This window comes from Podarcis vaucheri, assembly GCF_965113315.1.
Source record: "Podarcis vaucheri genome assembly, chromosome: 10".
In the NCBI taxonomy this organism is placed as follows: domain Eukaryota; kingdom Metazoa; phylum Chordata; class Lepidosauria; order Squamata; family Lacertidae; genus Podarcis; species Podarcis vaucheri.
The window spans coordinates 46525778-46669956 of record NC_138748.1 but is presented as its reverse complement, the minus strand read 5'-3'; the positions used below and the strand labels follow the sequence as shown (position 1 = coordinate 46669956).

At 45.5% G+C, this 144179-nt stretch overlaps 4 protein-coding genes across 5 annotated transcripts; 1 reads left to right on the top strand and 3 right to left on the bottom strand.

The window, feature by feature from the left end:
• Nucleotides 1-1606: 1606 nt before the first annotated feature.
• On the bottom strand, nt 1607-10475 carry C1QTNF6 (C1q and TNF related 6). Of its 2 annotated transcripts, none has more exons than XM_082241161.1 (3): nt 10076-10475; nt 6742-6991; nt 1607-5373 (listed from the first exon to the last, which is right to left on the bottom strand). In XM_082241161.1, exons 2-3 carry the CDS (start codon nt 6983-6985, stop codon nt 4826-4828), a joined length of 792 nt encoding a protein of 263 aa, XP_082097287.1. In that variant the 5' UTR covers nt 6986-6991; nt 10076-10475; the 3' UTR covers nt 1607-4825. The 2 variants fall into 2 exon arrangements, with proteins under 2 accessions (XP_082097287.1, XP_082097288.1); XM_082241162.1 differs by lacking the exon at nt 10076-10475 and adding an exon at nt 9622-9759.
• A 23203-nt stretch (nt 10476-33678) lies between these two features.
• On the bottom strand, nt 33679-37348 carry SSTR3 (somatostatin receptor 3; the record flags this gene model as incomplete). The annotated part of the gene is made up of 1 exon (XM_082241423.1): nt 33679-37348. One exon carries the CDS (start codon nt 37346-37348, stop codon nt 36119-36121), a length of 1230 nt encoding a protein of 409 aa, XP_082097549.1. The 3' UTR covers nt 33679-36118.
• Nucleotides 37349-54879: 17531 nt separating this feature from the next.
• On the bottom strand, nt 54880-75925 carry RAC2 (Rac family small GTPase 2). The gene is made up of 7 exons (XM_082241434.1): nt 75759-75925; nt 72154-72225; nt 67852-67969; nt 65244-65306; nt 62362-62521; nt 58711-58843; nt 54880-55965 (listed from the first exon to the last, which is right to left on the bottom strand). Exons 1-6 carry the CDS (start codon nt 75791-75793, stop codon nt 58713-58715), a joined length of 579 nt encoding a protein of 192 aa, XP_082097560.1. The 5' UTR covers nt 75794-75925; the 3' UTR covers nt 54880-55965; nt 58711-58712.
• A 4986-nt stretch (nt 75926-80911) lies between these two features.
• On the top strand, nt 80912-120947 carry CYTH4 (cytohesin 4). The gene is made up of 13 exons (XM_082241424.1): nt 80912-81056; nt 94711-94793; nt 96595-96659; nt 98957-99023; nt 102299-102417; nt 103448-103528; nt 105151-105263; nt 106530-106678; nt 112734-112845; nt 113824-113900; nt 114489-114560; nt 119051-119205; nt 120589-120947. The coding sequence occupies exons 1-13, from the start codon at nt 81038-81040 to the stop codon at nt 120659-120661; spliced, it is 1185 nt and encodes a 394-aa protein (XP_082097550.1). The 5' UTR covers nt 80912-81037; the 3' UTR covers nt 120662-120947.
• Nucleotides 120948-144179: the final 23232 nt, after the last annotated feature.

Genomic DNA, 144179 nt, shown 5'->3' with positions numbered 1-144179 from the left:
TCTAAAGTGAGTTTGCTTTCCCTCTTTCCGCAAGGAAGAACATTCTGGTCCAACAGCCAGTTGCCCCAGGGCTGTAGAACCAAAGGGAGGCATCCTCTCCCCTCCCCAGGCAGGGCAGCAAGGGCCACTGGGAAGCTGCACCCTCTGCCTCTGAGGCACAACGTCCGGGCAAGGGGAAAACCAGCCTGGCCTCACCTATCAGCCAGTTGTTGTTATTGTTGCTGTTGTGATGTGATTGTTAGGTGTGCTCTGGATCCTGGAAGGATGCAGTTAACCACTAAAACCAGATCTTTATCAGGTGACTAGCACCAGAGATACTGAAGTCTAGAAGCTAAATGTTTTGCCTTCTGCCTTATTACTGATAAGAATCAAAATGTGCTGTGGTGAAGGTGGCAGTTATAGCGTATTTGGCAGTGTGGCATTTGTTGTGGCTGTGTGACGTGAGATGTTATCCTTTCTAAGCTGAGACCGTGTGGAGTTGGAAGCTATGCCAAACATCTGATTAGTTTCTGGGATTCAAGAAGAGCCCTGCTGGATCAGGCCCATGGTCCATCGAGTCCAGCATCCTGTTCTCAAAATGGCCAACCAGATGTCTGTGGGAAACCCGCAAGCAGGATTCGAACACAAGACCACTCTCTCCTCCTGCAGTTCACAGCGAGTGGCATTCAGAAGCATTGCTGCTTTCAAGTATGCAGGCAAAGCATAGCCATCATGGATTTGTCTTTGAAAGCCACTTTGGTTGGTGGTCCATCACGTCTCCTGCAGGAGCAAGTTCCATAATTTAAGATTGTGCTGCATTAAGAAGTACTGTCTGAATCTTCAAACCTTCCATTTCATTGGTTGTTCAAGAGTTCTAGGGCTAGGAGGGAGAAAAACTTGTCTTGTTCCACATTCTCCATGCCATAAATAATTTGATAAAACTTCTATCATGTCATCTCTTATCTGTCCTTTCTCCAAAGTAAACAGTCCCAGACATTCTGAAACATACAGCTGCCGATGCATGGTTACCCAGAAGATAATTCCAGTGAGCTCAATGGGGCTACTCCTAAGTTAGCTTTCATGTTATGTACTGTTATCCTGCACTTCCTCCAAGGAGCAGCTTTCTAGCCACACAACATCTGTAAGGCAAGTAAGACTGAAAGGCAGTTTCTTGCCCAAAGTCAACTGTTGAGCTCATGTTCCTGTTGAGCAACAGAGCCTGAGGTTTCCCATGTTCATAAGAACACAGGAAGCAGAGTCAGAGCATTGCTCCATGTACTCAGGGCTGTCAGCTCACAAGGGTTTCAGGTAAGGGCCATTCCATGCCCCACCTGGAGATGTTGAGGCTTGAACCCGGGACATCCTGTGTAGGAAGCAGATATGCTACTTCTGAGCTACAGCTTCCCCCCAGTTCCAGTCCTCCAGCCATACCTCTATACCGGGTCTCCCCTCTTTTTAGAAATGCCTCTCTTTTGCAAAGAAACAAAACGTTCAATTCTTAAGTAGCTAAAATCTTGACAGATCCTGCAGAGCAGAAGTAGAAAGGATGGAACATGGCTCTTGCACAACACAGTGTCCTAGCTGCTTCACAGAGAAACAGGGTGGGAACGAAATGAGAAAAACCATCTCAAAGTGCAATAAAGAAGTTTTAATATTTAGGAAAATATATACACACACAAGAAATCTGGTTGGGTGATTTGGGTTCTCTATAAAGCACCATAAATTCCACAGTCCACTATGTCTGCAATATATCTCTCATTAAGCACCAATTATTCTCCAGGATCCTGGTTTAGCACCAAAGGAGCTTCTTTAAAAGTCAGAAGCCTTTTTTTTTGCACCAAAAAGCAAGCAGGAAACACCGACACACCACACACTTTGCCTTATTGACTTTAAATGCAGAACTTCTCATTAGGAACATTTGAGAGCTCTGCTGACATTGGAATGGAGGCAGAGGCTCGAGGAATTCAGAGCTCAGGTCTGGAAGCGATTCAGTGCTAGAAATTCCTGCTGTTCCCTAGAGAGACACAGGGACGCCACGCGTTGCAAATATACAACAGCTGGTTTCTCCGTTTATGCCTTGCAGAGAGGAGGAATTTGGTTCCTTGTCCAATCAGCCCCGGACTTCCCCATCTGAAGAAAGCCCCCTTTCCCGACTCTTTCTCATAACCTTGCTCTGCAGGGCTCTCCATGGGGGTCAAAGCAAAAATGTCTGCCCCCACATAGCCCTTTGCCCCCTGAGAGACCCGTCAACTTGGAAGGAGAGCTCTGCTTTCCTATGTGCTGTCTCTGCACACTTGACCACATGGCAGTGGGAGCAGCAGCGAGTACGCTTGGTGGGGCATGTGCAGATTCACAGCTTGTGCATAAAAAGTCGCAGCTAAACATTGTGCACAGCCATATGCAACTACATAGCCCTCTAGAAACTTCAGAGTGCTTTACTCAAAGTACCTCTGCAATTAGGGCTGGGCAATATATCAATATATTGTCCAAAACTGGATTGAAACCGATATTTTGATATCGGTTTCATAATTTTTGACCTGGCTGTGAATCATGATGTATCACGAATCATGATGTGTTTGTGTGTGCTATGTGAAATTTACAATGTAGGAAAAACTGTGAAGCCAGCCAATGCCTCTACATAGCTCCAACTTTATTTCAGGCATCATGTTAACTGGTGATATATCATGATGCTGAAAACCAGATATTGCCCAGCCCTATCTGCAATCCTGGCAAAATCCCTGTAAGGCTGATCAGCAACATCATCCCTATATAACAGAAGGAGCAGGGTTCTGGATGAGTGAAAATAGCTTGCCAGCGGGTGGAAAAGGGTTGTTGCTTTTGCTACCTTCTAAACTGGCTGCAGCTTGCTGGATATGCATAAGACAAGGAACCGTTGGGGGGGGGGGGGCTAACCACCTACCGTGCCCACATGGTAGTACAAGGTGAATAGAGAAATCATCTGCTATTCCTTCTGATGAAGAACATTAAAGCTGCCTTCTCTCGAGTCAGACTGTTAGTCCATCTAGTCCAAGACTGGCTAGTCCAGGACAGCAGCTTCCCAAGTATTCAGACAAGGTGTCTCCAGCTCTGCTACTTAAGATACTTTTAGGTAGACATGGGGAACTGAATCTGGGGCTTTCTACTACTGAGCTATGATCTCTTTCCTATGATGGACAGCTACTCATTCTCTGCTCTATCCCGGACTGCTTCCTGATGAATTGCCTGCAGGAATAGGAGCTAGTCAGTGCTGTGCCACTGCCTGCCATATGACTTTCATTTTTTTAAAAGCAACGCAGGATTAATGTGCTATATATTATTAATAGTGAATTCATTATCTTTGTTTGGATCATGGTGTATAGCAAAGAGCAGCCTCAATACTCAAAAAAGTGATAGCTACAGAGAGCCGGGGGGTGGGACCCAAGGTTTGCACAGGTACGCATTTTTTAAAGCAAAAAATCCTAAGGACTGGGCATGCTCAGTGGGCACAGAATACTGACTAACTGATGGAAGGGGGTGGGGAATGGAAAAGCAGGAAATAAGGGCATGGAATGGAGTATCTTCAAAGTGGGTATGGCTGACTAGTTGGAATCTTGAACAAAAGCACTCTACGGTGTAGTAAAGGCAATGGCGCTTTAAAGCACACATGACTGTGCACATGAGCATCACTGCAACCTGGAAATGGCTGGAAAAGGGGGTGGGGATATAATGGGGTGGAGTAGGCTCTGTCAATGTGGGGGGGTCATGAAAACAACCCCCATGCAAAATGATCATTGCCTGTACATAGGTGCAGGTCTCACTTATGAGAACCAGAAAAAATGTTCCCTCTAGAAGCCTTCTTCCTTTGATGTTTGCCCCAGCCTGAGCTGACCTATTACTTCAACACTTAAGGCATCATCAAAGTTAAACCAGTCTAGACCCATGTTCCCCATGTGTGCAAATGTCCCTGCATGGCAATGGCAAACAGAAGTTTACACAAAGGTAGTTGCACTATTCCTTTCTTTACACTTCCCTGTATCTTTTGCACACCTATTTTAAACCATGACTGTTCAGCTGACAAGCTCTAAAATCACAGGCTACGATCCAGTTCACAGTCATGTAAGCCCCATTGATCTCATGCACAATTTGTGGGCTGGATTCTGACCTTTGTGTGCGCAGCCTACTGAAGAGATCTAAATTTCAGCCTACAGGGCTACAAAACCTGTTCAGAGACGAGCATAGCATGCACACAATGGGGGGGGGGGATTCAGAGTCAAGCTATGGCAATTGCTCCATCGGAGAAAACATTTCTGCTTGCCAGGCAGAATTGCCTCCCCTCTCTGCATGAGCTACATTGGGGGTTCTCCTGACCCTCCCAACCAGATTTTGGAGAAGAGGGAGGAAGGTCCCATTGCACCAGGGGAACTCATTGTGCAAAAATAGTGGCTGCCGGGGTGTGTTTAGCTTGGAATTTATATGAAGATGTCACTCACTTGAGACTGCTCAATTCAGCTGTGTCCTTCATGTACAACAAGAGCACTTAGGCCATCCCAGTAAGGAAGCACCACTTTCCAAGTCCATGCACCAATATTCCCATGAGGGAAATGTCTGGGGTAGCAGGTTTGAAGATTTCAGATAACCTAGAAAGCCCAGCTCTAACCTCACAATCTTGACTGAAAACAAGCAGGCTAATGAACTGGTCAGCAAAACATTCACCTTCTTCCATCTTAATTCTCTAGTGAAATGGTCTTCTTGAATGGCCCCCATTCTTCGGATGCTTCCAGTCCTTCTGTGTATGATTTGCAGCAGCTTACAGGCAGTGTTACAGTAATGCTTAGGAGGGCAGCGGAGGTGCTTGAGAGGCAAGCAGCTACTCAAGGCTGGGCTTGATCAGGTAGCCGCTGAAGGTGATGTAGATGTCCACGTTGTCACTGTAGATGGCATTGTCACGCTCTCGCTTGTAGAGGCGCACCCAGACCTCATCGTTCTCCCGCAGCTCCAGCATCAGGCTTTGGCTCTGCATGATGCTGCGGTCACTGGGCTGGGCGTAGAGGATGACCTCCTCCTGGTCGTTCCGCATGACGTGCATGTAGGTCTCCTTGAAGTTCCAGGTGTGGACGTTCAGGCTGAAGAAGTACAGGCCAGCCACGTAGCAGTAGAACTTGCCCTTGAACATGTCAAAGTGGCTGTAGAGGTTCACGAAGACCGTGTCGAAGATCAAGGCCTGGTAGCCTTCACTGCTGTGGAGCGCCTTCTTGCGGCCGACCGAGAAGGCTGCGTACTGGTGCTTGCAAGGATCTCCGGGGGCACCCATCTGCCCCTTGCTGCCCTTTGGGCCCGGGGCTCCCCGTTCACCCGGCGGCCCCTCTTTGCCCCATTTCCCAGGAATTCCAGGTTCTCCTTGATCTCCTTTATCTCCTGTGGGAGTGGGGGGAGAGAGAGAAAGAGAAAGCAAAGGCTTAGGGCACCCATGGTTTGGTGGGTGGGCTTGGAACCATCCCTTACAATGTGTTTCCATGCATTTTGCAGCATCCTTGGCAGTCGTCGTGATAAAAGGACGACACAGCTGCCAGCGAAGGAGGTGGGCTGTGGGGAAAGATCTGTGACGGAAGGCGGGGCAAAAGCAGCAGCTATGTCCCACATGCAAGGACAGCTGGAGAAGGAGAGTCTATGGAAGCCCTCAGAGATAGGAGGCTGCAGCCAAGTAAAACATATGCTACCACTAGGCAGACTTTCCTCAGTTAGTTGCAGGCTGGCAACCTCTGTCTGCTTTGCATTTGGCCTGAAGAGGATAACTTTTGGTCTTGGGCCTGAACTGATTTCTAACCAAATGGAGCCATTCTAACCAAATGGAGCCATTCCTTGGACTTTTATGGTTCCGCTACAGACAGATGAACAACTTACCCAGGATTGAGAAATGTTACTTATGGGCAACTTTAGTTACAAACAAGCTTGTACTGGGGTTAGACACACACACACACACACACACACACACACACACACACTCTTATACACAATCACATTGTACATATTCAGGGGAATGTGAATTGAGTGGTTAATATGTGTAATGACTGACCATTGTGCACATTCATCGGCTCTCATGGAGAATGTTCACATAGGGTCAGATTCATTTGAGTTGCTGCACTTAGGAAAGCCAGGGCAGTGAATCCCACTAGCTCCCCCCACCAACATTTCCTCCCTCCATACTCTCCCCAGTTCTGCTTTGGATGGTCAGGAGATGCACACCCTGAACACTGTGGAGGTGATTGTTTTATCTGGCAATCTGAAAAGCTTGGGCTGATGGAACATGGCCTTAGTGTGACATTGAATTCTACCCATAATCCTTTCATAAAGAGGAAATTGCGCACTTTTCATGGTCAATATGCCTAATTGCCAATAGACGTTGGGAAATGTGCATATCTTGATTGGATTTTGTACATTCTCTGGCCAGCATGCATAATCCCCAACAAGCCTCATTGATTGACCGGGAAATGTGCACATTTTCCTCTTCATGGAAGGATTATGTGCTCTCCATGAGGCCTGGTAAATGTGCACAATGGCCAGTTGCTTTGCACATTAAACACTCAAATTACATTTCTATATATGTTATATACACACAAGCTTATATATAGTAACAACACTTCACATGGAAGTTTACAAAGTAACAAGCAAAATTCAAGTACATCCCCTGGCCCATTGGGAAGCTTAAAATATGATTTTAGGCACTGAGGTGAAGCTGGGAGGAAAGAATGAAGGGAGAGGAGGAGTAGCTGAATATGCACTTACCCTTCAGAATGGTAATGTTGATATATGGACGCAGCTCTGGAATAATATAAGGCAAGGAGTGGGGACTGTTTCTGCCAGGACTGGCCTCAGAGGAGCCAGGTGCATCCTGGGAATCACAGCATCGTTTGCAACTGCTCGAGGTGATGGTGACTTCTTGGGGGCCAGACGCATCAGCGGGAGCCCCAAATACAAATAGTGGGAGTACAAGGAAGACCAAAGGTACTTGCATTTGGATGGTTTCCATAGTGACCTGGCAGAGAAGAGAAGGAAACACAAAGGCAACTGAAATCGAGAGGATGTGAAAGGGCAGGGTGTTTCTGGGCCTCGATTCTCTGTGACTAAAAACACCTCAGAAGCAAGGAGAAGGTAGGGCAAGCAGAAAGAAAGCAAGAAAGAAAGAAGAGAGATAGAATCCTCTTCAGAGAGGTGCTATATCAGTCCTTTCAGGTCTCAAAAACATGGCTGACTGCCTCTAGTCATGAGGGAAAATTCTTGATATTTTGGGAGGTTTGAGGAGATGGTTTGGATAAACTCTTACAGCAGTGGGCTGGTCCACTGTCCCTCAGACCTTGTGGGAGGCTGGACTATATTTTGAAAAAAGAAATGATGCAAGAGCACCATGAGCCCCCGTGGCTGCTTACCTGTGTCTTGTGAGTGGCAGGGGCTGGCAGCGGTGGTGGGACAATGAGCGGCGCAAGAAAGGGCTCCGGAGAGGGCCTGCTTAAAATGGCGGCTGTTCAAGTGCTGCTGCTGCTGGCACCAACAAAGCCCAGCTCCCTTCCTTCTCTAGGCAGGGCAGGGAGAAGCTAGGAGGAGGGAGGGAGGAGGTGCTGGTGCCACCGCTGCCGCCGCCGCCACCGCTGCCCTGTGAGGGAGAGGGAGGGAGAGGGAGAGAACGTGCATGCTGGTGATCCACGCAGCGGTTCCTAGACTGTCCGCAGGCCAGATCCAGAAGGCAATTGGGCCTGATCTGGCCCACGGGCCTTAGTTTGCCTACCCATGTCTTACAGTGTAAGGATGGTATTCAACTAAGTTTTTACTCAGAGTAGACTAATTTAAAAGTCTGTTAATTTCAGTCTACTCTAAGTAAAGACTTAGTTGAGTACCACCCCATCACTGTAAGAGTTTATACAACCCAACCTCTCAACCCCTCTTAAAATACCAAATATGTTATTCTCTTATGATTAGAGGCTGTCAGTCATGTTTTTGAAACCTGAAAGCACTGATATAGCACCTCTGTGAAGACGATTCTCTCTCTCTTCTTTCTAGGTATTTCCTGTTTCCACAGATGGTAAATTACTTTACAGCAAGTGACATGGTTGTTCCTTCTGCACTCAGACATGATGAATAGCTCCTGTGGGCCATAATCTTCTGCCTACTTCCTCAATGGACCTTTCTTTTGAGTAGACCTGCACAGGATTGCTCCATTGGTTGTACAAAACATGTGGCAGAGGTGATACATCTCCAGGAGTTTCAAAGAAGCAACTTGAAAACCAGTAATTCCTTCACTGGCCAACGGAAACCTTGATAAGGGCAAGAGGCTACGTATGGGCCAAACAGGATGTGATGTGGAAGATCTGTGATTGGATTTCGCAGAGTCCTTTATCTTCAGTTAAAAGCACCCATGGGAGTGGGATTTGGATCGGGGTTGCAGCAATGGAGGAGGAGGAGATTAACTTTCCCTCCTGTGAAGTCTCTCTGATTTACAGCTGCCATCAGGCATTGTTATTAACCACAGGGACCTGTGTTGTTCCTGTATCTCCCTTTCGCTTTTTTGTTTGTTTGCATCTTTATTTAAGATGGGGAAATGGTGTGGATTGTGGGTGTGAAGGGTAATCCCTCTTCGCCACCCTGAAATCCAGATTCCCCCTCCTCCAGCAGTTGCTTTTAACTAAACAAGAAGACATAAAGAGATCTTTTCAACAGATCTTCCACATTATATTTAGTCTTGTTCCTATAATTTATCATGTTACCTTTAGAAAGGTACCATAAGCGGGAAAACAGTAATACGTGCTAATGCACACCTTCCTTATTTAATAACTTCCTTAAGTTACCCCTTTTCACCACCATTCTTAAGCCCCCTGCCATGATTACAGACATCACAGTAATTACAAGGGGATATTTCCCTCCAGGATGACTTAACTGAGATAAGTGTTATTTATAGTGATCTTGAAAGATCCACCCCATTCAGGGAGCATTTTGGATGAACACAGCTCATCCGGTCGGGAAGGCAGAGTTTATATTGTTAACTGATCTTTCTTCCTTGCCAGAAAGTTTCCTGTTCTAAAAATGAACTCTCAGTAGTATTAGAAATACTAAAAGTCTGGTGTGTATGTGTGTGTTTAAATCCTATGAACATAGTAGCATAGGAAGCTGACTTATACCAAGTCAGTTCCATCTGTCAATCTAGCTCAGTTCTGTCTACACGGACTGGCAGCAGCTCTCCAGGGTTTCAGGCAGGGGACATTCCCAGGTCTAAAGGTGCTCTCTCCCTGAGATGCTGTACCAATGAACCCTTCCCCCTATCAGTTTTTAGGTGGGACAGTTTAACTGCAGTGCCCACCCTAACCAAACATCTGAAAGGATGCTTTAATTTCAGCCTGCACATGTGTGCAATTGAGAACTCCAGATAATAGCCTGCCTCAGTTTTGTGATCTGCAAAATGGGAAGGAAAGCTGGAGCAAAACAAACAAACAAACAAACAAACAAACAAACAAACAAACACAAACCCAGAACAAAAACCAAACACTCTCATTCAAAGGGAAGTTTTGTTGCTTGACAGGGCATTTGCACTTCTTTTTTTAAATACTATTTCTGCTAGGGATGGGGAAGGAGAGAGCTCCGTTTCCGCTCTAGCAAACCGTGCCTGTGAAGCCCTACCTCGCGTGCGTTTCGGAAAGCTGTCTAAAAGGCAGCTGACTTCTGCCCTCTGGTGAAGCAGCGCCCCTTGCATTTGAAAGAAGAAGAAGAAGAAGAAGAAGAAGAAGAAGAAGAAGAAGAAGAAGAAGAAGAAGAAGACGACCCTCCACCCCTTTGGAAGTTTGCAGAGCGGCTGTGGAAGCAGGAATATGCAAGCCTTGCAGAAGAGGCGGAGGGGCTGGCACGGCTGGAGCGCGAGGGGAAGGCAAAAGCTCCTGCTGCCGAGGCATGTGCGTTTGATTAGGGGCGTCCGGGCTGGAGTTTTGCAAACTAAGCAGATAAACACGCGCGCGCGCGCGCAAAGGTGACACGGAGGAGGGAACGGGGGGCTGCAAAGGGGCGGAAGGCCAAGGAGTTCTTCTCTGCCTGGATCCATCCCCCGGGACACCTAGCCCGTGACCACCAGCAGGCTCACCCTGGAAGAGTGGCGCGTCGCCGCCGCCTTCTTTCAAAATCCCTGAAAGTTTCCGCTCCTCTGCCTTGCCGGTCAGTCCCCTCTGCACACTGGATCCCCTCTGCTAGCCAAGCCAGCCCGGAGTCCCATGTCTTTAATAGCTTGTTGTTGGCAGAGGAAACTCGAACCGCCGCCACAGCCCGCCTGCGAGGCTCCCGTCCCGTCCCCTTTCTCCCCTCCGCGTTTGGGCTCTACGGCTCCAGCGGGTGTTAGGTTTCTGCCGCGTTAACTCTTTCCTCTGCAAAAAAAGAGCAGTTCCTGCCTCCTTCCTGGCTCTGTGCCTGCTCATCCCGGCCCCTTTGCTGGGCCCGGTGAGAGCCAGAGAAAGGGTGGAGGGAGCCATGTCTACTTGGGAGTAAGCGCAGGCGGACTGGGGCCCCTGCCCAGGGAAGGGAGTGAAGGGGTTGCAGCCTGTCCTCTGTTGAACAACAGAAATGGATGGTGACCTTCGTGCCAGAACCGAGGTGAATTCAGTCGCTGTGAAATCTTAGCATCACCGGCCCAAAAGGAGATGCCTCACTCCAAAAGATTTGCACAACACTTTCTGCTGCTAATTGTGAGATATAGATGTGGCTTTAGAAACAGCTCATCACAGTGGGGAAGGTGAACTAGGTGGCCAGTGTGGCAGCTCATATTCCTGTCCAGATTCCACAATAGTGTTGTGGGTTTGGCAGTTAGCTTAGCTGGTGTGTTGTTGATAATACCAGGGTCACGGGTTCAATCCTCATATGGGCATTGCAGGGGGTTGGACTAAATGGCCCTTTGGGTCCCTTCTAATACTACAATATTATGGTTCTAGGGTTTGGTCTGGATGATATCTGTGGGTACCATCTAGGCCTATGATCCAATGTATGTAAGGTTAGGATCCATAAGAGGAAGCCTGCTGAACCAGACAAACCAGCCACTCAGCTAAGTACCCATCAGCATCTTCTGGATTAAGCTCTGTTACCATAGTAACAAATGAGTGGGCCTTTCCCCACCTCACTTGGCTAGATGCCTCTTCATCCTGAGCAAAGTGGACCAGTGGTCTGACTCAATAAAAGACAGCTTCTAACCTGTGCAGAGGAGGGTGACCAAGATTATCAAGGGGTCTGGAAACCAAGCCTTATGAGGAACCGTTGAAGGAGCTGGGTATGTTTAGCCTGGGAAAGAGGAGACTGAGAGGAGATATGATAGTCATCTTCAAATATCTCAAGGGCTGTCATGTGGAGGATGGGGCAAGTTTGTTTTCTTCTGCTTCAGAAGATAGGACCCAAACCAATGGATTCAAGTTACCAGAAAGAAGATTCCAACTAAACCTCAGGAAGAACTTTCTGACAATACAAGCTGTTTAGCAATGGAATGGTCTCCTTTTGGGAGTTGCTGGACTCTCCTTCCTTTGTGGTTTTAAAGCAGAGGTTGGGTGGCCATCTGTCAGGGATGCTTCAGTAGAGATTCCTGCATTGCAGGGCATTGGACTAGATGGCCCTTGGAGGACCTTCCGACTCTATAATTTTATGATTCCTCCAGGAATTTCCCTCATGTCTTTTAAAAGCCATCTAGATTTGTGGCCAACGCCACATCTTGTAGCAGTGAATTCCATAGTTCAACTACACACTATGTTTTGACTGCTCTTATCTTCTACCTTCAGGTAGGTAGCCGTGTTGGTCTGATGCAGTAGAAATATATATATGCGTGCTCTGGTCCATGGGGTCACGAAGAGTCGGACACGACTAAACGACTAAACAACAACAACATATATATATATATCCAGTAGCACCTTAGAGACCAACTAAGTTTGTTCTTGGTATGAACTTTCATGTGCATACTACTAAGGTCTACTGGACCATTATCTTCTACCATTCAGCTTCATTGTATTAACCCAGGTCCTGGTGTTGTGAGGGAGGAAACAAAGGTTGTGTGACTTGTTTCTTTCATAACATATCCTGTTGGAGATCAAGATTGGGCACCTTTTAATGTTGGATGTGTACAGTTAAAGTAATCTGGGGTGCAAGCTGGTAATAGTTCTCACAGTTTTGCTATCATATTTGGTAGACTGGCTGGGCTAATTCAAAATAAGCATCGGGAAAGGCTAGGCAATATGTTTGTCATTGCTCAAGTATTAATGGCTCAAAATGGAAGGAAACAAGAATTTCCACCAGTAGAGGACTGAAAATAAAATATATGGCATAGGCTAGAGTGATGTTGTATAAGATAATGTATTATATTAAAAAATGTGGGAAGCATGTGTGACAATAAAAGACTCTCTGGATTGTTGGCAGAAATTTATTCAGTGCTGAAATCAAACAACAAATTACAACAATGTTGGGAAAGAAGTCTTGGAAATGATTTAAGTTACTATGACAATAAGCCAATCTATTAGTAACAGCAGTAGTATTGAAATAGCCAACAGATAATGAACTTAAATAAAAATGTGTGTATGTGTATGCATACATTCAGCTGATATTTTCAAAAAGATAATACTCTCTTTTTAAAGAAAAAATGAAAATAATTTCTATCAACACTGCAGTCCCACTGAAAACTGCACAAACGGCAGAAGCAGAAGGCATTCATTGGGGGAGGTCTGTAGCTCAGTGGTGCAGCATCTATGTATAGAGAAGGTCTCATGTTCAATCCCTGGTACCTCCAGGTAAGGCTGGGAAGAAATTCTGGGGAGCCACTGCCAGTCCATATTGAGCTAGAGGGACCAATGGTCTGATTCAATATAAGGCAGCTTCTGATCTCTTTTCCTGTGTTGTTCATGGCACAGGCTCTGCTTTTGGCTGACACCAACTTGTCTTCTTTGATAACAGAGAGACCAACACCTACGGATGCAAGTCTCCCTGGATGCTCCCTACAATATGGTGCCAGTCATCTTCTTTGCACAACCTATTTAAGAGCTGCAGAGCATTCCCACTGACAGCCTTCCGGGTAGAGGCAGCCGCTGCTGCTGTGCAATACTTTAAAGGGCCCAAGTGCATGGTAACATTTAATGTATGCTCTCTTAAGTGCTAAATTGGACTTGATTTTCCTGGCTTTGCACCCTCCCGTTCTGGCAACAAGCAAAGAGAATCACATTCTGGCCAGTTGGAAATCCCAACCGGAGGCTTTCCTGGCTTCTCCTCCCAAAAACTGAGTGAGAGGGTTTGGTGGGTCCGTTCCTGGCTGAGGCATATAAGGGAATCAATTCTTGCTTGCTTCCCACTGAAGGCAGAACAGCAGCATCAGCAGGTTTACTGTATCTCTCGAGTTATTTGAGGAAAAGCTGGAGGATGCCTAACATGAGGCTCTGGAGCGGACAAATTGTTTCCATTTGTTTAGATTAGGGAGTTGGAGATGGCTGTAGCCAAATCTGGGTTGCTTCTCACAGCTTGGCAGGAAAGCAAAGAGCACAGAGGAGCAAACGGAAAGTCTGGAGAAGGAAATGTGGAGGGGAGGGGAGAACGGAAGGTACTGGGATGTTGTTGCCTTTGAATTTCATCATAAAAAGCCATTTCTGAAAATGGAGTGGGTTTTATTTGCATCCCTGGAGCAAGTGTGGTCCTCCCCAGCCAATGGTGGCTGAAATGTGAAGCTGTGAACAAACCATGATGTCCCAAGTAGTCATCCCAGCTCTGCTTCTGGTCTTCCTGTGTCCTTCGCTGGGTCATTCCATCTCTTGTGATGCTTTGATTGCTCCTTAAGGAATTCTTCAATGTGTCTGGAGGAGGAGGAGGGCTGGCGGTATCATTCCTCTTATTGTGTTCCCCATTTCCTCTGCTTGTCCCTGGCTTTCTCTCTCTGTCTCTGCACCTCCCTCCCTCTCTCACACATTATGCCATTTCCAAGAAAATTCCTGCTAAATGCATACAGCCATATTCCGCCTTCTGCAATTAGGCTTTCAAGGTTAGGGTAAAACTGACCCTTGAATCATATTCTTGTCTAGCAGAGCTGCACCTCTTGGCAGTGCTGTTAAAACAATGTCTCCTGCATCCCCTCCCCAAACCATTCTCCGTCAATTGATGAGGGAGAAATTGCATTCAGAAATAACCCCATGGGTGGTATGGGGTTTGTTGTTGCTGTTGCTGCCCTTTCCTTACTTTCAAAGTGACCCAGGGGTGTTTGTGAGTGTCCTTCCTTTCACCCTACAAAGCATTTCCCCAGCGGTCTGTACTCTGCAGCCTCCCAAGGTGCCCATGTTTCAACCAAAGCCCAGGGGAAGACATTGTTAGGTAACTCCTACCATAGGGCTTTTTCAGATCAGGAAGCACAGGTAGCTGGGGAGCCTGCAGAGAGGCTTGAGAAATGTTTACTGGGAAAGTGAAATACACACAGAACCCTGTGCTGAAGTTCTAAAGAAATTATTTAGTGCCCTGAGAGGGATGCAGAAAAAATGGAAGCTTCTTTCACACAGGGAAGAAAACCGATGAGAAACTGGAGGATAGATTTTGGCAGAGCACTAGCTTTGGGTTTCAGAAGTGGGCACCCAGTTTGCTTATGACATTACTCATATGTGCTGAGCCTCTAAATGTGGGTGGGTGGGTGAAAAATCAATGGAATCTTGCTATATACATAAAAAGGGAATGCTGTTGTCACGCAGTTCCCATTGGAGGATCAGAATCCTGAATTTGCAGGGGAGGGGAGCCAGATTGCACAAGAAGGCAGATTGCACAAGAGCAGAGGCTAGGGTATGGGAGTGAGAAGGGAGGCACACAGAGTAAGGAGGAGGCATGGATATGCGGGTGAAAATGGGTGCAAAGTGGGACTGCAGAAGAGAGAGCGGCTTCAGAAATGAGGTTGGGAAGGTGAAAATTGAGCGTAGGAAGTGGAAGCTCTAGGGGTTTAATGTGGGGGGGACGGCAGGGGGTTGGCAAGCAGGGCTGCAGGCTTTAGTAGCCACATAAAGGTATAAGCAAGCAGAATGATAAGATTACATTTCAAGAATCTAGTGCTTGCACCCGGGGAGGGGGTGTCACTTTGGTGCGCAAATGCAGCGGTTTGACTTCACCCCTTGAGGTGCACTCTATTGTCTCTGGAGACAGATGGATGCAAACAACAACCTGTGGCATTGAATGCATATTTACATTGAATGTGCATGGTTGTTGTTGTTTAATTGTACAAAAAACAGCTGCTATGGGTGATGACAACAATTACTGAGACCAAAAGCAGGTTTGGTGAGGAGGAATTTAACTTTTCTGCTGCTGCACTTCTGAAGGAAATCCTTCCTCTGAAAGTGCTCTTTTCATTTGGAGGAAATTTCCCACTTAGATCCCCTCAGCGGATGCTGTTTGTATCCTCAAAGGCTTTTGTGATAATTGTAAAGACGTGTCTCAGATCATGTCTAGATCTTAAATGGGAGCACCATATCTTAACAGGGTGTTATCACCACCGAGTTGAATGGCAGATCGCTAATCAAATTTTCCAACTCGTTTCTGAAAGCACAAAAATAAATGAAATGCAACAGGCTAAACAAAGAAAATAGTAAATTCCCCTGACATAGTCTAACACTCGTGCATGGTTCTTGCAGGGACATAGTTGATTGCTCTGAAGGTAGGGAAAATGTGGTAAGCTAGCCATGAAACTACCATATGTATGGGCTATGCATTAAATCCAGAGAACCAGAGGCCAGTTCTGATTCACAGTAATAAAAAAGGGGGGGCAGGAAGCTCAATGTATCCCTTTCCCCAGCATCTGGATGTACTCTAAATTAAAGAAGGAAAATACAATACGAGGGAGGATTCTTCCTCTCAGAATAGACAAAAATCCCAGGGAACTTTATGCATAATGAGAAAGGCATTGCAGAACATTTCATAATGGATGGAACAGTCATCCGCCGATAATCTGTGGAGGCCTGTTCAATCCATTATGAGGTTTTTGATAATTCAGTATTAGGCATGTCAAACAGTAATCAAAGAAAGCAAAGCAGAGAAAGGAAGATAAAAGTAAGCACAGAAAGATGCTTTTAAAAAAGAAGTTGGATAACACTCCGCTAAAACAAAACATAGATGGAGAGAAAACTTACCCCTGGCTAAGAGACCAATCTCAGAAACCACTGTCCAGTTCCTAGATATCTTCTTCTTCTTCTTCTTCTTCTTCTTCTTCTTCTTCTTCTTCTTGTTGATGTTCTATTTATTAAATTTCTATACTGCCCTTCATCCAAGGATTACCGGTTGGTTTACAATATAAAAACACAAAAATACAAAGCATAGTAAAAAAAAAAAAGCAACAACACAGTATTATTATTATTTATTAATTTCTGACAGCATGTCTTTACCACAAAAAGCTCGACCATGGGCAGGGATGTTGAAGAATTCTGATGAAAACTGCCATGGGAACAGAAAATGCTAAAGTTTTTTTTATTTGTTCCATGAAATACGATTTGAATACGATTGGTATTTGCTGCTGCTGTTTATTTCAGTCTGCAAACAATATTTAATTGATTGTTTTCCCCTTCCACATTTACATTATGTTTCCTTTGCATTGAAATGAATAGGGGTAGAAAAAGACATATACATAATTTTATTTGTATGCCGCCTTTCCACAGTTCAAACCATGCTCAAGGCAGCTTACAAACACGAAAAAATGCATAACTACAACATAACAAAAGTAGTCATTAACAAGAAATAAAACACTAAAAAAATACACAACCAACTGGACAATTTCTGCATAAATCACAATCAGATCTAAAATAAAGATTCAAAAAACAACTGCAACAAATCTCCCCAAACAACACCAAAGTGCAAGTGTCTGTTCAGCAGCCTTAGCTTTTGTAGCTGGAGTCAGTCAAGGCTGTGTCCCTACACCTGCCACCCAATCAGGTGGGAAAAAGACTTGCAGGGCACGGAGCAGGTCTTCCAGAACTCACAGATAAGATACATAATTAAGTAGGTCAGTTGTGTAATTCTACTTCATTGGACAGCGAGATGAATAACATTTTTGGTGGAAGAGGAACTGCAACAGAACAGAAGTAGTGCTGCATGCAACAAAGCTATGGGCAAGAATTCCTTTTTTGAAAAAAACAAGTGTGTGTGTGGGAGATATATAAAAACCCTGTGACCACTTTCTAAGTTTAAGTAAGGTAAGCAGCAATCTTTTGAAAATTTCAGGAAATTTTCTCCCTGCCCACCATTTTTCAGAACGGCTTAATTTCATCCCCACCCAACCAGCAAGTGGTTGGAAAATATGTTTTTTCTAGAATTCACTAGTAGCAGAGAGAAAGTATGTAAAACCTGTTATGATAATCCAAAATAATTACTTTGCTGGCTTTAGAGTTGGTTAAACATGCCCAAGATTTCACTCTGTAGCTTAAGATAAGCTTTACAAGGGGTTGGTTTCCAGAGTAAAAGGTTTACAATTTATAACCACAGTAAATTTTTGTTAAACAGGCAAAATATTATTCGTTACAAGATAAGCTTGAGAGGTTGGATGCCAGAATTCCGATTTAAAGCATGCATATCTTCTCAAAGTTTGAGATGTCACTGACCCCGGCTTCAGTGCTGGCCCCTTGTTTGCAGAGCAAGAAGACTGGGGCAGAGAGATCAAGGGGGGAAGCGGGGCGGGTGGAGTTGTAAGTGAGGCATCTAATCATAGCCTGCATTTTAATCAAGGCTTATAGTTTGATTAGGGTCTGTATTTTAAAATGAGCTTAAAGATTTTCAAATGTTTTATGCCAGGCAGAAGACCAGCTGCCTAAGTACTTTGGCAAGATGTTTATCCTCCTGGACAAGGGGGCCCCTTGATTTATAGCAGAAAACAATTCTCAAAGTCAAAGGGAATTATAGGCTGAGAGTAAGGTTACACTGACCCTACATAATTAAGAGTTGGTAAACAGTAAAATAAAACCATGTGCCTCCCATTAAACTTGAGCCATATTTTCCTAAGGTTAAAGGCCAAGAGCAAATGGAAAAGAAAGCAACTGGCTGGAGAAGGGGAGTGTAAATTTTATTTTGAGGCTGTAAACTGGTCCTTCCTTTTACTTTGAGAAGGTTTATTCTTCTAAAAAGCTATCTATGATAATGTATGAAATATACTGGCTTAAATGTAATTATGCAAAGGATCTAGAAAGAAAGAAATGTTAAATTCTTATTTCATAGAGTCATATTGCTGTAGGAGACCAGGGGGGCAGATGAGCCTAGCCCCCTGCCAGACAGGAGACGCCATCGAGCACTCCTGACATATGGTTGTCAGGCCTTTGTTTAAAGACCTCCAAAAAAGAGATCTTTCATTGATGATGCATGAGAATGTGAACCCAAGATCTCTGACATCTGTTTAAGATAAAAATTTAAAAACTATTAACCATCTGTTTTGGAGGGCAATAGGGCAAGGAGGGCAAGAGGTGAGCTGGTAATTAAGGTTCCTTGTTGAGACAAATGTAAGATATATGACTACTTATTTGTCATTTATAGATAGAAGAATATATAGCTTTTTGTATCCCATAAAAGGCAATAGGAAATGGGTGTATCTTTTAGGATTGGTTATAGCAATCAGCCAATAGGAAATTCAACCAGGCTGATTGGACAGAGGCAGCCAAAGGAGGAGCAAGGGGCCTGGGCTGAGGGAATATAAGTGCTGGCCATAATGGCAGGAGACCAGGCCAGAGCTTGGTAACCATATACCACTGTGCCTCTCATTTATTTGTCTGACAAATAAATTATTATTTTAATTTCTCTATTGCTGCGTTGAATATTTCATTCCAGCTAAGCGTTAACCACAAGCAGGGTGCTACATAAGTAAATGCCCTTTGTGAGACTAGAATGTGTTTACTTCTTGTGGGGCATGAACACAAAAAAGGCAACTTAACAATTGCAGATTTCATGCTTTTTGTTGAATGGGTGCATTTTTAAACACTTTAAATCTTTTCTTAAACCAAACAGGGTTCTTAAAATTGAAGATAAGTGTATGCTGTGCTTTTCTCAGCCTGAGAACAGTTCTAGCACCTCTCAGGTGAGCGCCATTGTGGGCCACTGCTCCTCTTGGCCGCTTCTTGCCTTTTAGTACTTCTGAGAAGCCCCAAATGAGCATTTCAAGTCAAAATGGAAGCTGGTCAGCGTGTGCAAATGTACCCTTTTTTTTAGATCTATGACTCCACCTAGCTGCTCCTAGGACGTCAGGGTTACTGTGAAATGTCCTATACAGGTTTATCAAGACAACAGGCCCTATTTGGCTTTGCTAGCTTCAGAGTTGCAAGCAAAGAACCAAGTACTTGCAGATAAAGTTACATAGTGCAAGGGAGTGTATCCAGAAAGGACTCATTCAGGTGTCCTATATGCCAGGAAACGAGATTCCTGCAGATCTGTTGTCTAAAGTTTTTAACAGGGAACGTCAACGCTAGCTGCTTCTATGACTCCACCTAGCTCCTAGCTGCTTCTAGCCACCACTGGTAAAGCTATGGAGTGGGGTGCTGGATGGATGTTTTGAGGTAGTGATGGTTGGATAAATTGAAACTGAATCCTGAAAATACACAGGTGTTCAGGGCCGTCTTTACCCGGGGGTGCAAGGGGTGCGGGGCACCCGGGTGCCAAATTCTGGGGGGAACCAAGCGCCCGCCGCTGAAGCCACCTAAGCTCTTATCTGATATGACATATTAAATAATTTTGATCAAGCTAGAAAAACAAAATACATCTATACCTAGGTATTACTGAATGTATTCCTACTGTTTCACTAAAGGACTTTGACTTTGTGCGCTCATTTACCAAAGACGCACCGCTCCAGCGGTGGCACTTGTCATTCACAATGGCGGCATTTGTCAGACTCAACAACAGCGCTTGTCATTCTCAATGGCACCGTGCACGCGAAAATAACTCTTACATCAAAACATTCAGTTATGAACTGTATTGAGCTGCTATGCGGCAGCGGGGTCAGCGGCACCTTTGACACAACTGATGTTTCTCCTAAGTAGGTGCCTAAACAATACTTATAAGTTTAAGTGTGGTGGTGTTGTATACTTATATAAGTGTATTTTAAATAAATGAACAAATAAAAAGTTTGTTTCTCTCCCCACCTTCTTGCGTAAACAAGAGATAAGGTGTAAGCATGGTGTGTGACATGAGCATAAAAAAAGTTAATTTGGGGGCTAAACTAAATTTGGGGGTGTTGGGTGGATCTTTGCACTCCAGTGGCACATATGCTAAAGACGGCCCTGCAGGTGTTATATGTTCTAAGGTATTGAGTCCAGGAGGTGGTGTTGCAGCGCTGTCAGGCACGGAATGCCCAGAGTGAGGATTTAACTCTTTATTTTCAAAACTACACATACAAGTTAGGAAAAGGCTGGTCTATCAGTTCTACATCACTCAGCTACTCCTAGGTGTGCACCTGATGAGGCAGTTGCAGCAACAGAGAGGCCCCACTCCAACCTCAGCTCATGTATCTGCCCTATCCAAGCTGGGTGCAAGCAGGCAAAGATTCTACCTCCCGCTTCAATCCTCTCCTGTTCCTGGGAGACAGTGGAGCAGGAAAGATGGAGACAGGAACAGGAAGTGTGGAAGCCCTTGACTCTCCACCAACCTGACCTATCTCCCCCCATCTCCTGCAACTGTTCCTCTCTTTCCAATCCTGCAGTCAGTCTCCAACCCCTCTTCTCCCAGTGCCCACTCATCAGAATCCAGCCACACTCCTCAGTATCCAGCCAGTCCCTGACAGGTGGGAAGACAGCTTGTTCTGGGTAGAATTACACTCCACTGGAATAATAATAATAATAATAATAATAATAATAATAATAATAACAACAACAACAATAATTTTGCTCAGTTTGTGTGAGCTTGTCTGCTCCATAGTTATGGACAACATCTCGGATGGCTTTATCAATAATAATAATAATAATAATAATAATAAAAATTTATTTATACCCTGCCCATCTGGCTGGGTTTCACCAGCCACTCTGGGCGGCTTCCAACAAAATATTAAAATACAGTGGTCTGTTAAACATTAGAAGCTTCCCTAAACATGGCTGCCTTCAGATGTCTTCTAAAAGTCTGGTAGTTGTTGTTCTCTTTGACATCTGGTGGGAGGGCGTTCCACAGGGAGGGTGCCATTACCGAGAAGGCCCTCTGCCTGGTTCCCTGTAACTTGGCTTCTTGCAGTGAGGGAACTGCCAGAAGGCCCTCGGTGCTGGACCTCAGTGTCCGGGTAGAACGATGGGGGTGGAGACGCTCCTTCAGATATACTGGACCAAGGAAGGAGTAGGTTCATAGCTTGGAGGTATTCCTGGAACCAAAATTGTCACTTGAGGCCCAGGTGGTGTTGGTGGTTTCAGTGCCTATTCCCAGCCCTAGCTAGTTTACCAGCTATGAACCCTTTGGGACAGAGATGACTCGGGCACAATGCTCCATGCTCTGCTAGCTTCCAGATTGGATTATTGCAATGCGCTGTATGTGGGGTTGCCCTGGAAGACACGCCAGAAACAACTGGTTCAAAATGCAGCAGTCAGATTACTGGCTGGGCTTGCCTTTATCATTTCCTGAGTGGTTTAACAGTCAATCCCCTTTCCCAATGAACTCTGGGAATTGTTGTTCTGTGAGGGGAATAGGGGCCTCTTAACGACTCTCAGCACACTTAACAAACGATAAGTCCCAGGATTCTTTGGGAGAGGTTGTGACCTTATAAAGTGGTATAATAGTGCTTTAAATCTATAGTGCGGATGTGGCCCTTGACTGGCGTTGTTCTGAAGTGTATGTTTGGGGCACAGTATGGAAGTCCTCCCCCCCCCAACAAGCTTTGCCTATGAAGCCAAGTTGTTTATTTCTCAAAGTGACTGAGGTGGAAATAATTCTTCCTGATGGCAGGCACCTCCCACCCCAGTCAGGAAACATTATTTTAACCATTTTATACGACAGGCTGACTTAATTTTCGTCTCCGAGATGAAGCGTTTCTTCTGTGGAGCAGCTCCTTAAATGGGTGACCCTGACACGGTGCCATTGTGAATCTGCCTTAAAGGCTTTCACTGTGATGACTTGCTCACTTGCCAGACTGGAGCCTGGCTACTTTCCTCCACTCTGCTGCTCAGCTGTTTGGAAGTCTCAAGATGGATTGTCTGATGCAAAGTACAATTATTCCCAGGTTGTACACCAGGTTTTAAATTTCGGATTCACATATTTTGACCCTGGGACAATGCACCTTTCTGGGTTGGGCGTCTGAGGTATTCCACTAGCGAAACCTAAGAGTAAGAGTTGTTGGACAGTGGAACAGAAGAGAGGTGGAGGACTCTTCTTTCTCACCTTATTCTTTATGGCTTCCTGTCTGGTGGAATGGGGCACATCCCGTATATTAGATGTGCATCTCCATTTGAAAAATTATATCAGCGCCACTATCCTGACTTTCCCCAAAGGATTGTGGGAATTGTAGTTTGGTGAGGTCACTGAGAATTCTCAGCTAATAATCTGTAGCTCCTCACAGAACTACAGTTCCCTGAAGAGAGGGGATGACTGTTAAACCGGTTTTAAGTCTGTAAGCGTAGAAATACCAAATGAACCAGGAGCTCTTTACTATCTAAAAACTTAATTATCTTTGCTGATAATTAAGCCTCCCCCCTCAAATATTATTTGATATGGGTTCTGGGCTTGGAAGGGAGGGCTTTAGTCTGAATTGCATAAATGCTGAAGGGGAATGTTTGTTGTTGTTTGGATTATGGACCTCTGTGAGTGAATGGCTCCTCCTACAGGAGAACTGGGGAATTGCACACACACACACACAGAGAGAGAGAGAGAGAGAGAGAGAGAGAGAGAGAGAGTTGTGCAGGGGACGGATTGACTATCAATTTCCTCATTCTGTAGCCTTACACTGTTAGCTCAGGACATGGACTCCATAGCAGTTCACCAACGCAATCCCCACACTTGGTCCCAGCTTTTGTCCTGGAAGGGGAACCCTCTTGACTTCTACTTCTGCATTGTTGGCTTGAACATGCACACAGCCCAGTAATCAAGATCTGTGGCATGCTGGGATCCACTGGCAGGATGCAGGTGTGATCTACTACAGCAGCCACATTGAAGTGGGGAATTCACCCATGTTGGGGGACTTCATTGGGACGTCCAGAGAAGCTGAATGTCGGAAGGGTCAGGACAGGCACTTCTTCACACAGTGCATTGGCAAACTATGAAATCTGCCCCCACAAGTGGCGTACCCTCCAACATTCCTCAGACGGAAATAGGGACATTTCTTGTCCCACCATTGAGCATTTCCTACCAAAAGGAGGGACACAGTACGCACACCCTCCACCGTCCTGAGAAAACCCCTTAATCCTGATTTTATTCTATTTTATTCTTTGGTAGATTTACAAAAAAGAACTCTCCAGAAAAGAAAAGCACACTCCAATAAATAAATTTTAGAAAGGGGCAAGATTAGACATGAACACACAAAGCATAAAAAAGAATTATTGAGCTCTGCTCCACTCTCCCTTTCATCCTGTCCAGGGTGGCCCTGCCTTCTGCCTGCCCCTTAGATCCAGTGAATCATGTAGGGCTGGGCCTCAGTGGCGGCAGCCTCTCCCCCACCTCTCCCCCTCTGCAGCAGCTGCTCTGAGCTGCCCAAGGGAGGAGGCTGGCCATGGCATCCATGGATAGAAAATGGAGTGCTCCCGCACAGCCACTACTACCATTGCCACTACTCGGGACAAGTGACGGCTCATCCACCTCTCCACTCAGGTCCTGCTTCCCACAGGGATCAGGTTGGTCATGAGTCTGATCCAGCGGGGCTCTTCCATTTTGGCTTCTGTAAATTGGGGTATGCCCTCCTTTTATTCTGTAGTATTATTATTGATTGACAAACCTAGACAGCATCTTAAAAAGCAAAGAAGAAGAAGAAGAAGAAGAAGAAGAAGAAGAAGAAGAAGAAGCAGCAGCAGCAGCAGCAGCAGCAGCAGCAGCAGCAAAGACATCACCTTGCCAACAAAGGTCCGTATAGTTAAAGCTATGGTTTTCCCAGTAGTGATGTATGGAAGTGAGAGCTGGACCATAAAGAAGGCTGATCACCGAAGAATTGATGCTTTTGAATTATGGTGCTGGAGGAGACTCTTGAGAGTCCCATGGACTGCAAGAAGATCAACCCTATCCATTCTTAAGGAAATCAGCCCTGAGTGCTCATTGGAAGGACAGATCGTGAAGCTGAGGCTCCAATACTTTGGCCACCTCATGAGAAGAGAAGACTCCCTGGAAAAGACCCTGATGTTGGGAAAGATGGAGGGCACAAGAAGAAGGGGACAACAGAGGACGAGATGGTTGGACAGTGTTCTCGAAGCTACCAGCATAAGTTTGGCCAAACTGTGGGAGGCAGTGGAAGACAGGAGTGCCTGGCGTGCTCTGGTCCATGGGGTCACGAAGAGTCGGACACGACTAAACGACAACAACTATTATTGATTAAATTTGTTATATATCACCCTTCCTCTGTAGAGCTCAGGTCGGTTCACAACATAAAAATGCAAGATGAAAACACAGAATACATAATGAGAACAAAACAAAACAAAACAATAAGCCCACCTCATTGGTGGTGTAGATTAGAAATGGAAATGAACTGATGGCAAGTCAACAAGATTTGAGTACATCAAGGACCTCCCTTTCTCCTTTACTAAGTGTTCACACAATAATATGCACACCCACATATGGAGGATTGCAATTGCAATTGACTGAGCCAAGATTATTTTTACTTACTTATTTATTTCCCACCCTTCGCCCTTACATCCAAGGGCAGGTTACAGCATTAATACACAACATTAAAAACAATAAAAACAACTTACAATCATAAAAATAACGTGGGTCTTCAAAATATACACCTCAAGTGTCAAAAGCCCGGGTAAAGTGGTGTGTGTATTCAGCATCCTCTGGAAGCTGTATAATGAAGGCGCCTGACACACCTCTGTGGTGAGGGGGTTGCACAGCTAAGGGCTCGCCACAGAGAAGGCCCTCTCCAGGACACCCCTAGCCTCTGAGGGTGGGGGAACTACTAGGAGGGCCCTTCTGTTGACCTCAGCCCCTGAGAGGGTCTGCAGGGAAGGAGATGGTGTTTCAGATATTTGGGGCCTGAGTCATTCAGGATTTTAAACTCCAACGTGAGCACCTTGAATTGGCTCTGGAAACGAACTGGCAACCAGTAACCTGGCTGCTGCATTTTAGACAGATAGTTGAAGACTATGAGTTGTCTTCAAGGGCAGGCCCACACAGTGTTGCAACAATCCCATCTGGAAGTTAAGCAAAGCATGGACTACAGCGGCCAAGCCTATGACAAGTAGACAAACATGTGGAAATGAAACACGATCCAAGCTGGCTGATATGTGCACCTAAAACCATGTTGCAACCCTGTTACCTGTGTAGGCGAGATCTGTTGCTGGGATATGGACCCCGAGATAAGAATCTTTGAAATAACACCTGAATCTCCGATGGTGCAAACAATCTCGATATCTAGATAAGAGGCCCAATGCAAACTCCCTGAGGTTAATGGGGAGATGGAGAGCGATAACCCAAGTTATTTGATTTGGTTTGGCTTCGGGATCATGGATATAATGGTGTGGAAAACTATGTTCGCACTCCGTGAGCAAATGAATTGTTATCCCCGGGAACAGCTGCATCTGTGGTTGAGAACAGCAGTCACAGGACGTGCTGTGCAGGAGGACCTCAGTCTGCAAACACCTGTTCTTGGCTAAGCAGGGCACCTGGACAAACAATTATCCCCCACACAAGGCATGCACTGCAGGCATACAGTTGCTGGCCTGTGCATGCCATGGTAAGACACAGAACCTATTATTTTTCCAAGCTGATCCACTTGCATTCCATCCCATAGGTATTTTCTGAAGGAGTTTGATAGTAGCGGCAGGTGGGGTGGTGTTGCTTAAGTGGCTTCCCAACGTGGAGGTTGCTGCCAGTTATGGAGACGGAGAGGAATGAGCTGGGGTTGGCTCTGCTGCTGTGCTTGCACCATGCTGGCCTCCTCACCCCTCTCAGTTACTGACAGCAGCCTCTGTGTTGGGAAACCAGGTAAGCAACACCACCCCAACCTGCTCCACCAGCTGCTACTGGCAGATGCCAATGAAAACCCAACTCAATCAGAGTTTAATAATAATAATAATAATAATAATAATAATAATAATAATAATAATAATAATGGTCCATGGTCCATTTTGTGGTAGGCTGAGAGTGGTCATGTGCAGGGCTGGCCCTATCATGAGATAGAGTGGGGCAGCTGTTTCAGGTGGAAGATGCTGAGAGGAAGGGAGGAGACACGGTTGTAGTGAATTTCCAGGTATTTAAGGCACAGGAAATGTTGGCAATTCTAGTAGATGTACCAAGTCAACATTATCACAGAAAAGAGACTGGTAGGCAACTGCGGCAAGAGGAACTTCCAGTGCCAATGATTCAGTGGGAAGAGATAGGACTACAATGCCCAATGTGCCACACCAACTACCCTGGTTCTGGGTAATGTGCCTCTGTGCTGTATGAGGGCAGGCAAGCTGTGTGGCACTAGCATAGCCTATGCTTGAGAAAGTACAGAGCAGTATGCTTTCATGGGCAAATATTTGCGTATTATCCACTCGTCCGAGCAGATGAACTGCTCCATGCCCGCTCTGGCTCTGTGGAGCCCCTTGCTCATTTCAGAGGTGTGCAGCTGGTTTTTCACCACATCGGAGCTGCAGCGAGAGTGCTGGCAGCCCAGGCCTCCCCCCTCCTCCTCCTGACGATAGCTCACAGTGATGGCGAGTGTGCAAGCAGCCTGCGCAAGTGATTAAGATGCATCGCCTTGTAATAGGCCCCGCGTTATGCCAAGTCAACCCCCTCCTCCGCTCCCTCCTCCTTCTCTCTCCAAATCTCTTTAAAGCCCAGCAAAGGTCTCTTTTCTTTCCCCCTTTCTCTCTCTCCCTCCGCCTCTCTCCAGGCACCACAGCCGTGGCTTGAGGGGCTATAGAGGCAGTTGTGAAGGGAAGGAGACGTGACTGATTAGTGCAGTGGGTACATTCAGCCGAGGGGGTGTGTGCTGGTGGTACGTGGCATTTGTGCTGCGTGGGTGAACCTTGTTTGCATGGGAGGGCTGTGTGTCATTGTCATTTGCGTGGGTGGCTGTGCTGTGGTGGGCCAGCTGAAACTCGAGGTGTGTGGAGTCGCAAAGGAAAGGCCTCTCTTCCTCTACAGCAGGCACACAGGCAGAGGCTGCTTTTGCCTTTAGAATTTGTGTCTCGCTCTGTGTGTCTGTACTTCTTCCTATGCAACCTGACTGTGATCAAACAGGAGCTGGGAAGAGGCACTGCATGGGCTGGTGTGTCCGCCGCAAGCCTTACAGCTCTGGCCACCGTGTGACAGCAATGAAAAACACTTTGCCCCCTGCGGAGTCTGAAGAAACCTCTCGTCTCTCTGACTCTGCACCTGGAATTGGGGGAGAGAAATCCATTTCCACAGCGGATGAAACAGATGCACTAAGACATGCCCAGAATGCAACTCCAACACTGCTCTGTGTGTGAGGCTCCTCTGCCGTCATCCCCATCGCAGCTCTCTCTTGCGCAGTGCGCAAGCCAGACACAACTCTCAAGGCTGTTCAAGCTGCAGGAGCAAAAGGCAGCTGGGCTTTGCTCCCTCCCAGGATCACAAAGAGCCTGAGTTCAGATTCCCACCCCAACCCTCATGCTTCCTCACCTCTTCCCAAACAGAACAGCCAGTGGGGTTTCATGCAATGGCTTTTTCCTACCCAGTGTCAGTCTCCTGTTACAATGTGGGATCCACTTGTCCAGCCCGATCTGGGGCTTTCTTTTTACTGCTGAGTTCATAGGGGTTTATTGCCTGGTGAACATGCAAAGACATTGCAGCCTTAACTTTCTAAGATCCATGTCAGGAGTGGGAAACTTTGCTCCTCCAGATGTTGCTGAACTACAAGTCCCATGTGCAGAATAAGTGAACATCGGCAATTTCCACTCCCTTTCTTATCAGAATTTGACAACCTGGGTCTTGTAGACCCTTAAAGCCTAATAAATAGATCGTGGCACAAACTCTTGTAGGTCAGAGTCCACAACTCACTTCTGACCAGTGGCCAAGCATGATGAATAAATGTAGTGGCAAGATGAACCATGTAACAGATGAGCAATTGAAGAAAGACAATTCCACTCTCTAGTGGGCTGGGCATTCCCCGTGTCTATTGAGACCAATATCCACTATGTCAGGGTTGCTGAAATTGATTACAATTCAGTAGTTTCCATGCTGGAGTCTTCCTTTGAAATTATTATTTTGATAGAGTATGCTATCTATGATTATTTATTTATTGCATTTATATCTCACAGTTTACTCCAAATAGCTCAAAAATGACATACGTGGTTCTCTTCCTCCTCCTCATTTAATCCCCACAACAATCCTGTGAGGTAGCTTTGGCTGAGAGAAGACAGTGATTGACCCAAGGTGACCTAATGAGCTTCAAGGCTGAGTGGGGATTTGAACCCTGATCTCCCAGGTGCTAGTCTGACAATCTAGCCAATACACTAAACGTATTCATTGCCTGTGAATGTCATGAGTTACACCCACATTGTATGTTTCTATTCAGAAGGTTTATGTGTTTGACTAATGCCCTGTTCAGACATTTGCCTCCATTCATACTCCTGATGTGTGCAGGAGGGAGTTTGGACCACAGCCTCTTGCCTTGCCTCTGATATCATTCACCCTGTTCCCCAATGTTCATGCATTTGTCATGATGTCTGAAAAACAGGGATACTACATCAACAGCACATCATGAATTCAGAAAACCCCCCTGTACCCACTTTTGATGTGCAATGGTGTGGGTGTCGGAGAACAACCAAATATAGACTCATATTCCGAAATCAACAAAGAATGGAAATTCAAGATAGTTTATGGGCTTGGCAAGCAATACAGGTTTTGCCAATGAACACTTGAAAGGCAGATCTCTAAAGAAACAGCTAGTGAGTGGGGAATGAGGAGAAATGATCTCTCCGTTTAGGAAGTGTCAAGTTTTGATGGTTTGGTTTCCTCAATCCTTCATGTTCATGTTGGCACTGATAGCTGTTGTTTTAATAGCACATATGTCAATTACAGCCATCTGGACTCAATTTGGAGTATAAATTGTGCAGGTACAGCAAAACAGGAAGAGATAACTTATTCTTGCCTAAACTGGGGAGAAGGTCCATAATTCTGTGTCTTACCAGACTGCTCCTGAGAGCCTGATGTCTTGCCCACCATTGGGCTAGTGCTGAAGATGGCGCTTTGCATCTTTACCATTCTAAACAAAGTAACTGTGCATGAAAGGACCTGTTCTTGCATGTTTCCTGCTCCTCAGCAAATAAGGCAAATGTGTGACGGTCTAAAGTAAGTGCCTTTCTGTTCAAATTGTTCTGGTTTTGTACAGTCATACCTCGTGTTGCGCTAGGTTCATGTTGTGAACGCGGCAAACCTGGAAGTGTACACTTCCAGGTTTTGCTGTGCGCACGCGCAGAAGCACTCTGTGTGCTTTGTGCATGTGCAGAAGTGCTTTATTGTGCTCTGTGCTTGGGCAGAAGCACTGCTCTAGTTGCAGACTTTTTGGGGTGCGAATGGCAACCCAGAACGGATCGTATCCGCAACTAGAGGTACCACTATACTATGAAGTCCTTCCTTTCTCTCTCTGTTACCTCCCTTGAAGTTATTTTGCACTAGTCTTCAAGGACAAGATCCTCATTCATACATTCTGCAGAGTCTTAACCCTGTACAGTGGTAACTCAGGTTACAGATGTTTCAGGTTACAGACGCTTCAGGTTACAAACTCCACTAACCCAGAAATAGCACCTCAGGTTAAGAACTTGGCTTCAGGATGAACAGAAATCGTACAGCAGCGGCGCGACGGCAGCGGGAAGCCCCATTAGCTAAAGTGGTGCTTCAGGTTAAGAACAGTTTCAGGTTAAGAATGGACCTCCGGAACAAATTAAGTTCTTAACCAGAGGTACCACTGTACAGCAAATATTTATTTATTTGTATAATTTAACAAAATTTGTGTACCTTGATTGTAATAAAACCTCGCAGTGGTTTACAAATAAAATAAAATAAAATAAAATAAAATTATGTTTTCTCTTAAAAGGATGTTAAAGCAACAAAGGGGAACCTGTGACACACACACACCAACATTGTTGGACTACATCTCCCATAATCTATCCATGTTGGTTGCAGCTGATGGGAATTGGAGTCCATTACAAGGCTCCAGAACCACACAAAAAGATTTGTGCCAACAAGATGGCATTTTAAAGCCCACAGTAATACTGTAGGCAATACTTGGATAGTATACTGACTGAATGTATGTATATACACTCAGAAGTAAATCTCACTGAGTTCAGTGGAACGTATTGCAATATAAATGAGCAAAAGCTCATTTTCTCAAACTCTCTCTATCAGCTGCCTGGTACTAGGCTGTCCGATGCCTCAATGACATCACAGCAGCAAAGCCAATTGTAGCTTTGAGGGTCAGTAACACCGACACTGACTTCATTCATAGGTACATGCTAAAATCTATCCCTTTTATAGCTCTCTATAGACTTTGCTACAGGTTGTTAAGGAGTAATACCTCAGCTTTAAGTCATTTAAGGTGTTGATAGCTTGAAATGTGCTCACTCACCTCCTTTTAACACATCAGCCCTGACTCAAATATAAGAAAAACTACACAAACGCTAACATAGTTTCTCACAGTTTCACCCGGGCTGTTCCCAAATGGGGCATTTTGGGAAAAAAGAAAACCCAATGATTGATGTAGTATTGAAGAGCAGGGTTTCTCTGTCCACCCTTGTCCACCCATCCATTTCCCCCTCAGCATATCAAAACCCTTTCCCACCTGTTCTTTCCTTCTCTTTTGTCCCCCCTCCCTACCCGCCTCTTTCTGTTTCGGAAAGCTCCCTCTGGAGGAGAGTGCCCAAGATCACACACAGGACTCCAGATTGAAGTTGGTCTGTGTATCTTAGCAACGGCCGTGTATCGGAAAGTTCAAGGCGTGGGGGTGAGGGAAAGTAATATACCAGCACTTGTGGAAGCAGAATAAACCTGAAGGAAACATACTTGGGCCCACTTGTTCTCCCATCCACCCACCCGCTCTCATTCCTCATTGAACACGCTCCCAAACATGGCTGTTTTCAAATAAATGCACTTGTTGAAGCCGCTCGGCAAAGAGGAGAAGGGTTGACACCAGATATTGCCTAGCACCAACACGGAAACTAATTTCAAGGATTCCTACTCAAGCAAAGAAGAAGAAGAAGAAAGCCCGGCTGCAAGAAATTTAAAGAGGCTGAAAGGAATGTTGATGACAAATGGTGAGGTCTTGGAAGCATTGAAGTGTGCCTGTCTTCACAAAGCTCTCTTAATCTGTTCGGGGGTTTTTTTTTTTTTAACTGCCATTTAGCTTTCAAAGGCCGCTACTTGGGGAGGGAGAAGATGGCAATGTGAGCATCAGAACACCAGGAGAGCTCTGCTGGATCAGGTCAAAGCCCCATCTAGCCCCTTCTTCACAATGGTCACCCAGATGCCTCAGGGGGAAGCCAGCGAGAAGGACCCGGGTGTAAGAAGGTGTAAGAAGGACCCAGGTGTCTGAAGGAGCATCTCCACCCCCATCATTCTACCCGGACACAGAGGTCCAGCACTGAGGGCCTTCTGGCGGTTCCCTCACTGCGAGAAGCCAAGTTACAGGGAACCAGGCAGAGGGCCTTCTTGGTAGTGGCACCCACCCTGTGGAACGCCCTCCCACCAGATATCAAAGAGAACAACAACTAGCAGACGTTTAGAAGACATCTGAAGACATGTTTAGGGAAGCTTTTAATGTTTGATGTATTACAGTATTTTAATATTTTGTTGGAAGCCGCCCAGAGTGGCTGGGGAAACCCAGCCAGATGGGCGGGGTATAAATAATTAATAATAATAATAATTTATTTATACCCCGCCCATCTGGCTGGGCCTCCCCAGCCACTTCCATAGAAACCAAAAATACACTAAAATATCACACATTAAAAACTTCCCTTAAGATGTCTTCTGAATGTCAGGTAGTTGTTTATCACCTTGACATCTGCTGGAAGGGCATTCCACAGGACGGGGGCCACTACCGAGAAGGCCCTCCGCCTGGTTCCCTGTAGCTTTGCTTCTTGCAATGAGGGAACCGCCAGAAGGCCCTCGGTGCTGGACCTCAGCGTCCGGGCAGAACGATGGGGGTGGAGACGCTCCTTCAGGTATACTGGACCGAGGCCATTTAGGGCTTTAAAGGTCAGCACCAACACTTTGAATTGTGCTCGGAAACGTACTGGGAGCCAATGTAGGTCTTTCAAGACCAGTGTTATATGGTCTTGGCGGCTGCCCCCAGTCACCTTTCTAGCTGCAGCTTCTGGATTAGTTGTAGTTTCCAAGTCACCTTCAAAGGTAGCCCCACGTAGAGCGCATTGCAGTAGTCCAAGCGGGAGATAACCAGAGCATGCACCACTCTGGTGAGACACTCCGCAGGCAGATAGGGTCTCAGCCTATGTACCAGATGGAGCTGGTAAACAGCTGTCCTGGACACAGATTTGACCTGTGCCTCCATGGACAGCTGGGAGTCCAAAATGACTCCCAGGCTGCGCACCTGGTCCTTCAGGGGCACAGTTACCCCATTCAGGTCCAGGGAATCCTCCACACCTGCCCGCCTCCTGTCCCCGCCTTCTGTCTTGTCAGGATTCAACCTCAATCTGTTAGCCACCATCTATCCTCCAACCGCCTCCAGACACTCACACAGGACCTTCACCGCTTTCACTGGTTCTGATTTAAAAGAGAGGTAGAGCTGGGTATCATCCGCATACTGATGAACACCCAGCCCAAACCTCCTGATGATCTCTCCCAGCGGCTGCATGTAAATGTTGAAAAGCATGGGGGAGAGGACAGAACCCTGAGGCACCCCACAAGTGAGAGCCCAGGGGTCTGAACACTCATCCCCCCCACCACTTTCTGAACACGGCCCAGGAGGAAGGAGCAGAACCACTGTATGACAGTGCCCCCAGCTCCCAGCCCCTCAAGACAGTCCAGAAGGATGTTATGGTCGATGCTATCAAACGCCGCTGAGAGATCCAGCAGAACTAGGAAACAGCTCTCACCTTTGTCCCTAGCCCGCCAGAGATCATCAACCAGTGCGACAAAGGCAGTTTCAGTCCCATGATGAGGCCTGAATCCCGACTGGAAGGGATCCAAATGGTCCGCTTCTTCCAGGCGTGCCTGGAGTTGTTCAGCAACCACTCGCTCAATCACCTTGCCCAAGAATGGAAGATTTGAGACTGGGCGATAGTTGGCCATTGTGGCCACATCTAAAGATGGCTTTTTAAGAAGCGGTTTAATAACCGCCTCTTTCAGCAGGTCTGGGAAGGCTCCCTCACGGAGGGAAGCATTCACCACCCCTCGAAGCCCATCGCCCAGTCCTTCCCGGCTAGCTTTTATAAGCCAGGATGGACAAGGATCCAGGAGACAGGTGGTTGGTTTCACTCGTCCAAGCAGCATGTCCACATCCTCAGAGGTAACAGATTGGAATTTATTATTATTATCATCATTATTATTATTTCCCTGCTTGTGATTCCCAGGAACTGGTATACAGAAGCAATGGAGAGATCCTCTGGCAATGGAGCATTATGCAGCGATCATGGCTATGTTGTGAATATTCCCCAAACATTTCTCCTCTGCGCCCTTTCCCACCAAGAAACCACCACAGATCCTAAAGTTAGGGACACCACATTTAGGATAATTCCAACAGTTTTGTAAACGTAAAAGGCAGTAATGAGAAATGGAGGCCAATACCTCTGGAGGGAAAAAAGTTTATTGTATTTGCTTCCTGAGGAAGTGGTTACTTGTCGGAAAGGGTGGGTATAAGTGGCAGCGTTTCATAAAAACAAACTCTTTTTTTCCTGCCACCTTCCCTGCTCACCCACAAGGGCACATCACAAACAAGACCCCTTCCACTGAATGGAAGGCTGTGCTTAATAACCTCTCCATATGATACAGAGCAAAGCTGCAGTGAGAATAATCACAATTATAGTCTTTTTTTTAAAAAAGAGAGCATTTCAGAGCATTCATTGAACTTCACATACATTCCTTATAGGGGCGCCATCCCACAGGGACTGAGCCCTCCCCCCCAATATTTTTGGGAGGGGGTCAGGGCTTCCCCCCATGTTCAAAAGCAGTGGAGGAGGTGAAGCGCGGAGCCAAGCAGGGCACAGCTTTAGAGGCTGGCTCCTTCTCCTCCTCCTCTGGTAGATGGGAAGGAGGGTTGAGGAGGAGGAGCCATTGAAGCTGTGCTGCCACCACATTCAACATCAGCCCTGCCATTCTCCTTCAGAAGCCGGCACCTCTGGTTCCTTCAGTCAGTAATCCTTACAGCAACCTTGGAAGGTAGGTTAGGATACCCGTGTGGCAGAATGGGGTGCCGAGACTGTTCTCAGTGTTCCAGTCGGTGGTATGGGGACAATACTAGCAGAGAGGAAATGAGATTTAAATCAGGGACTTCCTGGTCCATAACTCAGGCTGTAATCCTATGAATACTCCCTTGGGAAAAAGCTCCATTGAATATAGTGGGGTGTACTTCTCAGTAAATACGCATACAAGCACACTGCACTTCTTGGCCACTATATTGCACTGACTCTCCAAAGACTTAAATCTTGCCCTACATTTTTGTCCAACAGACCTTGTTTTTCAGGTATACTGCCTATGTTCTGGGATGTTTCCTTAGTAATAACAGATCCTTTTTAAAAAAAGAGATTTTGAAATGGCTTTTAAAGCATTTTGTTAGTAAAATTCCCCTGTTAGTAAAGGACCCCTGGATGGTTAAGTCCAGTCAAAGGCAATTATGGGGTTGCAGCACTCATCTCGCTTTCAGGCAGAGGGACCCAGCGTTTGTCCACAGACAGCTTCCCGGGTCATGTGGCCAGCATGACTAAACCACTTCTGGCACAATGGAACACTGTGATGGAAACCAGAGCACACAGAAATGCCATTTACCTTCCTGCCGCACCGGTACCTATTTATCTACTTGCACTGGTGTGCTTTTGAACTGCTAGGTCGGCAGGAGCTGGGACAGAGCAATGGGAGCTCACCCCGTTGTGCGGATTCAAACTGCCAACCTTTCAATCAGCAGGCCCAAGAGGCTCAGTGGTTTAGACCACAGTGCCACCCGCTCCCATCATTTTGTCAGTGGGAGCACATGGGAAGGTGCCTTATACTGAGTCAGACCATGAGGTCCATCTCGATCAGTACCTGCCCTGATTGCCAGCAGCTCCCTAGGGTTCCAGGCATGGGCCATTCCCAGCCCTGCCTGGAAGATGCTGCAAACTGAACCCGGGACCTTCTGTATGAAAATCAAATGCTAAGGCCCTTCCCCAGATCTTCCTTTTTCTCCCATTTCCCATGTGCATAAGTTTCTTTCCTTTCCACTTTCCCATGTCCATTGAATCAGAACAGTAATAAACATTACCAAATGGGGTTGAGTCATAGCTATTCTCTAAGCCAGGATAGCCAATGTGGTGTCCTCCAGATGTCACTGGACTACAATTCCCATGATTCCTGATCATTGTCCATGCTGGCTGGAGCTGATGGGAGTTGGGATCCAGCCACATCTGTAGGGCAGCAGATTGGCTGCTCCTGCTCCAAGAAGTCCAATCAGAGTTGGGGTGAGATTAAAGTCCTATTTTAAGTAAACTGTTATGGTGGGCCGAGTTGTTAATGCAGGGTATATTAGCACAGAACATCTTCAGCGATGTGCAATAATGCATGGATGAAGGTGGGATTGCTTCTTAGCAGAAATCCTTGGTCTGAGAATCATAAACATGAGAATCCCTGTTTTCAGCTGTAAGATGTTGGAGAGGACACAGACATTCTTGACCTTACTCAGCTGACCAATCATGTCAGCCGAGGAAATACATTACTTCCAACCCAAATCCCAGAAGCCTTTGCTCTACCTGCCACTCTGGTTGTTAGGCCTTGCTTTACTGTTTGAAAGCGGATATTTATCTGCCCACATCCCTCTCAGGCTTTCTGTTTTTTAGGAATCCCTTGTATTATGAATGATCCTTCCGTTTGTTATTCCAAATGAGTCACTGCCAGGGTGTTTCAGAGAGAAAAAGAGTCACTATAAGTAGCTAATGTTCATAACACTAGGCTTCTCAGAGATCCCAGGCTCCTCTGGCAGTGGCTTCTGTTCACTGCTCCCCCCTGCCCCACTGATGGGGGCGCACTCTTGCATGCCATTGCCGTTTTGGGCAATCTTGCTGACCTCACTTGCTTCTGCCTCCATTTCATCGTCTTCCTCTTCCTCTTCCTCCATCTTACCACCCGTGGTTGCTGCTGCTGCGATTTCTTGGTTCTGCACTCGGCGGGAGGGTCTGAGGAGAGCCCTGCGGAAACCCTGCTTGAAGCGGTACGAGAGGAAGCCATAGATTATGGGGTTGGCACAGCTGTTAGCATAGGGCAAGACCACGACAAGGAAGTAGATGCCAAAGAGAGATGGCTCCTCAGGCAAGGTCCAGATGACGTTGATGATGTTGAGCACATAGAAAGGTAGCCAGCAGAGGACAAAGACCGCAACAACGGCAACCACCATGCGCGTGACTCTCCGCTCGGAGCGCTTGCGCTTGGCTGTCAGCGCTCTCACCTTTCTGCCCGACGACCGAACCTTGACAACAATAAGCAGGTAACATAGGCAGATGACCAGCAGAGGCCCAAAGAAGCCAAGAGTGGCTGTGTAGACAATGAAACCTGCTTTCCAGACTGAAGCTGGCTCAGGCCACTGGATGTGGCATGTGCTCATGCCCGGGGGGACATCTGAGAACACGACCACAGGCAGCACCACCACAGAAGACAGCACCCAAACAGTGGCACTGACCGCCTTGGCCACACGTGCCGTCCGCCATTTTGACGATTTCACCGGGTGCACTACCGCCAGGTAGCGGTCCACACTCATCACAGTCAGGCAGAAAATACTAGTGAACTGGTTTATAGCATCCACGGCCATCACTAGCCGGCACATGAAGGAACCGAAAGGCCAATAGGATAAGGCGTTTTGTGCAGCCAAGAAGGGCAGGCCGAACATGAAGAGCTCATCGGCCAGCGCCAAGTTGAAGATGTAGACGTTGGTCACCGATTCGCTCACAGAATGGCACAAAACCACATAGATGACCAGGGAGTTTCCGGCTAGTCCCACCACGCAGACAATGAGGTAAACCAGAGGGATGAGGACACCGCTGACATCCAGGCCAAGCCTGGAAGCTTGGGATAGGTTCCCAGAAACAGGGGCTGCCCAGCTGGCTGTTGAATTCTCTTCCCAGGAAGCCAGTGTGGTGGTGAAGTTGAAATTGTCCATGGCAGAAGAGTGAGGTGATTATCCCACTGGATCAGTCGGAAGGGGTCTGCATTTGGGAAGAACAGGGAGGGGGGAGAGAGAGCTTGTAATGCATCTTATAGCAAACTAAAGGTAGCACCAGAGAGAGGAATGGGGGGAAAGTCCACTTTACAAGCTCCATTCATTTTGCCGGGGCATGAAGAGGAGCACAGAAGTTAATGGAGATTCCAGATTTTACAGCTGAGTGGCTCGTGCTCCTCTTGTACAGAAAGGTGCACTAAGAAGTCCCCATTGATTTTGATGGTCAGCAGACTGTAAACTTCCACCTTTCAGTTTTCCGCTTCTTACATAGACTTAACTTTGGCTGGATCATGCCTAAAGGGTCTTACGAGGGACTCAAATGCCTCCTATCTGAGTGCATGCCAAAGCTTTGTCTTTCAGTGTTTAGATCTATATCGCCTAAACCAATAAAAATAAAATTTTAAAGAAAATTCTGCCTTCAAACATAAACCCATTTAAAAAGATTTGTGCAAACAAACCAAAGCTATCACCCAAGGGGGGGGGAGCATTGAGGGTTTGTTTTCTGTTGTGTGTTTTTTCAATCTAGCAGCATATAAATTTTATGAAATAAATGAATAAAACAAATAGTTTTGCTGGAGACTAGTGTTAAGCAGTTGCACTGTGGTCTCAAGTGGCCTGCTGCCAAATATCAGTGCCCCAGTTCTTGTTGCCATTTCTGTATTTCCTCAAAGGTTGACAATGGCAGGAGGGAAGAGATTTGGCCCAGGGGCTGCTAGCTTGTGCCCCCAGTTCTCCAGTCATGGCAAGGCCGAGAACTAAAACTAGCAGGGAAATTTCCAAGGATGGGAAAGGAAATGGAAGCATGCAGTGACCGTAAGGCTGCTCAGAAAAGTGAGACCATCTCCATCCTCACTGTGTAGTTGGTTCTTAGGAATGATTGGGCCATTGGAACGTTATAGAAAATGGGAGAGATCTAAAAACTGATGAATTGGTCAGATTAAGTTACTGACACCCATATTGTATATATAATGGTGCATTCTACATATGGCTCAGACTGAAATGCATATTTAGTTTCAGTTCATTTTAAAAATACTTATTATTATTATTATTCAATTAAATTTATACACCGCCCTTCACTCGAAGATCTCAGGGTAGACCACAAGAAACAAATACAGGATAAAAGCACAAATAAATAGAACAAAAACATAATGAAAAAAATAACCCCCCTGTCCCAAAACACATTTAAAAGGCTGTAGAATATTAATCAGCCCAAGGTCTGGGTGAAGAGGAACATTTTCACCTGGCGACTAAAGACGTCTAATGAAGGAGTGATATGAACCTCCCTGGGCAGAGAACTCCATACTTGACTTGTCAAAGATCCTTACTGAAAATGTGAACCCAAATCCAAAGCTGCAAATACCTTAAGGAGGAGATCTTGAAGAACTGGTCTCTGAATGGAGGAAGCCCTTTCAGCTGGACATGCATTTGCTGCTACTGTATTCTCACTGAACAATCTATTGCTAGGTCATTTAACCTGCACCTTTTAGCCTGTTACTATGACACCCTGGCACATGGCTGGATTAATCATTATGCTCACTATATCATATAATAAAGGCCCCTGTTAAGCTAAGTTCTCTGTTGAACTGTAATCATCCAATGAACATCTATAGGTAGACTATAGTTGTCCACTATGCAGTTGTCCACAGGCCTCATTTAAAACTTTTGTCAACTTTAGAAAGCGGCGGTTGTTCCTATGTAGAGGAGCATCAACCATGTTTCTTGCTGAACCCTTGGAAAATCTTTGTCTCTGTGACAGAAAAAGGGGAAGGACAGCAGCTGATTGACCTATCAGGCTTTTGCATGAAAAATGACACTCAAATGCTTACAGAAAATCCTGAAGCTGCTTGTATTGCAATGTTAAATTTCTGCTGGGGTTTTCTCCCCAATGAGTACTTGCTCCAAACTTGCTTGGCTTCTGGGATTCAAGAATGGGTAGAAGCAACCCAATACATTTTGCTGCCTCCAAAGTCAAGGTGTATATTACCCAAAGCTGGTCAAGATATTTGGGTACCTAAGACAGAAAATTCCACAAGCGCCTCTACCATCCCTTTGCTGCAAAAGTCCTACAATAATAAATCAACTAACCATTTGCTATGCTTTCATGTCACTCAAAACCAGCTGCTTTCCCACTCTGCCTAATGGTAGGGCCAGTCCTGGAAACAGGGAACCTTCCTCAAACATCCTGTTAATAAGCGCCAATCCCTCCTCTAAATGTGTCGACATATCATCCTTATGTTCTTGGTGACATTTCTGCATCCAGTGCTCCATTGAAACAAACCATCAGGCCTTCTGCCTGAATTTCTACAATTATATTACTTGGATGGAAGTGCTGCAGATCCAGGAGATGAATTGTTTTGAGAGAATAAATTGAATCAAGTAAAGCCGAGATTCCAGAAATATAATACTTCCCTGTACCAGAGACCTTTTATGAGACCCTTCATTATTCAAACTTTGGGCATTCAAAACCCCTTATTATTATCATCTGGATTTGCCACAGGGCTCTCAAGTACTCCTGTGTCAGTTTCACCCTCCATTATGAGCTCTGCCACCTTCCCCAGACGCCTGATTACACCTCCCAGGTCATTTGAATAAATGATTGTAATACACAGTGAAATCACTAATTTTCCAATGAAGTCCCGTCGTCAGTCTCTTGATACTATGTTAGACAAAGCCCAGAACTCATTGTTTAATGAGAGGGAGGACTAATGAGCTCTTTTCTGCTTCTAATTCCCCTTGTTATCCTTATGATCATTTTCTTTCTGCTGTTTTCACCCAACCAAATACGTATTATTCTTGCAGGCATGGGTAGTGCCAGAGGATGGGAAGCCAAAGCTGTTGCCATGAGACGGCCTGGGGTGGGCAGAGAGCTTCACTGCAGAGGTGAGAATTAGCTTGGGCAAAACAAGATGCCTTGTGGTCCTGGTTACCCCTTTACATCTTCACTAGATTTCCTTTTGACTTCATTTGATGCCAGATCTGCATATAAAGCTCCAGAATGGCATTCTGTCGTAAGTTATAATGGGAATGAAAATTGGGCAAATTTGGAATGTAAAGTGAGGGAGCTGCTTTAACATAGACCAGGAATGGGAGAAAATTTTTTTTCCAAGCCAAGAGCCACATTCCCTTGGGGGTGGGTGGGCTACAATTCAGTGGTGGGCAGGGCCAGGGGCAAAGTGGCCTGCACAAGGGTGCCAACTTGAATAAAATATTGTGGGTGGAAAGATGAGGACCTTCAGTTCCTACAACTGCGGCAAGCCCTACTGGGAACAGTGGCCACTGAGACCATATAACACAAATCCTGAAAGACCTACATTGGCTCTCAGTACGTTTCTGAGCACAATTCAAAGTGTTGGTGCTGACCTTTAAAGCCCTAAACGGCCTCGGCCCAGTATACCTGAAGGAGCATCTCCACCCCCATCGTTCTGCCTGGACACTGAGGTCCAGTGCTGAGGGCCTTCTGGCAGTTCCCTCACTGAGAGAAGTGCGGTTACAGGGAACCAGGCAGGGGGGCCTTCTTGATAGTGGCACCCGCCCTGTGGAACTCCATCTGATCAGATGTCAAGGAAATAAACAACTATCCGACTTTTAGAAGACATCTGAAGGAAGCCCTGTTTAGGGAAGTTTTTAATGTTTGATGTTTTATTGTGTTTTTAATATTCTGTTGGGATCCGCCCAGAGTGGCTGGGGAAACCCAACCAGATGGGCGGGGTATAAATATTATTATTATTATTATTATTATTATTATTATTATTATTCATTGGAATCACTAGGTTTGAGCTCTTTGGGTTTCTCAGAATAAAGAGTTAACTGTACTGACACTGTGTTTTTTATTGCTGACTTCTAGGCATGTCTCACATGTCTCTGGCTCCTGACATCCACTATAGTACTTGCTACTTTAAGATGTAGTGTTAGCTGCCGACATGGGCAGTTTTAAAAATTGAAAACTCAAATTAGTGGGCAATAATCAGTGCTTTGTTGAGGGGGTGCTAAAAGGGTACACGGTACCGGCACCTCTCTTTTTTGTTGTTAAAAAGTGTGGCACTTACTGCAACAACTTCATGGTGATGAGTACCGGCACCTATTTTTCTAGGGAGGGGGAGCACTGGTGATAATGCTATCAATTGCTACTAGCCAGGATGAATATACAGTGTTGCCCCGCAAGACGAATGCCTCGCAAGACGAAAAACTCGCTAGATGAAAGGGTTTTGCGGTTTTTGAGCTGCTTCGCAAGACGAATTTCCCTATGGGCTTGCTTCGCAAGACGAAAACGTCTTGCGTTTTTTGCAAGTTTCCTTTTTCTTAACACCGTTAATACAGTTGCCACTTGACTTCGAGGAGCAACTCATAGAACGCGGTGTGGTAGCCTTTTTTGAGGTTTTTGGTGATTTTTTAAGCTTTACCAAAACTTTTCCAACACCGTGCTTCGCAAGACGAAAAATTCGCTAGACGAAAAAACTCGCGGAACGAATTAATTTCGTCTTGCGAGGCACCACTGTATACCACCGCCAGTATTAGAGAGAGTCTGCATTTGAATTTCACTTGCTGGGGACCACGAGCAGGAAAATGCTACTGAGCTCAGGTCTGCTTGTGGGTTTCCCAGGAAGTACCGCATTTTTCGCTCTATAGGATGCACCCTTTCCCCTCCAAAAATTAAGGGGAAATGTGTGTGCGTCCTATGGAGTGAATGCAGGCTCCTTGGCTTCAGCGATAGCAACGTGAAGCCTCTGAAGCGCAGAAGGAGTGCTCCCTCCGTACTCTGGAGGCTTCGCGTTGCTTTCACTGAAGCCTGGAGAGCGAGAGGGGTCGGTGCGCACTGACCCCTCTCGCTCTCCAGGCTTTAGGGATAGCCGCCTGAAGCCTTTGGAGCACAGCGCGAGTTCCCGCTGCGCTCTGCAGGCTTCAGGCTCCTTTTGCTGAAGCCAGGAGAGCAAGACTCCCCTGGCTTCAGCAGAGAGGGAGAGCTGCGCAGCGCCCCTTCAGCCAAGCGGGAGGAGAAATGGAAGGGGCTCTGTTTCTCCTGCCGCTTCGCTGACGGGGTGCTGAGCAGAGAGGGGGATATTTTTTTTCTTGTTCTCCCCCTCTAAAACAAGGTGCATCCTATGGTCCGGTGCATCCTATAGAACGAAAAATATGTATGTGGCTGGCCACTGTGAGAACGGTGATTGGACGGGAGATTGTTCTGATCTAGCAGGGCTCTTCATACACTGAACTGAAGGAGGAAAATTCCTTGTCCTTCTCTATACCAGCAGAACTGGATGTAGCTACTGGTGAAACATGAGAAAGGAGACCTTTCTAGCTATGAGAGCAGTTCCACAGTCGCAGAAGTGGGAATGACCCTGAAATGCAGATAATGAAACCAGATTTCGAGGAGTGGATCTTGGGCTGGATCATGCAGATCCAGGAGCACATACCTAAAGAGAATTTCAGGAGTTCCAGGAACAGCCCTGGAAGTCCAACTGGGAATGGGGGTGCTGTGGGGAAAGCTAAGGCAAGGAAGTAGGTGAAGAATAATGTGGACGGAAAGCTCACCCTGATATTTCATGGTCTTCTAACCATTTTTTTTTAAAAAAGTAATAAGTAATACAAAAACAAAGAAACAAGGCTAAACGAATTCTCCAGCTAGAGGTGAATGAAAGGTTCGCCAAATACATTTCTTTCGATAAATTTCTGATATTTCCTCCCACTTAACCCCAAAGGGCCACTTTGCAGAATTTTTCTGGAATATTTGCCACCATTCAGAAATTTTAGTTTTAGTTTAGCTTTTTTGTGGTAGCTGCCATCCCCGCAATCTGGCACAGCACCCTGGAATGATGCTAGGTCTGGGGCACTGAGGAAGATGCAAAATGGTGGCCAGGTGGGGAGGGAAACCAAGCGGGGGGCAGGGGAGAACAAAACTGTTCTACTGCCCCATCCCTGGGGAACTGTTGGATAATTTATCTTCCCCATCCTCCCATATGGAGAAATTTTGTGAAATGGTCTGTCTTTCCCAGTTTCTCTTACCACAAATTTGGTGCAGAATTTCCAGAGGCTATTTGCTCAAAGCTTGAGTACCAACTTTGGTTCAACACAGTGTGAATAACTTGTTTTAAGTGTTTCAGGTAAGTGTCCCTGACATGATGTGGAAGTGTGAAGCCAACCTTGGACGAGTGGTCCAGCAATATGGCACTTAAATAAACAAATAAACCCCCAAATGCATCTGTGTTTAGGAATTGCAAGCTAACAACATGGTGAGAAGATGAGGAAGATGAGGGCTGGGTCTCTCCACTCCTGGTGGCATGGCAATGCTCCATCACTGGTGGGTGATCCTCAGACAGCCATTACTCTAGACAGCCCCCCCTAACTGGAATAGGTTGGACGAAACTGGGGGAGGGAGTTGAAGTTACCCCCTCAGAAAAAATACTATTGCTTGGGTGCTAGGAAAAGGCAAGATCCTACAAACAGAAGCACCGCCTCAAGGAAAGACATTTGGATCCCAATTCAGGATCTAGAAATGACTGTGCATTTTATTGTGCAAAAAAAGTCAGCCGATGAAAATTCCAATATGATGCCGACAAGATGTGTGTGTTAACTCACTAGTCCAGACTCACCTTTATTCTGTAAGGTCTTCGGGACAGTAAAATTACATATGTGCAGTGTCTAATCCAAAAGAACCTCAGTCTTGTTTTGGCAATAGTTGCTTCAGATATGCACATTCATACATTCCCTACATGTCCAGTTATTGGGCTCCATTTTGTGCATCGGTTCAACATGTCAATCAGTCTTTCAGAAATGAAAGCTCTCTTTATCATTTTGTCAATCTAGCAACAAAGAGGATAGGAGAACAGGACAGGATCTTGCAAGTACGAATGCCATCTCTCCTGAAAGGAGACCATGTTGCCTTTTACTTATATGGAGAAATAGGTTTGTTCAAAATTGTCTTGCACTGAGGATGGGAGAGGGGATCACAAAGACTTCTACCTGCCTAGTAATCAGTTTGAGTTATTTTTAAAAACCAACATGGCAAAAACAACCTCCAAACAGAACCAAAGATTTCATAAAGAGTCTCGTGTGCCTGCAGATGTAGAAACTTTCCTTATGAGGACCTCATCTAAAATGACCCATATTTCAAATCTGCATGCTATCATTACCACATCCAGAATTCTATGCGTGTGTGTGTACTACTTGTTGCACATTTCCCTCTTAATGTTTACAGGAGTGTCAAGGAGCCCCAGTCCCAAGCAAACCCAAGTCATGCCACTGAGTACAGCTTGTCTCTTTCTGCTCCAAAAGATTTACAACCCAAGACTGCAATCTTCATCCCAATTACTCTGCAACAACTCCACAAAAGTTTGTTCTGGAACAAACAGTTGCAAATTGCAAACGGCAACCAAAGTGTGAAATGGAAGACAACAGGTGGGTGCCCTGGACAGACCCAGCAGGAGAACACAAGCCAGTGAATCTGAAGATAAGCAGCTCTGCCGTCCAGCCTGTTAGATCCTGTCGCTTGTCTTCCCTTCCTACTTGGACTCAATAGACAAATATTTTTTAAAAACCTGCATATCCCCTGGAGATCTGGGGGAGGGGTGCAACACAGCAGGGAGCTTCAATGATACAGGTATCAAAAGAAAACTTTTGCATGCAACAGAATTTGCGGGAATATAAGCAGAAGCAGGAGGCAAGTTTGCCCAATACTCACGTATCAAAAGAATGGATATCTGCCTTCACTCTCCAGGACGATGCTTAGTATTCTTGTTAATTCCTCTTGGGGAGGGGGAAAGACAAAAAATATTTCAATTCCCGAGTTGGTATAAATCCAGAATCCGTAATGCTTTTTAACATCTCTCCCCCCCCTTCCTTTGAGATACCTGATTATCTCCCCTTCCTTCTGCTTCTGCTGGAGAGGTGGCATCCCTGCTCAGGCCCCTGCGCTCCTACATCTGCTTCCCTGCCGTTGCTGCTGATACTTTTGCACCTGGTCTCTCCAGGGCTGCTGCAGGTAAGAAGGCAGTCAGTCTTGCAGCGTTTGCTGAGGGGAGCCCAGCCGGACGGTCCCCCCGCCCCTCTAGCTCTCCTTCTGCTGAAGTGGGGGGGGGGCGCTTGTTGTCTCTCGCAGGGTTAGGTAGATCAAGCGGTGTGTCAATTACTCCCGGGAACGGTGCCACCAGCCAATCGGAAGAGGTTCCGAGGGGAGCGACAGGGGAGGAGGTGTGGGGCGAGGATGAGGGAGGAAGAGAGAGAATGAATGGTTGAGAGAGAGAGATTGAGAGAGAGAGAGAATGAGGAAGGAATGAGGGGGAGTGACATAGTGATTATGATGGAGAGAAAGAGCATAAGGGGAGAGAGAGGGGGGGGGAAGGATGGAGGGAGGGAGGGAGAAAATGAGACGGGAGAAAAAAGGGGGAAATGAGGGGGTGTGAGAACGCAGTTGTGACAGATGGTGACAGAGGAGAGTAAGCGCAGGAATGAGAGAGGGGAAAGAGAGAGAGAGATGTGGGAAGAAAAGATCTCGCAGGCTCCTGGAGTGTAGTCGAACGGGAGGCAGAGCGGAACATTCATGGAAATGCAGGATTTCATACACATCCCATCATTTTCTCTGGCTTCTTTGAAGTTTTGCAGACTTTTTTTTTGGCTGGTAGAGATGTTCACCTGCTCCGACATCGCTGTCTCCATAAACCTTCTTCCCATGCTCGTTAATTCAGAAGTGTGGCTTGGCTTTTAATAATTTGGTGTTATGTAACTTGTTTATGAATGGCTGAGCCGGGGACCATTTCTACAAGGGGCACTTAAATTTAAACCCTTTGCATTTTTTTGGCATCTGTGACTGGAATCTTCACCTTAGAAACTTGTTACTTGCTTGAACAGAAGTGTTCATAGAATCATAGAATTGTAGAGTCTGAAGGGACCCTGAGGATCATCTAGTCCAACTCCCTGCTGTACAGGTATATGCAGCTGGCCCATATGGGGTTCGAACCCACAACCTTGGCGTTATCAGCACCACACTTTAACCAGCTGAGCTAACTGCCCTGAGGAATCTGCCTTACACTGAGCCATCAAGCTTGGTAATGTCTACACTGACTAACAGTGGCTGCCCAGGGCTTCAGGAAAAGTTCTCCCCCAGTCTTACCTCAAGATGCCAGGGACCTTCTGCATGCAAAATAGATGCTATGTCGATCTTCATAATCAGATTTAAAAATTTAAAAATATATGGCTAGAATTAATATACATTTGATTTTTAAATGCTCCCCAGACCTTTTCATTCCATAAGGATATATTTTAACTGCCTTGCTTGATCAGACCAAGTTCTATCTTGTCCAGCATTCTGTAGCATAGACCAACCAGATGCCTCTGGAAATTCACAAGAAGAGCATGGAGGTGATGGCCATCCCAAATCTTAGTTGCTTCATCTCTTCAGCTGTTGCTCAACATCAATGTTGCTTTGGTGTGGCTAACAGCAATTGTTAAATCTGTTCCGCAAATCTACCTAATCTGCTTTGAAAGCCAGTGGAACTAATCTGGCAGTCCTCAAAACATCTTCTGGCAGCAAATTCCACTGGTGAATTATGTGTTGTGTTAAAATCCTGCATCCACACCATTCACAGGCAACCCATTCCAGACGAAGAGCCATTGGTGGCTGCCACCACCTCTCTGATAGTTTAACTTATTTCATAGCGATGTGAAGAAGCACTTTCTTTTGGCGGTCCTGAATCTTCCAACATTCAGCTCCAGAAACTTCTGCACAATTTTATATACCTTTCTCTTGGTCTCACATTTTTTCTACCCCCTCTCCTGTCATTTTCCCTCTTCCGCACTCTGAAGGTGTCCTCCTGATCCCTTCCCTGCCTCTTTCGCTCAAGTGAGCTTGCTGAGTGCAATTATGAGACACATTCCCCCATCACTTAGCCGCTAGGAGCCTATTAAGCTGCCTCTTCTCGCCCTTCTATGTGGAATTTTGAGGGCCAAGTTCAGATGCCTGGCTGGGGGTGCAGTTCCACATGAATAGTACGTTTTCTGCTTCTTTCTTCTTGTCTGGCCTCCATTGCCATCACATCTCAATACTTTTGCAATAGCACTTTGTTATTTGGGTAAAACTAACAATGTCTCGTATTCTTAACAAGCTGGAGAGGATTGTGCCATTCCTTTCCCCACTGAGAGATGGAAAATCACAGGAATGAAATGTAATGGGTCAAGAGCTTCTTTAGGTAGCACACAGCGCTGTCTTTGATGACTGTCCCCAAACTGCCATTAGTTCAGAATGCAGCTGTAAATTTTGCCAGTTTATATCGTTAGAGATTCCCAGCTTCTGGATGCAGCACCAGCTGGGCTTGGCAGCGAAAGATGGGTGCAAAGGATAAGAGATCGCTGGAGATTTGGGGTGTTTGCAGACTGGGACTTAAAAACGGCAACCAGGTTGTTCAGATATTGCAAATGGGACAAGAAAGGGAGAGAAATTTGGGGAGACAGGGAGGCGAGACTTCCCTGTGAGCAAAGGTTGCGGCATTTGGAACTTTTTTAGAGAAAAGGCAAGCATGGCATGGAGAAAGTGGGGAGAGGTCATGGAGATCCAATGAAACAGAATGTTGGAAAGAGTTTGGACTTGATATCCCACCTTTCACTCCCCTTAAGGAGTCTCAAAGTGGCTAACAATATCCTTTCCCTTCCTCCCCCACAACAGACACTCTGTGAGGTGAGTGAGGCTGAGAGACTTCAGAGAAATGTGACTAGCCCAAGGTCACCCAGCAGTTGCATGTGGAGGAGTGGGGAATCAAACCCGGTTCACCAGATTACGAGTCCACCACTCTTAACCACAACACCACACTGGCTCTCAGATAGAGTCAGAACAGATAAAAGCACTTCTTCATGCAGCACCTAGTTAAACAATGGAACTCGCTCCCACAAATGGCAGTGATGACCACTAACGTGGATGGCTTTAAAAGAGAAATAGACAATTTGGGGAAGATAAGGCTATCAATGGCTACTAGCCATCATTCTGCCTCCAGTCAGAGGCAATAATACTTCTCAATGCCACTTGCTGGAGACTGCAGGATGGGAGACTGCTGTTGTGTTCGGGTCCTGCGTGAGGATTTCCCACTGGTGGGCCAGTTTGGCAACAGGATGCTAGACTAAATGGGCCAATGGCCCTGATCTAGCAGGTGCTAATGCAAACTCCTCCACAAACTGGAGAAACTTGCACACACACACACACACACACACACATGGCAAGCAAGCACACACCACAACCTATTGTGCAATTGCTGTGTGGGATTTCTGTATTGCATATTTTAATTCTGGATGCTTATATTTTAATGTTTCAATGAGATTGTCTCATTGTGTGGCTTAATTATGGATGCTCATAGTTTGATGTTCTGATGGGATGGCTTTGCTGTGCATATTAATTACGGATAGTTACATTTTAATGTTTGTGCAACCAGCGGTGGAGGAAGCCGCTCAGGCACCTGGGGCGGGACAAGCTGCCTATAGGGGCAGGGTGCACCATGGGGCTTCCAGAGTCTGCCTGCCTCCTCTCACTCAGCCGCCCTACAGCTGGGGGGGGGGGAGGCAGCAGGTGGACCGTTTGGGCAGCGCGCCCAAGCCACCACATCTCTCCCAGTGAGTGCCGCCCGGCATTTTGTCACCCCCCTCAGTGGTGACACCCAGGGTGGCCTGCACCCACCCCTTCCTCTGCCCCTGTGTGTAACAGGTCCTTTATATTTTGTAAACCGCTTAGAAGCCTATTCTCGAATCAAGTCCTTGATATAAATGAAATGAAATGCTTCTTTCAAGACTCCTTTCAGCTGGGGGAGGTGCTGGGGAAAGGATCCTATGGCTGCCAGGGAAGGTCTCTGCGGGTGCATGTCCACCTGTTGGCACAACACTGCTGATCCCTTTGCTAACGTCATCAGCTTTGGGGCTCCTTTGGGATATTGCTAATTGACTTACCAGTAAGCATTTTGCTCGCAGTTTTGACTTGCATCCACCAGTGAACTGCTGGATTATTGGGGATTGCAATTTTTATTCCGTGCCATGCTTATTGCACTATTGTGCTTTGAGCACAACGGTATCTGTGGGAAATGTAGCATATAAATAAACAGTCTATAACTATCTGGTACAGCATACTGCTCTCATAGTGACCAGCCAGAGGCCTGTGGGAAGCCCATAAGCAGAATCCATGAGCAATAATATTCTACCGCTGTTGCTCCCAAGCAGCTGGTATTTGCCTCCGATACTGGAGAGAATGGCTATCATGATTCACGACTAACAGCACCCATTGATAGCTTTATCCTCCATTAATTTGTCTAATCACATTTTAAAGCCATCCAGGTTGGAGGCCATCACCACTTCTTGCGAGAGGAAGTTTCGTAGTTTAATTATGTGTGAAGAAGTAATTCTTCTTGTCTGTCCCATAACTCCTAATATTCACTGGAGAACCCTGGGGCTTAAAAATTATGCATTTTCTCCATTCTATGCATAAATGTATATGCTTTGATCGTATCCGTATCATCATGTTGTGAACTGCCCTGACTGAAATCTATGGATGAAGAGTGGTACATTGAATAAATGGATGGATGGGATGGATCACCCCCATCTTGCCTTTTTTCTAAACTAAAAAGCACCTCATGTAACTTTTCCTTGGAAGGAGTTGCTCCATCCCCTTGATTGTTTTGGTTTCCCCTTTGTGAAACTTTTTACCTTCTACAATAGCCTTTTTTTTTTTTTTTGAGGACAACAACCACAGTTTTCCAGTTGTGGCCACCCTACAAATTTGTAAAAAGCAGGGGTGGGAAGTCTCCAGTCTACAGGCTGTATTTGGCCCACCAGGCCATTTTCCTTAAACCACACCCTCTTTCCCCATACCTGTCATCATGTGACATATGGTGTGGTGCAGGTACTGATGTGGCTGCAAAGGAACCATTTGGATTTTAAAGCCAGCTCCCAATTATTCATCTGCTGGAACAAGGCACACTCTGCCCTGCTCATCAGCTGATGGGCTGGCGGAGTGAACCTTGCTTCCATAACACCAAGCAGTTTGCATCGAAACCACTGCTAAAATGGAGGGCGAATTCTTAATATTAGCAATGTTTTCAATGCAATTTTTCAGCCAAGTCACAGTTCAAAACTGCAGGTCAGTTTCCAGGTTCTGGTGGCCTCTCCCATTGAAAGATTTCCAACTTCTTCCTAATGATAAGCTCCTTCTAAGGAAAGCATCCTGGACTATTAGCCTCTAATCTGCTTAACAAATGTAAATTGCCAAGTCACTGTAACAGGACTGTTGGTAGACAATATTCATTATCGTTATTGGAAGAGCTTCACTCAATGCTACCACTTTGCTTCTGGACAAAATTTAAAGTGCTGGGGAGACCTCTAAAGCCTTATAACATTGGTGGCCAGGGACCTGAAGGACCACTGATCCAATTATTAAGAACTTCATATGAAGCCCTGCTAAGGAAGCTCCTGTTTTCTGAAGTTAGGTGTGTAGGAAGCAGGGACAGGGCCTTTTGGGTTGTGGTGCCTCCTGTAATGGCATGTCCTCTCACTGTCCATTCTCACACCCAGGTATATGTCATATTACTATGTTATAGTACACAGAGAAGTTTGTTGTTGGGGGAGAACATATAAACAACGATCATAGGAATTCATTTTTGTTTTTGCTGCTTTTAAAAATTGGATTTGCTGCTGCTATTTTCACTTCACTTTCTATTTTTGAGATGCATTTCTGTTGCTGCTAATTTACATTGTGAGCACCTAGGAAACCAAAGTTTCATGGTGCACTATTTTATTATTTTTCAGAAATAAAGAATAGGTAATATGCGGTTCTTTTCAATATCAGGAACTGCTTTCTCCTGAGCCAGACTGCTGGTCCATCCATCTCAGTACTGTCTTGTGCTTTTTACAAAATTGTATTTTACGTATATTGTAAGCCGCTTTGAAAATTTTGGTTAAGGTGGGGGCATAAATGCTCCAAATAAGTAAATGAAACATATTGGCTGGCAGCCATTCCCCAAGGCTTCAAGCAAAGTGGTTTCCCCAACCCTACCTGGAAATACCTGAACTTGAACTGGTGGGGTCATTTGCAGGCAAAGCATGTCCCCCACTGCTGCATTACAGGCATTCTCTTACGGGGTTGTTGAGTTCACAGCAACCACAGCACCATCTTATTGAATGCATTTATTTATTTATTGCTACAGCTGATTCACAGCTAGTAATGCCAGAGAACTGGCTTTAAGCCCATTGCTCCTGTTAATCTCCAAAATAAAATGTGTGGTAGAGATCCCTTGCACAGAATTATTGAGAGCTAGAGGCTGCTTTTCATCTACAGCTCTTCTCTCCCAGTGTGCGTGTGGTTCTCCTCGGTCATTTCTGTTGCTCTGAACCTTGTTATCAATGGGTAAAAAATCTCACGGGGTAGCAGATGGGACACAAAGCAAGAGGGACTCCTGGAGAAAAATTAATCTCAAGCACCAAGTGCTTGGGGGGAGATGCTCTCAAATACATCCTGTAACCAGGGATCACATCCAGCCCCTCTCCTCTCCTGGTCCATTCCACCACAGTGCTCCCAGAGCCCTTGTAATGAGTCAGTAATACAGGTGCCAGCAGCTGCCAATTCTATTGCACCACAGGGACAGCTCTCATCAGTTTTATTTTAGCAACCCGTAGGCTATTAGTCTGTACGGGTGACTCATTCCGTCGCCTTCTCGCTCTTTCCAGCTTTCCAGCCCCATCCCCTGCTCTGCCTGTGCAAATTAGTGTGTGCATATGCGATGGAATGTAAGTGGAGCCATGCACAGTTCCTTGTGGGGATCTTTGAGGACTCTGGGAAGATGAAGGAGCAACAGAGATCTCTCTCTCTCTCCCCCGGCCCAAGTCCAGAATGTCTCCAATCTCCTTGCATATTATGCATGCTCAGTAATTGCCATCCTAGAAGGCACTGATTTTAATTGTGACGAGCTGATGCAGCCTCTCCTCATTTATGCCCTTTGGCACCATTTCTCATGGAGGGGAGAGAAGCCAAGGCGCTGATGTAAAGCGGTCTGGCATATAAGTAAAAATTATCATCGTAATTACCATCCCACGAAAGTTGTTACCAACCATCCTGCTTACACACATACACCTCTGGGTCACGGGGTAACTTGAGTGGCAGGTCAGATAAGCAAGAGCAGCTGATGGGAGGTCTTTATGCAGCACCGGCATACAGCCGCACCATAGAGTTTCTGGTGCTTGATTGAAAGGAAAGCTGGGATTGGCTTCTGTGATCCGGGATGTCCCACTTCAAATGGGACAGTTGGTAGGTCTGCAATTGTCTGACTCGGTATGAGTCATCTGTTCTTCATCTGGCTGTGCCCTGTGTCTTTAATTTACACGCCGCTCCAGTTAATAATAATAATAATAATAATAATAATAATAATAATAATAATAATATATTTATACTCCACCCATCTGGCTGGGTTTTCCCAGCCACTGTGGGCTGCTATTAGTGCTACTATTTCAAAAAGTGGATCTAACAAGCCCATTGCCTGCCTGCACATGTACTATTTTATTTTCGCGCCCCTTTAAAAAGCTCAGTATAGATCCTGAGAGCAAGGAGTCATTTCAGTACTTATTTCCTGGGAACCTACAAGGAAGTAGTTCCCCAACCCCTTCCCACCCAAACAACCTGAATACAAAAGAGTTGCACGAGTTATTTTAGATCCAGGGGCCAAAGATATGCTTCTGAGAAGAACATTCTACCCACCAACATGTCTCAAAACGCCATCACACACTAAGATAAAAACATGGACCTAGAAAGGTCCTCGGCAGAAGTTTACCGAAGCCTTAGATTCTTCTTTTGCAACATGAAGCCATGGCAACACAGTTTAGGTCAGGAACTTGACATATTACGTCTGGGCTCAGACAAGCTAGAATCTCAGCAGGCCCGAGGGTCTGACTAATGCTGATTGCCAAACCCCATAGGAGATGGTTTACAGGACCCAGAAAATAATGTTACATATGGCACCATTAGGAAGATTTCCTGTGTGTGAGACTCTGCCTGAAGCAAGTGCCTTGGAGCATATACAGGCAAGCCTGTGACAGGGAGCAGCAAGGAAATTTGCCCGTTTGTTAGAACAATCTTGTGGCATGGGGCTGATGGGAATTATAGTCCAAAATGTCTGGAGGGCATCTTAGGCACATGCACACCATACGTTTAAAGCACTATGATACCACTTTAAACAGTTATGCCTTCTCCCAAAGAATTCTGCGAACTTAGTTTGTTAAGGGTGCTGAGAATTGTTAGGAGACCCCTCACAGAGGTACGATACACAGAGTGGCTGAACAATCATTCCCTCTTCATGCAGAACCCTGCGCATTATAGCTTTGTGAGGGGGAATAAGGGTCTCCTAACACTCCCAGTACCCTTAACTAGCTCCCATAATTCTTTGGGTGAAGCTATATCACTATTTGAAGTGGTATCATAGTGCTTTAAATATATGGTGTGAATGTGGCCTTACATCACAGAAATAAACCTGACTGAGTCTTCCTCACATCCCTTCTTCTGGCCTGTTAAATGTCCAAGTGGCTCTTGCAGGCTGCTTTCTTGCCACTGCCTCCTGTCTGGGGTCATACCACTTGTGTCCCCACAGCTCAGCCGACCCGATCATGAGTTTGCATGGCTGGACTAGAGGTGACAGAATGCTGGAATCCCAGAAGTCCTTTCAAAAGGTTCCTGAATGAGGAGAGAAGGATTGGAGGACTGCAACCAATCATGCAAGTGGGGGCAAAAGGGGAAAGGAACTAACCAATGGGAAGAGGGAGGAAGCCCACAACAACCCACCCTTCCCAGATCCTGGTATGTCAGGATCATGAAGGCGAGGGAAAGAAGGTAGCATCTCCGGGAGGAAATCTTGAGTTGCTCACCTACATCATAGCTGTCAACTTTCAGATTTGAAAATAAGAGATCAGCAGCCTCGAAAATAAGGGATCAGCAGCCTCACCTGTCCCAGGGACAGTCTACGGGATATCTAACAATCCAGGATAGCAGCGGGAAACAGCGGGAAATGGCGCTGGAATAAGGGAATTTCCCACAAAAAAAGGGAAGGTTGACAGCTATGACCTACATACAGAGATGACCCAGCAACATGGGACAGACCATCCAATGATGAAGTGAGTCTTTCTTCCCCGTATCAAGGAACTTGGGCACCTGACTGGCTTAAGCCAAGGACTGGAGCTATGCCTTTTGAGGCAAAAGTGGCCATGGCCCTGACTTATCTATGACACATCACATCTCCTTTAGCTTGGACTCCATAACTGGTCAAAAATCCCTCAGAACATCCCCAAGGTCCCAGGATGCGGATTTGATGTAGGTCAGAGTTGTCATGATGCTTTGCAAAAGGAGATGCAATGCGTGAGTTACAGCTTCTTAGCTAAGTAGCAGACATGTCGTCATCAGAGAGGCCCAGCCCTGAATACCCGTCTCTTTATCATAGATCTTTAGAACCAGCACAAGACAAGGGTAGCAGAAGAAGAGTGGCAGAGATATTTACTGAGCCTTTATTGAGCCTTGATTGCGATGCTGTGATCAGGGACAGAGAGGTTATATGGGGAAATTTCAGAGAACAAGGGCACTTGCACACAAGAGCCCTTTAGCACAGCTGAAGCACTGCTTTTATACAATTGGCTAGAAGTGGAATTAAAACAGAGTTACCACACAAGAAACTTTACAAAGCGCGGTATTCTCCAGCAATACAAGGGTCGAGATCATCCATTAATTACTCAGAAGAAAGGTCCCTTCAGCAAAGGTCCTTTCCAATGCTATTCAAAAGCCTTCTGTTTTACTATTTCATGTTGGTATAAGTTGAAAATGCTGAATGGTATTTCTAAATTGCCCCAGGGTCAGTTTCTCTTCCCACAGGGAATTGTGGTAGGGGGGAGGAAAGATGTTAAGTACGTATTTTCTCTTATCCCCCCCCTCTTTTCTTTGGTTAATGGTGAAATAGCACTTTTATGATGCTATCTCACCATTAAAATAAGTAAATAAAGGTATAGTGAGATGAAAGCAGTAATTAGAAGCTCCTCTCCCATCCAGAGGGAGAGAAACTGTCATTGGAGCAATTTAGAAAGGCTATTAACAGTGCAAAGTACACTCTGTTAACCAAAGATCCTTTAGCCAAGATCAACAGGAAGCAATAAAACAGAATAAACCTTCAAAGAGGAACTGGAAAGTACAGAAGCCTTGAAACCCCTTAATAGCGCTTTTCCTGTCCACACTGAAGAGACTGGTGCTACAATTGCACTAAACTTTTTTTAAAACAGTAGCCATAGATCAGGTTGCGGGTGGAAACTACAGGCCAATGAATCAGGAAAACAACAGAACACAGCAGACTAAATATGGTGTAATGGGGAGGCTTCCTAACAAGTGACGAATTCCAGGAGGCAATTCCAGACTAAATAACTAGTGTGGAAGCACCCCCCCCAAAAAAAATCTCAAAACTCTTCACTGGCATCACTTCGGGAGATACAGGAGAGGAATCCAGTCTTCAGTCTCTTTCCAATCAGCAAAGCCCAGAGAAAGGAGCAATTTCAGTGGGTAAGGGAGCTGGGTCTGGAATCTAGAAGGCAAATAAAAAGAGTCAGTCTGCGCCATCCGCAAGTGAGACTTCCATGTGGCAGTACAGTGGGGACTTCCAAGCATCCTTTATAAGGTCAGGTTTCCTTTGGGGAAAGTGTGCTGGAGACGTATGGTCAGTGGAGAGTCCTTTTCCATTCATGGTGTTTGCTTGCTGGACACCTGCCCACAGCTCTAACAAACAAAAAAATGAGGAAAGAAAGAGCAATGGTGGGCTGGTTCACTGGGACTTCTCTTGGACTCCCGGCAACCCTTTCTTCTTGCAGCTCCTCTGTCCTTTGTTGTTGAGGGTAACTAGAGCCACTCATTAAAGACTGGTCTTGGTGGAAGGAGAGCGAGAGTTCAGATGATACCATCAGCCTGGCTGCTGCTGACTAAAGCTGAGTCAAGAGAGCAGTTTATAATTGTGTTAGATGCCCAAGCAGCAGTAGGAACTCCTGTTTGGATAGTATCAGGCAACATCTATTTTCAGCAGGCTCTCCTCTCATATTCGGTTGAGTGTCCATCCAAATTTTCTTGACTTTCTTACCAAATGTGTAAGTGGGGAAATCACTCATTCCTCCCTTATGCATTTAGTGAATATGTGAGGGCAAAGTGGGGCTGCCCCTGAATTTTAATTAAAGTAGAGCCCCTTGACATGACCGGTAAATGGGTGGACCTACAGGCTGAATAAATGAAATTTTAAAGTACACTTAAAGCAAACAACTCCCCCAAGGAATTCTGATAGTGGTAGTTTACCACCACCTCACAGAGCTACAATTCCCATCACCCTTAACAAAACTACAGTTCCCAGGATTCTCTGGGGGAAGTTAGGGTGCATATGGTAAGATTTACAAACCTTATTTCTATCCTATACACACACATATGTGTGTATAGCATCATATAGCATCAGAAATTCATCTCATGCTTAGAAAATCTGCAGTCACTCGTTCATCTGGTCTATTTTGATTCCATTGCTGAATAAAAGACATCTGAGTTCTTTAAAAAGTCTGTATTTCCCCTTTCCATAACAGTTTGCAACCAGCAATTTAATCCATGACCATACTGTTCCAGATCTTCCATTGATCAGCTGTCAGGACACAGGATGTTCTCCAAGCTTTTGCTAGCAAAGTCAGCTAGCATATGTGTAACTAATTATAGTTATATAGTCTCTCCCTAATTGGTTTTTAACATGTCCCCCAAATATTGTCAGAGGGTTTAATTGAAATTCTAAGCTTGTGATATCTCTTAGGCTTTGAATTGTTGTTTGCCAGTATTCATTAACCAGGCTGCAGTCCCACCAGATGTGAGCGAAAGTTCCTTTCTTCTCCTACAGTTTGAATACATGTGTGACAACAGCTAGGAATATATTTGGTATATTAATTGGGGTATAATTCTGCCTAGGTGTTGCTTTGTTAATTTCTCCTTTGGATTTACATCTATGCAGTACTTCCCCCTAGAAAAATAGCTGCCGGTACTCACCATGAAGTTGTTACAGTAAATGCCACATTTTTAACAACAAAAAAGAGATGTGTCAGTACTGCGTGCCCTTGAGTACCGCCTAGGGGGTGAAGCACTGCATCTGTTACCTATCTTACAAGGGCCTGTACACATAATTCCTCTGTACCTCTGAGACAGTCGTAGTGAACTCTCCCAATTCTGTTTTGCAATACTGATTTTGCGATCGCTTGGGACTACTAAAATTTTATACCTTTTAGACAGCAAACATTTTTTCTTTTCCAGAAACTAATTTTCTCAAATAACATGGGATCCCTTTCTATATCAACTGCTCTTGTAATATTTTCAGTATAGCTCCTTATTGGCAGATACTGTAAAAATCGGCAGATGGAGATTGACTTGCTTTTCTGCTAATTGACTTTATGAGACCATAACCCCCTGAAATATAGTGTCTTTGAATCTGGTTATGTCCTCTCTAATCCAGGCAGAATAGTCTTGTTTTTCTTTCATTTTCTGAAAGCCCATACTTCAGAGGAAATTTCCAGGGCCAAAAACATTATCCATACTTTCCCCATATTTTAACAATTGGTCTCTTGATTTTACTTGCTGCACATTTCCTTGTTTCTGTTTATTACATCTGAACCAATATAACAGGGAGTTGGTTCCTATTTGCTCTCCCATCCATGGTGAGGTATCTCTGAATTCCCAATCTGTATAAGGGAATTAACAGCAAGTCACAGAATGATTCTGTTTTACGGTTTTCCTTCCCAGCCACAGTCTCATTATCTGTCATCTTCAGGTCTCTTTCCCACAATCTCTGTTAAGATAAAAGTGGTTCAGGAATTGGTGGAGGGGGCGGCAGCTTAGGTAGGACTGGACACAGTGGTAAGCCGCTAAGAGTGAATCAGATGTTGAGCCAGAATCAGTTCCACCTCCCAGCATGAACGGATGCTGGTGCTGGCATGAACAGACTCTTCAAGCTCAACACACTCAGAGAACTGCCTGCTTGCTTGCCCAGTCTCAGGACTCCGTCCATTTGCCACACTAAATGTTGTGACCTGTCCCATTCTTCCAAAAAGTGTCGCTCATTGAATCAATGTCTTAGCTTCCACCTAGCCACATATCTGGTCCTCTGGTACACCTGCTGCACCTTGTAACCATGCCTTATTTATGAACCATTCTGATTTAAGCTTCAAAGTCCTTGGCAGAAACCAAACTGGACATTTGAGCTCTTCGTCTGGCAGTGAGGGCCAAGACATATGAAGGCCTTTGCCGGTACTTATTTACTTACCCTTAAAGGATGCTGCACCCCCTTTTCTTTGTCTTTGTGGGTTGTGGGCAGAGAACCGCCCGAATCGCCTCATCAAACACTGTTTTCAGGCCGCGCTGAGTCAGTGCTGAGCATTCGAGGTACTTCACTGCATCTGTGAGTACAAAAAAGGGGCAACATTCTGAGGAAGGGGTGGATTTTAAACTCAAATAAATCACAGCATCATCATGACTACAGGGACAAAATGGGAACTTGCTTCTGCTGCCCTGATGCTAAATCAGGTCCTCCTTTAAAGAGTATTGCAGTGAGACCTGGACAACTGACACCCTGTGTTGTGGGTGGGTACATTTGGACAGCCACAACACCCTATTGGTAGATCTCTCGAAGCTGGGTGCAATATGGCCAATGGAATGCAGTCCAAACGGTTTGAGGGACCTATTTATGCCCATGCATGCGACCCAGAGCTTCCTCTTTCGGCACGTGCATTCGGAACACCCACCCACCTCTCCCTACCTTTAGGGTTTTGCGCTTGACCTTGCTATGCCATCGTGTGTCGTCTGTCGTTGGGACAGGGGCACAGCAGGAATTTTCCCCACTTGGCTGATTTGCTGTTGCCATTTGGGTTTCGCCTGCTGCATAGCAAATTGTCACAACTTGTACGGTTGCGGATAGGATCTGGTTCAGGTGATAGGGATGAGAGAAGGGTGAAGGGTATTCCATTAAACGAATCCAGGGACTCGATGGTTTAGTCAGCCTCTGAGAGGGGGTTGTGCCCGTGCCTGAGTCCAGGGGACATTTGGGTGGCGGAGTTAGCCCATTCCCGGCTTTCCGCATATGCAGGTGTTCACCCTTGGCTGACCTATGCTGGAACCCTGGGTCAGCGCTACTTGCATGGCAGGGAGCTAGTCGAACCAGAGCATATGCAACCAGTCACTTTCTGTAATCAATAAAGTTGTGGCCTAAATTCTGCCAAAAACCAAAACCAAAATTTGAGTCAAGTGTGAATTTATTTAGGGGGGAGGTTTCTGGGTCTGAACACGCAAACACATTGATTTGGTGATAAATACTATAGGTGACAGAAAATAGTAATAGATGAGTGCGTCTCATTGTTAACCAGAAGATTGGTGGTTTGAGCCCACACAGGAAAGGCTGTGGACAGAATTCCTGCATTGCAGGGGGGTTGGACCTCAGGATTCCTTCCAACTCTACAATTGTTGTTGTTGTTGTTTAGTTGTGTCCGACTCTTCGTGACCCCATGGACCAGAGCACGCCAGGCACTTCTGTCTTCCACTGCCTCCCACAGTTTGGTCAAACTCATGCTAGTAGCTTCGAGAACACTGTCCAACCATCTCGTCCTCTGTCGTCCCCTTCTTCTTGTGCCCTCCATCTTTCCCAACATCAGGGTCTTTTCCAGGGAGTCTTCTCTTCTCATGAGGTGGCCAAAGTATTGGAGCCTCAGCTTCACGATCTGTCCTTCCAGTGAGCACTCAGGGCTGATTTCCTTCAGAATGGATAGGTTTGATCTTCTTGCAGTCCATGGGACTCTCAAGAGTCTCCTCCAGCGCCATAATTCAAAAGCATCAATTCTTCGGCGATCAGCCTTCTTTATGGTCCAGCTCTCATTTCCATACATCACTACTGGGAAAACCATAGCTTTAACTGTACGGACCTTTGATTCTAATAAGTGAAACATAATAAATGAGCATCTGCAGCTGTGAATGTGCCTGACTTGGTTGCTCCCTGGTGATAATATGTTTTTAAAAATAATAAAAAAGGAAGCTGCAGTGACCATGTAGGCTCTAGTGGGCCCCAAGTCTCAGCTTAACACCAGGCCTCTTTGATGCTGCCATCTTCTTGTTCTTTGGCTGGTCATGGGGTGTGTAATGAGCTGATGGGCCCTGGACTTTGACCACCAAGTGCTGCTCCATCTGCAGAACTGCTGTAACACACAGCAAATAGATTTCACCATTTGTTTAAACAGTCTGGTGCTTTATTCGTTTGCTTTCATTTTCTGCATTTGTCTATATGCTTCCTTTATTTATTCTCTGTTTTAAACTTGTTGTCTCTTGGCTGCCCTAGGAACCTAATTCATCATATTAATTTGCCAAGTCCTGAACAAATTAGGCTCTTGCTCAACCTACGTATCCCCAAATGCCCAACCACTTAGGTCTTGGAGCTGCAGTGGAAAGGAAAGATGAATTCACCTACGCAGAAAAGAACGGGGTTGCTTGTACAATGAGAGAAAGGGGCCTTGAGAATGAGCGAGTGCAGCATGTTACCCTTTGCTGGTTAGCGCCAGACCACACGGCAGGAAAAGGAAGTTGTGGCTGAACAGTGTTTCAACTGACAGAACGTTTGAAGACCAGTTCCGGACAGAAAAGGCCAGGGAGTGGAGAGGAGGAGGAGGAAGTCTGAAAAGCATCTCCAATGCTCACAGTTAAGACAAAAGCAGTCAGATGAACTACTGGTAGTGAGGTCATCCTGCACAGGAAGGATGTTGGCGAGAAAATAAGCAGGCATCAGGCGGGACTCCTCCAAGATTGGCATCGTCTTGGCATCTGAGGCAAAAAGGCTGCAGCCTTCCTTCACAAGCAATCTCCTCTGCGAATGGGCTCCATTGTAACCTCTGCTAGCAAATGCAGTGTGCATCATTCTAAGATGGTTCAAGCAGGCAGTGTCCTAGAGGAGTAGCATAGGCACCAATTCACCCAATGCAGTTTGTGCAACGGTAGAAAAATGCCTCTGCTGCAATACAGATATGAGAACTGGAGGGCAGCATTCATGCATAGGGAGGAGCATGCACAGAATCAGGCAAAGAGCCCCCCCCCCACTTTTGACGTGGCCATGTGCGCATTCGTTAAAAGTGCGTACCAAAAGTGTGTTCACAAGGAGAAATTCACACTGAAATGCTGAGGAATATTTGTGAAAATGAATACAGGCGTCCTCCCACTTATGTGTGATTGACTTGCACACAACTACACACATACGCAGTGACAGGAAATAATGACATAATTAAATTTCAACCAGGTAATGGTAGGAGAGGGAGAGAGGCCCACCCCAGAACCTAAAGATGACGTGGGTGAGGGTGGAGGAAGCCCCAAAGACACCAGAGGCATAGCAGGGCTTTGTTTATGCTGCTCAGCCTCCCCGCCCAACGGCTGACATGCAGGGTAGTGCAGCAGCAGCCACCAGTTTCCCACATGTCCTCCAGCCTCCTGGCAGTCCTAGAGCTTCGATTCTAGTTGTGGGAATTTTTTGATACGCTGATTTTGTTATGGATTGGAGAGTGAGCAGCAGGGAAGGCATTTATAGGGTGTCAAGGGGGTACTCCCCACTTCTGGAAATTTCACTTATGTGTGCAGATATCTGGAACGTATGCCCCATGTAAGTGGGGAATCAGCTGTAAATTTCAAATGGAAATTTCAAACTGAATTTAAGGCTGGGAAAATGAGAAAAGTAGAGACCTGAAATGGACAGATCCTTCCAGAATTGGAAGTGTCGAATCTTGTTGCACTGATGTCCTGATTACGAGCTTCCAATAGGCATCTGGTTGGCCGCTGTGACTAGATGGGTCACCCCCCTGACCCAACATGTTCTTATGCTGGTTTCCACAATTTTAACAGCCCCAGTTTGAATTGGGGCATCTCCTCCCACCACCTCACCCTCACATACCAATTTCCTTGGCCAGCGCAAGGCCTTGTGGGTACGTAATGGGTGCCAACTTCTTCTCTTTGAGCTTCTCTATGGTGTCCTTGTCATCTCGGAGATCCAGCTTTGTGCCCACAAGGATCATGGGAGTGCTAGGGCAGTGATGCCGGACTTCAGGGAACCACTAGAAGAAAGTTCAAGATTTGAAGTGGGAAGAGTGAGGCGAGAAACAATAGAAAGAAAGAAACTGGGCTACATTTTGTATCATTGTAGTCTATCTAGCAAACACTTTACAGACGATAAGAATTGTCTTGCTGGATCAAAACAAATCTAATATTACCACCTTTGCCAAGGTGGAGCCTTCCAGATGTTTGGGAGTCGCAGTACAAAACATTTGGAGGGCACCAGCTTGGCAAGGGCTGATTCACACCATCACTATTCATAATAGGGTCATCTTTTAAGAAAAATCTAACTTTAAAGCAGCCCAGGTGCTCTGATTTTGTATGTGTGCTGGAGATGAGGAGTTTGATCTTTTCTCCTGTATCCTTTTCCTGATCTATATTTCACCCCTATGCTGGTAATAGTGGGGAAATAAATACAGGCATCTATATTTACACACACACACACACACACACACACACACACACACACACCAGATCCAGCAAATAGTATCTTTGGGATGTGGGCGGGGAGTAAATTTAAACTGGAAAAGTGGCACAGGAGGAAACAGTTAAGCATCGCCTCCCCAATGCTGCTGCTCTGATGAAACCCAGACTTCTCCACAACTGTTGCTGAAGCACAACCAGTCAATAACCAGGAGGTTTCAACATGGAACTCTTGTATCACATATTTCTTTGCCTAGGGCCAGCTCCAGGTTTGCGTGATGCCCACACCTTCCATTCATCATGCTGCTGGCCTCTACCCATTTGTCACAGGCAGCCCCAGTTCTACTTTTGTATCCTCCCACTCCTCCATCCTGTTGAAGTCCATTTTCTACAGGCAGGTGTGTGGGAGGAAGCCACCCACAGAAAGGAAGAGAAACAGTGGGGAGGTGTGGACAGAGGAGAAAGCAGAAGCGACAGCACAGGTGGGGAGGAGGAAGTGGAAGCAACACTGGTCCCTTGCCTTGGCAGATTTCTGGCAGCATCACTTGGTGCCTCTGGGACTCATTTTGTTCTTAACAATGATGGTACAAGCTGATCTTCATAGTGGATCTTAACATGCATGATGGTACAAAGGAAGGGAGGCAGTCTTTCAAAACCTAGGCCTTGGCATTTCAATGGACCCCGGGACTAAGCCCTAGCAAATTTGTCAGTTGCAAGGGATCAAAGGGCTGGAGTCAGAGGCAGATCAGCAATAAAGGAAGCAGAGCTCTGCTGCAGCAGCAGAGCATATGCCTGCACTGCCCAGGGTGGACATGCTTCTGAGGAGGGCGGGGCGTGCTCTTGAGGGGGCGGGGCATGGAGGGTGCCCTCCCAGGTGCGGAATAGCCACTCGGGTGCATGGAGTGGTGTACACACCCTGCAGCTGGGGGCAGAGTGAGCCACCCACGGGGGCGGAGCGAGCTGGTGGTGGTGGACAATTGGCACGACACCCACCCATGACTCCCAAGCCTCCCCTGAGCTGTCAAAATGAAGGGGAAAGGGGGGAATGCCGCCGGCAAAGCGGTGCAGCTCCCCCCTTCCCCTAACGGCTTGGGGTAGGCTTGGGAGTCACAGGTGGGCAGCGCGCCAAATGTCACCCCCTCAGCGAAGACACCTGGGGTGGTCCACCCCCACCGCACCGCCTTCCTCCGCCCCTGCTCTGTTGTCAATGAAGTTCACTCTTTATTCAAGGAACATGCAACTCAGCCTGGTGGTCTCAGCAGCACTCCCCAGTAGGTCTTGTTCCTATGGAACAGTTGCCAGGTCCCTGCCTCCCACCCTTTCTAAGGCTCTTCCTCTCCCAGATGTTTCCCAAGCAGTCTCAAACTGCATCTGTGCACCCCTGATCTTTGTTCTGCTCTTCTTGTTACAATAATAATAATAATAATAATAATAATAATAATAATAATAATTTATTATTTATACCCCGCCCATCTGGCTGGGCTTCCCCAGCCACTCTGGGCGGCTTCCAAAAAATATTAGGAGCACCTTTCTCTACACACTACACCTGTAGAGATGCCCGGGGCGGGCGTCGCTACGTACGATACATGCGTCGTATGTAGTGATGCCACACATGTGCTGTATAGCGGTTTGCCGCCGGCGCTGCTCCAGCGCCGTATGGACGGTGCCGGGATCCCTCCATTGTCGCTACAGCCGCGAATGGAGGGTCCTCTGTTTGCCGCTGCAGCCACAAGTGGAGGGTCCTGGAACTGTCCGTATGGTACTGGAGCGGCGGCGGCAGCAAACCGCTATACAGCACATGTGTGGCAGTGCTACGTACAGCGCATGCATGTGATGCTGTACATGTGCTGTACTTAGCGGTTTGCCGCCAGCGCTGAGATCCTCTGCTTGCGGCTGTAGCTGCGAACAGAGGATCCTCCACATGCGGCTGCCCGTGCCATAGTGAGCCCCTGCAGGGTGACTTCTTGTCACCCCTGCAGACATGGAACCCGGGGTGCTCCGCCCCCCTGCCCCCCGTTGTGACACCACTGCTGTTGCCCCTTCAGCATCCATCACCTCCACCCAATTTTCTCCCTCTGACCTCTCCTCGGTGTCCTACCACCAATCCCCTGGCTCTCAGACTTTCTCCTCTGGGGTTTCCCTTGGGGGTTCCGTGGCTGGTGCCTCCCACTACTCCTTTTCGTCCAGCCAGTCCCTGCCGAAAGCATCCACATTTTCCACTCTGCAGAGACCAAGTATGATCAATTTCTCATGTGCTCAGTGCCTCCTTCCTCCGCTGCATAAACACCAGGATGATCTCACCTTAGCACGGACATTCTCATAAGATGCGGGGCTGACTAGAGAGAAGCAGATGAGGAAGACGTCCTGTGGGCATAAAATAAAAACGGACACTTTAAAAGTCACACTGAGGGTTGGTGCTGTCTCATGTAGCAAAACACAAAACACACCAAATATTTATATAGTGCTTTGCCCAAGTACTCAAAGCATCTCACATACTTCATCGCAGCAATCCTTAACAACCACCCTGTAAGGTGGGACACTATCATTATTTCCACATGAAAGGTAAAGGTAAAGGTACCCCTGCCCGTACGGGCCAGTCGTGTCTGACTCTAGGGTTGTGCGCCTGTCTCACTTAAGAGGCCGGGGGCCAGCGCTGTCCGGAGACACTTCTGGGTCACGTGGCCAGCGTGACGAAGCTACTCTGGCAAGCCAGCACCAGCGCAGCACACGGAAACGCCGTTTACCTCCCCGCTAGAAAGCGGTACCTATTTATCTACTTGCACTTAGGGGTGCTTTTGAACTGCTAGGTGGGCAGGAGCTGGGACCGAAAGATGGGAGCTCACCCCGCCGCGGGGATTGGAACTGCTGACCATGCGATCGGCAAGCCCTAGGCACTGAGGTTTTACCCACAGCGCCACCCGCATCCCTATTTCCACATTAGACAGTTATAAAGTGACAGGGTGAAAGCAACAACAACCCTGCAAACTGTGCATTAAACCATGCAGATCAAACTAAACAAATATAATCAGGGAAACCAATCCAAAATGAATATTAAAACCAAAGATGAAAGGCAACTTAAACTGATGGAATATGCACAGCTTGCAGACTTAACTTATAGAATAAGTGAACAAGAAGAATGCACATTTAAAGAAGACTGGAAAATGTTTACTGGCTATATTGGTGAAAATTGTGTTTATTTAAGATAAATTCAACAGTGTAAATAAGTTTTGATGGATGTAACAATGGATTGCTGAATGGATTGTTCATGTAAAATATTCAGGGATGTATGGTATCCAAAATGAACCATGGAAGGAGAGGCAGGAGGTCATTGTTTAAGGTTGTTTAAATGAATATTTTGAAATGTAATTTAGAAAAATGTAATAAAAATTATTAAAAAACAAAAACAAAATGAATATTAGCACACTCCAGTGTTCTTTCATTAGACTGCAAAAATTAGAGCATGATCTGATTAAGCATTTTTTTTGGGTTCCATTGATTTTCATAAGCGAGTTCATTATCTGTTTCATTGAAATAAATAAACAGCACAAATAACACGCTAAACGTTAGAGAAGGAAGATTGCATTGGCATACTAAACTGTTTGAGCGACAGAACAAACCACAAACTTACTAGTGCTATTTCATGAATTAGTGAAAGAGAGCCTAGCCTAGAAACTGAAGAAGAGTGTAGGGCGGGACAGGTTCCTTCTGACACCCTAGGATAACCTTTATTAGTTACCTTTGATTCTTGTCACCATCCCACATACAGGCAGGTGGGCATCTGTTCTACATTACAGAGGACCGCAATTTTGTTTGAAGGTCTATCTGTTCTAAGTCCTGATGCTGCTGGACTCCAACTCCCATCAGCCCCAGCAAGCCTGACCAATGGCCAGGGATAATGGGAGCTGTAGTTCAGCGGCATCCAGATGGCAAAATGTTTCCCATACATGACACAGAGTTTTAACTTCTTTGCTTTACCTGACAGTTCATCTTAGTCTATGACAGGAAGAAGAAGTGATTTTGGCCTATTGAAATTTTTCACGCAGAGAAGCCACAGCTGCTTTAAATACAGTGGTACCTCGGGTTAAGTACTCAATTCGTTCCGGAGGTCGGTTCTTAACCTGAAATTGTTCTTAACCTGAAGTACCACTTTAGCTAATGGGGGCTCCTGCTGCCGCCACACCGCAGGAGCATGATTTCTGTTCACATCCTGAAGCAAAGTTCTTAACCCAAGGTACTATTTCTGGGTTAGCGGAGTCTGTAACCTTAAGTGTATGTAACCTGAAGCGTATGTAACCTGAGGTACCACTGTACTCGCTTTTGTTTTTCTATTTAAGTAAGAAAAGCCCTGGTCTCCTTTGTATCTGTGAGAAAGGGGGAAAGGCAGTACCTAAAAGGAAAACATAAGCCAAAGCCTACACCAGTGCTGAAAAATATGACTTGATTTTGCAGAATAAACGTAATAAAAAGTTCTATTATCTTTTGGTTCTGTGATTTGTTCTTTAGAGGCAGAAGCAGTGTTGCGTGGTCCACTTCCAGTGTTGAGTGGCCACTGGGAAGACCTTCACACAGGTCAATCATCAATAAGGTGGTAAAGCATAGAGTCTGAAGTGGTTGACGCTGGGAAAGTTGCTCTTTTAGGTGCTTGTGCCCTGAGCCACTTATGGCTATGGTAGTTCACTGGCAGCCAGTGCAGTGCTTTCAGGACCAGGGATCCATTGTCCCATTGAGCTGCCGCACTTAGCAGCCTATCAGCTGCCTTCAACACTAGGTGCGACCTCCAGATTGTCTCAAAGGGCAGCCCCACACACGGTGCATTGATGTAGTCCAGCTATAGGGAGGTCACCAGAGCATGGATAACTGAGTCCAAAACTGCAGAGAAAATGCATATGAGAAAACAAGAGGAACTCACTGTCTGAGGATAGGAGAGAGGTCTCAAGCGGTCATAGTCCTCCTGGCCAGCCGTATCCCACAACCCCAGGTTTACAGGTTTGCTATCAACCATTACATTGGCAGAGTAGTTGTCAAATCTGTAACAAAAGTAGGTGTCAGTTCCTTAAAGCTTATTGCCATATTTCAAAAAGTGGAAATCTGGACACAAAAGTTGTTCAGTTGTTGTTGTTTTTGGCAAAGTTGAGCTTTTGCCAGTTTCTACCCGGACACAGCTTCCAACTACAGTAACATGAGCTGTTTCGAAGGGGAGGATCTTTGCCCATTTTAAGTCAAATTTAGGAAGTTTTAAGTCAAATTTAGGAAGAGGAACACATCTCAGCCTATCCCTTCTTCACCCAGCAGCCACATGTGTCCCACAGAAAGCCTCTCCAGAAGGAATGGGTTTATGGGGTGGCTGTGGCGAGGGGGATGGGGAATTGCTTAAAATTGGGCATGGGAGAATGTGTGCAAACTGTCATGATATAGCTTAGACATTAGGTGGCACAGAAATTTATTGTATCTGGGTGGAGTCAGGCGTTTCCTGTTACCGTTCTTTTTCGTTTAAGGGAGAGAGGCAATATAGTTCAAGTTCTGGCTTCCTGACAAATGCAACCTCATAGGTTTTACGTGACAGATCCTAAATAAGTCAATTTAAGGAAGTTAATGGCAGGAAAGTTTCGCACCTCCACCTCTCTTTTAACACACATTGGGAGAAAATATAACTACAGCCTTCTATAAACCTCTTAACTTTCTATGGTTGCTACTTAGGGGACACGTGACATGTCATTCCAACATGTAACCTTTGCAGTGATATCACAGCATGCCTGTGCATCACAACAGTGGCCTGCTTTTTGCTTTTTGAAATTAATAATTGGTTTATTTTTACATGATCACGATCTGGATCAAGTTGAAGTATTGTGCTTTTATAAGGGATAAAGCACTACAGCTTCTGCCTTGGAAATCAGTTGAATTTCAACCTGCAAAGAGAGCTTTTTACATTCCAGCAGGCAACAATAGCACCTAGGGTGACTCAAAAGTATCTCTCAACTACTCTGCCTGTTCTGACTCAAGTGGTAAAATTCCGGGCTCCACCACTTCAGATTGGAGGGGTGTTTATGTGTCAAAGCTTTAATCATCTCCCATATAAGTAACTCCCTGCATGTATACTAAGCCTAAACGAAAACTTTTTCAGTCAGAGAACAACATGCCAGTGATGGGCGGGGCCAGAGACAAAAGTGGGTGGAGCAATACATGACAATGTTACCTTTGCACAGCTAGCTAATTTCTACACACACGTTTCTGAATTATCAGGGTTCAAGGACACATACAAGTCAGGCGAAAACACACAAGGAGAAGGGGTGTAACCCAGGGAGTTTCCCAAAGGCCAAGATAGAGAAGTCTTGGAAGCCTGAGCTTCCAAACCCCTTCTCTACACTAAACCAATACACAAATGAAGCAATTGATTCCCAGCTATAGTCTGAATAGCTTGAGAATGTTACCAGGTCCCTCCAGCCCAAGGCTAACTCAAGATGGTGCCTTCCAGATATTGTGGACCCCAACACCCATCAGCCCCGGGCAGCATGACCAATTGTCAGAGAGTTGTAGTCAGCAACACCTTATGCGGCCTCTGAGCTTTCCCAACCATCATGAAATGTGTTTTATCCTAATTAATAGTGATTAAAATTTACAACAACAAAAATCCCATATTCTCCTCCTTAAGACCACTTGTGAGAAGGATACAAGAACTATATCACCGTTGCATTCATTTTATTTGTATATTGCTTTGCTGATCTGATGGCGGCTTATACAAACATTACTATCTTGTGGTCTTCGTTGCTCGAGAGGAGGACATGGAGGGATAGTTTGAGCCTGGTTGGAATCAATAAAGCAAGAAAGGTCTTGGAGCGGGCTGTGGCACGTAGAGTGGCGGTTCTGGGTGGGTGTGTCATAGGCCACCCAGGCATCCAGTACAGCAACGAGGCCCTCTACAGATTGGATGACGTGCATCTGTCAGATGCTGGAAATGATATCTGGTTGGGGGACATCATAGCAGGGATTAGGAGTTGGTTACAGGTTTGAAGGTATTGGCGGCGAGCTTTGCTCGATTGGCGGTTAGGCATTGGCAAGGGTAATTGTTATGCAAATGAAGGGGGGAAGGAAGCGCCATCACCTTCCCCCAAGGAAAAGGGTAGTCTGGTAGAGGACTCCGGGGGGCGTTGCCTTGTCCGAAACCTAGGGAGGTAAGGGCCTCCGGCACGCCCCCGAGTGGTGACACCCGTGGGATCCTAGTTGGCGTACTTCAACAGGACTCCCACGGCTTGTGGATAACCCTTCCCAGTCTCCATGTCGGGTAGTCGATAGGAGCCAATGCCTAAGGCCAATACCTTTCAATTCCTGTAATCAATAAAGTTGTGGCCTTTTATGACCATTAACCTTAAATAATGTGTCCGGTGTCTTCATTTCACATGGGGGGAGGGGATTTGCCACGCAAAGAAATCATGCTCAAAGCGGCTCACAACAAAGAAACAGGGATGCATATCAAACACACTACAAAAACATTTTCATAATAGCATAGCAAAACAACAGCATGACAACCATTTCATGGAATAACAAAAATAAAAACCATTTCATAATAACATAGCAGAAAAAACACATTTCGAAAACACACGTTCCAATACTGAGAAAATAACATACAGCAGAAGAGAAACTAGCCTCTCTACGCTGGACTATAAGTAACACTGGATAGAGCAGTAATATTATTATTTACATATAAATTAAACAATGCTGCTGCACATCCCTGGAGGTTCGGATATTATTGGATAGTTCTCCAGAGTGTCCTACCCTTTACTGAGGTATGGATAGTGAAGCCCTGTGATTAAATAAAGTGGTCTGCCATCAATACTGCAGTCAGTCCTGTCTATTAAAAAGAAATGGCCTGCCCACCTGGTGGTGTCCTAGTCCTCCACTTGAGAAAAAGGTGGTTCACAATTTTCAGTTGAAATAGACCGAGTTATATTACAAATATATGCAGCAATATACTTCCTTTTGGTCATGTGTTGTGCAGAAGGCTGGATGGGATCTTTTGTTTCTGTCTTGTTTTCAGTGTGTGTTCTCGAAGCTACTAACATAAGCTTGACCAAACTGTGGGAGGCAGTGGAAGACAGGAGTGCCTGGCATGCTCTTGTCCATGGGGTCACAAAGAGTTGGACACGACTAAACAACAACAATGTGTAGGGGGAGTAGGGTTTGTACAATGGGTGGCCTCTGGCTAACTAATAAAGACCTTGACTATTAGGCAGATCCCAAATACACACACATACTGCTCCGCCGTTAGTTTTCACCTAAAGCGGTGGTTCTCAACCTGTGGGTCCCCAGGTGTTATCGGACTACAACTCCCACCATCCCTGACCCACTGGTCATGCTGGCTAGGAATGATGGGAGTTGTAGTCCAACAACATCTGGGGACCCACAGGTTGAGAACCACTGACCTAAAGGAATGCAATTACTGTGATACTGTGGGGTGTAACATCACAAAAGGCAGTCAAATACAACACTGCCTGTTTGCCCAGAGTGGACATGGAGGGAGATGTTACTCCAGTCAGGAGGACTTCCTGTCACACCTGTTCTGGAGCTTCCTCCCCCTGCATGTGACCAGGTGCATGACCCTGGGAGACCCCATAAAGGGGCTAGTCATGCAGCCATCTTCCCTTCTCCTTCTCTTGATGCTCTTGATGTTTCTTGGTGTCTGCTGGCTCTCAGCCAGCAGCACACAGGCTCATTTCTCACAAGAGGAATCCACACCTTTCTCTGTATCTGTGACTACAAGCTAAAACCTGCCTTCAGGATCAGATTGTGAACTGAATGTAAGTACACTTCTCATTACTTTTAAGATGTTGTATCTTTATTGTTTTTAAGAAGGAATAAAGGGGAATTTACCAGGAGCAAATCCAATCTGGACAAGCTAGACCGGATTGCTTAACTCAAGAGATTCTAATGAATCTACCAATTGGCTTCCTGCTATGCACAAGGGAAGGTGTGCTGCTATTAGCTCACTAGCGTGAGTGGTGAAAGATAATATTTAATCAATATATCATCTCCTACTATCCACAACATTCCCACAGATACTGCATTTACATGAGCTGTGGGGACTTGCTACCTTCTTATTTTCTCTCTACAGGCCAAAGACTTGGCGGAGAAACAAAAATAAGCTTTATCTCAATTCTTTGAAAGCTCAAGGTCCGCAGCCTACAGATCCTTTGCCTCTGAGCTGCACCATACTCACACGGTAGGGATGTATTCTCCTGGGAAGGCATTTGTGGTGTAGCTGATCAGGAGGCAGGTTTTACCCACAGCTCTGTAGAAAAGGGGAAAGAAGCACATGGCACATATTATTCCAGTTTCTGCAGTAATATGCCTGCTAATGAAGCAGAGCAGGAAGTACAGACAAGTAGGGAAAGGGGGAGCCTCCCTCCGAGGGCCCCTTCTAATCCCAAGGTAATGAAAAGCTGGAAGGAATGCAAGAAAGGATGTCACTTTCATTCATATATTCATTCATTAAATTCACCTTCCCATTTAACAACAGCAACAACAACTCAGAGCAACTGGTATGTTTTCAAACCAGTTGAAATACACAGCAATAGTAAAATAAAAATAATTTAAATGATTTTTAAAACTATCAATAATTTAAAAGCTGGGATAATTGGATAGGTTGGGGGGGCGTTATAAATGGGAAAGGCGTTGGTGGAGTGGGGTTTCAATCTGCTACAAATCTTGAGCAGTGAAAAAGATTAGTGGGTGTGCCTGGGGATATTCTGTGACAATGTGGGTGCCACCACTGAAAATACCCTGCTCTACATATTTACAGATTGTGCCTCTCTAAAAGAAGGTATATAGAGCAGGACATCACATAGGATGGTGACATGGTTCATACAAGATTTTAACAGGGCGATCCTATATGTGTCTACTCTGAAACAAGTGTCATTGAGTTCAACGGGTCTTTCTCACAGGTAAGTGGATTGTGACCTAAACTACTACCTGAACCTAATGAAGCTCAGGTGAGCTCTCAACAATGGCCAAAATGGGAAGTTGTTTTTGCAGAGTAGGATAGAATAGGACTCTGTGCCTGGCCTCATGCTGCCCACACGACATTGGGTGGGGAGGAGGAGGCAGAGTAGGGACACAGGATTTGGGAGGGGCAGCACCCTCCTTGAAAATTTGGGAGAGCCTGAAGACCCCTCAGCCCCCACTACCTGGTGCAGCTGCCAGATCTTTTAAGTTGGAGATTGAATATGTAATCTAGTTCATACATGTACTTGCCCTACTGAACTGCTCAAGAGAACGGTGCTTTCTGTTTTCTAAAATTTGCATGCATATGTGAGAAAGAGAGCTTACAGGCTTCCTCTTTGGGGTATTTTTAAGAGGAAGGGACTAGTAAAGGGCAGGGAGTGGGAAAGTCTCTTTGTCTGCTGCTGGCCCAGGTGACAACCTTATCCAAAACTCCAGGCATTGCAATATGTGCCACTCTCTTGATGTTGCATTCGAAACTTCTCTTCAAGCTTCTCTCCTCCTCCCTAACTGTCCATAGTGCTACTTAGCAGATACGTGCACAGATCCTATCCAAGATGCAAGAAACTAAAGCTGCAGTCCAAGGAAGTGGAGGGATGGGGGAGAAATGGGACTGAGTTTGCTTTTAAAGGGAAACCTATCAAATTGGGACTTTCCAAAACAATGTGTGAATGAAAACCTAGGCATCTTTCAAAATTCACACTTCTCTGAATTTTGCATTGTAGTTCTCCAGCCAATTAATGTGCACCAAAATGCATATTCTGGGGCAAAGCGTGTATAAAAATGTGTTCATTAGAAAATAACATGCAAAAATGTGTTGCATTAGGGGAAACTGACACCCTCCCAAAAATGTGTGCATTAGCAGAAATTGCCTTCAAAAATGTGTGCGTTAGGAGAAATTCTCATTAAAATGTTGATTATAAGTTCCTTGTGCAATTTTTTTTAATGATGTGGAAATGTGGAGAAGTGAATTTAAGATTGCAAAAAATGGGAAACCAGAACCTGACAGATTTGTACATTCCTAAACTGAGTCGGGCTTTCATCTAAGAAAACATGCGTAGGATCGGGCTGCAAACCTCAGACATAGAGAAGTTGAAAGCTTGCATGGAGCTACCTTCTGTTTGTGGAAAATAATATGTTTTTGAGTCACCCAGACCACATAAGCAGAAAGAGGTGAAGATGCTGCCCAATGAAGAAGTCTTTGTACTGCAAGCACTTTCCTGAGCTGAACCTTTTACAAACTGGTGCAGTAAAAGATGCTCTCGTTTAGTACTGCTCATTTCTCACCCCACCATCCATCATGGTGGCTTCTGACTCTGGCTCTCTCCAATCAGCAACTAGTTTTACTGGGGAAGTACTTAGAAAAAGGAAGAGGTGTGTGTCAGGCCAAAGGCCTAACTCCACCTGCACATGTCTTCTGTTGCATGGTGGGATGCCCACAATCCATCTGGCTCCCCATGTTTTCACCTCTCACTTGGAAACTGTTAGGCCAGGTGGTATTCCCCCAGAGGCCCACATTTAGCCGTTGCCCCTCCAGCTGCTGGCCCAATTGCTGACCGTTAGCAACACCAGGAGGTGATTATTCTGGTTACACCTTTAAGGGTCACATAGGTGCCTTATACACAATAGAAACTCTTAGTGCCATAGGCTGCCATGGTGCAAAGACCTCCACTTTCCCATGTAAGCTTTTGCCTGTGGATGGTCACATGCATATTCTCCCTTGAGAACCTTTAGGGGTGTCCATATGCTGCATTCAACCTGCATGTACAACCTGTGTATATAAATAATTGAGCTGTACACTCATACAGTGATCCACATGTAACATTCAATAAGTGCCCATTCTATGTACCCAGTAACCTAAGCTGCACAAATCAAGAGCTATACACTTTCACACAAGCACTCGTACGTGTGTTGAGGCAGATCGGTGTAATGTGTGAACAAGCCTAATGGAATGTAGACAATTGGTCCATCTAGCTCAACCTTGTCTACACTGACTGGCTGTGATGCTCCAGGGTTTCAGGAAGGGAACATTCCCAACCATACCTGGAGTTGCAAAGCAGATATTTGACCACTGAGCTGTGGCTCTTCTTCCAAGGGTGTTTCAGATTAATCAAACTCCTCAGCACAGCAGGGAAAGATCCCAGGGGAGGATTCAGAAAGCAATGTGTGTGTGGTGCATGTAGGTATAATGCAGAGAAAGCATGGCCTAAATGCAGGGTTGCCAATACAAGGGCCACATCTTCACTTGCAGTTCATTTCAGAGATGACTCTGCTGTCCCACCCTTCAAACCCACCAACCCATAGAATTCAACTGTTTCTGGATATGCTGTCAGAAAGACCAGGGAAGTTCTTCAATCATTCCCACAGAAATCAGACCCCACAAGCAACACCATAAAATGCAACACAGAAATAACACACTCTGTATCCAAGTCAGAATTTATCAAAAAGCACCTTCTTCTTATGCAACATATTGAAATGGGGGTGGGAAACCTGTGGCCCTCTAAGATGTTGCTGGACTCCCATCATCCCTGACCATTGGCCATTCTAGCTGGGACTGATGGACCATTGCTCACACTAGCTGGAGCCCCACGATATCTGACAGGGCCACAAGTCGCCCACTCCTGGCCTAGGGTGTGCTCTTCCCCCACCCTTGATTGCTCTTGAAGCAAGTCACAGTTCCTTCCTGTGCTTGCGTGGCCTCTCTGAAAGACACACAGAGAGAAGCTGTCAGCTCTGGGGCCTCGGAGCAAGGAAGGATCTACTCCAAGGAAGAGTCACGCCTTCCCTCACTCTCCCCTGTCCCCTCAAGCAAATGGTACATACCCATCTCCAACCACCACACACTTGATGGCTTGCATGGCTGTGGCCTAGCGGACTTATGGAGTTCCGTTGAGTCCCCCGGTCAGATCTAACGGCTTGCAAGCGATGATGGCGGAAAGCCTCCGGCAGTTATGTCAAAACGGAAGCTGAATTGAACAGCAGATTGTGGGTTAGGAAGGAAAGGGAAGAGAGGCTGTTTCTCAACCCGCCCACTGGTCCCTTCCCCCCACCAGGCAGCCAGGGAGGGGCATGTGCAAGCATGCCATTTCAAGAGATATTTTCTATCTTTGCTTGCCCCATATGGCTAGCCATTTCCTCTCATCACACTCTCTGACTCCAGGCTTTGGACTTGTAGGGGAAGCTACTTGTGTAGCTTCCAAACATCCAGAAGAGCAGATGGAGGGATGGGAGAAGCACAGAAGGGGAGCCTCTTCTCTTTCGTAGCATTCCTAGTTTAGGAGAAGATATCTGGGTGAGGAATGGATTGGGCTCATGCTGTAGCTCTTTCCAACCCCCTGGTGAAGAAAGAGAGAAGCTGCTTTCTTCCAATGGGGAATGAAGGGTTTCCATGTTTAATAAGACACTGACAAAGTTTCAGGTTGCCTCCAATATTTTGCCGGAGGGATTCAAGAGCATACCGGAAATTTAGGTTTGTGCAATTAAAGTGGATTAAAGCGCTCTGTCATCTGTGTGCAATCGACGAAATCAACTTTCTGCTGTTAGACCTAAGGCTCAATAAAGACCAAACACTGTCTAAGCTTTCTGTAAGCAAGCAAGTCTGAATGGATGCTCATTAAAGAGATCACCTGGAGGATGAAATCAACACCTCCCAAAAGAAAAGGGGCCTCTTATAATTGAGCCATAAATCTTTCAATCACTCAGTTTATGTCTATTCTTTGACGCACAGGAAACCACAGGAGGGGGGCTCTTGTGCTGGAGGGTTTCCCGCAAGCATCTCAGTGGCCACTGTGAGAACAGGATGCTGGACCATATGGGCCACTGGCCTGATCCAGCAGCCTCTGGCCCAAGAAGAGAGTGTGTGCCCACTCACTGTGTGCCCCTTTAAAAGCAGATTAGTGTGTTTTAATGAAGGGTGAATTCTCCATGTGATCATTGCAGCTATCACTTGACAAATTACAGCTTTCATTAGTCGCCACTCTGCTCCGCTAACAAGCACACAGTTAATTACTGCCATTGCTTGTACCAAGTCATTACGAAACAATGGGGAGCAGTGCGGCACCTTAGTGATCTGTCATGTGTCAGCTACTGAACCATAGTGAGGTAATTTAGCTCCTGTGGAGGGGCAACTGGATCATGTCCTTAGATGCTATGAGGCTGGCATGGCTTCCTACAGTATTCTCAGGCTTTCAGAAGAAGGGATTGTGACAACAGTGATTACACAACTCAAAAGATAATTGCTAAATTACCATCAATATGTCATCCCATTCCATCGCCATCTCTTCTTTCTGCAGGACTTTCTTCCAGAGCACTTTCAAGATCTCTCCTCTGCAAATTTCCCCCCACTCTGCTGTCATGGGGTATCACCCATAGTGGTGCAATTTGGTCATTTCAGATTTGGGACATAGTGGTCTCATTACAAGCTACTGTGTATCAAGGATGGACAAAATTTGCAAATTAATACATTCTTGTGCAAATTTCAGTTTCTCTCAGGTCCTCATTTTTCCTTTTGTAAAAAATAAATAAATCATTTTTATTTGATTTTACAAATACAAAATTATAACAAACCAAATGCATATCCATATATAATGATTACTCTGAATCTCCCGACTTCCCTCCACCCCCTCCGTGGGTCTTGTTCTCAACATTTATAACTGCATATTATTCCATAATCTATACTGTATATCAGTTCAGATTATCCATGGTATTTGTTACATTACAAATGCAATTAAAATCCTGCTAATATACTTGGAAGAGCAGACCTACACAAATGAGTTTCTATATTACATTGCCAATCAGACTTTACAGTCCACCATATTGTCTTTGATGATCGTTCTCAGTTTTGGGGCTGCAACCGTGAATTTTGCAACTTTGTCTGTCATGAACCTATTGGTGCAGACAGCAAATACGTGATCTTCACTTGATCATCCACATCGAATGGCAGATTTCTTTTTTAAAAAGCCATTGCCTGATGACCAGCACAAAGCCTTCAGTTTTCTTACCTTCTTCTCTGTCCAGCCAGGGGCGCTGTTGCCCAGGGTTCTCTGTCCTGTACATAAGAAGCAAGTGGAGAAAGGGTGGTGCTGTTTTCTATTTCTCAGCCTTGCTGTTTGAGGAAGAAGATGGTAAAAGGAAGTGGAAGAGGAATTATTGACATGCTGACGCCGCTTGGCTGTGCCTTGTGACCCAGAGGAAACAAATGTGGTAGGAAAGACAGGACTTCAGTGCTCATGGCCTGCCTTCAGTCTCCACTCATGATCAGAGAGGCTTCCCAAATGATGAAAATATGCCTCAACACATCATTTCATTCCCATAGACCAGTGTCCAAACTTTTTTCAAAGAGGGCCAGATTTGATGAAGTGAAGGGCAGTGAGGGCCGACCAAAGGGCAGACCAAAGTTGTTAACCTTTTTTTATTTTAGGATTGAAGTTGTTGAGCTTTTTTATGCTTTTGCCCCAAAGTTGTTGGAGTGAGATTAGGGGGAAAGGCATAAACTACACAAATCCTACAAAGAATCCGATTGCATTATGGCTCCAAACTGGGGCCACTATGGATAATATTGAGGCAACAGACCACAATTTGTATTGCAATTGCATGGTAGTTGCCTATACAGAAGTCAGAACAGTGTCAGGTTAGGATCTTTGTGCTTTGCACACACTCTCAATTCCCCAGAGCTTCCTGCTTTGTTGAAGAAGCAGAAGTGAGTTATGCATATTGTCTTTAATGGGCAAGACTGGGAAACAGAGACTGTGTGCACATTGGGGCATGAATGCATCCTTGGGTCTCTTTTTCCATATGCACTTTGGTTCACTTTCCCCCATGCATGAGCACTTCTAATTTTATGCCTCCCAAATCTATCTCGAAGTTTTCTGTCTAAACCATGGGCACCACTTTATGGGATGTATTTGTAAAGTGTGCTGTTGTCGTCTCCTCTCCATTACTACTTCCCCACCTCCAGTAGTTCTGGAAACATGAGGTACACTGTGGTGTGCTTATTTATGTTTGCACGTTGTTGTTGTTGTTGTTATTGACCTGTCCTTCACCATAAGCCCCTGGAGATCATGTGTGGCATGGTGATTAGAATGTCAGACTAGGACCTGGAAACCAGGGTTCAAATCCCATGAAGCTCATTGGGTGACCTTGGGCCAGTCACTGCCTCTCAGCTTACCTACTTCATAGGGTTGTTGTGAGGATAAAATCAGGCAGACAGGACTACAGTGGTACCTCAGGTTACAGACGCTTCAGGTTACAGACTTCGCTAACCCAGAAATAGTACCTCGGGTTAAGAACTTTGCTTCAGGATGAGAACAGAAATTGTGTTCTGGCGGCGCGGCGGCAGCAGGAGGCCCCATAAGCTAAAGTGGTGCTTCAGGTTAAGAACAGTTTCAGGTTAAGAACGGACCTCCAGAATGAATTAAGTTCTTAACCCGAGGTACCACTGTATCTACTTCATCTTGAGCTCCTTGGAGGAAAAGTGGGGTACAAATGAAACAAACAAACAAACAAACACAGTAAAATACAATTTTAAAAAGAGTTTAGAACAACTTACACAGGTGCACTTAAACATGTTTTGCCCATGGAATTGTGCAACAAGTAACTTCAGACAAAGCAAACATTTCAAGCCTGTTTCATGGTGGGCAGAATGGCCATTTAAAATAAATAAATACAGTTGTGTTTTTCCATGTTCTGGCATTACATGATTTTCAAAAATAAACATACAGCATTTTCCAAAAGAAATAAACAAACATGAGCATGTTGCATCTGGGCAAGCACTGTGCCAGAATGCCAGGGTACAGAACGGCAATGGGTACCTGTAATACCCAGATCAGAAGCTGAGGTAGAGTAGAAAATATACAGTATGTTTCACACATATTTACATATGGCTAAGGAAAGATGACGAGATCAATTTTGGGGTGAGGGAATAAATTAGTTTGTTCCTTTCCCTTTCCCTTTTTATTTCACACCTCCTGCAGCTGCTGATTCTTCCTGAAAGGCCTTTTAATATCTATATCCATATAGCTGTTTTGGGCAAGAGCAGTTCTATACAAAACAGCTTTAAAATAAAAATAGAATAAAATTACCATGTATGTGCCTTCAGCAACTACTGCTGGAAACAGGGAGACTGTCAACTGCATCCTTTTCTTTCTGCTGATGAAAACAAGATAGTTTAGGTGTGCTCAGGCAAGGAGCAAACGGAAGTATGAAGTGTGGCAGTAGACAGCACCCAGCGAAACATCACCACACACATGAACCCCTGCCTCCCACCCACACAATGCGCTTTATTGCATCCACAACTGGGTACCTTGCAATTTTTATTGGATTTTCTTCCCTTATCAGATTAACCATAGATGGGGGAAATCCAACTTAATTAGGGAGAAAGTGTGGGCTTCCACTTGAATGAGGAAGATTCTGTTCAGCTTCAAACCCACATTAAAACCTCGTGTGAACAAGCCCAGAGATCCAGGATGCAAAGAACTGAAAAACTTCCCTCCTTTTTATTTACTCGGCTGATTTGCTGCGCAGAGCCTGAGGACTAAAAAACAGATGGGGATACATTTGCAGCACCAACTCATCCTCTTAATAAGCAAATCCTTTTTGCACTTCCAAGTTCCCTTTTCCTTCCTAGAGCATGCGGGGTAACACAGCCATCACAGACCTGCTCAGTCCTAGACTGCATGACAGCTCAGGCCACAAAAACCCATTTTCCTCAGCAGGGCTGACATTTTGTCTGTAAACACCTTGCAAACTGTTGCATTGCAGATCTGCACATCTGCAGCTCAAGACCCTTTTCAGCAAGAACAGAACGGCTGCTCATAGCAGCAACACTGTGGCTTTTCTTTCAGGAAACAACCAAAGAGCGTTTGCACTCGTTTCTGAACCAGGACCACATGGCTTCCTCTGTCAATCTGAACCCACAAGGAGGAGGAACCAGAGAGAAAGAAAGGGGGCGGAGTCACAGATGAGTGCAGTCCTCCTGGGCTGCTCCCTACATTTTTGTTACTGTTCCTCTGTAGTCACTTTAATTCCGAAGAAGCACAAAGGGAAGAGAAACCCACACAGCTGTATCAGAGTTGGGAGGACTGTCTTCTCAGCCCGGCTTCAGAATGGATGCACGTCCCACCAGTAAGTCAACTCTTTAGAAAATGTGGCCATGTCTTTATTCTGCCTCCATGTTATACATGCTGTGGGGATCCAGAAGGGTCTGCCTCATAGGATCACCGCCAGCCTAAACCAGTTATTGAAAAGAAATGAGACAACAGGGATCTCTTGGGCAAGAAGTTGAGGTTTGCCAGTCTGGTCTGAATGATTTATTTCTTTTACTTCCACCCTCCCAAAGCCACCTGTGACTGAAAGAGGTCTGGCTCATGTGTCCTTTCTGTGTTTGATGCTTTGCAGCTATGTGTGAATGGAGGGATACCAGGGCCGGCTGTACCATTAGGGAGAAGGAGGTGGCTGCTTCAGGCAGTGGATGCTGGGAGTGGCAGCAAGAACGTTGGACGACAGAGCTACCTGTGCCACACAGCCTGTCTGGTGTGCCCCTAAACTAGCTTGTGGAGGTGCAGTGGAGGAAGCTGCCCTGTGGCCAGTTGTTGACTCAAGATTCAAGTGCCACCAATTTCCTTGGTTGCTGGATGTGGGATAGGAAGGGTGTCCACCTTCTCCTATATCTCAGCAGTCCAGTGTTGTTGGTCCACAAAGATGTTGTTGGGAGACAGCCAGATTTCACCCTGTGCTTTTTATTTTATGCCATCCAAAGGAAAGCTTTCATATTCTTTGAAGTGTGCTTACAAGTACACCTATTCTGGCTCAGATTGTGGATGAGCTTCCCCAGTTTGCTGACCTTTCTGCATAACTTTTAGATTGGGTTGAGCAGACCCAGCACCTTGGGGGTGAAGGGAAAGGATGTGTGCCAAATGACCTAGAGAAGTACGTTCAGTTAAGGGGAAAGACTGGAAGAAGGGGCGATCCAAACTGGGCAAGCAGAGGTGCCCGCAGGATTTTTCCTGGGGAGGCAGAAAAAAAAAACACTGAAAGGAGCGATCAGGTTAGTTTTCCAGGGAAGGGTGTGTGGCTAATATTGCCTGTACATTTTGCCTCAAACCTCAGGTTCTACAATTGGTAAAAACTTATTTTAATTAAAAAAGCACACACAACTAATGTTGGGAATCTGGGTTTCATGATTTATCTGGGGCAGGGTGGGGACTGTTCCATTGCTCCCCAATTGTGGATCCCCATGTGTGAAAATGCTGTTCGTGTCAATGGTCTTTACATAGGAGTTTTGAGACCTCCATTGCATTCTCCATTGTATCCTCCATTGCATCTGAGAAACAATAGGAAAATTTGGGACAGTCAAGTGTATAGGGCAGAAAGGGTTTGCTGAAGGCAGGAAATGAAGGGTGGTATTCAAGTAAGGGTTACTCAGAGTAGACCCGTTGAAATAAATAAACATGGTTATGTTAGGTCCATTGATTTTAGTGTCTAATCTGAGTAAAACTTAGTTGGATACCATCTGAAGTAGGGGTTGTATTCAGCTAGGAAGCCTCTGCCCATTTCAGTTTTCTCAGTTTCTCATTTTCCCAGACTTAAATTCAGTTCTCCATTTTTGCAGCAATTTGCAAAAAAAAAAAAAAAAAAAAGGAAAAAGAATCCTCACAAAAATCCACCAGCAAGATTTCTCTTAAACACATTTTATATGCAAGCATTTTCCTCTCATATAATGCATTTTGTATGTTGTTTTGCCGAATTTATTCCTTGTCATCCACATGTTTCCCCAAAATGTGCATTTTTGCAAACCTTGTTTGGTTGGAGAGCTGCCTTGCAAACTTCAGATAAGTGCGCATTCGGAAGGATAGCTGCGTTATGGTTCACGTGTTGCTTCAGAAAGTGCAGATTTGATAGATTAGGTTTTAAATGAATATTGAATCAAATTTTCCCTCAAGCCCTACTCACCATAGACCTGTTGGATTGTATCTATCTATTTATTTATTAAAATTTATACCCCTTGATTGGAAAAAAAAAATCCTCAAAACAGTTTACTAAAAACGTTAGTCCAACTCAGGAGTAGACCTGTTGAAAATAATAGACCTAAGTTTCTCATGTTCATTAATTTCAATGGATCTGTTCTGAGTAGTACTGGATCCAACCGAATCTGCTTTCCTATTATTTTACTTGAAAACTTTCTGCAATTGTGGCATGTAAGCTGAGGGGACACTCTGCTTCTCTCCCAGCTGTGGCAGCCCCACCAGTTGCCAGAGCCCAGAGAGGCAGAATGGGGCAGTGGTGAGGGTGAAGGAAGCCACTGGGCTGGTGGCATCCCACCTCAGTCGCCATGTTTTAACTCTCTCCAGGGGGCTCAGAGCCTCTCTATGGTGAACCCAGCTCTTTCGGCATATGTCAGCTGTACCTTATCATTGTTTCAAAAACATGTAGGTGTGCTTTTAGCTACCTTTTTATCCAGGTGATAAATTCTTAGAGCATGTTGTTATTTAGATTTTGTGACGTTAGTCTGTTTTTATTGACTGTTGATTTATTTTGAGTGTTTTTTTCTTGAAGACTATTAAGTTTTACGGGAGCGGCTTAGGCAATGAGGAATTTATCACTTAAGGTGGAACACAAACAAAAACCTCTTTTGGGGTGTAGGCAAGGGAAATAAACCATGTGGGTCTTCAAACTGTGACAACTCTTAGGCACTGAGGTGGCTGGTGCCCATTGGGCCTAGTAGGGCAGAAGGAAGGAGCCCATAATCTTGGCGGCCATTTTCGGTGCTCCTCTTGCTCCCACCCAAAAGAGTTTTTTCAGGGGCACATGAGATCTCATCCCCAAATAAACTCTTTTTCGGGGCAACAGTGAGACGCAGGTCAAGTGACTCACACAGGACTGTGTCCCAAAATACACATGTCTCAGTTTTGCACTGGGAAAAGTTGGGATGTTTGGGAGCGAGAGTAGGTGGAGCCAAAGCCAATGAAGAATTTGGATTTGATATCCCGCCTTTCACTCCCCTTCAGGAGTCTCAAAGCGGCTAACATTCTCCTTTCCCTTCCTCCCCCACAACAAACACTCTGTGAGGTGAGTGGGGCTGAGAGACTTCACAGAAGTGTGACTGGCCCAAGGTCACCCAGCAGCTGCATGTGGAGGAGCGGAGACGCGAACCCGGTTTCCCAGATTACGTGACTACCGCTCTTAACCACTACACCACACTGGCTCAATGACAGACAGAGCCAACTAATTCTAGTTTTGTGCTCCATCCTTCCCCCTACTAAGGCAATACTGAGGCCTAAGGAGGAGAATGCTGACAGGAAGTACCATCCCTTGGACTAGCAGTTGGCATGAGGGCAGATCAAGGTTGGTGGGGCAGCGCCCCATTTGCCCTAATGGACTAGCCTCCACCTGTCAGAGTTTGGGAAAGGTGCTCTCTCAATATATAAAATTTATTTCTACAATTCATTACCCATCATTCTGTCAGGGATACATAAACATTTAGCTTGGCTTCTGTTTTAGATTCCTACCTCTTGGACGTGGACCAGGCAGACAGTTGACACCTGCCTTTGCTATCACATATCACAAATAAATTGTATCCTAACGGGCTGGAATGTTGGAAGTGGAGAAAGTTCACCAAGACAGACAAGGGTCCATGACAAGATCCTCAGGGCCTTCTGAAAAATGAGCAAGGAACATGTGCCTACTTTCCCCTCTTCCCAACCATCCCAAAGCATCTATAGCTAATCACAGCTAGATGGATGGGGGGAGATTTGTCTCCTTGTGGAAGTAGGCCAACTGTGATCCTTCCCCTCGCAAGGCCCCATGTTCTCTTTTGCTGTACATAGGGTAGTCATGGTGGCTTCCAAATGGGATGCTGTCTTAGGTCTGGGTAACAGGAAAGCTGCCACCCACTTCCCTCCAAATCTAAGAAGACCCTTGGAAGCTCCATGTTAGAAGAGGAAATCAGGAACTGGCCAATTACTGGTTCCCAACTAAAAGAGTGGGAAGCCAAGTCTTGTTTTTCAAGGAAGATTTATCTTTGGGAGACTCCTCTGACTCCTTCTCTCTCTTCCCCCCTCCTCTAGATTTTGTTATAATAAATTTGATTTTTAAAAAATGTCACTTTATCCACTATCTGACCAAGATCTAGGTCCATAAGTTGCCTTCCAAAGTATCATCAATAAATGAAAAGGGATACATTAAACTTAGCTAGACTAGAGTAATGTACCTGTGCCTTTCCACATGGTTCAACTATCAATCTCTCTTTCAAAGGGAACTCTGGGAATTGCAGCTCTGTGGGGGGGGGGAGGTCTCCTGGCAGCTCTCAGCATCCTTAGCAAGCAACAATCCCCAGCATTCTTTGGGGAAGAAGCTTAGAATGGTATGATGCCATTTTACAAGTATAGAGCTGGTGGGCCCCTAGTCCATCTACACAACTATTAAAGGTGCAAGAAACCTGCCTACTTTCACATCTGCCCCCCCCCCCAATTGGGACACCCTGAATGGGGTAAGGTTAAAGCATATTGCATTGTTCCAGTGGTTGTGGTGATGGTTCATTTTTTATGTGCCACATACTATCAAAACAGGAAAAAATCCCAATCATGCAACATGGTTAGAACACATTATAATGAATAACGCACCATAATTAAAATGCACAATAAAAGAATCCCATTAAGATGTAAACAACCGTAATTAAAATATTCAATAAAACAATCCCATTAAAATACGGTAATTGAATCAGGTGACTCAGAGCAGGAAATCAAGAGGATGTTTGTGTAAACAGTTGGTGTCCAGAGCCATTTAGAAAACAGCCAGCTACAGAAGTGCAGAGACAGTGGAAAAGGAGGGGTTAGCAGTGCAGTCCTAGGCATGTCTACCCAGAGGTAAATTCCAGTGGATACAATGGGATTTACTGCAAGGTAAGTGTATTTAGGAATGCAGCTTTATTCATCCTAATTCATAACACTGAACTCGGAGTCTCTCGGTGAGATTGATTCAGGATAGATTAAAAAACAAAGGTAGTTCTTCATGCAACACCTAATTTATGCAATTCATTGCCAGGAATTATGGTGACTACTAGCTTCAAGGCTTTAAAAGGGAGTTAGATGACTTCATGAAGAAGATGTATCTCAACAGCTGCTAACCATGGTGGTTAAATGGAAAATATGTGTTTATTTTCAACTGGGGAGGAAGACTGAGGTCTCAGGAGGGTGGGGAATTTTTATTAACACATTTTAAATGGTCAAGTCACTCTTTCTCCTCAAGGGCGGTGGACAGTTGAGATAGTCTACCCCCAGGGAAGAAGTTGTGCCAAAAGTGGATGCAGATTTGCATAGAATGTGCATGTCCTAATATGTATATAGCTACAAATTTAGAAACAAGTGTTGTGATATAAATAGAAATACAATACATCCCACCATAGTGAGGAGGACTGTGATTGAATGACCTGTGTGTCAGCCTGCTCAGTCTGTTGTCCAGGTGCTAACTGTTGATGTGCAACTTCATGGCCCCTGTTTTTCATTCATAGGGTTCTTTGTCTCTAAACTTGGCTATGGAAACCAGGTAGACCTTCAGATAGAAGTCTGTCCTCTACATGGTAGGACACATGGCTAAACTATCCTCCCCTTCAGGTTGATGCACCTTGATGGTTTCATGAGTACCATTCTCGAGTTAAAAGTTAGCATGACTGTTGATACCCTGGTTGGTCTGTGGAATATATGGAGATGACCAGGTATTCCACATAATTGCTCCTGAGCTTCATTTCCTATTAAATAAAAAACAGGTTTGACTCCTTGGTGTATCATAGAATCATAGAGTTGGAAGGGACCACAAGAATTGTCTAGTCCAACCCCCTGCAATGCAGGAATCTTTTGCCCAAGATGGGGCTTGAAACCCTCACCCTGAGATGAAGGGTCTCAGTCTCTACCAACTGAGCTACTGCAGAGCAATGGTACAAATATTGTGGGACTCCACCTCTGCTAAGCCCAAGTAAGCATGGTTTTTGGTCACTGTTGGAAGCAGGATGTTAAATCAGATGGACTTTGGGGCTGATCCACAAGGATTCTCCTTTTGTTCTTGTATATGCCACACACCAGTGAGCCCCCACCATGATGCTACTGAGAGGTCCTTGGCTAGTGCCAACCTGGACCCCTACCCAGCACTGCTGCTGCTGCTTGAAGTGTCTCAATCCACCTCCCCAGGGATCTATGGGGTTTCTACTCTGCTGTATAGGATTGCAGCCTCTGCATAGCAACACTGAGCTGCTGTATTTGGAATCAATTTCCTTCGGAAGTTCACCAGTTCAAAGAATCCTGGAACGCCTTCATCCGCTGGAACAAGCCTCAGGCCTCCCAGGAGCAGCTTGGTTATCTTGATCTTTTAATTGCTATCTCTTGGGCTCTCATTTGAGAACTCTATTTAATTTTAGCCCCATGTCTTTGAATGTTTCCAGAGCTTCCTACAGCCTCTGGTTCTGGTCTCCTCAGATCAAAATGCCATCTGTGAAAAGCTTGGTGCTCTGGATATCTTCAGAAACATGCCACTCACCCTCACTGAGCAGACGGCTCTGCAGAACGCCTCTCAAAGAGGAATTTGCAGAAAGAATATCTCTGAAGTAGGAAGTTGAAAGTACCCATCAGGGCACGTTCTGTGTCCAAGGGCACTTTGACAAAACACAAGGGAGATTTCGAAAGGTGGAAAAATACTCAGCCACAGCCAGCTTCTTAAATGTTTCTTCTTGCATTGGCTGTGGAAAATCCCACCAACTTGGGCACATCAAGGTACTGATGCAATGTTCCACCTTCTATTTATCCAGTTTTGACCATCTACACTGCTGCCTCTTTTTCCTGCTATCAGGTGCTTCAGTAGTCTGCCAGATCATTCTTGTCTGAAACCCTGGAGGGATGCCCATTGGTGCAGACAGCATTGAACTAGGTGGACTTGGTATAAGGCAGCTTCCTATGCTCTTTACTTTTCTGTTTCACAGCTAGAATCCAGAGGCTGGTACAATTTGGCTTTGCCAGTTCCATGGATAGTTTCCCTTGTGCCCTAGAACAGGAGTGAGGAATCTGTGGTCAGGGACGATGGCACTTCCAAGTTAAGTGCTTATAACAGTAATAGGAAACCTGTGGTCCTCTATGTGTTTTTGGACTCCAACTCCCATCAACCCCAGCCAACATTGCCAGTTGTAAAGGATGATGGGAGTTGTAGTTTGACAAAAACTGGAAGGCCGTAGTTCCTCACCTCTGTCCTACAATAATGTTTGGGACAGCAATCCTATACCCACTCACCACTGGACCTGAACCCCACTGAACTCAGCAGGACTTTCTTCTGAAGTCTTTTTGCAATTAACAAGACCTCAGCATCCATTTAATCAATGAAGTCTTTTGCTTTCATTTGGACTTATGCACATTTAACCTGGATTGTATGCTAGGAATGAATCCTCTGTTCTGTCTAGCAAGTGTGTGGGCTCTGTGCCATTGAAATCAGTGGGACTTTGCATCCTATGCTCTCTTTTTAAGAAGTAAGCCCCACTGAATATGTGGGACTAAAAGCTGAGCAAACAACTATAGGATCAGGCTGCACAAAATATTTAGTGCAGGTGAGTTCCGACTCCTCTTTTCCTAGAAAAATAACGCTGCATAAGCCCCTCATATTATCCTCACAACAGCCCCGTGAGGTCCTTTCATCTGACTAGCCCAAGGTCATGCAGTGAATTTCACACATAACTGGGGATTTAAATTCTCCCAAGTTCTAGTTTTATACTCTAACCCCTAACCTGGTACCCTTCACAATGCATGGCCCATGGTCAGGGATGATGGAAGCTGGATTCCTTCTGGAAGGCACCAGGTTGGAGACAGCTTGTTGGCTCTCATTATTCACCTTGCTCATCTGAGGATGAGCATCTAACTTTGCAGAAGTGCTGCATGCCTCCAGGTGATGGGTTAACCACACAGAGCTGTTGTATCCTTCAAGGTCTCTATGAAGAACTTCTGATGTTTTTTAGGGTTTAACAAATACAGAAAAAAGAAAAACAAACAATAAACAGTTACAAAACTTCAAAAGTAAATAAAAAAGTAAAAATACAGTAAAGAACAACAGTTACAATACATCAACTCATTAAGAAAGAAAAAACAAAAACATTTAAAAAGCAAAAACATTTAAAAAAAAGAAAAAGAAAAAAGGCCAATGTTTTCATGTCCTTAACTTTCATTTTCTTATTTCCTTAACTTCCTCACACCTCCCTTTTTGTATTCTAGTTCAGTTATCTATTTCAGCAAATCCTTTCCCTCTTTCTCAGATTTAGTTCCATAATTTATCTTAACACAATTTAGCCTTAAATTTTACACCTTTACCCATAATCAATCCATTCTTACTTAATTCTCAATAACATTTCTACTAAAGCCATATATCTTCTTTCTAGTATCCTTCTAACATTCATTAATTTTATAATATTTCTGTAAGTATACTTTAAATTTTTTCCAATCTTCTTCCACCAACTCTTCTGCCTGGTCTTGGATTCTGCCAGTCATTTCCGCCAGTTCCATGTAGTCCATCAGCTTCATCTGCCATTCTTCCCGGGTGGGTAAATCTTGTGTCTTCCAGTGCTTTGCGATGAGTATTCTTGCTGCTGTTGTAGCGTACATAAAGAAAGTTCTATCCTTCTTTGGCACCAATTGGCCGGCGATGCCCAGGAGGAAGGCCTCTGGTTTCTTCAAGAAGGTATATTTAAATACCTTTTTCATTTCATTATAGATCATCTCCCAGAATGCCTTAATCTTTGGGCATGTCCACCAAAGGTGAAAGAAAGTACCTTCAGTCTCCTTACATTTCCAACATTTATTGTCAGGCAAATGGTAAATTTTTGCGAGCTTGACTGGTGTTATGTACCACCTATAGATCATTTTCATTAAATTCTCTTTTAAGGCATTACATGCCGTAAACTTCATACCTGTGGTCCATAACTTTTCCCAGTCAGCCATCATAATGTTATACCCAACGTCTTGTGCCCATTTAATCATAGCAGATTTCACCATTTCATCTTGTGTGTTCCATTTCAACAGCAAGTTATACATTCTTGACAAATTCTTAACTTTAGAATCTAACAATTCTGTTTCCAATTTTGATTTTTCCACTTGGAAGCCTATTTTTTTATCCACATTATATACCTCCATTATTTGATAATAATGGAGCCAGTCTCGCATTTTATTTTTTATTTTTTCAAAACTCTGCAATTTTAGTCTGTCTCCCTCTTGTTCCATACCTCCTTCCTGTCCTTCCCAGCAGTGCATAGGTGATGTGATGGCCTCACCCCCGGAGCACAACGGAAACTCAGCTCATGTTTATCACACTACAATGTGACCAATGGTGTTAGTTAAAGTGGAAACTGCGCACATAGTTGTGTGACTGGTCCCCGAATGCAGTCGAATTGTAATAACCAGGAATGTATGAGGGTGGGACCTTACTTGAGTGGGTCAAACCCACATACTAAGGAACATGCATGACTAGGCTCCTCGTTCCTACCTCTACACCTCAAAATCTAGGTCATTGCTTCCCCTTTTCTGACCATATATTTAGCAATGGTATTGCACATGCACTGTAGCATAGATAAAGAGTTTCCAGGACAAAATGGGTGGGACTTCCCTTTTTTCTCCAGACATGAGAAAATAAGATAAAAATAAAAGAATGGTTTACCACAGACTAGTGGCTGTGTTTGGAAAGAAAACACAGGACTCAGCTATACAGTTGCAAATGAAACATTTTAAGTGTGTTTTAAGTGCAGTATACAATGAGACACTAAATGGCGGTGGCCATTGAATTTATGGAAAATTCAATGTATTATTATTATTATTTTTTAAAAAAGCATTTTCAGAATGGTTTTTATATGTGTGTAGATTCCACCACAATGTGTGAAAAGCATAAGGAGCCAAAGTCAGTCCATAAGGGGGGGGGGGCGGGGCTCCAAAATGCAAGGCTGGGCATAAACCTTTGTTAGGACCAACCAAAATGTCATGAAATTGAGGTGAGCTTTCAGACTCTCTAGAATTCTTCAGCAGGCAGGGTGTTATCTAAAACAGGAGAAGGAGGGAAAATAATAAAGCAAAAAGGTACAAAAATTAGGCTGGATGTTGTAGCCATGGGTCAGTTCCAACATGGGGTTTGCAAACTGAATATGTCCCTGCCAGGTATTACAGGTATCAGATTAGTCCTCTAGGATTGTGGAATAAAGAAGCAATGACTGTTCCCCATTTCCAAGAACAGCCCTGAATCTTAATCAAAATACCAGTTCCTGTTAGGTACAACATGTGAAGTATGTTTTCAATGTCATTAAAGCAGGTATAGCTTGAAAAATAAATCGAAAGAGGACTCCAATGTGGTTTAAAATGTATCATGATATTGGATGCCTCCAGACTTGCATTACTTTGCAGAGGGATTCAAGAGGACATCAGGTTTTGCACAATTAAAGGGCTCTGTTGCCCTAGTGCAACAAATCCACTTTAAGACAGAAGTGAGCTTTTGGCTGTTTGAAAAGTGATAGCATTGAAAAGCAAAGGATGAACAAAAGACGAATGGAAAGATGCATACACAACGCACAGTAACTCACATAACCACCCTGCAAACAAATTGGAATAAATGCTCATTAAAGACTGGAGACAATACTTTTGCCTAAGCTTTGTGCAAGCAAGTCAGGATAAAGGCTCAATAAATACAGGTAGGTAGCTGTGTTGGTCTGACGCAGTCGAAACAAACAAACAAACAAACAAACAAACAAACAAACAAACAAATGTATGTCCAGTAGCACCTTAGAGACCAAATAAGTTTGTTCTGGGTATAAGCTTTTATGTGCACGCACATTTCTTCAGATACACTGAAACAGAAGTCGCCAGACCCTTATATTAGTGGGAGGGTGGGGTGGGGTGGGGTTTTTCTCAGAAGGGTGGTGGGAGATGAGTGACTGACTCAATGGGCATGGTAAACCTGTTGGCGACTGTTAACGACTGCAATTAGTCATACTGAAAAAGCAAGGGATAGTATGCAGATGACCAAAAATAGCTTTAGCATGTGTAATGAGACAAGAATCCAATATCTCTTCTGTTTCAGTGTATCTGAAGAAGTGTGCATACACATGAAAGCTTATACCCAGAACAAACTTAGTTGGTCTCTAAGGTGCTACTGGACTATCTATCTATCTATCTATCTATCTATCTATCTATCTATCTATTTATTTATGCTCAATAAATAAGTTGCCTGGAGGAGTCCTTTTATAATACTTTTTTTTTTTTTTGCTATCATCATCTAAAGAAAAAAATTCTTTCCAGTAGCACCTTAAAGACCAACTAAGTTAGTTCTTGGTATGAGCTTTCGTGTGCATGCACACTTCTTCAGATACACTGAAACAGAAGTAGCCAGATCCCTCTATATAGTGAGAAGGTGGGGAGGGGTGTTACTCAGAAGGGTGGTGGGAATGGGAGATAGGCAGATAGCTGGGAGAGCCTGTTGACGACTCTTAACGACTGTAATAGGTCTTACAGGAGAAGGCAAGGGGTGAGGAGGTGAGAAATGGTTTAGTCATGTATAGTGAGATAAGAATCCAATGTCTTTGTTCAGCCCAGGTTTTTCCATAGTTTTAAGTTTGGTAATGAGTTGTAATTCAGCAGCTTCTCTTTCCAGTCTGTTTCTGAAATTCCTTTGTAGTAAAACAGCTACTTTGAGATCTTGTATAGAATGTCCTGGGAGATTGAAGTGTTCTCCTACTGGTTTCTCTGTTTTGTGATTCTTGATGTCAGATTTATGTCCGTTTATTCTTTGGCGTAAGGTTTGGCCTGTTTGTCCAATATAGAGAGCTGAAGGACACTGTTGGCATTTGATGGCATACACAATGTCTAAAGAAGTTAGCATTTGCTGCAGTTTAACAGTTACCCCCAAAACTGTCATCTGAAAAGAGGGGTACCTCAGTCTATCTAGTGGTGCAGCTATTCCTGATTCCCACAAGGAAAATAAATATTGTGATTTCTGAAAACTGTTGAATTCAAAGTCCAGTCTGAATACCCAATTCCGTTTTTACAAACGCTGCAGCCTTCAGAGAAAGAGAATCTTGATGCTGCTGACATTTATTTTCAGCTACTGCAACAGCTTCCCATTTATTGTCAGAATCTTGCTGAGTGCTCTGAGTAATCTTTATTTAACTATGGAGCTGCTGGCCCCCAGACCGCTACTTCTTCTTCTTCTTGGTCTGTAGTGAATCATTCTGTGGTTTTCTCATCTCTGACATCACCCACCCAGTTTCCTAAGAATAAAAGAGGAACTATGTACAACCTAGAGTAACATCTATGTGTAGCCACTGGTTGATAAATAGCAAGGCCTCCTCTGCCCCTTTAAAAACCACCAGACACCTTAGCTGCCACCACCGCTCCTTAAAAATGGGAGTCAGGGTATGCAAGCCCAGTCAAGGGGGATTTCCACCAAAGATCTAATGTAAATGTTAGGATCTGGAATGCTTTTGCACTGGGTGTGAATTTGTAATTGTTTGCTAATTTCAGCAAAATATTTATCTGATTTGGATTCTTCCCACTCCAGGATGTTTTGGAAGGAAATTATGGACTTGGTAATATTTTGGGAGCGATACTTCTAGTAGTTTGGAGAGAGGGTCATGGGGAGAATTTTAGGGCAACAATCCCTATGTGTGTTTTTAGTCTGTTTGGCTTGTATTTACCTCATAAACCATAACATGGGCCCTGCTGGATCAAACCAAAGACCCAACTAGTCCAGCATGCTGTTTTCTCAATTACCAACCAAGATACCGGTGGGATGTCTACAAGCCGGACACGAGCACCATACATTCTTCCCACTTGTGTTCCCCAGCAACCACCTCTGATACTGGTAGGGATGTTTCCCTCATGGTTTGTAGATACTGATTGCCTGATACGCCATGGATTGGCCTAATCCCTCTTTTAAAGCTATCCAAGTTCATGACCATCACACTATCTTGTGTAGCAAACTCCATAGTTTAAGAACGCAGGATACTTTCAAGTCCCCAAACTGCTTTTAAGACTTTAAGGAACAGTTTGTGGGAACAGCGGGGGATGTGGGTGGTGCTGTGGTTTAAACCACTGTGCCTCTTGGGCTTGCTGATCAGAAGGTCGGCGGTTCGAATCCCCACGACGGGGTGAGCTCCCATTGCGCGGTCCCTGCTCCTGCCAACCTAGCAGTTCAAAAGCACGCCAGTGCAAGTAGATAAATAGGTACCGTTCCGGTGGGAAGGTAAAGAGCATTTCCGTGCGCTGCTCTGCTTTCGGTGTTCTGTTGCACCAGAAGTGGCTTAGTCATGCTGGCCACATGACCCGGAAAAACTGTCTGCAGACAAACGCCGGCTCCCTTGGCCTGTAAAGCGAGATGAGCGCCACAATCCCAGAGTTGTCTGTGACTGGACTTAACTGTCAGGGGTCCTTTACCTTTACCTTTTGTGGGAACAGCACCTGAAGGACCAGCTCTGAAAAAAATGTAGGTGGTCTAAATGTCCGTATCAGACAAGGAGTGGTGAGACCTGGGTTGAAATCCCCACTAAGCCGTGAAGCTCACTCAATGGTCTTGGGTTGACTGCTGATTCTACCCCATAGAGAAGTTATTAGGATAAAATGGGTTTGTGTGTTTCCAAGAGAACCTTGTATGCTGAGTTGTTCAGAAGATGAGCAGCTTGAAAATGTGCAGGTCAAAAAATGGCCATGTTCTCTTCTGGATCATATTCTTGACATTCAGAGCAATCTCGGGTGGGAGTAAAAAAAGATTATTTTTCTTTCAGGCACATCAGATTTAAATGAAACCGAGGAAGCTGAGCTGCAGACTATCAAAAAGCATAAGGAAGAGCTGCTGGCAGACATCCAGGTGGGCACCACCCCAAGGGCAGTTAGGCCAAGTCTTCCTCAACCTGGTGTTAGACTACAATTCCCATCAGCCCCAGCCTGCATGGTGAATGGAGTGGGATGATATGAACTGCAGACCAACATCGTCTTCAGGTTGACACTGGCTGCAGCATTGCCAGAATTATGACTATCGCTGGGAAGGGTCCAAACACAAGAAGCTTCCTTATTCTATGACAGACCACCATTGGTCCATGTAGCTCATTATTGTTGATGCTGCTTGGTAGTGACCCTCTAGCATTTTAGACATGAGTCTTTTCCAACTGTACCTGAAGATGGTGGAAATTGAATCTAGGACCTTTTACATGTAAAGCATGGGCTCTGCCACTGAGCTATGGCCAGGGCAGGCCCACCCATGAGGCCAGGTGAAGCAACCACCTCAGACGGCAGGATCCACGGGGGCAGCAGATCCCAATGTAGAGCTTTCTGTTAGGTTTCTGTTTATGCCACTGTGCAGTTTTTGGAGTCACAAGACTCTGTTGACATTCCAGACTGTTGGAAGTCTCACGGGAGACCGGAGACGGATGTTGATGTTACTGGTTTCCTGTTTTTTTGTTCCAGTTGCTCACTGACTCTCACAGAGAGCAGATGCATATTCTTTTCTGTCCTGCGTAGTTAGAAATAAACGTAGCGATGTAGTACATATTTCCAGCTCCTTCAGGTGTTCGTATACTTTGCGTAATGAGGGAACATGCCTGAAGCCTCATTAAAGGGTTAGGTCATTAATCACCTTCGGAGGAGAGCCATTACAGCTCGGCCATATGCAACAGAACCTCCAACACTTTCTTCCCTCTTTGTTCCTTCACTCACCCCTTCTTCTCTGGCCAGAGTGGGGGCAGCATTTGGTGGTTCGCTTCAGGTGCCAAAATATCTTGGGCTGGTCCTGGCTAAGGCCCTTCCCCCAAGGCCAAGGCCACACCTTTCCTCCCAAAACACACATTCATCATAATAACGGATGCAGCCCCAGGGAAAGAGTCCCAGCCTTGTTGCTAGAAGCCTTGTGACCAACCATCTCTATTCAGTCTGGTTTGCAATGTATCTTAAAAAAAAAATTATTGACTTGCTACCAAATCAATTATATTTTTGATTTGCTTTATAATTTTTATTGATTTGCTACCAAAAAAAAGTGCAAACCTAACAAAAAGAAAGAAAATGAAGAATAAAAAATATATAAGCCATAGCCTGGAAGGACAAAACCCCATAGATACAATGCTACTCCAAAGGGACAAAAAAATAGTTTAACAGCCAGTCATTTCCTTACAGGGAGCTCTGTGAAGGGAATAGGGGGTCTCCGAACAACTCTCAGCACCCACAACAAACTCTAGCTCCCAGAATTCTTTGGCTGAAGCTACAAGTGCTTAAAAAGTATGGTGTGAATGTGGTCTCAATCTCCTTCTGCAGATGTTATTCATCTGTAAAATGGGAATAACCACAGCAACCTCCCCCTAATGACTGCCTCAAGGATAAAGATTGTACAGCAGTTACCAGGGCTGAATCCACAGCAAACAGTTTCTGGGGAAACTACTAAATGTTTTGACCACTTGATGGACAGCTGACTTTAAAAACAAACCAGCGGTATGGGTTCCCTTCAGATGGGAGCGAAGTGACTGGAACAAGCCCCAAGTCTATTTTAGTAACCAAGCGTAACTGGTCTTTACTTCCTTTTCACACGTCAGACTTCTGCAGTGAATAACTATTCTGTGTGCTGTTCTTTCTTCTCTCACCCCTCCCCTCCCCTCATTCTCTCTCTTTTCTCTCATTTATAGAGGCTAAAAGATGAGATTGCAGAAGTGTTTGAAGAGATAGATCGTTTCCAGCAAACACAAACAAGGTGAGGAGCCAGGGATGTTCCACAAGGAGGAGGGATGGGAATCTTCTGGCTCTCTAGATATGTAGGACTCCAGCTCCCATAAGCCTTAATTAGAATGATCAATGATCAGGGATGATGGGAGTGGTGGTCACGACCATGTTAAGTGTTTATAGCTTTATGGGAGACCCTATATTTCCTGGTTAGCTGATAACTAACCCATGTTGTCTGAATACCAGGTGTACGATGCTCTCTCTTTGTGTTCTTCTGAAAGAGAACCTAATCTACTGTACAAATTTCTTTATATTTGAAAAAATAATGATGATAGGTTCATGTGTTTCAGGTGACAAAGAAAGGAACCAAGTTAAACATTATTAAACCATGGCATATTCCTTTCACCAACATTCCCAGCGATGATCTGTGAACCATGTTTATTTCCCAGCATCTCCCAATAAACAGATTTTCTTTAATTTCCAAAATAAGATACCTAACCTCTAAGTCAGGGTTGAGCCCCCTACTTTTGACTCCCACTGTATTTTGGGCTGTGAGCCTGAACTGCTTTGAGCTGTGTATCACTCTCAAATAGCATTTCATATAGTCTTTACTCCATTACATCATAAACAGAAAATATCAACCGTAGTATCTTTAGCAGCTGATCAGCTAGGTTTCCTCTGAATCTGTTATCAGCACCATATGTCTCTGTGAGTCTAAGAATGTGCTATAAGTGTGGTTGTGGCACTGCCAGAAAAATTGCCAACTAAAAACAAAGCAAAAAGGGGGCTGCGTTTAAGAAAATAAACAAAAAGCATGAAACTAAAGAATAAATCTATCCTGTGCAAATAAATCTAGCCCATGTTTTAAACATATACTATTATGAAAGTTGGCATAGAAGACTGTGTACAGTATATACAAAAATATAGATGATTTACACTGGAAATGTCTAACCAGGTTCAGGAACACCCAAGATGCTACAATACGAATTCTAAAAAAGGAGTGCAAAGACATTAAAATGAATCTATATGTCCCTAATATTCATAGCAAATTCTTGAAAAGCCTGATGTGAGATAACTATGCCGTCTTGCATGGGGCAAACAATAAAAGTGATATACTGGTACATGCCAGTCTTTAGAACAATGTTCTTCAACACTGAGTCCCCAGATGTTGTTGTACTACACCTCCCATCATCTCTGGTCCAAGTGGCTGAAGGTTATGGGAACTGTAGTCCAACAACATCTGGGAACCCAGGGTTGAAGAACACTTTAGAGCAGAACATGGTTAGCAGACCCTTGCAATGTTAGTTACTGCTCATTTACAACCAAGTCAATGAGGTTGAAATGCCATGACTTCAAGTCTCAGTAAAGTGCCAGGGCTTGAGTGGATGGCCCATCTTAAGGGAAATACATTTTAAAAGACATCTGAAGGCATCCCTGTTCAGGGATGTTTTTAGTGTGTGATGTTATATTGTGCTTTTACTATTTTTTGCTGGGAGCTGTCAAGACTGGCTGGGGCAACCCAGGTGGAATCTACAGACATATTAAAAAAAAGTTCTGAAAATGCTTTTTTAAAAAGCACTTAAAAAAAATAAAGCACATTGAATTTTCCATAAGGAAATTTCACCATCTAGTGTCACATTGTATATTGCACTTAAAACACACTTAAAACATTTGCAGCTTACAGCGGAGTCCCCAGTAAGATGGGTGGCACATAAATAATAATAATAGTTGTTGTTAGGTGAATGGGGAAGCTGTCCATTCAAAGGGATGAACCATTCAAATGTGCATTTTAATATGTTGGCCCTGTTGAAAAGCTACACACTGTAACCTTGGTGGGGGTAGCCAATGCTGTGATGTGTATTAATTATTGTTCAGAATGGGCCAAAGTACATGTCACATGCAAAAACATGTAACAGTAACCTGATGGTCTCCCCCACCCCACACCTTTGGATGAAAAGCTGTAGGAGGAGGAAAGAACTGGGAGCAGAGAAACAGTGGAGGGTGCCTAACCCTTTCCCTATGGGTGGTTCCCCTAATTCAAGTATACACACAAATGCCCACCAAGCTACCATAAGCCATGATCCTACATCATGTTTAATTTGACCCTGCGGTCTGGCTCAGGCTGGAGGAAGGTGAGCCATAAATGGGTTCAGTGCCAAAACAAATTGGCAAAATGGTGGAGCATCTCCTGACCGAGCCAGAATTGAGGAGATTTGGATTATTTTGCTGGGAAGCCAGCAAGCACCCAGGAGGAAAAGTCTAAAAGTCATAGGCTGCTCTTCTTCAATCTGTTCCATATTTAATCAAATCTCATCTTGGTTTTTGCAGCAAGCTGGTCCAGAGGGATAAAGAAATGTGCGTTGGACGGAAGAAATTTAACATGGACCCTACTAAGGTCAGGTCAGGTCTATGTGTATTTGCACTGTATAAGTGGAGATTGACTATTACGTACATGTAAAATTCAAGATCTGGAGTTTTCGTTTAAAAAGAAGCAAGTTTCTAGTCCCTAAGGTTGTAAAGCTTTTGTTTTTAAAGAACAGAGTAGGCACAGGCCTGCAGAAGACTCATCAGTGCAGTTCCTAAATCATATTCAGATGTCCTCTCACGTGACTTTACAATCACCTGGAAGGAAGGTGGGGCTGTCGCATCCTCAGTTCCTACTGCCTACAAGCATTTTGCGGGGAGGGAGTCACATTTGTTGAGAGGGGATTGCTGTATGTACCTACGATGCTGCTGTGATCTGGATAGACAGGTCCATATGTGAAGACACAGCAGTGCCCTTAGTTCAGTGAATGCAGCCCCACCCTTCACCGCCATGTGATTCTTAATCACATAAGCAAATGTCGAAGTGCTCGGAGAACTTTTTGGATATATATTCAGTTAAGCCTAACTTCTCCAAAGACGGCCAGCAGTTAAGCTAAAAGATATATGACATTTCAGAAACTGATAATGAAGGCAACGCAGACAGTTTTCAATAGGAGACAACACCAATCTCACAATCATGGCTCTTAGATGTTGTGGCTACTTGGAGTCTGTCACAATCTTGACAGCAGAAAAGGTGGAGTCCAAGAACAAAGGAAGTCCCTTTGACTGGGTCAGACCATTGCTCCGGCTAGCTCCATGTCTTCTACACATTGTGGCCTGCCTTTCCGTCTGGTGGTGCTGTTGCTTAATGCAAGCTCAGTCCACAATAAAACAACTCTCATCCACAATTTGATGGTGGGTGAGGTGACTGATCCAGTGTAAATCTCAGACACCTGGACTAGTGACTTTGCCCAGCTTTTCTCACCTGGGTATTCAGTGCAGCAGTAGTCCAGGTTGGTTGGAGTGTGGCAATGATCCATTGAAACCCCACAATTCTCCCCAGGAGGCAGACATGCTGTTGGTGTCGGGAGGCAGAGACGGAACAGACTGTCACTATATTCAAGCAGGATTTGAATATAGCTAAACTCAATTTAGAGCTCTTGTGCAATAAACCCACTTCCAAAATAATCAAAATGTCATTTGCGATAAGGAAAGTGACAGGAAAACGCACAGGGACAAATGGCATTTGTTTGATGCAACGTGGTCTCTGACCTCCCTGCAAAACAATTAGAATGAATGCTCGATAGAGATGCAGAATGAAGAGGAACTATTAGGAAGGACTGAAAAATCAGCAACAAGAGGCAGAACAGAACTATTGTAAGAATTCTTCTTCACCAGGAATATATGACACCATCCTCAATTCTTCTCTCTGGAATTGAATGGAAATGTTCTAAGGACGCCCAGAGCACTATCACCTCCCTTATAGTCCAACCCCAATCAATGTTGCAACAGCCAAAAATGGAGAGGCAGTGTAGCATAGTGGTTAGAGAGCCAGACTGGGACCTGGAAGACCAGGGTTCAAATCCTCACTTGGCCATTCAGCTCCCTCACAGGGTTGTTGTGAGGATTAATGAGGAGACGTAGAGCCATGTATACCACCTTGAGCTCTTTTGAGAAAAAGGTGAGCTAGAAATGCAACCTAAATAAATAAATAAATGTCACCTTAAAAAGAAGATGGGAACATTAAAAAGAGACCTGGAGTGTCTCCCTCCTCTGGGTGGTTCATGCAGCATCTACTTTAGAAAGAAAACCAAAAACAACAATAAAAGTATTTGCAGCCCTCTTAACCAGAAGATCTTTCAGCTCTTGGTCTTGCGCCATCTTTCTACAACAAGCCCTCATTTAGCCCAGCAAGAGAGAGACCTGCAAGGAAAGTCGATGAGGCCCAAGCCCAGAACTCACCTTGGCTGGACTGAAGAGAATTGAAGTTGTGTCTGCTCTTATCTCTCTTTCTTTGGCCTAATTACATCTGTGCAGTCTATCAGCCCGAACCCAGTCTTCACTGCACTCCCTGCCAAACCGTTCCTTTCAAAATACTCCCAACTTAATTACTCCCCTCTTACTGTCAGTGCTGCAGTCAGGAGCAGAAGCTCCACAATTAAGCAGTAGCTAAGCCTCAGCAGAGCAGCAGATACACTGGTGGGGAAAGGCATCTCTGCGGTGTAGTGGATGGGAAATGTCAGGAAGTGCAGCCCTAGTCCTTTGAAAGCTGCGATGTTAACTGCTAGAGCTCCACAGTAAACAATGGGACTTCCTTGCTCCTCAAAATGAATGAGGCAATAATGAGGCTTTCAAGTTTGACGGTTGTTTGTGACCTGTTAGCTTTGAGGAAATTAGGGAACCATGCCAGTATACTAATATATGCCTGCCAGCTGATCGTAATAAACTGGGTTTTGTGCTATCCTAATGAATTGGGTTTTATGCTCTGTGTGTCTGTAATGGATTAACACAAAACCTTCAGTTTTTGGACTCTATAGTAGTACCTTGGGTTAAGAACTTAATTCATTCTGGAGGTCTGTTCTTAACCTGAAACCACTCTTAACCTGAGGTACCACTTTAGCTAATGGGGCCTCCCGCTGCTGCTGTGTCACCGCGGCTCGATTTCTGTTCTCATCCTGAAGCAAAGTTCTTAACCTGAGGTACTATTTCTGGGTTAGCGGAGTCTGTAACCTGAAGCATCTGTAACCCGAGGTAGCACTGTACTTTTGGGCATGGATAAGGGAGCTGTCCTGATGAGCTTCAGCACTTCGAAGTGGACCATTCTAATAGTGGGCATATTATATGCTACCATGGTAGGGTTAACTGCTTCTGATAACTGTGGCACTAAAATACGGTTGAAATTATTTTGGAGGCAGGTAAGGAATGTTGATTAGGGTTGAGGCTGTTTTCTTTTGCCCTGTTGGCATCGCTGATCACCTAGGTTTTGCAGGTTTTGAAGCACTGCGACTACAAACCAGCAGAACCTGTTTACAGTATTTGACTAGAGAATGATGTCCAGAACAAATTATGATCCTTCCTTCATCATATAAGAGTCACTATAAAAAAATAAATATAAAGCACAGCACCTATATTTAATTCCAATAAAGTATCCAGTATAAGGAGTATAAACACAGTGATAAATCAGAAATAGCTGAATGAATTTAACAAAATGAAAGCGCAAGAAGGGTGTTGCATGGGCAAAGAGAATTTTAGAGAGCTGGTGCCAGGCAGGTAAAGTATACATTTTTGCATATAAGCAGTATATAAATGTGTATTATTACTATTATTGACTCCTTCATGATAATCAAGTCTGCTTTTCACAAACAGGGCATCCAGTATCTGATTGAACACAAAATACTGTCATCAAATGTGGAAGAAATTGCCAAATTCCTTTACAAAGGAGAAGGCCTCAACAAGACAGCCATTGGAGATTACTTGGGAGAAAGGTGAATACTCTTTCTTTCTCTCTCTTTTCCCCATACACCTGAAATCATTTCTCCCACTGCAATAAATAAATATTAATGGTGGAAAACAATTTCAAGTAGAGAAATATTTCATTATTTTCATAATACTTCATAATTTAGAAATGTTCTTTTCTTATATTTATATCCACCTTTCTTCCATTCTGAAATACAAGGCAGTGTACTGACAGTTCCCAGGCTGTTACTCTATCCAAGTGGCACTGTGGTCTAAACCACTGAGCCTCTTGGGCTTGCTGATCAGAAGGTTGGCGATTCGAATCCGCACAATGGGTGAGCTCCTGTTGCTCTGTCCCAGCTCCTGCCAACCTAGCAGTTTGAAAGCATGCCAGTGCAAGTAGATAAATAAGTACCACTGTGACAGGAAAGTAAATGGTGTTTCCGTGCTCTCTGGTTTCCGTCAGGGTGTTCCATTGTGCCAGAAGCTGTTTAGTCTTGCTGGCCACATGACCCGGAAAGCTGTCTGTGGACAAACGCTGGCTCCCTTGGCCTGAGAGCAAGATGAGCATTGCAACTCCATAGTCGCCTTTGACTGGACTTAACCATCCATGGGTCCTATACCTTTACCTTTACTTTTACCTTTACCATTACCAAGGACTATAAGATAGTATTTCTCTCTTGAGCCTCATACGCCTTCGGAACAAGCTGCTAGCCGTGATGATTGTGTGCGCCTTCCACTGTCAGAGGCAGTGCAACAAATCCACAATATATATTTTGCAGTTAGTTGAGTGATGGGAAAATGTTTGAAAAGTGTGGGATGAACAAATTGTTAATGAGAAAATGTCTTAACACCCACAAATCAGGATGAATGTCCATTGTGGTATAACCACTCTGCAAACAAATCAGAACAAATACTCAGTAAAGACTGGGCATAGTCTAACCTCCTCATAGGCTTTGTGAAAGCAAATCAGAATGCATGTTGAATAAACAAGTTAGGGGTGAATAACCTTCCTCTTTGCTTTCTCCCCATCTCACACTGTTATTTTTCTTCCACCAGGGATCCACTGAACCTCCAGATTCTGCAGGCCTTTGTAGAATGTCACCAGTTTGCCAATCTCAACCTTGTACAAGCATTAAGGTATGCTCTAAGCAAAGCATTAAACACTTACAGATGGAGAAATTCAATTCCATTTGTATTTAAAGGTGAACTTACCTAATTCACCATTTCTGAAACAACATGCATACTGAAACACAACCTTCCTTCAAGATTTGCACTTCTCTGACTTTTACAGTGCTGTTTTCCAACTTAGTATGATGTACAAAATTGCATATACTAGAGTAAAATGCACATGCAGTTGCATATACGAGTGAAAATAGTGTACAAACATGCATTTTATGGGGGGGAAATTTCATACAAAAATGTGTCTATTCAGAACAATTTGCCCTAAGATGCTGATGAATTTTCATGAGGAAACTTTTAAACAAAGAAGCAACAGCCTGCAAACCGATGTTTAGACATGGAGAACTAAACTTAAGATTGGAAAAATGATTGACAGAGAAAAGCTGAAATGGACATTTTCACGCATTCCTGCCTGCAGTATCCTATGCTGATTTGAGGACAGGTGCTGTGTCTCCCTCTTGACACTTCATGATGGACACCCTTTCGGATAAAAGAAATCCAGGTGCTGCTGAGCCAGAATAGTTGAACTTGGAAAGTCTGGGTTTTCAATTCATGCAGCCACCCTTTAACTCATGGAGAGCTGAAACAAAGAAGAAGATGATGAACCAGAGGCTCATGGTTTGGCAGGGAATTCCCTCTCCTCCCCATGTGATTGTTATAGGGCTTTGTTGAAGCTATGCTTGTTGCTCTTTGAACTAACTGGTAATGACTTCATCTCACATCAAATGAGCTAAAACTGGTACTGGAAAATCTACTGTTTCCCCAGATCCCTAATACCGGATTATCTAGCTGACTGAGAATCTGCTCTTGGTGACAATTTGTTGGAGGAGATAGCTTCCCTTTTGCACTTTGACGTTTTCTCCAAATGCTTATTTGTCAACTTTAGGTGGGTCTTGCTTGTGGAGAAGACATCTTGGAGCAGAGTTGCTTTGAGATAATTCCTGAGAAGGGAGCAGTGAGGAGGAGGAACTGATACAATATTGACTTAGAGCCGCTGAACACATGATGAATTTCCTGCTCCAAAATCAGCCAATCAGCTTATTGTATACCCTTTGCTTTCACCTAAAAACCAAAGCAAGAACTTTTCAAGAAAAGAGTCATTAAGAATGAAATACATTTTGAGTCATTCATTACGTGGAATTTGAATAAGATGATACATACAAAGAGACATAGAACAAGTTGCATAGATCCTGCTCCAGCGCAAAAGATGATTCCACATTTATGTAATTCATGCTGTGTGGCAAGTAGTGGTCAAATGCACTTTCCATAGATGTGAAGAACCCATGAATTACCCATGTACAGCATCACATGAGACAATCTGTCATTAAAATTCCATAAAGAGACTCCATGTTGGCTTCTAGTAAACTGGCCCTCAAGAGTTTCAACTTTTTGTAGGAAGATATGTAGTCTAATCAAATAGGATCAAATGGAATGAATATTAATACTTTCTTCAATTCAGTAACCTCCAGCCAGTTGTTAAGAGAATTCAAGATTTCCAGGATTGATACCAGTTTCAGTGGAAGACTCTCCCATCCTTATGCCAATTAGCAGACTCTGATGGTTTGGTTTCTCATTCCCAGACAGTTCCTGTGGAGCTTCCGGTTGCCTGGGGAGGCACAGAAGATTGACCGTATGATGGAGGCCTTTGCCAGCCGGTATTGTCAGTGCAACCCAGGAGTTTTCCAGTCAACAGGTAGCTGAGAGGAAGGCTGTGAGATGGAAGTTGTCAGTGTGGTGCCCTCCAGATGATGGGCTCCAACTCCCACCATGCCTCTCCATTGGCCATGCTGGCTGAGGCTGATGGGACTTATAGTCCATAACATCAGAAGGGTGCCTCATTGGCTACGCCTGATGCTGGGAAACATTTATGCAGGATTTTGTCAAAAATGAATCAAAGGGTAGCCCTAGTAACCACCGGGCTGCTCTGGTTGAGCTCTTCTTCCCTAGCTTTGGGGGGGGGGGGCTCTCCCCTGAAATTTTGTTTGTCTTAACCCCTCTGGCGAACCACACACTGACCCCATGCTTCCACAAGCTAGCACCCCAGCCCCCCCACTGCTGGCCATCTTTCCCCTTCCTTCAGCTACTCCCATGCTCCAACTGTGGGTATTTCTATTAAGGCTGGGCTGAAATCCCCCTGGAGTTTCCTAAAAAAATACCCTCCCGGCCATGAAAATAAGGTGCAATTTCCAGGTGCTTTCTTGGGGTAGAGTGGGAGAAAGTTCTATAGAGATTTGGGGAGGGGGCTACTTGGTTCTGCCAGGTAATGAGGCTAGTCGGAAGGCGTGGATAGAGCCTCACGTCACTTCTCAGTAGAACCACAGTCCCTTTGCAGTGATGCAACACAACACAATGTCTCTGAAGACATTCTAGGAAGTGGGCCAGGCAGGAAGCTGTGGAGAGAGCCCTGTGCTGCTGTGAAAAGCATGGGGCTTTAAAAGAAAAATAAAAATCAAGGAAAAATTAAAAATCCTTGGTTACCTTGTAAAGCTAAATAAGGCCAGTTTGGATTTCTTCCTGGAGGATTTGAAAAAAAATTCTTACCCCTCCAGTTTTTTGCAAGACTCAAATTTCCATAAATGTGTTCTTTTTCTTACTACTATGTGTACATAAAAACGTAAGAGCTGGCCTGTAGCCCATCTAGTCCATCATTCTGCTCCCACAGAGGCCAACCATTTGCCTGTGGGAAATCACCGATAGCCTTATCCTCCATGAATCTGATGGACCCTCTTTTAAAGCCATCCAAATTGATAGCTATCACTGCCTCCTATTTCAGGATAATCATAGATAACCACAACTGAATATGAACACTGAGCTTAGGAAGCAAGTCTGTCATATTCAACTGCATCTACCCAAACTAAAGATTCTCTTTGAAGCTTGCCACAATGCCTATTCTTCGAGCTTCCTAGAAATCATAGGCTTTAGGCACACCACTCACTCGCTTGTTTCCTTTCTTTGGCAGACACCTGCTATATCCTCTCTTTCTCCGTCATAATGCTGAACACCAGCCTGCACAACCCCAACGTCAAAGACAAACCTCCCTTTGAGAGGTTTGTGTCCATGAACAGAGGCATCAATGATGGAGGGGACCTTCAGGAACCACTTCTGCGGGTAAGAGAGCTCTGTGCTTCTCTCTGCTTTTCCTGCTAGTTGGAAGTGGAAAGAGAGATCTTCAAGAATGGTTGAAGAGCCCACATATTCACCTATGCCATCTAGTTCTGGCCATATTACCCAGAAATCCTCAGGAACAATGACTTCTGAGTTTTCGCTTCTCTCTTCTCAGAAGTTGGGTTCTCTCACTAGTGGTATTGTAAGTGAGGCCAGGCAGTAGATATTTGGCATTGACCTAGTGACACCAGCAGTCAAATTAGCCTCTGTCCATTCTGGAAAGGGCCTGAGAGATGCAAATATTTCTTTGGGATTGAAAGGTGCATTGCAGTGAGAAGCAAAGGAGGAAGGGTAGACAGGAACTGCCTTGTTATAAACCACTTTCTTACAACAAGCAATGTATAAATTTTATAAAATAGATGAAGAAACTGAACTGTGGGAAATCCAAATAAGAAAGGCGGAATAAAAATCTTGGACAAACTAGTCCAAAATGATAGCAGAAAAAAATATGTATACCTAGAGTTGTCATCTATTCCACACACACACACACACACACACACACATACACACACAGACACACACTGGTTTTCCCCGCAGGATTTCAGGTTGGCAGGAGCAGGGACCGAGCAATGGGAGGTCACCCCGTCGCAGGGATTCGAACCGCCGACCTTCTGATCAGCAAGTGCTAGGCTCTGTGGTTTAACCCACAGTGCCACCAGCGTACTAATGACACCCTCCGCCATGAGAGGAGAAAGGGATTATGCCAGAGGACATGCCCCAAATGCCAACACATGCAGTTTGAAAACTCATCAGAGACTCCAAAATAATTGTGTGTCTATCATTCTCCTCCTCCTGTGCCAGACTCCACTCTACAGCAGGCGGTTCTCAAAGCACATCGTAATAATGAGCTCTCCAGCAGACAATTAATAGACCTGTACAGAAAGGGAGCAATACTAATTCGTAGTCGATAGCCCATCAATTTCCCAGGTGTGGCAAATTCTTCCAAAGCTTCAGAGGATGTCATGAATCATTCTTCCCTCTCCACTAGAAATATTAGCTTCCTCTACTTAGTGAAGCCCTTAATGAGCTCAGGTTTTCTGCAGTACTGACACTGACTCAGCCCATTCTCCCGGGGAAATGTTGATGGGAGTTATTTATCTGATTGCATGTGATTATTTTCACAGGCACATAATATGTGTTAACTATTACCTATATACCCTTTGCCTTAGTAGAATGCTATGTCGAATGGCTATATACAGCCATTGATCTAGTAACAAATTTGGGTGACCCAGTGCCTGCCAGTTTAAAACAGGAATGGACCATCCCCAAAATGAGGTGGCAATGGTGCAAGGCTGGGGGATTCCCTAGGTTTGAAGATGTATCAAAATTTAAGAGAAAAGGGAAATATCAAAAATGGCATGACAAGGACCTGTGACCTTCTAATGCAGACATAGAATCATAGAATCATAGAATCATAGAGTTGGAAGAGACCACAAGGGCCATCGAGTCCAACCCCCTGCCAAGCAGGAAACACCACCAGAGCACTCCTGACATATGGTTGTCAAGCCTCTGCTTAAAGACCTCCAAAGAAGGAGACTCCACCACACTCCTTGGCAGCAAATTCCACTGTCGAACAGCTCTTACTGTCAGGAAGTTCTTCAACACATCAACCGAGGAGGAAGGGGAAAGAAACTGGAGCAGGGGAAAAGGAAGGGTTGGGCTACTCAAGTTTCTAATAACATATAGCAAGTGTATGATGGAGGGAGAATCAGAGTTTGTGGGAGAGTTGTGTGCCAAGAAGAGGTTACACTCCCCTCCCTGCACTATAAAGCAAGGCTGCAGGAAAAAGGAGAGGACAAAGAACACATTTCTCCTTTCCCACTCTCCAAAATGCCACTCACCCTCTCACCCACTATATAGATATAAAATACAGTGGTGCCTCGCAAGACGAAATTAATTGGTTCCGCAAGTTTTTTCTTCTTGCGAGTTTTTCGTCTTGCGAAGCACGGTTTCCCATAGGAACGCATTAAAAATCAATTAATGCGTTCCTAGGGAAACCGCTTGCCAGGCTGGCGGTGCGGAGAAGGGCTTTTCTCCGCACCGCAAGCCTTCAGGACAGGTACGGGAACAGAGGGGAAGGCGCGCAGCGCTTTCCCTCTGTTCCCGGGGCTTGCGTGGGAGGAGGGTTTTTCCTCCCCACCGCCAACATTCAGAACAGCATTCTGAACGTTGGCGGTGGGAAGGAAAACCCTCCTCCCACCCCAAGTCTTCAGGAAAGCCATCCGATGCCGGGTGGCGGGAGAAGGTGTCCCCCCCCGGCATCGGAGCTTTGTTCCGATGCCGGGTGGCGGGAGAAGGTGTCCCCCCCCCGGCATCGGAGCTTTGTTCCGATGCCGGGCGGCGGGAGGAGGCGTTCCCCCCCGCCGCCCGGCATCGGAGCTTTGTTCCGGTGCCGCGCGGCGGGAGGAGGCGTTCCCCCCCGCCGCCCGGCATCGGAGCTTTGTTCCGATGCCGGGCGGCGGGAGGAGGCGTTCCCCCCCGCCGCCCGGCATCGGAGCTTTGTTCCGGTGCCGCGCGGCGGGAGGAGGCGTTCCCCCCCGCCGCCCGGCATCGGAGCTTTGTTCCGATGCCGCGCGGCGGGAGGAGGCGTTTCCCCCCCGCCGCCCGGCATCGGAGCTTCGTTCCGGTGCCGCACAGCGGGAGGAGGCGTCCCCCCCCCGCCGCCCGGCATCGGAGCTTCGTTCCGGTGCCGCGCGGCAGGAGGAGGCGTTCCCCCCCCGCCGCCTGGCATCGGAGCTTCGTTCCGAAGCCGGCAGCGGGAGGAGGTCCGAGGACAGTGGGGAAGACGTGCTGCGCTTCCCCGCTGTCCCTGAGATTTCCCTATGGGCTGTCGTCTTGCGAAGCAAGCCCATAGGGAAATTCGTTTTGCGAAGCGCCTCCGAAACGGAAAACCCTTTCGTCTAGCGGGTTTTCCGTCTTGCGAGGCGTTCGTCTTGCGGGGTACCACTGTACTCAAAGTCAGGGCTCGCTATGATGTTTCTGGCTGCTGAGAGTAGGTGGGTTATGAGCTCTTTATGGTGTCAGTGGGTGTTATTATCTTGGAAGATGTTTAGTAGGGCCAGTTCTGGGGTGACTTCTGTTTAGTTATTTTGCATATTTCTTGTATGATTGCTGTCCAGAAGAGTTGGATTTGGGGGCATTCCCACCACATGTGGAGGGATGTGCCTGTGGAAGTGGATCCTCTCCAGCATTTTGGTGAGGTTCCTGGGCGTATTTCCGTGGTGTTAGGTACCATCTGTAAGTGAGTTTCATAGTGAGTTCTTTCCTTTTCATTGATAGGGATTTAAAGGGAGGTTTAGACCACAGTCTAATCCATTGGGTGGGGTTAATCTCATGTACATTGAGCACTAATAATGAAACATATGTTGTAGATTTGTCCCCACATTTATTATGCTATTTTTGTGATATACAAATGACATAAGAAAACGTGGTATATTTGTTTGTATAACATTATCCTTGTTTTAAAAAGAGTCAGGGCTAGCTGCCAGCCCCAATTCTAAGCTCTATAGTGCTGGACAGCACAACAGATAAGGGTTTTTTTTGGGGGGGGAGGACAGGAAAACATGTTGCTCCCTCCTAAAACTTCTCTCCCCTCTAGGAAACTTGAAAAGCACTATAAGAGCTAGGAAGGGACAAGGTGAATATAAAATGGAAGACTGGTATAAAGAGGTGCGGGCGGGGTATAGCTATTAATGATAAATTAACATTAATGATAAATTAATGATAAATTAACAGGTAAGATGAGGAATATGCGGGAGAAATGATTTTAAGGAAGGTGTTTGTATAATTTGTACTGTAAAATGGAAAGGGGTCAAACCATTGCAAGAGCTGTTGAATTTTTGGGAGGTTGGATAGTTACAGTGGAATGGTATTGGGGGTGGGGTGCCCCCTTTGTATTCTTATTTGTTTATTATTATTACTTCTGGCGGTTCCCTTATTGCGAGAAGTGAGCTTACAGGGAACCAGACAGAGGGCCTTCTCGGCAGTGGCACCCGCCCTGTAGAACGCCCTCACTTCAGATGTGAAGGATATAAGTAGATATCTTACCTTTAAAAGACATCCGAAGGCAGCCCTGTTTAGGGAAGTTTTTAATATTTAATGCTGCATTGTTTTTAACACTTGATTGGAAGCCGCCCAAAGTGGCTGGGGAAACTCAGCCAGATGGGCAGGGTAAAAATAATAAATTATTATTATTATTATTATAAAATCAAATAGAAAATTATAGAAAAAGAAAAGCACTGTAAGCCTTGGGTCCTAAACTTTTCTAAGGGTCAGGATATACAACATCATTTTGTTGCAGGATGTGTGTGTGTGTGTGTGTGTGTGTGTATGCACGCCCGCACATGCACCCACATACCCCTGCCTGCCTGCCTGCCTGCACCCAGCTCTCTAAAACTTTCTTACATTTCAGTGAAATTAGTGTCCTTTTTTCATCTGTGTTTGACTTTTGAAAACTTGGGAGGTTTACCAGAAAATGCTGCTCTTACACACTTACACACACACTCACTCACACACACACACACACACACACACACAATGTCCTTACCAATGGAAACATTGGAGGTGTATGATTACAGGGCAAGAGGGACCATATTCTAAGCAGGATTTGCTTTTGTCAAAGTGTGGCTCACACAGTCAGGGGAGGCTTCTCACAGTGTCCTTTATTAACTAATGCTACACAGCCCTGGACAATTTCTGCAGGAATTTTGCAATTTCTTCCAATTTCAACATAGCCTACCTATCAAAAATTATTCTGAAACACCACTCAGGGGGCAACTCTGATTTTATATAGCAACCACTGAAGTGCCCTTCATATGAAAAGATTGGATTTCCTGCTGCTGGCAGTCTGGAGGAAGTTGCAGTGACATTACATAATGTGTGACAGCATGTTCCAGTAGTCCCAGTGTCACTATTTTACTGGACAAGAAATGAGAAAATCCCCTTGTGAATGAGTCAGATGTGCATAGCTGGGACTTTATGTTCCTCCAATTTTGAAAATAAAGAAAGAAACCATTTAAAGGAAACCCACTTGCTGAGTATAGAATAGCTTATGGAAATGAAAGAGATGTTTTTGATTCTATTTGGAGACCAAGAATCAAGTTCATTATGCTTGAAAGGGAGAGAAGAGTGATGAGAGGAGGAAATGGGTTTGAGCTAGGAAGCATTGGGTACTGTGGAAACTGCTGAAATCTGGGTTGCTTCTACACTGGTCCTTTTCTCTGAAAGTATCATCCTTTGCCCTCTCACTTTTCGCATGTTTAACAAATCATTCCATGCCAGTCATTAATTATAGGTTGACCTACAGTCTATTTTTTACACCAGATTTGTGGCCGTTTTTAAATTGGAAACGCATTTGCAGTGCCATCCAGTCCCATGTGCTCTTTGGGGCTCCTGTGCCTTTAATTAAAAGCATCCTGGGGGCAGTTTCACCTCTTGATTCCTATTGAGCACAGGATTCCTGGCGAACAGCCTCTTAATTGCCCCTTGGTCTCTCTTAATCGCACCTTATCAGTTAGTGTCCCTTCGTTGCTTATCTGCATATGAACGTTTTCATTCCTTATTTCATTCATGGCCTATTAACTTTTGTGTGGAAAAATGGCACTATTCCCGTTATATAAAAACAAAAAGGAAAACACTTTGGCCAGTATTTTACTAAGTCAGAAGGAGACTTCATTGGTTTCAGAGGGTCTACTCTGAGTATGACCCACACAGGATATCTCCCTGTGAAAGGAAATAAGTGATTAAACACACAGGTAGGCAGGAGGAAAGGGAAAGGGTTGAGGGAGGAACCATAGCTCAGCTAAAAGGCTCCTCAGTGCTCAGTTTGAGGGATCAGGTGGTGGGAACGATCTCTGCCCGTGATGCTGAACAACTGCTGCGTTGAATCACCATTACTAATACCACACAATCCTAGAAGGCACCAACCTCCTGTGTCCCTGTGGTGAGATGTGTGGCATTCCCCTTCAAGATTTTCCTCTTTCTCCTTTTCCTGAGGCAGAGTTTGTTTGACAGCATCAAGAACGAACCATTCTCCATCCCAGAGGACGATGGGAACGACCTCACCCATACTTTCTTCAACCCCAGCCAGGAAGGCTGGCTCCTTAAACTAGGTAATATGTTTGTATTTTGCTGAAAATCTTGCTGCCGCCCCTCTACCCCAGGCTAGCCCTCCCCACCCCCCTCAGTCTCTCGGAAGGAAAACCAGCAGAGCCTTTCCTCATGAGCTCAGGACTGCAGCAAGCTGCCAGCCAGACATCCTTGTCTTGTGGTGGGGTAGCAGTGACCCCTGGCGTTCAGTTCTGCTCTGTATTCCCTAGAGATTCCCTTCTTTCAATGCGCAGGCTGTCTTGAGCCTGGATGAAATAAATGATCTCCTCTGCCCTTATCCGGCTTGGTTCTTGGCCTGGATTCTTGGGGCAGGAAGGAAACGGTACCTGTGTTGCTGGAGAAATGGCCCTTTCGGAAGATGCTCAGAGCACAGATGTGGGTGCAAGGATCCATTCCAGCAACACAAAGGCTGCATACATGCCATGCATCAAAAACACATTTCCTCCCCCCCCCCTCCATACAGAATCCTGGGAATTGTAGTTTGCTGAAAATTGTGGCTCTCTGAGGGGTATTTGGAGGGAAGGGAAGAGGTATGCTTTAAATGTGTGCTGTGTGCACAGCCAAAGATCCAGAATAAGGTTAGCCACGCACGTTGTGACCATGAACAGTCAATGTTTTACCACCCCTAGGAAACATGGTCATTGCTTTTCTGCCATTTGCCTGCAATCTGCTATATTGTTCTGATGTGTTCTCAGAGAACACTAAGATTGCATGCACACCATACATTTAGAGGAAATTTAAAGTGCATCTTGCCCACACTGCCAAAAAGAATTGTTAAATTTGCTTGGAATTCTAACTCTGTGAAGAATATACTAGTTTCCGGTATTCTTTGAAGAGAATGTGCTTTAAATGTTTGGTGTATGTGCAACCTAAGCCTTCTAAGATAATTCTAAACTAACTCAAGCTATAGCAAACATAGCTTAAAGATTAATCCAGTCTTAACCATGCATTGTGTGTGTTTTTAATTCCTTTTGCACTAGGAGGCAGAGTGAAGACTTGGAAGCGCCGTTGGTTCATTCTGACGGATAACTGCCTGTACTATTTTGAATACACCACGGTAAGAGTTGTGTCCTTTCCATTAAAAACCCCACAAACTTTATCTGAAAGATGTATCCTCAGAGAATGTGAGGGACATTCTAGTGTGGTGCAGGGGTTAGAGTACTGGTCCGGGACCTGGGAGATCAGGGTTCAAATAACCTGGACCAGTCACTGTCTCTCAGTCCAACCAGCCTCACAGGCTTGCTGTGAGGAAATAAAAGATAGAGGGGGAACCATGTATGACAACCTGAACTTCTTGTATGAATAGGGGGACAGAAATACGGTGATAAAAAACATACATAGAACAGGGTGCTCTTTTATTTATTATAATTATATACCACCTTGGTCTTCAAGGTAGTATACTTGGTTCTCCCAATTTAATCCTCACAAGAACCTTGTGAGGCAAGTTAGGCTGATGGTGAGTGACTGGCCCAAGATCACCCAGTGGGCTTCACGGCTGAGTAGGGATTCAAACCCTGGTCTCCTTGGTCATAATGCCAACCTTGTTCTCCAGCCCAGGGTCAGCGGGCAGCTGCTAGCACTAACTTCCTAGGTACTGCCTGCACATTGGGAAGGTAACTCATCTCTGATTTGAATTTTTTTACAGGACAAGGAGCCGCTGGGGATTATTCCACTGGAAAATCTATCTGTTCGAAAAGTAGATGACCCGAAGAAACGGGTAAGTCACTGTTACTAACTGTGACCAGTGGTTGTCATCCTTTCCTTAGACACAACAAATATTTTTTCTTCCCCAGTTCAGTAGATTTGCTGTAGCTTGAAACTCCAGACCAACAAGGCCTCTACTTCTGGTTCTTTGGTTGTAAACTAGATGGTCCAAGCAGAGTCCACAATAAAGTGTCTTGTGGATAGCTCTTTTTAAAAAAACAAACAAAACAAAAACCCTTTATTATACTTCAGATAACAAAAAGTAAACATAAAACCATCCAGAACATTACATTACATTACATATAATACATACCTTACATACCTACACATCCTACGTGTATCCCACAAATATTAGATTTCCAACTCTTCTCTTTGTGTTTCATGTGGATAGCTCTTGTTTAGGACTCCAGACATCAAGTGGTTCCCCCTCCAGATTTTCCATTTGCTTTTCTACTTCAACCGTCAGTCAACCTGCCATGCTAACTGAGCATTGCTCAGTCCTTAGTGAGCTGTTTCTTTCCCCCACTGAGGATTCTTTCACCTATATTTACTTTGTAGTTCTACAGACTTCGGGGTTCCTCTGGGTTTGCTGATCTCTCTGTCTTGTGCGTGGATGATACCATATTGGGCACATAATGATACTTCATTAGCAAGACCCAGTGAAAATATGTTACTACTAATTGGTGTCTGTAAAGCCAGCAAAACACAGGTTCCGCCAAGCTTCACTGCATGACCAACCAGGTTCCATCTGACTCTCCTGTGATGCACTAGATTCCCCCAGCCTCTGCTCTGGCTTCACCTTCATCCACACCCAAGTTCCAATACTTTTGAAGTTCAAAAACAACAGCCTTGTTGAGGATAGTTCTTGGAATTCCCAATAGCAAGGAAGTGGATAGAATTAGATTTGGTAGTCTAGCTTCCCTCTTCTTCTTTTCCTCCACCTCCACCTTTGCTTGCATCAAAAGATCCATCGTAAATTTCCATGGAACACCAAAATCCAAGTCATCCAATACGTATGTTATGCATCAAGCCTGTACCAACTTAGCCAAGAGTAAGGCTCATTCAATGCAGTGGGATTTACTCCTGAGTCAGCATGCATTGTAAATAATTTTCATCTCTAAAACTTCGTGGGGGTCTTTTTTTAAAAAAAGTAATGAATTAAGGAGCATGTGCTTTTACAATCATACATGTGCGTTGGCATTCAGAACACCATAAAGTGGGAGACAACTTGCTGCTTGCTGAGTAACTGGTGTAATTCTCTTCCCTCCCAACCCACTCCATAAGGGACTAGGACAGCCTTCCCCAACCTGGTGCCCTCTATACATTTTGGACTACAGCTCCCATCAGCCCCAGCCAGCATGACCAATCATCAGGGACTATAGAAGTTGCAGTCCAAAACACCTGGAGGGCAGCAGTGTCATAGCTCCTCTCCAACTCCCATTGCCAAGCAACAGGATGCAGAAATGGGTGGAATCAGGTAGGAGGTGAGACTGATACACTTGCCTCAAAGTCAAATCCGCATGCGAAGTCCTGTCCATTCTGAGGGTCAGGCAAACAGCAATCCAAATTGTCAGATAATCCAGAGGTCACAGAATGCAAGCGGTCATGAAGTGAAAGGTCCAAATGGAAGCAGCAAGGTAGGGCTGGGAACCACAGACATTGTTTCCAGCATCTGACTGCTGCCCAAAGTCCTGTTTAAGAAGGCTGAAGCTGGCAGGTTCTCCTCTGTGTCCTTGAAGGCTGACTAGCTGCAGGTGGAACCACTCCACCTTCTCTCCCTTCAGACTGCTGTTCAGTAGGGGAAGTTGAGTCCTGGCCCATCGCAACCAGATTAGGTTTTTTCGAATAAAGAAAGTGAAAATTTCAGAGAAGTGGACTGGGATATCCTTAAGAACTTGACCAGCAAAAACCCCTTCCTTTAGCATCTGCCCCTCTTGCTTCTACACACCATTTGTTTCCTCCACAAATTACCGGGGAAAACCAGGTGCATTTTGTAGAATGCTTAACATGTATGAAAATACACCAAGAGGGAAGGTGAGCAGAACCCTTGGGGTTCTCAAAAGCTCATTTTGGAGCATCATGGTACATTGAAAGAGGCACCTGAAATGCTCCAATTACTTTTGCATGTCAGTACCTTCCGAGATGGATAGCAGCGGGAGCAATACACCTGTCTTTAAAAAGAACATTGAGTAGCAGCGCTTTGTTACTGGTGTCTCGGCTAATCAAGATCTTGAGGGAGCCCACCCCTTAGCGGTGTCTGTCAAGGAGATCTCATCTGAAAGTTACACTGAGGAGGGGGAAACGGGTGCCAGATCAAAACGGACGATTTCTGCCAATAGCTTCTCCCTGAGATTGGAGTGCATCCATTCAGCAGATTACTTGATAGCTTAACTAGGAGTGCACTTGAGAGATGGGAGGTGGGAGTTAGAATTCTTCTGACAGGATCTTACAAAAGCTACATGGTGCCACACCAGGAAAAACACCATAGAAGGCAAAAGCAGTCAGGCAGTTCTACAAAGCTGCTGCCAAATCACCCAACTTTCTGCATCTCTTTGGGACACAGAGCAGCCCGGGTTGGTGGTCCTTGCCCAAGGATACAGGAATCAAAATGCCCTTCAAGTGGGCAGCTGCCTATGAGCGCAAAGAGATTCCTAGTCTGCAAGTTGCTTTTCATTAGAAAACTGACAGTAAGGCTGCCGAATGTAATCTTATTATGTGCACTGACTTAGTAATAATCCTTATAGTACTCACAAGTAAAAATGCACAGGATTGGGCTACCCAGGAGTAACTGCTATAAGGGTCCATCTAAGTGCCCCACAAAGGACTGCAGTTTAGTGGCGGAGCAGCTGCTTTTCATGCAGAAGGTCCCAGATTCATTTCTGAGCATCTCAAAGTAGAGCTCGGGATTCCTGTCTGAAAACCTGGAGTACCACCCTCAACCAGTGTGGGCAATGCTGAGTAGATGGGTCAGTGGTCTGGCTTGATTTAAGCTTCCTATGTTGCTGTGTTCTAATGCAATGGTTCCCAAGCTTTTTCTTGCCCTGGACCACTTGAAAATTGCCGAGGGTCTTGGCTTAATTATTCTCCCACATGTTGCTTAGAAATTGTAATATGATAGATGCTGAAGTATTTTAATGGAATTCGTTTCCCAAGATGCAGTGGGGTGTTTTTCACGCCCCACCTACCTGTAACTATTCTTTTTTTAAAAAAGAGACAAAGCTGCACATTACACATTAAGCCAGCCTTGGTAGCTCTCCAGATGTTGCCCTGCAGTTCCTCTCATCCCTGATGAGAGATGGGCTCCATTTCTTGCCTGTGCTGGCTTCATACTCGTGGTTTTTGTCACACTGGCTTGGATGACTCCAAATCAAAGTTTGCATTTTCTCTCAAAAATACATTATGTACACAAAAAAATTTTACATACCACTATTTGTTGAAAAAATAATAGTACAATAATAGTTTACATAATAGTACATAAAACCATACAGTGAAAACCATACGAAAAGGTTAAAATCAGAAAACAGTGAACTCTTGTGGAAAGACATATTCTTAATAGCCTGCAGACTTTCAAAAGTTGAGACGGAAAGCCCCGGTGGAATCTCTCTTGGCAGAGTATTTCACAGTACTGGGCCAATGGCACTAAAGGCTACTTTTTGTTGTTGTCAAATGAGCTGCACCGACTTGGAGAAAGACTAGCAATGCTCCTGCAGATGATCTCAGTGATTGAGCTGGAATATAAGGGTTCAGGCAGTTCCTAAAGAACCATGGACCTAAGTTGTTCTTGGCTTTGTAAATTAATACACAGACCTTTGACCTGGTTTAGTAGTAGATGCACAGCCAGTGAAGGTGCTTTATTAATGGCGTCATACATTTTCAACAAGATGCCCCATCAGCAGTCAAGATGCCTCATTCTGCACCAGCTAGGGCATACTAACCAGACCCAATGGCAGCCCCACATACAGTATGCATTAGAATATGCATGTGAATATATGCATTTCTGTATGTATTTTCTCTCCAACGTGCCTTGAAAAAATAAATTTTGATATGGAGATGTGCAAGATCAGATGAATGGCTATGTTCCGATCCACAAATTTGCCCAGGAGACATGGATCGGGTCAGCTCACGCCAGAATTGGCAAAGTTCAAATCCCGCAAGTCAATAAAACGAGTAAATAAAATGGCATTCTCTGTTGCAAAGCCATCCTTCTCTAGATAAATTTCAGTCTAAGTACACAGTTGAGGAATGCAATGCGAAGTGTTTCCCCAAGGTCAAGCAGCCAGTTCTTCTCAGAAAAAGGAAATAAATCCCAAGTCCTTCACAGCGCAGTGTCGTTGCCACGGGATCACATAGAATTTCAGCATTATTGTATATGTGAAAATCTGAAGGGGGGTGCCTTTGCAGCTTTGACCTAAAGCACAGCAGAAACAGAGGCTTGCCGCATGCTGGATCTTGTAGCTTTGTTGATTTCCAGTCTCTTGATTCCCTTCCATTTTCTGTCCTTAGAATTGCTTTGAGCTCTTTAATACAAACAGCAAGGGGCAGAAAATCAAAGCCTGCAAGATGGACGGAGACGGGAAGGTGGTTGAAGGCAAACACCAGTCTTACAAGATCTCTGCACCCTCGGCGGAGGAGCGTGACCTATGGATTGACGCAATACGGTGAGAAGGAAGGCTGTCAGGGTGATGTGGCAGCATGGTGGTGCTATGAGAACAGTGGGCACAGGAGGGGAAACTGGAGGGGAGAAATACTCAGGGATACCATACTCAGGCACACCATAGTTTCCCACCAGTGTGACAATCGAGAGCCCAGTGTGGTCCTGACGGGTGGTGCACCCACGAACCCTCACAGATCTGTGCACCTACATGGCCTCATTTGATTTCTAATCTCCCATCAGCTCGTAAGTAATTCATGGCAGAATGTGTGGACTGTCTCCACTGCAAAGCACAGTGTTTTGAACTGATGCAAATGGTCCGTCTGTGCCATTTGATCTATGATGCTGATTCATCTTTCGGTGCTGCAGTCACCAAGCGAGGAACACGCATGTATGATCCACCTCATTCACAGTTTGGTTCAGGATCTTTCTAAAACAAAATAACGAGACTGCCAGTTTTTAGTTATAAAAGGTGGCAAGACCAGTCAGGTGTAGACACATAGACACATACTGAATTAACCTGGTACCATACCTTTTGGGGTTTTAAAGGCCAATGCAGCATAGGTACACTGGTTAAAAACCATGTAGCCCACTTTCAGTACTGATATCTTTGCTAGCCCTGGGAAGGAGTGAGCCTTTTGCTCCATTCTATCAGCCACAACATCCTGCCTTTCCTTCTACTTTGTCCCTTAAAGTTTTGTGCTGATCACCAGGTGGATTTGATTCTCCTATGAACAGCATCCTACTTCCTACAGTAGCTAACCAGATGCCTCTAGGAAGCCCCTAAGCAGGGCATGAAGGCACCTGCCCTTCCATCTTGTGCATTCCCAGGAACTGGCATTCAGTGGCATATCACCCCCACTCTGAACATGGAAGACAGGGGCTGGGCCATAGTTCATAGGCAGAACATCAGCTTCACACATAGAAGGCTCCAGGTTCAATCCCCAGCATCTCCAGGCAGAGCTAGGAATGTTCCCTGCCTGAAGCCCTGGAGAGCTGCTGCCAGTCAGTGTAGACAATACTGAGCTAGATGGACCAGTGGTCTGACTTGATATGAGACATCTTCTTACCTTCTTATGAATTTCTCATGGCCTCATTTGACTATTTCCCCATAGCAGATGCCTAGGAGTCTTGTCCTGTTTATTGTCCTGCCAATAGCATTGTTCTTAACTGAAAGGTTTTTATGATGTATTCACGATTTTAAACTGTGTATTTGCAATATCTTATAAGCTGCTTAGAGGATCCCCCCTTTCTAAAAAATATTAAGTGCTACATATTATTTTCTAAATAAATTAATAATGTCCTCCTGGTTCCTGTGAAGGTGATCAACACTTTGCTGGTGGCCGAGCCTTGAATATCTCCCATTTCCACCCCCTCTTTTTTATTCCAGAACCAGCATCACACAAGACCCCTTCTATGATCTGGTCGCTGCACGTAAGAAAAAGATCGCAAGCAAGAAATGAGCTCCCCAGCCTCCATCTTGCTAATGTTTCAACCTCAAGAAAAAAAAATTGGCTTCCATGAAGTCCTTCCTGCAAAGGAACTCAAAAACACCTCCAGCTTCCTGTCCAAGGAAGGAAAATGACTGACAGGCTGATGTCAGTCTCATTTTCTCACTCCTGGAGTAAAAATCTAACATGACTTGAGACTGTAGCTCATTTGCCTGAACAGATAGCAGGTCCTTGCATCGCATCGAGCAGGGATTGGATGCTGATATTCATTGCTCAATGATCTGGGTCGAGGAGAATCAGGAAAGTCTTGTGGACGTGGATTCCTGTCTCACTTGTCATTCCATGGTCTTCTGGGTAATTGAGTTTTGCAGTATGTAATGAAAACACTCATTTGGAATAATAAGATGAAGGATAAAATTCATCTGGTGAGAGGCAATACAATGGGGTGGTGGTGCTTGTCCAGAGTAAGTCCATTTATGTTTTCGGTCTACTGAGCTTGCCGTATGGTTCTTTTGAACTTTGTCTTTTCAGGACAGAACCGCCCAGGCAGAATCAGAACCACCCAGGCAGAATCTGGCTCTAAAAGGTCAAGTAGGGAGTTGGTGGTTCCTGTGTTCTAGCTGCCTGCCCCAGCATAGGGGTGGGTTGTCCTGTCTTGTCATTTTATATTGGCCTTTTGGGAGGCCTACTGGGCCGATCGATTGAGACATTGGGGCTTTGGTCTGGGAGGCATGCATTCAAGTTCTGCCTCACCCATAACAGGAGGAGCAGACAAATTGCTCTCATTCACCCTCAGATTCTCATCTGTAAAATGGGTATAAGGGCACCTGCTGCCCTGGATTCTTATGAAATAGTACTGTGTAGAGCACTTTGTGCACCGAAAGTGCTATGTAAATTATAAATAGAAGTAATAATAATAATAATAGTAATAATGAATTGCCACAGAGTGGCAATAAATAAATAAAATTCAAGCAAATGTAAAAATATATATGCCAGATGTACTTACACATGCACACATACACCGAGTAAGGGTGCAGTTTTCTACACACACACACACACAGGGTTAAACAGATGGAGAAATGACAACTTTTCTTTATAAATAAAAATGTGAAAAAACATTGCAGCCTCTTCTGCTCCGTTTTTGTTTTGTGTTATCAACGCCAAACAGAAGCAGTAGGAGTGCTGTGTATTTGTAGTCTTCTTTCCTTTTTCCCTTTGATACATGCAGCCTTCTAGCTGGGGAATTCGAAGAAACCAAAACATCGGCGCAGTTTTGAAGCCAATGGTTCAAATCAGTGCAGTTTTGAAGAGGCTCAGTCCGCCGTCTTTGATTCAAAATGGCATCCAATTGGCTGCAATCTCATAAGAAAAGTTGCACAGTGAACAAGCAACTTGCCCAGATACAGAGTAATGAATCCCAGCTACATAAGTCATGTCTACTGGGAAAGGAGCTGTAGCTGAGTGGTAGGACACATGCTTTGCATGCAGAAGGTCCTGAGTTCAATTTCTGGCATCTCCCGGAAAGAGTGGAAAAGCCCTGTATCTGAAAACCCAGAGAGCTGTTACAGCACCTTTCTAGGTCACCACCTACCTGGTTCTGAAATACTTTGATGCCACTGAAAGATGCAGACAATGTCCCCAGTGCATTTAGTTTAGCTCTTCATTTCAAACCCCACCTCCGTTACTGGAAGACATTGAGCAAGTTGCAAATAACAGGTGTGGGGGAAGGTTGGTTATGACTGAGACCTCAGCAGGGGCAAATGGTTAAAGCACACCACCAAACCATGGTCTTAATCTTGCTTGGGGTCAGCTAGTTGTTGTTTTTTAAAGCCACACAAGAACTTTGTCCATCCACACTTCCCTTTGTCCTGTGAGTTCTTCTGTTTGTCCCATGATTTCTAGGGTCTGATAGGTTTTCCTTCTCTCTCTCTTCTTTCTCCAGGAAAACCCACAATTTGCTGCTGAATCAGAACAAGCATCAGACCACAGGTAACCTGACTGGTGTTTGTTCCAATTCAGCAGTAAATTGCAGGTTTTCTTGGGGAAAGCAGTGGGACAAGAGGAAGAACCTCTTGAACCCGTGCCTAGGAATCACAGGACAGACAAAAGTGAGGATGAGCCCTGTGTCTAGTTGGACTCTTAAAGGTAAAGGTAAAGGTACCCCTGCCCGAACGGGCCAGTCTTGACAGACTCTGGGGTTTGTGCGCCCATCTCACATCTATAGGCCGGGGGCCAGCGCTGTCCGGAGACACTTCCGGGTCACGTGGCCACCGTGACAAAGCTGCATCTGGCGAGCCAGCGCAGCACACGGAACGCCGTTTAGTTGGACTCTTAGCCCTCTGCAAAACTGGAATGTTACTTCCCAGATCTCAGAAGGCTATTGCAAAGCTGTGCAGTGGAAGGACTGTTAGACTTGAGCCGCTTTCTTTTTCCAAAACAAAAGTACAAATGAATGATCGGAGCACTCAGCTCTGAATCCACCGCCACCTGGTGCACTTCCACAGCACCACGTGATAGAGGACTCGGACCCCGGTATCCTGATAAGTCCTCCTTTCGTTTTGAAAAAAGAGCAAGTTCCTAGCTCTTAGGATTGCAACCATCGGCTTGCAAGAGGTTCAGAAGGTCATGCCAAACAGTTGCTGGAATAAGCTGCCCTGGCCTGCCTCGTTCTTCTCTGCAGAATGGAGAGCCAAGTTAAGAAATTGTGCAAAGCTATTCCATTTCCATAGTTTATAATTGGTGGAGCAATCGGGGTGTGTGTGGGGGGGAGTTGTAACATGGCATTTAATTCCCCTGGGTGCAGAATTTTGATGTGGTTTTCTTGCAGAAATGGGGAGCAGCATACAGTCCTGGTGAGGATAAGGTCCATGATGCAGCAGTAGCCAGGGGGGCAAGCCACTGCGTCAACTGCAGAGTGCAAGGCACAGAGGCTACCCTGACCTCTCTCCCTCCCCTCTCCCTCCCTCTCCTTGGCTCTTTCCCCTGTTGGCATCCAGTGCCCTTTTCCGTTCACTGGCCTTCCTTGTTTACCTTCCTTGTCCTTTCCATCTGCAATCTCCGCTCTCATTTCTCACCTCTTCTCCTGAAGGGGGCTCTGTCCACAAGGAAATCTGCAGCGCGAAGGCTGCGCTCCAGTTCATCTACTTTCCCCTCCTCTTTTTCTTTTGCCAATGCAACAGGGCAGTTGAATTAATTCCAATAGGCAGAGCGAGAGAGAGACTGTATCTTAGAGTCAAGGCACGTGCAGACCTGGGAGAAGAACACAGAGGTTTTCCTCTAATGACGGCATTGCGCAGGTCTTTCTTTCCTCTAATGACGCCAATGCGCCGAGGATCTTATTGATTGATTTTGCTGGCTTCTGCGTGCCATGGGTCTCCCCCCCCGCACTCCAACCCATCGAGAGAATGAAGCCCTCCACCCCAATAGAAATCCCAGTGGGTTTCAGATGCAGCATTAGCAGGAGGGAGGGGAAAGAGCATTTTACTCCGCTGGAAATGAACCTGCAGAATGTATATTGAAGGTTGAATTTGCCAGTCGCTTCGGTTGGCTCTGAATCAGAAGCGCTTTGGAGAGTTTGGGCGCACTATTTGCTCAAGGTATTTGCTAGAGACGGCAAAAAGATAATCTATTCTTAGGGCCCAGAGAGTTGTAGGGGATTTGTTTCATTTCTTTGCTCTTGCCCAGAAGAAGCCACCTCCAGAGTTCATTCCAGCCAATATGAAATCCGGTTCCTGTTGTTTTTTTGTTGTCCTCCCTGAGCAAGGCTTAATTTTGAAAATGAGACAGACCCACCCAAATGGCAACAAGCCCAGAGCATCCCTATGCATTTAATGACAGCACATCAAGCAGCATATCAGTCAGTTTAGTCCTTCTCCACCGTAAGAACACAGATGTGCCAAATTGCCCCCGATATGGGGAAGGGGCATTGTGCATGTATGACGTCACATATGCACCACCCTCTCAACCTGGCCAGGCTGACGCAGCCCGTCACTTTGACTCCCAACTACCTTAGCTTCATGAAAGAGATGTGCCAGGACGAAGATGCTTTGTGCTGGCATTTCCCTGGGGGAGAGCGCCTTCCAAGGGACATGCTGGGGTGCATCCTTTTGAGGATCACCACTGGATTTGGAATGGGTGGGCCATCTTTGAAAACATTGGGCAGCCCGGCCCCTCTAGGTGCACCCCTTTAAGAGCATAAGAAAAGCCCTGCTTTGTTGTTGTTTAGTCATTTAGTCATGTCCAACCTTTTGTGACCCAATGGACCAGAGCACGCCAGGCACTCCTGTCTTCCACTGCCTCCCAGAGTTTGAAAACCCCTGCTAGATCAAGCCAAAGTCCTGCTAAAAGGTAAAGGTAAAGGGACCCCTGACCATTAGGTCCAGTTGCAGACGACTCTGGGGTTGTGGCGCTCATCTCGCTTTATTGGCCGAGGAAGCCGGTGTACAGCTTCCAGGTCATGTGGCCAGCATGACTAAGCCGCTTCTGGCAAACCAGAGCAGCGCACGGAAACGCCGTTTACCTTCCCGCTGGAGCGGTACCTATTTATCTACTTGCACTTTGACGTGCTTTCGAACTGCTAGGTTGGCAAGAGCAGGGACCGAGCAACAGAAGCTCACCCCGTCATGGGGATTTGAACCACTGACCTTCTGACCAGCAAGTCCTAGGCTCTGTGGTTTAACCCACAGTGCCACCCGCGTCCTGCTAGATCAAGCCAAAGTCCTGTCTAGTCTAGCTTCCTGTTCTCAGAATGACCAAAAGCTGGACCTGAGCACAACAGCACTCTCTCCATTTGTGATTCCAAGCCACCGGCATCCAGGAGAATACTGCCTCCAACGGTGGGTGCAGAATATATCCATCATGGTTAGTAGCTTGATAGTAGTCCTATCATCCACAAATAGTGGTCCTATCATCCACAAATTTTTCTAATCCCCTTTTAAAGCCGTCCAAGCTGGTGACAATAACATCTTGAGGGAATGAACTCCATAGTTACTTATGCACTGTGTAAAAAAGTACTTTCTTTTTTCTTCCCTGAATGGTGGTCCCAAGTTCCACCATAACAAGAGAGGCCTTTCCATTTTCTCCACACCAGGCATAATTCCAGGGCTTTTTTCCAACTCAGTTCTGGCATCTCTCGGGTGGGCACCATTGCCAGTCTAAGAGAACGAGGGAGGCGTTCATTGGAGATGTTCTAGAAAAATAGCACTGCATAATTCTATATGCCTCTATTATGCCCCACCCCCAAACTCACCCTGTTTCCTAACTGAAAAACTCCAAATGTAGGAACCTATTCTCACAGGGGAGTTGCTCCAGCCCCTTCATCATGCTGTTTGCCCTTTTCAGAACCTTTTACAGCTCTATAACATCCCTCTTGATGTGAGGTGACCATTCTGTATGGAATTATTACACAAATACATTGTATCAGGGAATTTGCTTTCAAAAATGTGCATGTGAGGCAAAACGCCATACAGGGAAAAATGGGTGTATATGGAGACATTTGCACTAGAATGCTGATGGTTTTCATGAGGATTCCAACACACACACAATGAAGAAATGTAGAAAACTGAATATTGGAATAATAAGAAATGGAGAGAAAATGAAAGGTGAGATTTTTCCCTCCCTGGTTCCAGGGCATCAAGAGTAGGTCCTATGAAGCCAATAGGGACCTGTTCCCTCCCCGCTCTTTCTCTCTCTCACACACACTGCAGTTAACATTTTCCCCATCAGACATCATTATTGGTTCCCTGCGTTGAGACTTGTAGCAGCCCATTCATGCCCACTGCCTCACCGCCTGTGTACACCTTCCCGTCTGCACATATACGAATATACGAATCCCCTGTCGGATAGTAAATTTGATGGATTGCCGGCCAGCTAGCGTGTTTCCGTCCCTGCTTGGGAACGCAAGCATGCTTGGAGACAGAAAACGAAGGCTGTCATTTGGGGCTCTCTCTCTGCCACCCACCCCCTGCATCAAGGACTTCTGAGTGCAGCTGGTAATTTATTTTCATAATAAAGGTCGATATATCTTCATAAAAAGCCAGGAGGCAATGGGCATAAAGCAGAGGGATATGTCAGGCTCCCGCTTTGTCCCGCCTGCACCTTCCCCCTCCCACCTCTGTTTATCAGCTCCTCTTTTGAAAGATAATACATTTTAAAGGGCTTCAAGAAATCATTTGCCAGTGGAGGAGATTGAAACTGGGAGGCCAGCCAAGGATTTTGTTCAGCTGAGTTTAGAGAGACGTGCAGGACAGGATGCAGAAAACATATTATGAAGAAACGGGGCTGTTGTGGGGTTTGGCGGGCAGCAGGGAAGGGGAAGTAGAGAGAAAGTCAGCAGCCTTGGGCTCCAGATGTAACTCTGCATCCCAAATGCAGAATTGTGGATCCTGATTCCAAATGCAGTTTCAAGCCAGGTTTTGTGCTAATCCAAACTAGCTGTCGCCAGCTAACTATGGGTTAACAACCCATAGTTGTGTTGCAACCACAAACTAGCATGTGACCCACCAGCTGAAAACCAAAGTGATCTACTTGGCTCTTGTTTATCATTTTGCTAAGGACCAGAATGGCAGAAGGAGGCCTGAGTTGGGTAGGCATGGTGAGAGGCAGGAGGAAACACACACATACAGAGGTCCTAATTATTGAAAGTCCCATTTCAGATCCTCTTTTGTTGCTGAGCCTACATGCACGGTTTCAGAAATAATTCACAACCATGAGGGCTAGAAACCTGTGTTCAAAAAACAAATGCCAAGGAAATTAAATTCCACATCATCACTTGTTGGGCTCTGCAGAATGCATGCAAGCGGAATGTATGTAGATCAGTGGTGGAGCATCTGTTTTGCATGCAGGAATCATGGCGTTGTGGAGTGGAAGGGACCCCAAGGGACCTCTGACCTCTCCAGGGAGGTTTGGGAAAGATCCACTGTCTGAAATCCTGGAGGGTTGCTGCCAGTCAGTGTGGACAGTGCTGAGCTAGATAGACTCTAACTCAGTGTAGAGCAGCTTTCTACATTCCTGTGAGACAACAGCACAGAGCCCTGATTTTAGAAAAAAATCCTGCTCTCTATAAATTCAGGAGAAAAAAATGTAACCCCCACATTGCCCTTGCTCTTTTCCCCACCTGTGCTTGCCACTTGAACTATAATGAAAAGTAAATCCAGGCAAACCGAGGCAGATCATTTTAATGTTTCGCATTCATTCAGATTAGATACCTAAATGCTTGCTGAAGGCAAAAAAAATATTAAAGATGTTTACTGCTGCAGTGCTTTGCATTAAGGCTGTGCAATAGGTTTACATTTTATTCTTTCTCTGTTCTAATTTTGGCATCTCTTCTTGTGGTGCAGGGGCCAACTAGCAATTAATTAACAAACCTTGTGATACTTGAGCTCCTAGAGAAATTGCTCATGTCCTGCCTGTAAAATCTCAGTGCTGATGCACCTAGTTTGGCCGATGTAACTTCGTTTCCCTTGCAGGGGAGTTAAGCTGCCTTTCATGAGATCTAGCAAACAGTGATCTTAGCAAGTTTGCCACAACTGCAGATGGCCTTGTGGAGACATCCGCAAAATGTTCAAATGAAGATAGGCACGGGATGTGATGGCCCCACCTCAATTTCTGTGAACTCCAAAGTCCCAGACGCTTTTGTCCATACTAGGACTGTCCACCAGATTTGGGCAAGCTGCAAACCAAATTAATCATATTCAGAGGGACCTGGGTGTTTGGTACAGATATCCACAGGTTGGACTGGATAACCCAGAGCTTTCCATAGCTGTCAAGGAGCAGAGCATCAAACAGGAGGGAGAGGCGGGCATTAGGTGTGGAAACACCATGAAAAGGCTGAGACCTAGCCTGATTGCATCTTTCCAGGAGATGGTGGACTGGCTTTCCTTCATACCACAGATCCCTGAAACATCCATGCTCCTGATCTGTCTTCCTGCCAGAAATCTCAGGAAAATATATTCAGAGACATTTCAGCTCAACTCTAGCTCAGGCTGTCGATGCAAAATTGAATCTTTGTGCACCTGGGGCGGGGTGGTGGTGGTGGTGGTGGAGGAGGCCAGAACCCCCCACTTCCTGCTCTGTTTATCTCCCCTCTGGTGCTCAGAGGCATACTGACTCCCCTGAGTGGGTTGAGAGGAGCCCACATCAGTCCCACCCTCTCAGGGCAGGGGATAGAGTTGGGAGTGGGAGTGGCTTTTTTGATCTCAATGTTTTGGGGAAAGGAAAGCCTGGACAGGGTATCCCTGCAGGGTTGGCCAGTTTGTGGAAGCCCAGAGAAGGGAGGGCAGCTTTGGCATCCTCTCAGACTAGGCAGTCAGTTCTACTAGTTGCTGCCTGTGGGTTGTGCCTGGTACAGCATCAGCAATCAGCTGAGATTCCTGCAATGCAAGGGGTTGGCTAAATGACCCTAGGGGTTCCTTCAAACAGTACAATTCGATAATTCTGTGCTTTGCAGAGACAGCCCATGGATGCCTGACAAAACAGGAGGGTTGCTCCCATGCTCCCACTGAACATAGGTGCAAGCTATCTATACACATGTGCAAGGGTTCATTTGTGCAGTTCAGCTATTCTGTACTCAGGCTGTGCACTCACAGAATGCTGCATGTGAATTATGATATGAGTGTACACAGGTTGTACACATCCCTGTGGTCACACATCCTACCCAGCCTTTCCAGCAGATGTCCATGGTGGGCTCAGACATGGTTACTTGGAAAGTCCATAGACCACCCCCTCGCCCCTCTTCTCCTCTCCGCAGTTGAGCATGGGAATCAGCCTTCCTCAGCCAGGCTTCCATTTAGCAAATGCTTTTGGACAGGTTGATAAAAAAAATCCATCCTTTTTGGGCTGTGTCACCATTGCTGTGGCCCCAGCCTTGTGCTCCCACTTGGCCTGAGTCTAATGAGCACAACCGCAGCCCTGCTCTAAGCAACTGTGACAGCGATGTGCCACAGTCTAATCTTGCACGTGTCATTTCCAATATATCCTCCCCCATTTGATGATGATGAATGGGGCCTGTCCCACACAGGAGTAAAGGGAAGAGACCGTGCATGGGGACAGACCCCCCCCCAAATCTGTGCATCTCTACTACTGCAGCTCCTTGAACTCCTCCTTGACGAGTATGTGGTGGAGGCAGGGGACCAGGGAAGGTCCATTCACTCCTCAGGTGGGCAGTTTTGTAGGCAGGCCCTGGGCCACCTCTGTGAACTGGCCTATTGCAGGCCAGATCTTCCCCGTGCCACCAAATTGGCCAACAGTGGCAAGAATCAAAGAGTGTTCCCCTGGGCGTGGTGCCAACTGGCCAAGTGGCACTTGGCCCCACACTCTCTTGCCACATGTTGTCTAGTTATTTGCACCTTAGGGAACAGGGTGGTTACGGGGTCTTGATACACAATGACCCAAGAGAGGGACCAGTGATTTGTGGGGTGTCACACCACCCGCAAGACAGAAGGCAGGGATGAAGGAGGAGCCAGGGCGGTCCAAGGCAGAGGAAGGATGGATGGGTCAGGCGAGGGATGGGTCAGTAGATTCTCCCCCTTCCTCTGTCCCACTCTCTCCTAGAACCAGGAAGGAGTTGAAAAGAGCAGAGCAGTGACAACTTCCCTGCAGGAGAAGTCTCAGGATGGAGGGTATATAAACTGGAAGAGGATAGGAGCCTCTCTGTTGCTGCAACTGCTCCATAGGGCCAAGACCCATGAACAGCTGCCTAGAGCAGTGTTTCCCAACCTTTTTTGGGCAAAGGCACACTTGTTTCATGAAAAAAATCTCAAGGCACACCACCATTACAGCCCCGTGACGTCAGCGCGCAGCGTCACGCCGGAGGGGACATGAATTGCTAGCAAATTACATAATCACCTCCTTGAGGGCTGGCTCATCTTCTCCGAAGGCAGAACCCCATTAATTAACAGCACAGACTCACACCATAGCCAAGACGAGGGGGGAAAACCTCAGTCATGCACAGTCATGCACATGTGGGGGCTAAATGAGGACGAAGACCGGGCAGAGAGCAGGGTTCAAATCACCCCACCTGGCCAGGACAATCCCTGGGTGCTCCCTTGGGCCACTCGCCTGACCCACCTCGCAGGGCTGTTGTTGCGAGGATAACACGGGGAGAACCACGCGCGCCCCCGGGAGCTCCTTGGAGGAGAAAGCGGGCGATGAATGCAATGCACGAAATATATGAGAGGCGACCAGGTTTTGCAGGTGAGGGGCCCCCGCCAGCCTCCACTTCCAACACCCGGCACAACGACGCCGAAGTTTCCCCCCGGGCTCGGCTCGGGGAGCAGCGCTGCTCCCCCCGGCTCCCCTTCGCCCTCCCGGCTCTCTCTGCCGCCCACTGGGGACCCCCCTCACCTGCCAAGTCCGGAGCACCGGTGGAAGTTGCATGCATGCATGCATGCAGGGCGCCGCGTTGCCATTGCATTGCACTGCACTCCATGCAACGCCTGCACGCATGCATTGCCTTACACGCCCGCCAAGGGGTCTCCCCGCGGTCCGATGTGTCCCCTCCGGCGCGGATGCAGCATTGCAAAAATAAAAAAACCCCGACGCAGCCCTACCTGGGGGGCAGCCTCCGCCTCCGCCGCTCCGCGGGGATCCCCGGGCTCCATCCTGCCGCCCGATCTCCGCGGGGGCGCAGGCAGGCTGCGCGGGGTCTGCGCGGAAGAGCCCCTGCCCGCCCGGCCGCCGCCGCTGCGCTCATTCCATGGCCGGGAGAAGAGCGCTTCAAACAAAACGCCCGGCCCGCCAGGCCACGCTGGGAAACGTAGTTTGCGCACCCCGCGCGGGCGTGGAGCCCAAGGGCGAGGGGACTACGGATCCCGGCAGCCCCCGCGCCAGGGACGGAGGGGGAGAGGCCGGGTGCAGGGATGGAAGGACGGGTGGCCGAGCGAGTGAGTGAGTGGCAGCCGCCAAGCCTTGGCCAAGAGCCAGGAAGGGCCTCCCCGGAGGAGGAGGAGGGAGGCGCAGAGCGGGAGGGAGGGAGGGAACCCCAGGGGTCATCTAGTGACGGCGCCCCAATCGAAAATTTGACTTTGAAAAAAAAAATCTTTCGAATTTTTTAATTTTTCCCGCGGCACACCAGGCAACATCTCGCGGCACACTAGTGTGCCACGGAACAGTGGTTGGGAAACACTGGCCTAGAGGCTAGAAGCATTTGTGCACGATGGAAGCTGCTGTAAGTGTTTCTCTTGCCAGTGAAGAGTTAACTATTAGATGTGTGTCTTCCTTGCCTGGGAAGGGCCATGACACTCCTCTTCATGCCACAAGTGTCTGCTGATGTTTCAAGGACAGTGAAAAAGAGGAGCTTGCTCTCCGGGGACATTAACCAAACCTCAAGGTGAGGGGACAGAACTGAGACAGCAGGGTAGAGTGGCCAGCCGAGGCCGCAGGTGATGTGCTAGGGCTGTGCTTCTCACCTGACCTTCATCCCACCAATTCAATGCAGCATCTGAGCATAGAGAGGGTGTGAAAATATTGACAGGCAGAGCCCTATGAGTACATTGCAAATCATCTGAGATATATCCCATTTTGACCAAGCTGCAATCTGCCCCAGAGCAGAGCAGGCACAGAAGTTGTCCTGCAAGCACACACTGTACTTGGAAAGCAAATGTTTTGCCTGCATGTGGAGCCTAAAATTAGAATCTGGACTTTCTTGTCAGGAACAGAAACGTGCATCGTTCCACTTGCTTCCGACTGTGGCAAGTGAGCATAGTGGGGGGAAGGTCCTCCTACTCATTCTGCCCAGGGGGAGTGTGGACTTGTGCTCCAAAGTCCTGCCCCGATGGTGCCACTGTCCGTGGCCAGACACAGCTTGGGCTGCCTCCTCAACAAAGAAAACCTGATGACTGACATTTCCCTGCTGCTCATGCCACTCACACAGGATGCTTGAGCCGGGCAAAGGAGGGCTGATTTCGGTGCCAATTATGTCTAATCAGCGATATGAATATTTATTGCTGTTACCAAGCGTTGTCAGATGCAGCCCTGTTCTTGACGGCCTGGAGTCAGCGTTCAAACCTCCCTCTGCATCTCACCGGACTTTTTCGGTCAGCGACTGGCTCCCTAAACATGCCCATCTGCCTGCCCGCTTGCTCGCCACCACCAAATAATTGGTGGAAGATTTGTCCAGGGAGAATCAGCATTCTTGAAAGAACAGATTACAAGGGTGAATGAGGAAGTTTCCTTGTGCCTTTCCCCAGGGTCATGTGGGGAATGAGAAAATGAATTGGGTTTTGAGGTAGCAAAAGAAATGTGGCCTTTATCTAACAAGGCACTTTGATGCCTTAAGCAGAACCAGGCGTGCCAACTCCTTGGGGCCAAGGCAGTCTCCCCCCCCCAAAAAAAAAGAGGATTCTTTTGAGAGGGGTGAGCCCCATCCCTGTGGTCCTGTGTCCTTTTAACTGGAGATGCCAGGGATTCAGCTAAGAATCTTCACCCTAGCAAATGGGTGCTTACTCACTGAGCCACAGCACCTGCCAAAGGCACCCAGCTTTCTGCTGCATCGTTTTCTTATAGCGCTTGTGCAAAAACCTGGCAGTCAGTGCCAGCTGCCACCTTGTCGCTTGTCAGTGCTTGCTGGTCATGTGGTTAAGGTGCTAAGGGTTCCATCTTCTTGTCATGGCAGCAGAGCTCAAGGGAGGTACTTAAAGGTGGGGGGAGAAATCACCCACTTCCCTCTCCCACCCCAAAGCGCGCTGCTAAATCTGAGTCAAAACACCTTGGCACCTGCAGCTTACCTGTCGTCTTTATCCAAGCTGGAAGCTTTCCCAACAGATGGCTGTTACTTAAATAGGAGAGAAACATAGCTTTCCCCAAGTGGAAGGAATGGGAAGCAAAGATTATAGTGATTTGTCTGGTGTCGGCAGGGCTCCTTTCCCTCAGAAGCCTGGCAGAGCAGGAGAGGGGGACCACCCCCAGGTCTATTCTTTGAGTGCTCGGTTCTGCAGCATTTGGAACACTGAACTCAATGGGGAATGCAAGGGCCTCCGCATTAATCATCTGCCTCCAATGGATAATGTCGTCAGACACACACATAGAGGAGAGAGAGAGAGAGAGAGAGAGAGATTGCAAGCCTAGCACAGCCACCATGGCTTGGAACTGCTTTGATCCTACTAATATATTTCTATATTTCTCGATAGTTCTAAAGCAATAAGCCATTGCCATGACCCCCTGTTAAATATCCTACGAAGTTCTTTCGGAGAAGGTGCATGCCCAGCACATTTCCCGATTCACTCCCTTCCCCGCATCTGGTCTAATAAACAGGCGAATCCAGTCTGTCTTGTCAGCTGTGAAGTCTGTTGTTGGAAGAGTGAGAAATCTGATCTGTTCTGCATATTTCATGGGCTTGTTTGCTTTGCTCTAGCCCTGCAGCATTACCTTGCTGCCAGCCCCAAGCAGCCCTGCTCAGAGCCGTCCTTTTTTGTAGCCAGCGGGAGCTGATAGGATCAACCCCATTTCCAGAAGGCATTCATAGGAGCCTGCACAGAATGGTGTAGGTAATATTTGTTTGCTTGCCCACATTTTTTCCATCAAAGGTAGCCAAGTGGTTGTATGGGACATCAATACTGAGGCATGACCAGGGGTTGGTCAAAATGCCTCTCGACTTTGCCACCCTGTTTCTTCAGGTTGTGAACAGGGCTGCCTCCTTTCTGTGATGGGGTGGGAGGCAAAGACTTATCAGTGCCAGTGGGAGCTCATGTAGGGTAGCCCTACAAACGTTATCCTTAGTAGTCAGAATAGCACAATAGATGGGGGAGCCCTAGAGCTGAGTCTCATCTCTGCCACTGATGACCTTCTGCGCATGCTTGCCCTTGTCCTCTTTCTTAGTCCTCATTCTGTAAACCAAGAACAGGCTGTTTGCAAAGATAAAGGAATATCAAGAAGGGAAGCAGGGCAATTTCATCATAGAATCATAGAGTTGGAAGAGACCACAAGGGCCATCGAGTCCAACCCCCTGCCAAGCAGGAAACACCATCAGAGCACTCCTGACATATGGTTGTCAAGCCTCTGCTTAAAGACCTCCAAAGAAGGAGACTCTACCACACTCCTTGGCAGCAAATTCCACTGTCAAACAGCTCTTACTGTCAGGAAGTCCTTCCTAATGTTTAGGTGGAATCTTCTTTCTTGTAGTTTGGATCCATTGCTCCGTGTCTGCTTCTCTGGAGCAGCAGAAAACAACCTTTCTCCCTCCTCTATGTGACATCCTTTTATATATTTGAACATGGCTATCATATCACCCCTTAACCTCCTCTTCTCCAGGCTAAACATGCCCAGCTCCCTTAGCCGTTCCTCATAAGGCATCGTTTCCAGGTCTTTGACCATTTTGGTTGCCCTCCTCTGGACACGTTCCAGTTTGTCAGTGTCCTTCTTGAACTGTGGTGCCCAGAACTGGACACAGTACTCCAGGTGAGGTCTGACCAGAGCAGAATACAGTGGCACTATTACTTCCCTTGATCTAGATGCTATACTCCTATTGATGCAGCCCAGAATTGCATTGGCTTTTTTAGCTGCCGTGTCACACTGTTGGCTCATGTCAAGTTTGTGGTCAACCAAGACTCCTAGATCCTTTTCACATGTACTGCTCTCAAGCCAGGTGTCCCCCATCTTGTATTTGTGCCTCTCATTTTTTTTGCCCAAGTGCAATACTTTACATTTCTCCCTGTTAAAATTCATCTTCTTTGTTTTTGCCCAGTTCTCTAATCTGTCAAGGTCGTTTTGAAGTGTGATCCTGTCCTCTGGGGTGTTAGCCACCCCTCCCAGTTTGGTGTCATCTGCAAATTTGATCAGGATGCCCTTGAGTCCATCATCCAAGTCATTGATAAAGATGTTGAATAAGACCGGGCCCAAGACAGAACCCTGTGGCACCCCACTAGTCACTCTTCTCCAGGATGAAGAGGAACCATTGATGAGCACCCTTTGGGTTCGGTCAGTCAGCCAGTTACAAATCCACTGAGTGGTAGCATAGCCAAGACCGCATTTTACCAGCTTCTTTACAAGAATATCATGGGGCACCTTGTCAAATGCCTTGCTGAAATCAAGGTAGGCTACATCCACTGCGTTCCCTTCATCTACCAGGCTTGTAATTCTGTCAAAAAACGAGATCAGGTTAGTCTGACATGACTTATTTTTCAGAAATCCATGCTGACTATTGGTGATCACAGCATTCCTTTCTAGGTGCTCACAGACTGTTTGCTTAATGATCTGCTCCAGAATCTTCCCTGGTATTGATGTCAGACTGACTGGGCGGTAACCTCTGCTGAGAATCTAGTTTCCTTCACCTTTTCTTCAACTGTCACCTCAAAGCAGGCTGCCAGAACTGGTTTTATCTCAGCTGGTCATTATAAGACCTAAAATGGTTAGAACTGGTACCTGGGCTTGTTTTTCTTCCTTTCCCCTCTCCATCTCTTTTCCCTATTGTGTCATGTCTTTTAGATTGTAAGCCTGAGGGCAAAGGCTGTCTTACTCCTTGTCTTTGTAAGCCACTTTTTTTTGGGGGGGGGGTCCTGTGGGTTAAAAATGCTCCAAATAAATAAAGCATCTTGCAAATTCCAAACACTTATACAAATAATAACTCGGCCTTGTATTTAAGCACTAGCCTGATTGCCACAGGCGAGAAGAAGCTGCTTGCAGTTGAGCACATGGGATGCCTTGCAGTCCCTGCACCACACCCAGTATAGAAAGGTAGCAGGCTGCTGCAGAAGGATGGAGTTCTCTGCCCTGCAACTGACAGATGGCAAATAAATATTTTTTTTTTTAAAAAAAAAATGCTTTGCAGGCTAGTAACTTATGTGGACTTATCTACAAGGCTGAAGTGGTAATATTTCCCTCTCCTATATATCATAGAACTTTAGTGTTAGAAGGGTCCTCAAGACTCATCTGGTCCAAGCCCCTATGATGCAGGAATCACAAAACTTTTTTTATCTCTGACAGCTGACATCTGAAGGAGAGTCCCACCATCTTCTGAGGAACAGCTCTTACCGCAGAAAGTTATCCCTAAAGTTGAGTTGGAATCTCCCTTCTTGCAATTTGAGTGCGTTGGTTTGGGTAATGTGCGCATCCGTGTGAATGTCAAAATCTGATCAGAGTAAGATGATGATTGTCAGAACTTGCTGACTTAATTTGGGCTGCAGCTTGCCAAAGCACAGCTCTGTTGCTGTGGGATATGTTATTTTTATGAGCTCCATCTCACAGTTTCAAGTCAAATTAAGACAGATCCACAACCACTGGCTTTCAGCCACCAGCCAACAATGGGAAAGTTGAGTCTTTTCTTCATGAAACCTTAGCCACTGTCTCTCACCGTTCTCGCTCTCCCACAGCTCTCTTCCCACTCTGCCAGCGGTCCCCCACACAGCCCATCATAATCTGACATTTGCAGTATAAGCCTAACTATCTGATTAGGACAGGAATTACGTGCATGACAACAAGGCAACTAAATTTAGGATTGGTAGGCGAGACCCTACAATTTTCAAAGACCAAAGGGATGGCCACCTATGTGATGGGTGGATGAACTAACAGCAGGGTTTATGTGCATGCAAACAACTGATAACGTTGGAGAGAACTTGAAGAAGCATGTATCCAAAGATGGATGTGAAATGTTGCTGTGGAAGAAGGAGGAAGATAGCTTACTGCCATGTCTCCTATGTGAAGTCCCAATTACCATAGAGTCATATGTGCTTTTTAGGTGTCAAAAGGGGGAAGAGCCAACACAACTACAGTGGGGTCGGGGGGACATCCAATCCCACTCCTGGGGTTGTGTGATTCTCCTGCCCACTCTGTATCACTTGAAATTGAGACTTCCAGGAAATCCGGACCTACAGCATCCCCAACCAGCGCCAATCAGGACTGATGGGGCAGAGAGCAAGGAGGTGAATGGTAGGTGGAGACAAAGTCAACGAGAGGTGGGGCTAACGAATTCTAGTATTGTCCCCATCCTCCTCTTTTCTGAGTTCTACAAAGGCAATACCGAGACCAAGGAGGTCTCGTCCATATTCCACATGTTAATCTCTTTTCAAGTATCATGTGACGGTGACATAATCAAAATAAGTAGGTGCACAGAAAGCTCTGCCTTATGCACAGTCAGACCACTGGGCATCTTCCTTAGCATTAATCTAGTCGAACTGCCAAGGGGCAAGTTTTTCCACCTGTCCTGTCCCAACATGCTGCCTGGGACCTTTCTAAGAAGGCGCTGCCCCCTAAGGATCTGCTCCAGTTCTCTCTGGGATTCCCCCCCCCCCAGGGGAAAGCACCTTTCCTTTTGCCTGGAACATGAATGTGTGTGATTTTTAGTTTTTCTTGAAATATTAATGTTTCATTGTCTTACATTTGTGTAAGTTCTTTTTGTATTTGCATGTATTTTGTATTTGTGTGTACCCTTTCATAAGCTGCCTTTTGGGGGGGATCATAGAAATAAATGTTAATATAGCTTAACAATATTGTTTCTTACACTGACTGGCAGCAGATTTCCACGATTTCAAACAGGATTCTTTCCTAGCTCTCCCTGGATGCTGGAGATTGAAACTGGCACCTTCTGTAGAAAAAGCCTGTGTTTTATCCTTGAGCTTCTCCCTTCTCCAAAAACCAGCAGGCATCATGATAAATCTCATTGATCCCTCTTCTCGTTTCTCCCACATTTTTGCTTCCCAGCTTGTAGGAAAAAGCAACTGCCTACCTATAGCCATATTTCCTGAATTTCTAAACAACCTCTCTGTTTAAGCATTGCTTATATCTAGGGCTTTCTTTGTTAGGGAGGAAGTTAATAGTTAAGAAGCAAACAAGCCCTTCAGATATGATTAGGTTCTATCCCTCAGGTGGCCTCAGGCCTCATATGCAAGCTGCAACTAAATCTTCCTGCTCATCTATGCTTCATTTTTCTCCATGCGTCAAACCAGGAGGAAAATACGGTGTTGTGAGGTTGCATTTATGAATTCCAATCACTTTTGCATTCTTGGATATAAGGCACTATGTAAAATTTTGCTGAGGCTAGCAGGCACTGGGGGGGGGGGTGTTCGTACAAAAGACCTATTGATTTCAATAGGATGGAATCTGTGTTGTGTGTGCCCAGGAAGCTAAGTTACTTGCTCAAGGTCAGGCAAGGAATCTGGAAGGCACAGAAACCAGGGACAATCTTGACATGCGCTAAACACATCCATGTATTTAATACCTCCTGAACTGATCTGATTTTTATCTGAGTCCTCAGTCAAGATCAGGGTGCATGAGGGGGTTTAAACTTTCACCCATGATTCACAAATATATTATTCAGAATGCATTCCAAGGCCCCACAAAGAGGAGCTTATGAAGTCATTCACACCCCTATAGACAACCATAATTTCATTTACTCATACCTATCAACTGCCTCAGAAAAACCGGGACATCCCATTACCCCCACAAGCGTATGGTGGCTATTTTGGATGCCTTTCTGACTGAGATCTAGCCCCAGAAAAGCATTTTTCTGGGTCCACAATCTCACACGGGTCACGTGAGTTGTGGAGGATTTCAGAAGATGGATTGTATCCAATTCTAGACCTACGCAGAGCAGAACCCACTTGAAATAACAGTCATGCCTAATTTTAGCCTGTTAATTTCAGTGGGTCTTCTCTGAGTAACAATTAGCTGGATACAACACACAGTACCCTTACCAAACTACAATGCCCCAAATTTCCTCAGAGAAGACATCGTTTTATTGTTAGATTTATATCCCTGCCAATTGTCATTTTCCTGCCAATTATTTTTATTGATTTTCCATAATTATTAACAAATTGTCACCAAATTAATACAGATTCAATACAAATTTAAGAGCTGACTCCCGCCTCCATATGTCCCCTCTATTTTCCTCCCTCCTTTGCTGCTACCGATAAAATAACTTTTCCAACTATCATTTCAAAGTACATTCACCTTTTCTCCCTACACATCACCTGTTTAATTACCAATTTCTGTTATGGCTTTTATACATTACCTGTCCTCAAAATAGTTGAGTAGAGTAAATCCGCTTTTATCAATCTATGATAGTCATTCATCATCTTCGAAACATTTTCTTCTGATACCTCTTGAGTAACACTTTGCCTGAGAAAAACAGATCTTGCTTCCTCCCAGACAACATCCACACATATCCCACACCCATGACAGAATACAATTAAAACTTCTTAAAACTGCTTTGAGGCTTTTTTTTTCAAAAAAAAAAAAAAGAGAGAGAGAGAGAGAAAAGGCCGTGTACAAATTTTGTGAAATAAATAAAATAATGAATGAAACAGTTTAAACAGTTTAAACTCTTTAAAAAAAACAGTTAAAGACTTCTAAATAAAACATGACACTGCTAAACTGAGATAGAAATGGGTTTATAGAGTAGATCTTGACCTCAAAATCTGCTTAAGAGGGCCTCAGCCTCTCAGTCCATTTGTATAGCCATAGATGATTATAATGATGGTGATTAATTACATTTATATACAGTCGTACCTCGGAAGTTGAACGCCTTGCAAGTCAAACGTTTTGGCTCCCAAACACTCAGAAGTGAGTGTTCCAGTTTGCAAACGTTCTTTGGAACCCGAATGTCTGACATGGGTTCCACGGCTTCTAATTGGCTGCAGGACCTTCCTGCAGCCAACTGGAAGCCGTGCCTTGGTTTCCAAACATTTTGGAAGTCAAACAGACTTCCGGAACAGATTCTGTTCGACCTCCGGGGTACGACTGTACTGCCCTTCCACCAAAGGTCACAGGGTGGTTTACAGGGGAGAAATAGCAAAACGAAAACAATAACCTCCCCTCCCCCAACCTCCCAGGGAGGTCACACACTCCAGCTTCATGCTCTGGGAAGAATTTGGTTGTGTTCCTCTGCTGGACTGCTCATCCATCACTTCCTCTCGGTGTTTCTAGCAGAGCTGTGTATCCAAGGGCTCCAGCTGCAGCCGTCAAGGCCTGCCTGTGTTGAAGATGGGCTCATACATCTTTACTGCAGGCAAAAGGGCCTCACTGTTCTCTTCCTGCACCACTCGGAGGCTGCCTGCCGGCTACCCCTCCCTCCCTGCTACCCCCTCACTCACTTTTGCAGCCAGACCGCAGAATTGCTTAGAGATTGAAAACCTGTTGGGGTGAATTACAGAGGCGGCTGGCAGGGGCAGCTGGAGCAACGAAGGGTTCAGTATATTTAAACTCACCGTAGTAAAACCATAATGGGATTTTGCACGCCGCTGCGACCAGAATACCCAAACTGGCTCAGCATCTCTTGCCTGGCCAGGCTTGTGCCTCTGCGACAGCTACAGCTGCTCCACAACCAGAATAGAAGCAGCCTGGGAGGTGAGGAATCTGATTATGTGAGACCTTCTCCAAAAAAAAAGAGTCCTCTCCCAGCAGGGACATCTGCTTCATTTAGAGGAGGAAGATGATGTTCTGGGATTCATGTGCACAGGGAGACAGAAAAGGGCAGCGGGGAGGAAAATGAAGGGAATTGAGAAAGGGAATGAGAAACCAGCTGTTTCTCAGGTGATCCATCCCAGGACATCTTAGCAACAGCTGTTGTCTGCACCTTACCCTGGGACCTGTCCCCGATTATACTTGGTACACAGACTTTCCTTCTGGGATCCTTTGCAAATAAATGAGCGCTCCTTTCCAAAAGGCTGCTGCTTGTCATATGCAACATAGCTGTGTAAGATTCCCCTAGTTTACCCAGAATTTCTTAGTCTTGAAGGAGCTGAAGGCTAGGTGTCAAGGCGAGAGTCAGCGCCAGGTCAGCAATAACTCACAAGGTGCCACTGAAGCGAACTCTCTGTTCAGAGAAACAAAACAGCTCAGGCCTAGTGAGCACAGCAACTCTTCCCAGTAAGTCTTGCCCCAATGAGGCAGTTGTGAGGACTGAAAGTCCCCCCTTCCCACAGCTCCCTAAGTCTCCTCCTCCCCCAGGTCCTTCCCAAGCAACCTGAGACTTTTCTGCCTTGCCTGTCTTTGCTTCTTCCTCCTTTTTCCTCTTCATGTTTGGGGAGACCAGCGGAGAGGAGAGCTGGTCACAGCAGCAGGAGGAGACACCCTGGATTTTTCAGTAGCCTGCCTCATCTCTGCTTCCTGGACCCCTCCTCTTCAGCTTCCACTTCTGCCTCTGGTTCTGGACTGCTCTCTGCCCAGCCCCTTCCTGATCACTAACCCTGTTGCCTTTTCAGCTTCTGACACCTCCTCCTCCTCCCAGTGTGCTCCTTCTTCTCCCTCTGACCACTCACCATTGTCCCACCACCAGTCCCCTGGCTCTGAAATGTCTTCCCTTGAGGGTTCCCCAGTTGGTGCCTCCCACCACTCCTCTGCACCCAGTCAGTCCAGGACACTAGGCCAGGGCACGTACTCTATTACAAGGATGGGGAACCTGTGCCCACACCCCAAGACCTCCAGCTGTCATCTGTGCCAACCAGCAAGGCTAATTGTTAAGGGTGGTGGGAGTTGGAGCCCAATGACATCTGTAGGACCACAGCTTCCCCGTTGCTCATTTATTAGTCCTTATTTGTCAGAGATAGTCACTGTTTTTATACCTATTGCCTCACATGAATCACTGTGCCTATTTTGCTTTTTAAGAAGATTTTTTTTAATGTCTCAAATTAATGATGTTATTACTATTAATAGCAACCTAGTCATATGGGTGGCATATAGAGATAGATAGATGATAGATAGATGATAGATGATAGATAGATAGATAGATAGATAGATGATAGATAGATAGATAGATAGATGATAGATAGATAGATAGATATAGATGATAGATAGATGATAGATAGACAGATGATAGATAGGTTCATTTTGTATTTAGACATGGTAAGAGCACACCAGGTTTGCTCCTTATTAAGAAGATTTTATTTACAGGCTGAATGAGAGAACAAGGAACAAAGGGCAAAGAAAAAGAGTGCAGGCTATCATCTTACATCCTTTCAGTCACTGGGAACCCCCAGCAGCAGCAGATGAACTTCTAGGGCAAACCACAGCACACATTGCAGTCTTTTTCTATGGAGAGGTTCCCCAGGGATATGCCCCTTCCGTCACCAGGAACACCACAGAATAGGAGCAGGCAAGATCCTGTGTTGTCTGGCACATAGCATCTTCCTCAGTTTATGCTGAGGTTCACTGAGCAAAGTTTGCCCACCTCTTATATACCGTAAGGCATTATATATATTAGAGGTTACCACCCACACACTTCTGCTGCGCTTTCTGCTTGTGTGGTGGCACCTTGGTAAAACCACTTCTTATTGTTTGTAGCAGAGTTTTCCCCGGAGGCAGAGGACAAGACCAGGAGTCAAACTCAAATTCACAGTCAAGAGCGTCTTTATTCCTTGACTGGTTGCACAAGCATTTCTGTTACTATTATATACACAAGCTATTTACAACATAGTCTACATTCTTTCTTTCTCTCCCCAGCACGGTATAATCTCAGTCCAGTAATTGACAATCCTGACACAGCAAAACTCACAGTATCAGCAGCACACATTGTCTTACTTCCAAACTTGCTGTCGGCATGCGTGCTGACAGCACATGTATGTATGTGCTTTCCTTGTGTGGAAATTGCAGCCTGCAACTTCCTCCCTTTCGTTGCACCTGCAGCTGACACCCATCAAGCCTAGAGTGCCACTCCTACACACTAAAGAAAATTCTGGAGCCCTCTTTAAAGCTCCCAGGACCTTTTATCTGTTTCTTAAAGAATGTTTTCCTAACAATATAAGCATACGTTCTCCCCAAAACTATGTGTGACTACATACCAGGCTCTTCCATCAGGTGGCTGACCCTGAAGTTCTGCTAAGAGTTGTCTGGTGACTAGGAGGTGGTAACTTTGAGATTTTTCCCAGGCACTCACAAGTGCTCCCATAATTGGGGCTTGTCAGATACATCAGATAATGCAGGTGGACCTGCTGGCCTTGACAATCTGCCAAGCATAAGGCAAATGGCCACTGGTCCAGGGAACACAGCTGGTGGCTGGCCTTGAAACCCCTCCTTACTTCAAGCAGTTGCTAAGCAGTTTCTGAAGCTGCTGGGAAAGCTTCTTGATAGCCAGTGTGGTGTAGTGGTTAAGAGCAGTAGTCTCGTAATTTGGTGAACTGGGTTCGCATCTCCGCTCCTCCACATGCAGCTGCTGGGTGACCTTGGGCCAGTCACACTTCTCTGAAGTCTCTCAGCCTCACTCACCTCACAGAGTGTTTGTTGTGGGGCGGGAAGGGAAAGGAGAATGTTAGCCACTTTGAGACTCCTTAGGGTAGTGATAAAGCAGGATATAAAATCCAAACTCTCTTCTTCTTCTCCTCCTCCTCCTCCTCCTCCTCCTCCTTCTTCTTCTTGAAACAACCTTATAACAAGGAATGAATGGGAGAAATAGTCACTGAACAAATTAATAACAGGACACAATAGTAACTCCTCAATATCACAACGGTCTTTCCATTACACTGCCGCTTCATGATTTTGATCTCTAGAAATAACAGCACAGTTCTATACATCTGCCTTCCTCAACCTGGTAACCTTGGTGGACTACAACTCCCATCGTCCCTGACCGTTAGCAATGCTGGCTGGGGATGATGGGGAATCGAAAACATAT

Excerpts from the sequence above, each read along its gene's own strand:
- CYTH4 (XM_082241424.1), top strand. Across the intron at positions 103,529-105,150 it reads AACCTTGTACAAGCATTAAG|ACAGTTCCTGTGGAGCTTCC; the intron begins GTATGCTCTAAG and ends TCTCATTCCCAG. Across the intron at positions 106,679-112,733 it reads TTCAGGAACCACTTCTGCGG|AGTTTGTTTGACAGCATCAA; the intron begins GTAAGAGAGCTC and ends TTCCTGAGGCAG.
- RAC2 (XM_082241434.1), bottom strand. The coding sequence starts at position 75,793 with ATGCAAGCCATCAAGTGTGTGGTGGTTGGAGATGG. Across the intron at positions 72,226-75,758 it reads TGTGTGGTGGTTGGAGATGG|AGCTGTGGGTAAAACCTGCC; the intron begins GTATGTACCATT and ends CCTTTTCTACAG. Across the intron at positions 67,970-72,153 it reads GGAGAATACATCCCTACCGT|ATTTGACAACTACTCTGCCA; the intron begins GTGAGTATGGTG and ends CTTTTGTTACAG.
- C1QTNF6 (XM_082241161.1), bottom strand. The coding sequence starts at position 6,985 with ATGGAAACCATCCAAATGCAAGTACCTTTGGTCTTCCTTGTACTCCCA. Across the intron at positions 5,374-6,741 it reads CAACATTACCATTCTGAAGG|GAGATAAAGGAGATCAAGGA; the intron begins GTAAGTGCATAT and ends CCACTCCCACAG.